The sequence below is a fragment of the Eubalaena glacialis genome, chromosome 14 (genome assembly GCF_028564815.1).
Source record: "Eubalaena glacialis isolate mEubGla1 chromosome 14, mEubGla1.1.hap2.+ XY, whole genome shotgun sequence".
NCBI lineage: Eukaryota > Metazoa > Chordata > Mammalia > Artiodactyla > Balaenidae > Eubalaena > Eubalaena glacialis.
In genome coordinates, this window is record NC_083729.1 from 7,010,024 (window position 1) to 7,154,202 (window position 144,179).

The 144,179-nt window shown below is 41.5% G+C and overlaps 2 protein-coding genes across 4 annotated transcripts; both read left to right on the forward strand.

Annotated features, from left to right (window-relative positions):
- Positions 1 to 27,128: 27,128 nt before the first annotated feature.
- Positions 27,129 to 83,496, forward strand: TAF1B (TATA-box binding protein associated factor, RNA polymerase I subunit B). 3 transcript variants are annotated; one of them, XM_061211047.1, is made up of 15 exons: positions 27,129 to 27,158; positions 28,534 to 28,632; positions 31,990 to 32,077; positions 34,251 to 34,348; positions 36,054 to 36,149; positions 38,952 to 39,105; positions 44,941 to 45,097; positions 55,257 to 55,356; positions 68,261 to 68,408; positions 71,857 to 72,034; positions 72,606 to 72,652; positions 75,188 to 75,278; positions 78,840 to 78,910; positions 79,463 to 79,685; positions 83,250 to 83,496. In XM_061211047.1, exons 1-15 carry the CDS (start codon positions 27,141 to 27,143, stop codon positions 83,452 to 83,454), a joined length of 1,773 nt encoding a protein of 590 aa, XP_061067030.1. In that variant the 5' UTR covers positions 27,129 to 27,140; the 3' UTR covers positions 83,455 to 83,496. The 3 variants fall into 3 exon arrangements, with proteins under 3 accessions (XP_061067030.1, XP_061067031.1, XP_061067032.1); XM_061211048.1 differs by lacking the exon at positions 36,054 to 36,149; XM_061211049.1 differs by lacking the exons at positions 27,129 to 27,158; positions 28,534 to 28,632; positions 31,990 to 32,077 and having other exon boundaries at positions 34,262 to 34,348; positions 39,038 to 39,105.
- A 14,952-nt stretch (positions 83,497 to 98,448) lies between these two features.
- GRHL1 (grainyhead like transcription factor 1) lies at positions 98,449 to 143,749 on the forward strand. The gene is made up of 16 exons (XM_061210580.1): positions 98,449 to 98,521; positions 101,774 to 101,960; positions 104,501 to 104,571; positions 106,512 to 106,902; positions 107,949 to 108,025; positions 109,489 to 109,645; positions 109,831 to 109,942; positions 110,915 to 111,009; positions 129,205 to 129,363; positions 133,423 to 133,474; positions 134,759 to 134,898; positions 135,974 to 136,011; positions 138,146 to 138,237; positions 138,576 to 138,661; positions 141,177 to 141,241; positions 142,413 to 143,749. The coding sequence occupies exons 1-16, from the start codon at positions 98,502 to 98,504 to the stop codon at positions 142,525 to 142,527; spliced, it is 1,857 nt and encodes a 618-aa protein (XP_061066563.1). The 5' UTR covers positions 98,449 to 98,501; the 3' UTR covers positions 142,528 to 143,749.
- The last annotated feature ends 430 nt before the right edge of the window (positions 143,750 to 144,179 follow it).

Genomic DNA, 144,179 nt, shown 5'->3' on the forward strand with positions numbered 1-144,179 from the left:
TGAAGATGCTCCCACTGGCCAAAGATGGGACGCTTCGAGCACCAATAATGATAATAACCACAGTGGAAACCAATTGAATGTGTTTATATTCATGAGTTCATAATGATGCCAAAAACAAGCAAACAAAAAAGGATTGACTGCTTTTAGACAATACTAGGAAACTGCTTCATTATTTTGAAAGCAGATAAATAAAGGGAAAGAATCAAGTAATTATCATGCTTTTCTGAAATGAACTGTACTTCAGAGTTAAACCAAATAGGTGATGAAGGAACATTTCTCTTTATATATATATTCCAACAAATACACAAAGAAAGAATGATAAAAATTAAAATATCACTGTTATGGACTGAATTTTGTCTTCCTGAAATTCATACATTGAAGCCCTAACTTCCAGTGTGACAGTATTTGGAGATGGGGGCCTTTAAGGAGGTAATTAAGGTTAAATGAGGTCATAAGGGTGGGGCCCTAATTCAATAGACTGGTGTCCTTATATGAAGAGGAAGGGATGCCAGAGATCTCTTTTTCGTCAGGCTCACAGAGGAAAGGCCATGTGAGGACACGGCAAAAAGACAGCCATCTGCAACCACGTAGAGAGGTCTCACCAGAAACCAACCCTGCTGGCACCTTGATCTTGGACTTCCAGACTCCAGGACTGTGAGGAAATAACTTTCTGTTGTATAAGGCCCCCAGTCTGTGTTAATCTTTTATGGCAGCCCAGGCAGACTAATACAAGCACCAGTCTGCAACTCCTAATGAATTACGGATCTGGGCAATGATCTCCAATGGCTGACACCACCAAAGAGAGAACCAGACAAACACACCTCCTGATGGTACCACCTAGGAAGTTGTCCAGACAAAACAAACAAAAAAACCCACAAAACAACTGGAGTCTGTTAGATCTAACTAGTAATTTACAGGAAATACCAGGGACAGAGGACATGTTAACCAACACCAGAAGGATGTAATCAGCAAAACCCACAGTGTAGGAAATTTGACAAGATTTTTTCCTTGCAAAAAATTGCAAGGAAAATAAAATAGAGGAAACCCCTCTAGATTAGAAGAGATTGAAGAATCATAGCAAACAATCACAATGTATGGACCTCATTGATCTCAATTCAAACAAACAAATTTTAACCCCCCAAAAATTTTAAGACAAAAACTATGAATACTGATTAGGTTTTTAATAATATTAAGGAGTTATTTTTAATTCTGTTCATGTGTGATAATAGTTTTATTTTTTCTAAAGAGCGTTTATCTTTTAAATATATAGACTAAAATATTTGCAGATGAAATAATATGTGTGGGATTTGATTTGAAATAATCCAAAGAGTTAAGAAATGGGAGGAGGTACAGATAAATAAGGCCGGCCACGCACTGGCAATAGCCAAAGCTGGGTGATGGATATACAAGGTGCTGTATTATTCTCTCGACTGTTAAAAGCTGGAAATTTTCTGGAATAAAAAATTGTTATCTTGAGTACTGAGTATTTTTAAAAGTGATAAACAAAATGAGATTTTCTCTTAGGTAAATTAAATATATAATACACAAAACAAAACACATTTTACAAGAGTACTAACAAAGCAATACACGTCTAACACGTAGAGGAGTTGTTGTCTGGAGGGGAGGGGGGAGTGGGAGTAGGGTCTGGGGATAAAGGGAATTGGTTCATCATTTAAATAAACCTGGAGGGCTCCCCTGGTGGCGCAGTGGTTAGGAGTCTGCCTGCCAGTGCAGGGGACACGGGTTCAAGCCCTGGCCTGGGAAGATCCCACATGCCGTGGAGCAACTAAGTCCGTGCACCACAACTACTGAGCCTGTGCTCTAGAGCCCGCGTGCCACAACTACTGAGCCCACGTGCCACATCTACTGAGGCCGACTGCTGCAACTACTGAAGCCCACGCACCTAGAGCCCGTGCTCCGCAACAAGAGAAGCTACCACAATGAGAAGCCCGCGCAATGAAGAGTAGCCCCCGCTCGCCACAACTAGAGAAAGCCCGCGCGCAGCAACGAAGACCCAACGCAGCCAAAAATAAATAAAATTTTTTAAAAATTATAAATAAATAAATAAAGCTAGAGAGGGACTGAGGAGTACGTTTAGTGCCATCCTCTGCACCTCAGGTCCAAGGACAGAGAAAAATTGGAAGATGGAAAAGCACAAGGATACACAAAGAATGATTGTAGCCCCACTACCAGAAAGAAGCATTGCTCACATTTCCATGTTTCCTTCTAGTGTTTTTTCTATACCTATAGAAAATTACCCTCTCCTTTCCACTCCTTCTCAGGCTTTGGAGACACATAGAAATGGGTTAAAATTCTGGATTAACCATTTTATGAATGGTGTTATCTTGGACAAGTCGTTTTCTCTTGTCCAACTTTCGTTTTCTCATTCTGAAAAGTCGGAACCATCACAAGCAGCCTCTTAAGGTTGGGTGATAATGGGACGAAAAAGCATCTAGAGGTTCCCTGGGGTGGTTCCCACTGGTATTTTGCACAGCTCTGTGCAGAGGCAGTGATAAATATTTGTCAAACTGAACGGGATGAAATTACGAGACAGCCGGATCTCACGTGTGTTTTTTCATCTCAAAGCCTCATGTTGAGGCACATCATGTTTTTTCCTGTGATTCACTCTCAGTTCCACGTGCAGGGAAAAGAAACTCTCTCTTTGGGGTCACCCAGTTCACATGGTGAGAGACCCCAGAAATGTCTTCTCATCATTTGCAGTGTCTCCCAGGGAAGAGTGCAAAGATGTTGAAGTTGACAGAAATATTGCAAGAAGTATTGCAAGAGGCTTCCTGGCTGCTAGCGGTGAGGATGTTCCCTCTCTGGGGCCCAAAGGTTCCCAGGTGGTTTCTGGCCTTCAGAGTCTGGTTTACATGAGCCACCCTGGAAGCCACCACACGTGGTAATGTGTCCTTTATCTGAAACGTCATTGGGTGGCTGGGCACAGAGCTGGGGGTCTCTCAGGGGGCTCCTGTGCAGCAGCACTGTGCTCACTAAACGTCCAAGGGGTCCCGGGAATGTCCTCAGTTCTAGTGTTCAGCATGTGTTGTTAGGAGAAATCGTGCGCTCTACTGGCATTTGCGAATCTGGGACTTTTAGAAGTTTCTAGAATGCAGGCCTCATGGGTCTCAAGGGCCTACTTGACTCCTAGCCAGTCTGGATCCTTGTTCTTCCTTAATCCTTCCAATGATACTTCAGAAGCAGAGCAGGGATTTGGGGTTGTGTTTTTCACACAGGTTTTGGTCTTAGGGGGACACGCCAGCACACAGGAGCACAGGGCCCTCAGCAGGCATCTAGTGCCTCTCCTCTGCCTTCACAGACCAGGAAGCCCCATCCAGAGAGGTCAAGGGACCTGTCCAGGGTCACGCAGAGGAGACTCAGTTCATGTCATGTGGTTCCGGCTTTGGGGTTAGGAGAGAAAAGGTGAGATCATGAGAGCAAACCTAAGAGGGCTCCTCCTCCAGAAGCCCAGACTAAAATCTCAGATGAAGTCACAGAATCAGAAACCTGGCTCCTGGACAGACCTTCCTGCTCTTCCAGGAACTGGGGGATGGGGGCAGGGTAGAGGGGTTAAGAGCTCAGACTCGACTTAGATGGACCCAGGTTCCAGCCCTTAGATGCATTTACTGGCTGCATGAATTTAGGGAAGTTACTCCACTGCTCCGTTTTGGTTTTCTCCTTAGTGAAACCTATCCCCCTGCAGAGCTGTTGTAAAGGTTGAATGACTCAAGGCAAAAAGTGCCTGCCCAATGGTAGGCCCAATGTGAATGCATGATCACTATGGCCCACAGTACCGCGGGGAGAGGCAGGGGTGCAGGCCCTGACTCCCCACAGGTGACTCTGTCGTGGGGGAAATCTCGCAGCCTGTCTCCCAACTTGTAGCCTCAGAGTAAGGAGACCCATTGCACAACGAGGCAATGTGTGTGGAAGCACTTTGTGGAGTGCCAAGCACAGGCCAGGGCCCAATACAACGACTGCTATTAAAAAAACTCTGGTCCAACACCATCAATTCAAGGAGGAGGTCAGAACACGCCACCCCAAAATATGCCACTCTGGCATATCGCCCATTTTGAGTTAAAGGCATTTAAAAAAAACAGCAGATACAAGAACACCCTGACTTTCCTTTTTTTTTCTTAAAAGCAAGAGATGAAATTCCCATGTGAAAGATGTCCTCCCTACACCAGAGAGACAGTAACATGCTTATCATCAAGAATGGTCAGGTGGGGCTTCCCTGGTGGCGCAGTGGTTGAGAATCCGCCTGCCAATGCAGGGGACACGGGTTTGAGTCCTGGTCTGGGAGGATCCCACATGCCGCGAAGCAACTAAGCCTGTGCGCCACAACTACTGAGCCTGCGCGTCTGGAGCCTGTGCTCCGCAACAAGAGAGGCCGCGACGGTGAGAGGCCCGCGCACCGTGATGAAGAGTGGCCCCCGCTCGCCGCAACTGGAGAAAGCCCTCGCACAGAAACGAAGACCCAACATAGCCAAAAGAAAAAAAAAAAAAAAAAAAAAATTCTATGAGAACAAAGTTTTTAAAAAAAAAGAATGGTCAGGTGAGACCACAGAATTCTGTGCCTTGTTAAAATAACTCTTATCTTCCTTTAGCCTACCCACTTATTTTCGTTTCTTTTCCACCATTGCTTCTCTCTGTTTTACCTCGTATAAAAGCACAGAGATTTTGCCACTTCTTTGGGTCTTCATGTCCTTTTGAGGGCTCCTAAGTTTTCACACAAAACTTTTGTTAAATAAATCTGTATGCTTTTCTCCTGTTGATCTGTCTTACGTCAATTTAATTCTCAGGCCAGCTGAAAAACCCTAGGAAGGTAGAAGGAAGACCTTGCTCCCCTACAAAGGCAAAGCCTCAGAAGGTCCTGGGTCTACTTTCCATGGAGCCTCCATCTAGCTGGTATTTATCTGCCTCCCCCGTCTGTCTGATTTTACTCTGAGAAGTCAATTCAAGCCCTAAGTCAGCCCATCCTTCTCACTGAGCTTCCAGCAGAGTTTCAGCCCGCCTGGGTCACGTTTGCCTGGGGACAAGGCAGAGGCCCTGGCTAGGATGTGACAGCACCAGGTCACACAGGCAGGGTCCCCATGGCAGGGCACAAGCTGGAGCACTGGGAAGCTAAGCTGAGAGGGATGCTAACATCTGAGAACTCCGGAGCTGGAAGCGGGCTGGTCCAGATGCTCATGTTGTTGATAGAGAAACTGAGGCCCAGAGCGAAGAAAGAACTTACTCAGGGACACATGGCCCTGGTGGCAACAGTGGGATTGGAATTCTGGTTTGCAGTTCTATACTCTTTCTCCCACACCTTGCCCTTGGAACGAATATTCTAGTAAGTGCAGGCTTCGATCTGGACATGTTCATTCTGAGCTCACAAATACAAATGCTTAACCCTCTGTAACATTCTTGGTTACGGTCTTGGTTTTCTTCTTTTTTTCTTTTTCTTTTTTGCCACATTGCGGCATGCAGGATCTTAGTTCCCTGACCAGGGATGGAACCCATGCCCTGTGCAGTGTGTGGAAGCACGGAGTCTTAACCACTGGACTGCCAGGGAAGTCCCTTGGTTAGGGTCTTGAATGCAGTTCAAGGAGTTAACTCCTGGGGGTAGGTGTCATAAACCCAGAGCCATCTTCAGTGTAAGTATTGCTCTGGCCTGTAATTTCTTGTTTTTAGTAACACTGAATAGCATCCCCAGGCTGTGCTGGAGCCCACTGATTACTGGATGGCTTATTAAGGCCACAGGTCCTGGGAACAGCAAAGGGAAATCAAAACGAAAATCACCGGCTCTCTGGAGCACAGGCCTTTATTAAATCCCAGTCTACTGGTAACATTTCAGGATACAAAGAGATTTTTGCTCTCTTTTGGAACCGTGGGAAGATTTAAATCAACAGCCTTTTGTTGAGTGTCACCTATGGTGGATAGTTTGGGATGACTGAACTTCAGCCTCGTGGGAGAATCAGACAGCATACATTTGAAAAGCACTTTACAGTTTACAGAGCCTATTCATGTTGTCTCAGTTAATCCTTACTACAGCCCTGGGAGGTATCAGACACTCAGAGAGGTAAGGCAATTTGCCAAGTACAGGCCAGCAAGAGGAGAGGCCAGGATTAACCCCAGGTCTTCTGCCTACAGATTCAGGGCTCTTCATACTATATCATGCAACACACAGATACAGTGAAATTGTTAGGAGACACAGGCCGGAGAATCTAAAAAATTTATTATTATTATTACTATTTTGTGAAAAGCTCTTGGAGGGATTAGCATTTGATATAGGTCTTAAAATGGCTATGATTTTTTTCCTTTTTTCCTATTTTAATAGGTCATTGTAGATGATTTGGAAAGTGTAATAAAATGCAACAAACAAAAGACTGATAATCCTGATACAGAGGTGCTGCCTCTATAAATCACTTACATTGCTCCTTCCAGTTTTTTCTTTGTGTTTTTCAAACTAGTTGAAATCATACTCTCTATATAGCTTTGAATTGTCTTTTTTCCCCCTTTAATGTACATTTTATCACATTCACTTTGAATGGGTTAAATGCCAGTGGGTCTGTGATTAGGGAATTCTGGACTAAGAACATAGCTGGAGGGACTTCCCTGGTGGCACGGTGGTTAAGACTCCACGCTCCCAATGCTGGGGGCTTGGGTTCGATCCCTGGTCAGGGAACTGGATCCCACATGCATGCCACAACTAAGGAGCTGGCGAGCCGCAACTAAGGAGCCTGCCGGCCACAACTAAGACCAAGCATAGCCAACTAAAAAGAGAAAAAAAAAAGAAAGAACATAGCTGGAGAAAAGGTGTGGGGACAGGGAAATGAAGGGCGTATTCAGGAAACGATGAGTAATTCTTCGAGACTAAACTTGTAACTCTATGATGAGCTGAGGTTTACCAAGGAATCTAAAAAGACCTTTAATATCAGATGGTGGAGAGCCTTGAATGACACGCTAAGGAATTTGTAGTTTATTCTATTCTCATTAAACAACAATACACTTTACACTTTACATATTTAGAAAAATACAAATGAGAACCTTCAGAAATAAGTCACAATCTGTGCAGATGTAATTGCTATTAATATTTTGAAACATGTATAACCTTCCAATTTTTTTCTGGACACATATTTCTTTTTTCCCCAAACAGGGACATAAAACACAGATTCTTTTCTAATCTGATTATAATTCCATTAACATCTTTCTTGGTCATTAAAAATTCTTTTGCAATAATGGTTTTTAAACATTGTATGCACCGGAACTCTTGTTTTTAAACAAAATCCTACCAGGAACCTCAAAGGCCAAAAGGGATATAAGTAGAACTACTGTGGTCAGAACACGAGTGGGAGCCCTGATGCCTGCCTGACCCTGTAAGACACCCTGACCCCATTCTGAAAACCACTGTTGCATAATGTCATTTTTATGGCTGCAAGGTAAGAGCATAGCATCACTTAATCAGCTTGCTCAGTTGTTTCCAATTTTTCCCTTTGTAAATTGACACTACATTCTTTGAGCACATCCCATAATTATTTCCCAATGAAGGTTTCTGAACATGGGGTGTGACATAATCAGAGCTATTAGTGTGAATGCCAAATACAGTAAAATCTTACTTAACTGGAATTCAGCTAACCACAATCCTTAATTAACCAATTTTCTTTTGCTCAACTTTGAGAACATAAAGGAAACTCTCTACCTCCCTCCCTTTTTTTCTCTCTCTCTCAAACACATACACAAGCACACATGCACAGAACTATGAAATAGGGATACACTTAACAAATATATGCAATCACTGTACTCTGAAAACTATGAAACATTACTGAGAGAAATTAAAGATGAGTGCAAATGGTGAGATATACCATACTCATGGACTGGAAGATTCAGTATTGTTAAAATGCCAATTCTCCCCCAGATTAATCTATAGAGTCAACATAATGACATTCAAAATATTAGCAGGGCTATTTTGAAAAATTTAGTAAGCAAATTTTAAAATTTATGTGGAAATGCAAAGCATGTAGAATAGCCAAAACAACATGGAAAAAGAGCAAAGTTGGAGGCCTTACCCAATCCGGTTTCAAGACCTACTATAAAGCTGACAGAAATCAAGATAGAATGGTATTCAAGTAAAGGTTGACATATAGACCAATGGAACAAAATAGAAAGTCCAGAAATAGATCCACACATATATGTGGTCAATTGGTTTCCTAGCAAAGGTGCCAAGACAATTAAATGGAAGAAAGGATAATCTTTTCAACAAAAGGTGCTAAAATAATTGGTGGCTATGTGTACAAAAATGAGCTAAAACTATAAACCTTTAAAAAAATAGGAGAAAACCTTAGTGATCTTGGGTTAGGCAAAGATTTTAAAAATAGGACACATAAAATTTTAAAAATCAATAACTTGGACTTCATCAACATTGAAAATGTCTGCTCTTTGAAAGCACAATTAGGAAAAAGAAAAGGCGGGACTTCCCTGGTGGTGCAGTGGTTACGAATCCACCTGCCAATGCAGGGGACACGGGTTCGAGCCCTGGTCCAGGAAGATCCCACATGCCGCGGAGAAACTAAGCCCGTGCGCCACAACTACTAAGCCTGTTCGCCACAACTACTGAGCCCGTGTGCCACAACTACTGAAGCCCACGCGCCCTAGAGCCGATGCTCTGCAACAAGAGAAGCCACCACAATGAGAAGCCCACGCACCGCAACGAAGAGTAGCCCCCGCTCGCTGCAACTAGAGAAAGCCCGCACGCAGCAACGAAGACCCAAAACAGCCAAAATAAATAAATAAAATAAATTTTTTAAAAAAAAGAAAGAAAAGAAAAGGCAAGGCACAGACTGGAAGACTATGTCTGCAAACATACACAAAATAAAGGACTTATGTCCACAATATGTAATGAATTCTCAATATTAAGACAAGACAATTAAAATTAGGCAAAAGATCTGAACATTTTATCAGAAACACTGATGCCAAATAAGCGCGTGAAAAGATGTTCAACATCATTAGTTGTTAGGGAAATGCAAATTTAAACCAAATGGAGATACCACTACATATCCACTGTATTGGATAGAATTTAAAAGACTGACAATGCCAAGTTTGGCTAGAACGTGGAGCAATGGGTTAGCATTTATTTACAAAGTTAAACACTCACTTACCATATGACTCAGGAATTCCACTCTTGTGTATTTTTCAAGTGAAGTGAAAATATTTAATATATGTCTACACAAAGATCCGTACGTGAATATTTACAAGAGCCTTGTTCAGAGTAGCCAAAAACTGGAAACAGTCCAGATGTCCATTGATTGGTAAATGGATAAAGAAAAATCTATACCTAAATGGAATACTACTCAGCAATTAATAGGTATAAACTACTTATACATGTAACAACATGATGAATCACAAAAGCATTACTAAGTGAAAAAAGTCAGATACAGAAGACTACATACTATATGCATTTATATGAAGTTCTAGAAAAGGAGAATCTGAAGTGGTGATAGCAGATCAGCCGTTGCTAGGGGTTCGGGGATTGGGGATGGGGATTGACTGCAATGTTCTAAATCATATTTTTGACAGCAGTTGCACTACTAAAGACATATGTCAAAATTCATCATGTAGACTTAAAATTGGTGAATTTTATTATAAATAAATTATACTTCTACTAGCATTTGGATTCATCTTCGTTCATTTTTTTGTCATTCTTCTAGCCACTTAGTGGTTCACATTTAATGGTTCAGATTTGCAATGTCTGCTAAGTGTCAAGAATAGAGTTTGTGTTTCTTGTTATTTTCCTTGGTTTTTTTTGAGTGAAAAAAGAAGTGGGAACACCTTTCCTTCACCATTTTAAACTTGGAAGTCTTACAGATGATATTAAAAACCATGGACTGGAGCTATCCCTATTTCTTAATTATTAATTTACATTTTGAGACACTACTACTGAGTCCCTACAATGATAAATGACTCAGATCTCCCTCACCTTCCCATTCCCACTTCCCTATCCCCCCAACGTAGTTTAATTATGATTGTGCAAATGTCATTTACTAGAGCATCACTCGAACTCTCTGCCCACCCCATATCACCTGACTTATTCAGTCCTTCACTTTTGCTGGAGTTACTCATTTTCCCATGTGCCTGACCCCATATCACCTGACTTATTCAGTCCTTCACTTTTACTGGAGTTACTCATTTTCCCATGTGCCTGATTTTCTACACATTTAATTTTTCCTAATATCCCAATAAAGCCTGCTTCAATTCTATTAATAATGTTTTCCATAATCTCAAATATATCATATTCATCTTATTCCTAGAGACCTTCTTCTCAGAGCCTTCCTTCCAAGTTCTCCAATTTAAACTGTATGCCGTACCAATGTCAACCAGAAATTTCCATTCACCATCATTGTGGGGATTCATGTTGCCTCTTGCGCTTTGGATCCCTTGCTTCCTGGATTCCATGTATTCCTTTCTTGGTTTACTCCCTCGTTTTATTGGATCACTACCTCCAGTAGTTCACTAAAGTTACAAGGGAAGTAAATGATTTTCGTTCTTGCATGTCTGAAAATGTCTTATTCTATCTTCATTTGATGAACAGTTTGGCTGAATATAGAAATGTAGGATATAAATTAGAATATTGAAGGCATTGGCCCATTGTCCACTAGATCCCAAAGTGTTGTTGAGAGGTCCATTAATTCTGATCTTCTTTTTCTCTCTAGAAGTTTATAATATCTTCTCTGTATCCCTGATAGTCAAAAACTTCACAGTGGTGTATCTGACCATGGGTCTTTTTCATTCTCTGTGCTAGGCACATCCCTTGAGCTAGCTCTTTTGAGTTGGAAGCTCATGCTTTAGTTCTGAGAAGTTTTGTTAATTTGTTAATAATTTTGTTCCCTTGGCTCTCTTTCTGGCATTTCTAGTAGTTGGCTTTTAACCTCTTAGACTTATCCTCTTGCTTTATTTATTTATTTTTTTAGATTTTAAAATTTTTATTTATTTTTGGCTGCGTTGGGTCTTCCTTTGCTGCACGCGGGCTTTCTCTAGTTGCGGCGAGCGGGGGCTACTCTTTGTTGCGGTGCACGGGCTTCTCATTGCGGTGGCTTCTCTTGTTGCGGAGCAGGGGCTCTAGGGGCGCAGGCTTCAGTAGTTGTGGCACACAAGCTCAGTAGTTGTGGCTCACGGGCTTAGTTGCTCTGCAGCATGTGGGATCTTCCCAGAACAGGGATTGAACCCATGTCCCCTGCATTGGCAGGCAGATTCTTAACCACTGCGCCACCAGGGAAGCCCTACTTTTTATATTGAATTTTTATTTTGACTCATATATATAACTTTCCAGAGGTTTTCCTTATTTAGTGGATTTTTTTTTTTCCCCAAAGCTTTCTGGTTCTTCTTTCACAGATCATCCCTACTCTTTTCAGGGAGATTGTCAGTTTGAGGTTGTCTCTGATCCTCCCAATTCTTTTTCCCATTTTTTTTGTTTGTTTTGTTTTCTGTCTTCAAGTTAGCAGCTTTCCCCTGTGTCTGGAGGCACTTAGCCATCGGCTCTCACTTGGGAGCCTAGAAATCTCTTTGCACATAAGCCAGACTTGGATCCTAGGGCTTCAGTCTGATAGGACAGAACTTCAAACCAGCTCATTGTAAAGAATCCCAAATGGTAGTCTCTGGGATTTACTCCAGAGAAGATTCTTATCTCCTGCCTTGGGGGGGATATAAAACTTGCTACTGGCATTCTGGGAAGGGGGAGGGGCAGTATCCAGATTTTCACTCAATTCCCCCGTTTCTGGTCTGTGCGTCCTCCTATCCCACATGCCCACTTTCAAATCCTCTTCAATTACCATTGCCTCTCCTCCCATTTCCTTGGTCCTTGTGGACTTAATACTTTTTAAAAAAAATTTTATTGAAATATAGTTGATTTACAATGTTGTGTTAGTTTAAGGTGTACAGCAAAGTGATTCGGTTATACACACATATATATAAATATATATTCTTTTTTTACATTCTCTTCCATTATAGGTTATTACAAAATATTGAGTATAGTTCCCTGTGCTATACAGTAGTGGACTTAACCCTTTTATTTTACTGTTATTTTAGTGGAGATAGGGGAGAAAAAAAAGAAACTGCATTATTCAATCTGGCCTGCGCTGTTTCAGTGATAAGGAGACTAAATGAGATTCAGAGAGGATCTGCCTTCTCTGTGGTACCCCACGACTCCCCAAGTCACTGCTTCTGTCTGCATCTCAATTTCCTGACCTATAAAATGGAAGACTAGTACTAGATGAATTTTATTTATTTTTATTAGTTTTTATTGGAGTATAGTTGATTTACAATGTTGTGTTAGTTTCAGGTGTACAGTAAAGTGAATCAGTTATACATATACATATATCCACTCTTCTTTAGATTCTTTTCCCGTATACATCCTTACAGAGTATTGAGTAGAGTTCCTTGTGCTATACAGTAGGTCCTCACTAGTTATCTATTTTATATATAGTAGTGTGTATATGTCAATCCCAATCTCCCAGTTTATCCTCCTCCTTTCCCCCTTGGTAACCGTAAGTTCGTTTTCTACATCTGTGACTCTATTTCTGTTTTGTAAATAAGTTCATTTGTACTATTTTTTTAGATTCCACAAATAAGTGATAGCATATGATATTTGTCTTTACTAGATGAACTTTAACACTCTTTCTAGTCTGAAATTGTGTCTTTCAAGAAACTAGAACCTGATCTCCATGGTGACTTTATTGATTTGTCCTATTTTTGGTGCTCCCAAGATGTCCCACCAATCTCCTTTTAAGATCTTTTCTTCCCTTCTCCGGAATCAACGGCCACAGGCAGGGCTGGCTTCGTGGGTGTGCAGCCTGTACAGTCACACGGGACCCCATACTCAGAAGGGCCCCAGCCTCGGTTTACTGCTCTGAGGTCACCGCCTTGAAGTTCTTATTAATTTTCAATCCACGGGCATAACATTTCCATTTTGTGCTGGGCCCCACGAGTTATGTAGCCAGTACTAGCCACGGGAGGGTCACAAGCCAGGACTCATCTTTCAAGGACTTTAAGGCCTGTGGCCAGAGCTACAAACGCCTGTGTTCTGTTAACTCTGCTTCCTGGAAGGGAGGGAGGAGCAAGACATGTTTGCCCCAAGATTAGAAATGGAGAAACCAGCCCCCAGCAGGTTCTGCAACTTGCCTGTGATCTTATCACTCGAGAGTTTGGGCAACTCCTGAGTTATTTAGGCCACACTCTGAGTACCTCACATGAATCTTACAAGGTTGTTTTGCTTCTGTTTAATTGGGGCTGTGCCTTCTGGCTGTTGGTGTCCTTTGACAAGGCAATTTTGCATCCAGAGGACTTTATTCATTCATCCACTCACTCATTCACTACGAAAACCTTTATGAAGCACCTACTCTGTTAGCAGAAAGAGTGGGCTTTGAAGCAGGGAGAAATGAGTTACAATGTCCCCCTCTGGCTCTTGTTGGCCACGTGACCCAATGTGACCTCCTGAGCCTCAATTTCCCTCCCAATTTGATGAGGAGAAAATGATTACCTCCCAACTCAATGATGAGATAACCTGAGTAATGGGCCTTTTATAGCGCCAAACACTCTGTACCCAGCCAGTATTCATGTCTTTACCTTTCTCCCTAGCACTACGCGAAACACAGGGGGTTTCAGCTTCAGTTATGGATAGGCCAGGCCGCTAGCAGGCCTTGGAGCACTCGGAGGGTCCATTCTTCGGGGACACACTTGATTCTCTCTTCCTCCAGCAGAAATGTTGATGGGCGCCCAGGGAGAAAGGAGGCTCATACATGTGATAGGTGTCAAGAACGGTGTTTGCACTCTGGACTATCCCAGTGCTTTGTTATTAGCATTTAATAGGTTCCCAGAAAGCTTTGAAGATAATAATACGTCTCCCCTCCCTTTCAACTGGTGGTCTTGACGTGATATATTTATGTCTGTAATGAAATTTGGAGGCTCTCACAAGGAGCCAAGACTTGCTCTTATCTTTAAAAAAAACTTAAAAGTCTAGTTATGAAAATTAAACCCACAGAGAGGAGTGGCCCAGGAATGTGTCCCAAGAAATGTTTCCTCTACAAGCTGTGCCTGTTTTGTGAGATGAATGGGGGAATGATATAGTGAATGAAGCCTCATGACAATTTATGGCATTTGTATCTCACATCCCAGCTTACAGAGCTTTGACGGAGCCTTTGCACATCCACTATCCCGTTTCTACCTCACAATCTCAGAAGGCGTCTTGTTAAAGTTATCGTCTCCACATTGCAGATGAGAAACCTGAGACTCAGAGAAGTGATTTGTCCAGGTCGCACAGCTGGCAGGTAAGTTTCAGGGCCAAGATTCAAATCTACTCTCCTGATTGCAGAGTCTCTGCTCTGTCGCCTCCTAGAAATAGTATTTAGCTACTTCCACACTCAGCAGAACCTCTTAACTAAAACCTAGCTGAGTTGTCCTGGGCTCCAAGCCCTGGGATGTTGGCAACACCAGGGGAGCGGGGTAGGTCCGGAGGAGGCGGTGGAACCAGCTCCGATGCTCAGATGTGGCCACACCCGGCAGACAGGGGCCCCAGCCTGGCTGAGAGGTGGCCACATTCCAGGAATTTCCATGGCCTGGTCAGGTGAGAATAATGCAGCCCCTCAGGGCGGCCTCATCTGGGGTCAGATCTGTCCCTCTCATCCACTCAAGGACTTTGATCCTGTAATTCTACCCCCCACCCCAGTCAATGTTTCATTTCCATTCACATACAAACCTGCTGCAATAGTTCACATTTTTACCCTCTCTGTACCTTCCTGCTCTTCCTTACAGGCCTTTACTGACGGTCTACCCTCTTCCTCCAGCTCTGCCTTGAGCCCACTCCAATTCAACTGTCATCCTTAACACGTTACTAAAACCGTCTTGTCAGTGCCATGCATCTTGCTAAGTCCTGTGCTAAGCTCAACTCTATGCTTAACTTTTTTTTTTTTTTTTTTTTATGCTTAACTCTTAATAGCATTTGATGTTTCTTCTTTCTTGACACTTTCTTCATGTGGTTCTGGTCACCATACTCCGCCCGTTTTCCTCATTCCCCTTAGCTGCTCCTTCTCTACTCTCTTTACTAGATTGTTCTGCCCTTCTGACTTCCAAACGTCACAGAGCCCGAGTCTCAGCCTGGGACTCTCGCCTCTCATTCACTCGCTGCTCTCACTCCCCAGGTGTTCTCATTTAGTCCTAGGGCTTTAAATCTCATTTTGACACTAGGACGCCCAAATCCACGTCTCCAGCCAGAACATCTCTGAATTCCAGATTCATTTATCTGTAATATCTTCTCTTGTATTTCTAAGAGACATATCAAACTTAACGTGTCCCAAATCTTGATTTTCACCCCAAACCTGCTCATAACCATCTCAGCTCCACCATTCACCTCACTACGTTATCCTAGATTCCTAGGATTTTTCTCACAACTACACCCAATCCACTGTTGGCTCCACCTTCAAAGTATATCTATATCCCATTGCCCACGACGGTGCTCTTATGCAAGTACACCCATGTCTGGGTTGGATTCCTGTAACAGCCTCCTGTGGACAGAGAATGTCGCCTGCCATATCAGTAAACAAAGGATGTTGCGGTCATCAAGCCATCAGCAACCACAGGCGCCCCACCCCGCCACAGTGCACCCGGCGGGTGTTCAGGATGGAGAGAGCAGGATGCGGGCCCCAGATGGCTAAGGTGCACATCAAAGAAATGATTTCAATCAGCATCCTGCATCTGCCCATACACAGAAAAGTGCTAAATTCATTAACTTGAGATTCTGGTTTTTCTTTAATTAACAGTAATCTTTTGATGTTCCTACTGCTGTCATCCTTAACTCTTTTTTTGTTTTTTGTTTGTTCGTTGCAATAATTCCTATATATCCTGGCTCCTCCGTTACCTCTTTGGAGAAATCCCTCAGAGCTATGTGAGAGGCTGTCTCCGGGCTTAAGTCCTCAGTATGTCTGCTGAATAAAACATAATTCTCAACTTCTAGGTTGTGCAGTTTTTCAGTCGACACTCCCAATTAGCCATCTTCATTCCACCCTTGTGATCTGTGGCTGTTCCCCATACAGAGACCTGAATAACTAAAAGAATAAATTAGACCATGTCATTCCTCTGTTCAAAATCCTTCAATGACTTCTCAAAATATTTAGAATTAAATTGAAATACCTTTCGTGGCCTCAGAAGAAATATTTGAAATACTCATATTTAACAACTGGTAGGGAAATATATATTATGTGTAAGTTTCTACGTAAATCACAATTTAAAAATACATTCCCTTCTATTTTCTAAATAAACCAAACTATATCTGTTTATGTAATAAAACTGCTTACAGATGATGTAAGTTGAAACACAGAGCATTCATCAAATCAGTGTAATAATTTCTAAGTCATTTCTGGTTTTTGTGTGATCTTTGGTTTGATACATTCTCATTAATTAAATAATGTCCCTATTGGGGCTAGGATTTGACAGAGTGAAACACATCAAACTCCTCCAATAACATCCCCATTAAATCAGTAGCCACTAGGTCACTTGTGGTCTTGAAATACAGAATTTCTCTTAATAAAACGATATTGTTTGCGGTACTGAATTGTCCCTCAGCTTCTGTTGAACTAAGAGTAATTATATTCAAACATTTTCTGAGCCTTACAATATCATCTGAGGTTCTTAACGTAGTCAATATCTTATTACTGGCTAAGCCACAGGGACCTACTGCGGAGTGCCGTATTTTGCCGTATTTCATGAGGTTGACCTTCCGGAGAGGGCCATGTGGCCAAAATTGTGTTCTCCACTAGGCTACTTGGTTTTGACTCCTGGCTCTGCCACTTACAGAAATTTAAAATCTCTTTGTTTTAGTTTTCTTGTCTGTAAAATGGGGCTGCTGCTGATGATAATATTCAAAGGAGTTAACAGGTTTAGACTGGTGTTTGGCCCAGAAAACGTTACATATGCATTGGCTCTCACTCACTAAGGAAACCAGCACTGTTAGTGCCCTTGACCGGAAGACTCGTGGAGGGTTTTAACAAATGCACGCCCTTAGATGGAAGTGAATTTCAGTAAGAATGGTGAGAAGAGGGGGCTGCACCCTTGTGTCCTCAGGCCCTTCCTTCCTCCACTCCTGGGGTGGGAGTATCTGGCCTCCCAGTGGAGCCCCAACGCTTGGCTTATGCCTATGTGGGGCTCCATTTTTCTGCTCCCCCAGGCTCTCCCTGCTCTCTCTGAGTCAGAATCTTGTGAAGCCTGTTATCCCCACACACAGGCCCGGGTTAAGCGGGCAGGACAAGGCAGCCGTGGCTGATTCACCGGGAGTCCCTTCCCACCTCCCTGGTGGGAGCCAGTGATGGTGGCCAGGAGGCAGGACCCACCAGGGACGCCTGGTGTAACACGTAGAAGGGGCTGTAAGGGTGTACTGGCCTCGTATTAGCCCTGTGGGTCCAGGAGACCTTCAGCAATCAGCAATCGGGCCTTGCCCAGCATCTGACCCCGAGGCCAATGACTCTACTGTTCACCTGTTACCCTCCAGAAACACAGGCTTCCTTTTGTTCCTCAAACACACCAAGCCCGGTTCCGTCTCGGGACTTGTCGCTCTCCCTGGGACATAGTCCCCCATAGCCCTGCATGGTTCTCACTGCATTCCCACCTTGGCTCACCTGGCCCTTCTTCAGAGAGGTTTCCCTGATGACCCCATAAAAATTCTGTGCACTTACCCCACCCAGTCATGGTATATACCTACCCAGCTGCGTTTTCTAAAGCATCTATCTACTCCCTAAAGTTATATTTTATAGTTATCAGTTTTCTATTCTGTTGTAATAAATATGGCTGAAATAACAGACAACAAATAATGTTGGAAGATGTAGAAAATGCTGAAAATTTAGAAGAAACAAGTATGAGAACAAATTACACAGGTTTGCAGTTTGAAGGTTTGCTATATAGTTGGATAAAATACAGATGTTTCTAACAAGTCCCTGTTCATGGTAGTCACTAGATTGTTTCAAACATGAAATATAGAAAGAATTACTTTCAAGGAGCTGCTAATGGGAAGATGCACCAGGGAGCATATATTCTCAACAGTAAATAATTTCTTCTATAAAAGCAATATTTCGGGTAAAATTGTGTCCATATAACCAATGAAAGAGTGGCTGCTTTGACTAGAATAATAAAAGGACTCTGAGATAAGGTTGCCTACAACGCCGTGGGTGAAATCCATCCATGGCCTCATGCACTAGCAGGAAGTGGCAGCAAAGGTTGAAGGTAGAAGTGTGCACATTGCTGCAGGATGCCACGGATCTGGCTGATTTTATAAACACAAGACCTTGCAGATGCCACAGGATTGTTACCGTAACCTGTAATGGGCTGAATATCCATGCAAATCCTTTTTCTACCTTGAAGGTTGTTGGTTGTCTCATGGCAAAATACTAAAAAGACCTGTCAGACTTGCAGATGAGTCATCTTTTTTTTCTTTTTACACAAAATGCAAGTATCAGATTTGGACATGTGATAACAAGTGGCTGTCAGTGGCATACTGCCTGGCAGACATTTTTGGAATTGTGAATACACCTAATTTGTCCCTTTGGAGTAAATGGGATGTTTTAACCAAGTGAGCAGCTGAATGGCTGGATGTGTTGAGTGGCCTTATCTCTATATTTACGATCACAGACGTCCAGGGGGCCCCTAACGCTGCCTGACAATTTATTAGATTTCTGGTTTAACTCCCCCATTTCCAAGAGCTATTACACCTCCGATCCCTCCTTAGACCTCGTACAAGCCCCCACCCCGCTCAGCTGATGACTTCCTTCCCATCTCACCGGCAGTCAGAAAAGCCTTTCCAGCCATTCCCACTAGTGCCTGAGCCTGCGCACACACTCTCAGTTCACAGATGAATTGCCTACAAGGCCAACCCTTCTGCTTGGGCCGCATATCCCGCGCCCCTCTCGCAGCTCAGGGAGAGCCCCCTGAAATTGTGCCCTGTCTCTTCCGCATCAGCATTTTCCTCTCTCTGACAGTTCATTTACATCAGCTTATAAACGTCTTAAGCAAGCAAAGAAACAAAAGTAGACCAAAGTCTCTCTGGACTTTACATCGCCTACCAGCTACGGCTCCCCTGCCTCTGTCTGCAACAGAGTTCCTCGCAAGTGAGGTCTACGCTCTTGAACACACTCTATTTGGCGTTCTTGTCAAGGTCGTTGATGGCACCATTGTCCAAATCTGCCGGTCAGGCCCCAGTTCCTGTCCTACCGTAGTTCTCCGGAGCACTGGACATAGGTGAGGGCTTCTTCCTTTTGGACACGCTCTCTTCACTTGGCATCCAGGACACCGCACGCTCCTGGCTACCCTTCTACCCCCCAGGCATTTGGCTCGGGCTCCTTTTCCGGGTCCTCCTTCTGGCCCCTCCTCGTGCATACGCTGGAGCGCCCAGTCTCACTCCTCACAACTTTTTCTCTGTCTACTCTCACACCCTTGATGACCTTAGCCAGGCTCTTGACTCCCCACTTTATACCTCCGGTTCCTACGTTTCCCCTGAGCATCAAACATCTATTCGACAGCATGCTCAGCATCTCCACTTGGATATCAAATAGGCATCACTAACTTAAACATCTTCTAAACTGAACTCTTGATTTTTTTCCCCAAACTCTACCATAAGCCCACACCTAAGTCTTCCCTGTCTCAGTAAAATGGCAACTGCATTCTTATGTAGGTTCAGACCCCAAACTTTGCTGTCATCCTTAACTTTTCTCTTCTCCTCACACCCCTTCCCGTAAGGAAAGACTTTTTGCTGATGCCTTTGAAATCTATGGAGAAGGTGACCACTTCTCATCAGCATCACCACCCTCACTCTACCAGCAGCCCGCACCTGGGTCATTTCTGTAGCCTCCGAAGTGATCTCCCTGCCCCTCCACCAGCCCCTTCCAATCTACTCTCCAGACCCCCAGTGCAACCCTTCTAAACTACGAGTCAGCTGCTGTCACTCTTCTGCTTTCCATCTCACCGAGAATAAACTCAAATGTCCTTACTATTATCCACAAGACCTTACTCATCACCTGGCCTGGCCACCTCTCTGACTTCCTGCCCTCTGCCACCTCCTCCTGGCTTATTAAGGACCACCTTACTGTCTCAAGGTCTTTGCACCGGGAGTGCTAACCCCCAACAAATCTAAATGGCTAGGTCCCCCAGTTCCTTTTTTTTTTTTTTAATATTTATTTATTTTATTTATTTGGCTGGGCCAAGTCTTAGGTGTGGCGCGCGGGATCTTCGTTGCGGCGTGCGGGATCTAGTTTCCTAACCAGGGATCGAACTGGGGCCCCCTGCATTGGGAGCGGAGTTTTAACTACCGGACCACTGGGAAGTCCCAGTCCCCCAGTTCTTTTATGTCTCCTCTCAAATTTCACCTTTGAGAGGGCTTCCTAGGCCATTTTGTCTAAAATAGCAACTCCCACCCACCCGCAATCTTCATAGTCTGCTTTCTTTTTCCTCATGGCAGTGTTTTGCTATCTGACATATTTTATAATTATTTATTTATTTATTATGCGTCTCCCTCAGCTAGAATGTAAGCTTCATGAGGTAGAGATGTTTTTGTTTATTGCTTTATCTCCTCCTTGTATCTAAAAAGTGTCTGGTGACTTCTCTGGTGGCGCAGTGGTTAAGAATCTACCTGCCAATGCAGGGGACACGGGTTCAATCTCTGGTCTGGGAAGAGCTCACATGCCGCGGAGCAACTAAGCCCGTGCACCACAACTAGTGACCTTGTGCTCTAGAGCCAGCGAGCCACAACTACTGAGCCTGCATGCCACAACTACTGAAGCCCACGCGCCTAGAGCCCGTGCTCCGCACCAAAGACAAGCCACCGCAATGGGAAGCCCATGCACCGCAACGAAGAATAGCCCTTGCTCGCCACAACTAGAGAAAGCCCGCGCACAGCAACGAAGACCCAACGCAGCCAAAAATAAAAATAAATAAATAAATAAATAAAAAGTGTCTGGCACAAGCTAGGCACTCAGTTGTTTAATGCATAAAAAAGTAACTGCTTTTTTCGAAGTAACTTATGCTATGGAGAGAGCATTTTGAGACTAGATGTTTGCAAATGTGTCCATTGTTATGAAAACACTTGGGTCTATGCATCTTTGTGAGGTATCTTTTTCTGTTATGACTGCCATTAAAAAGAAGTATTAAATTGAACTTAGGACAAAAACTACAAATCGCTGTATTACGGTATTAAGCCACGATTTAAAGAATAGCGAACTCTTTAATTACATAACTCTTACTAGTATTTTCACTGAAAGGAAAGTTATTTATTATGTTAATAAGCAAATTAAATTTTTATTTATTTTATCAATAAACATATAAACATTTATTTTATATATTTATGAGTGTTCTATAACATAAATCACTAGAACAGTCCTGCATGTATATAATATATACAAAAATACATATCTGTATAATGGGTATGCATGCTCAAAATTTTTCTCTGGTATTTTGCTGTCTAAGGGGTATGTGTTAGGATAGGATTAGATCTAGGCACATGTTTTAGGTTTTTTTGTTTTTTTAAAATATTTATTTATTTATTTATTTATTTATTTATTTTTGGCTCCGTTGGGTCTTCGTTGCTGCGCGCGGGCTTTTCTCTAGTTGTGGCGAGTGAGGGCTATTCTTCATTGCGGTGTATGGGCTTCTCATTGTGGTGGCTTCTCTTGTTGCGCAGCACGGGCTCTAGGTGCACGGGCCTCAGTAGTTGTGGCATGCAGGCTCAGTAGTTGTGGCTCGTGGGCTCTAGAGCGCAGGCTCAGTAGTTGTGGTGCATGGGCTTAGTTGCTCCGTGGCATGTGGGGTCAGGGCTCGAATCCATGTCCCCTGCATTGGCAGGTGGATTCTTAACCACTGAGCCACCAGGGAAGTCCCAGGTTTTTGTTACATCATAGTCTACTTCAAGAACCAATGGGAGAAATGGCAAAAAATTTAAGGCCATTTTAAATTCACCATAGGCTTCTTCTGCACGTCATTGTGTTTCATTCATGTTGTTTTATGTAGCAGTTGTTCATTCTTCTTCATTACTGTACTGTATTCCATTGGATGACTAAATCACATTTGCTTGCCCATTCTCCTATTGATGGACATTTGGTTGTTTGTAATTTTTGGCTATTATAAAGAAAGGTTTATGAAAATAATTGTACATATCTTTTGGTGAACATATGCACTAACTTACCTTGGGTATATATCTAGGAGTGGAATTGCTGGGTCATAATTAGCATAGATTTAGTATAACTTCCAAGACTTTTCCAAAATATTCAATTTATACTCCCATTAGGAATGTAGAAGAGACCCAATTCATCCATATTCTTGGCGAACCTTGATACTTTCAATTTTTAAAAAATATTTAGTCATTCTGGTAGATGTGTGGTGGCATCTCATTGTGGTTTTAACTTTCGTTTTTCTGATGACTCATGATGTTAAGCATCTTTCCATATATTTATTGTTCTTTTAGCTGTCCTCTTTTGTGAAATAGTTGTTCAAGTCTAGCCTATTTTTAATTGTTTTTTAATTGATTTGTAAGAATTCTTTGTTATGGAGATAAGTCTTTTGTTGAATATATGAATTATGAATACCTTCTCTCAGTCTTTTGTTTGCCTTAACAATGTCTTTTGATGAACTAAAATTTTAAACTTTAATGAAGTCCAATATAACAATCTTTCCTTTCATGGATAGTGCTGTTTTGTGATCTTTTAAGGAAATCTATCCTATCCTAAACCATAAAGATATTTACCTACTTTTTTTTTTCTTAGAAGCTTTATGGTTTTACCTATCACATGTAGGTCTGTGATTCATTTCAAATTAATTTTTGTGTGAGATAGGGGGTCAATAATTTTCATATTAATTCAATTCAAATGATCCAGAATCATTTATTGTAGAACAATCCCTTCCCCACTGAATTTTAGCAGCACCTTTGTTGAAAATCAGGTTATCTTATATGTATTTATGGGTCAGTTTCTGGACTTTGTATTCAGTTCCATTGATCTTTTGTCTATCCTTGCACCACACTACCTGGATTACTATTTAAATTGTTGTTGTTATTGTTTTTCAATGTTAAACCAACTTTGCGTTCCTAGAATAAACGCAACGTCATTTTGATTCACTGTTCTATTTATATATTGCTGAATACAGCAAAGGACTTGCATTCAATTTGCTGATATTGCATTTGTTCTGAGGAGAGAATGGACTTTAATTTTTACTTTTCTTGAAATATCCTTGTCATATTTGGGTGTCAAGTTTAAGGTAGCCTCACAAAATTTACTGGTAACTGCTCTCTCTTTTTTCATTATTTGGAATAGTCTGTTTAAGATGGGTGTTATTTCTTTCTCAAAATTTTGGTAGAATTTACCAGCTGTGCCATTTGAGATTGAGGTTTTCTTTGTGAGAAGTTTTTTTTTTACTGATAGAGTCAATTTCTTAAATTGATATAAGATTGTTCAAATCTTGTATTTCTTCTTGCATAGCTCTTGATTATGTGTTTTTCTAGGAATCTGTCCATTCATCAACATTTTCAAATTTACTGTCTTAGAGCTGTATCCTCTTATGATCTTTTTAATGTTTATGGTATCTGTAGTGATGTCACTTTTATTGTTCTAATATTGGTTAATTTTCCTTTTCTTCTTGGTTGGTCTTTCCAGGGTTTACTGAATTTATGATTCTTTTTAAAGAGTTAATATTAGTTTGTGGACCCCTCCCCCATTGAATGTTTGCTTTTTCTTTTATTAATCTCTCTTCTTTTTAATTTCCTTCCTTCTATTATTATTATTATCTGGTTTAACCTTCTTTTTCTAACTTCTTGAGATGTATGTCTGTATCACTGATTTTCGGCCTTTCTTTTTTCTCTCTAATACATGAATTTTAGGCTATAAATTTCCCTCCAGATTTAAGTGCATTTCATAATTTTGCTATGATACATTTCCATTTTTATTCAGTTCAAAATGTTCTGTCAGTCCTTTGTGACTGCTCAGTTGATTGGGTTATTTAGAAGTTTACTGCTTAATTTCCAAACAATTGGGAATTTTCTAGTTACTTAGTATATAGTTGATAACACTGGTAGCTGACTTCTCAACAGAGACAATGAAACTTAGAAGAAATGGAACCATGTCTTCAGAGAGCTGAAAGAACAACTGCTAATCCAGTAATCTATACCCAGAGAAAATATCCTTTATATTCAGTGTCCTCTCTCCCTACAGGCAGAATTGAGTAACAGTTTGTGTTGGATTCTGTGTCTGTCACTTGAGGTATGGTACCCTGGGGACGTTACCTGCGTGGGCATAATAGTGGTGTGGGGGTCCTTGCTATGGTTAGGTCCTCCTTTTGTTAGGATTGAAGGGCTAAATACATCTCTTGCTGATTACACATTCTTTCGTTAGATATATTAATACCTTCAATCAGGCTTTGGTGTTGTATCAAATCTTGGCCCAGGGACTCTTTAATCCCTGTAAGGGTTTATTATCTCCATTCTAATTTTATTTCCCTGTTTCCTCTTCTTGGCATTGCCTCAATATTGCTCCACCATATCACCTGTTATGCAGCTGAACTATTTTCCAGAAATATGCCCCACATTCACTCTCACCTGCAGTACAAGACAGAGTCCATCTCACTGAGCCTTTCTGCCACTGATTATTTCCATTAAGCAAAAATTATCTGTGCCAATCTGACAGGTCAGCAATGGCATGTGAACCAGTTTTAAGAAATGCATATTAAAGCTTCTCTGCTGAAACAGTCATCTAAGTCTTACAGTCTAAGAAGACATTTTCTTCCAAGGAGTCTGACTTTGCTCAAAACACTCAATTTTCTGTTAAGGAATGGCTGGGAAAATCTGTGACTCATTTCTGTGCAACCACATGTCCAAAGTCTCAAATCAAGATACATCATCTATTTAAACTATTTTGCATATATATAAAAATCTTACAAAGTCATCCATCCATTTAACAAATATTTATTGATCACATCCTATAAGCTAAGTACTGTTCTAGGCCCTGGGTATATAGCAATAAACAAAAAGATAAAACTTTCTGATGCCATGGTGCTCATATTTCAGTTCAATATACTAACTCCAATTTAGTTGGGCATTCAGCAGTGCCCCCTTCCCACTGTAAAATTTCAACATTTGAAATCAGGGTTTGTCTATAAAATTAGAGGCTTATAATCAAGCTGTTCATATGACAATACTTAATGCTTTGAAGATGGGTAAGGTTTTTTGGAAAGAGTTTGAAGTTTCAGAGCCAAGCCTGGTAAATGACCTGGGTGACACAGCTGGAGAAGAGCATTTATCTAATGCCATGATTAAAATAATAAGACTGAATGCTCCACTGGACTGGGTGCCTCTTGAAGGCAAGGACTCTGTCCTGTTTATCTCTCATTTCCCAATTGCTAGCACAGTGCCTGACATATAGTGGGTGTTTAATGACTTTGCAAAAGAAATGAATTGACAGGTGAATAAGGAGTGAGTGAATACAGAGCTACTCCTTTGGTGATCTCCTCTACTCTCATGACTTTAAATACCATCTAGACAGAGATAAATACCAAATATATATCTCCAGTCCAGAACTTGCCTCTGAATGCTAGACTGCTATATCCAATTGCCTTCTCATCCTACCTAGAGGTCTTATAAGCATCTCTAACTTCACAGGTCCAAAGTCAAATTCCTGATTCCTCCTCTACCCCCCTCTCAAACTGGTCCACCCATAGTCTGCCCCTACTCTGTCAAATACAGCTTCACCCTTCCAGGTGCTCAGGACAAAAATCTTGAAGTCATCCTTGACTCCCTTCATCCTCGATAGCTGTTTTGATGGGCTTCTTATCCATCAAGATATCCTTATGGTTCTACCTTCAAAACATACATGTCCAGAATCTGTCTACTTCTCACTGTCTCCACTGCTTTTACCTGGTTCAAGCTACCAGGATTATTGTAACAGACTCCTGACTTGCCTCCCAACGTCTATCTTTGCCCCCTAGCAGTCTCTTCCCCCCACAACAGCCAGAGTAATCTGTTAAACATGTAAGATTGTGTAACTCCCCCAACGGCGTCTCCAATTTCTCCAAGTCTAAGTCCTTAGAGCTGTATTTTGCCCCTGCCTCATCTTCTACTCTCCCTTTAGCTCACTGTTCCAGCCACTCGCTGACCTCCTTGCTGATCCTTAAATGGTCTGGCATGAGGTTCAGGACTAGGGCCTTGGTACTCACTGTTCCCTCTGCCGGGAATGAGGTTCCCTACATGGTTCCTGCTCCCTTGCCTCAAAGGTCACCATCTCAGAGAGACCTTTCTTGACCACTCCATTTAAAACTGAAACCACAGTATGGCTCCCATTCTCCTTTCCTGTTTTATTTTTCTCCTTGGCGCTCATGCCCGTTTAACATACCATATATTCTCCTTATGTATTTTTGTCTCTCCCCACCAGATTATAATCTCCATAAAGGCAGGAATTTTTGTTTACTTTGTTCACTGCTGAATCCCCAAGACCTAAAACAGCGCCTGTTTAATGAAATGAAAGTGCCCAATGAAGGGACAACAATAAAGCTAAATTTAACGAGCATTTACCATGTGAGGCTCCATCGCAAGGGACCCACAGGTAATAGCTAATTTTTACAGAGGAGGAAATTGAGGCACAAAGAAGCAGAAAAGCCGTGATTACAAACCCAGGTCTAACTCAACCACGTGTTCTTTTCTCCAGAACCCGGTGCCTCTCCTGTGCCAGAACCAGGTGGAGAGCCCCGAGCGCTCTGAGTCCACGCCACCGCTCCCCCCTCGCAGCCCGAAAGCAGGAGAGCGGCCGGGAAGGAACGGCTGTCCGAACAGAGACTGAATCCTCTCAGCAGTAGGCACCGCCCACTTTTTTACTGATTGGTTTTAGTTACCTCGACTAGCAAAGGGATGCTGTCTGGGGATGCAGGATTAGTGGAGCTTCATCCCGGAGCTAGCGGAAGCTTTCCCGCCGCCGCAAGAGACGGAAATCCAAAGTCAAGGGTCTCGGTTTCCGCCCGGAGGGCTCTTCCCGCCGCTCCCGGAAGCTGCGCTCGCTGCCGGGGTAACGAGCTGTGGCGGCGGCGGCGGCGGCGGCGGCGGCGGCGGCGGCGGCGGCGGCGGCGGCGGCGGCGGCGGCGGCGGCGGCGGCGGCGGCGGCGCCGTTATGGACCTGGAGGAGGCGGTGAGTGGGTCGAGTGTCGCGCAGCCGGGCGGCGGGGCGGGAGGGGAGGGAGGCTGAGGAGAAGGGGTGGAGGACGCCGGTTGGCTGTGGGGGCGGCCACTGGCCGAACGGGGACGGGGCGGAAGGCTGCGGGGTGGGGACAGGGATGGGGCTGGCGGGGCTGGCGGCCCGCGTGTGCCCGCGCTTTGGGGGAAGAGGCTGGAGTTTCTGGCTGGGTGAGCTTGTGGGTGAAGGGACGGTGGGGTATTGGTCGATGTGGGTGTGTTTCGGGAGGAGGCTGAAGTTGTGGGTTTTGTGGGGTGGCCACCCACGTGGCTCATCTCCTCTAAACGGGACCACCTAGAAGTTCCCTTTGATGCTGGAGGTTGGGCGAGGGAGGCCGGGCTTGGAACCAGAATGCCCCCAAGTAACCCCTGCCGGTGTCTCTGCGAATCTTAGCCATGGCCTGTGCAGGAATTCCAAATTCGGGTTTGGGGACACTCCAAGATTACGATAGTTATCCACATGGGGTCACTGAAAACTTGACCAACTTGTCGAAATAGATTTGGCATGCATTTTGACCCACTTCATAAAACGCCACTCTTTGATGGTGTTAGAGGAATAGTCGGTAATTAGATCAACGATAATAAGATTTCTCGCACCAGAGAGTTGCGAATGGATAATTTGGTGCCAGTCTATGTATGTACAGAAGCATTATGGTGATAGAAGGCCTTACTCATTGTAGATGCTCAATAAATGTCTACTGAATGAGGGTTAACGTCTGTAGATGCTGGGTTAATGAAATTAGCAATTAGAACTCACCATTAGCATGTATAGTTATGAGTAGGGATCTTGTCTGTTTTGCTCACCCTCAAATCCCCAGCACCTAGTTAAGTGCGTAGTACATACATAGTTGGTACTCCTTATATTGCTGAGTGAACAAATCGAAACTTGAAACAACCCTAATAAAACTCTGGTTCCTTTGTGGAGGGTATGTGTTCTTAGTGTCCTGGAGGAAGTTCCAAATGGTATGCTATTTCTATTTTTTAAGTCTTCTCTATACTTGAATCTTATCATCTTTTTCCTCACAGCATGTTCAAGGAGTTTTATTTACTCACCTTTTTTTTTCCCACTTTACCCCTACCACCTTGTCTTCTTTGTCTTTTTTTTTTTCACCCTCACACACTGCATATTTTAGAAACATTTCTTTAATAGTTTAATTCAGTTTCAAATGGCTCAGACTGAACTGTTCTTCTTGTTTATAGATAATCCCTCTGGTATATTTTCTATTCTCAGTGATTCTTTATGTATAGAGTAAAATTGTAGGGAACCCTCTAAGTAGAACTGCAGGGTTTAGGTACAATGTATTGAATGTGGTTTTCCTTTTCTCCTACAGAAAGAGTTCAAAGACCGCTGTTCTCAGTGTGCTGCTGTCTCTTGGGGTCTCACTGATGAAGGCAAATATTATTGCACTTCTTGCCACAATGTTACAGAAGTAAGTAACAGACCTCATTTATGAATTTGCTTGTGCTTTAAAAGTTGCAGTTTCAGCCTAATGTGTGGCATAGGTCCCCCCAAAACTGATCTATTTTTATTACTCAGGCAATGTCCAAATATGAAGAATGTAAGCGGTCCTCAAATGCTTACACAAGGGTTGAAGACTTTGTAAGGTAGATTTAGGATGAGCTTTTGAAATTATGTTGGGCCACATATATAAATGTTTTCCTGATTCAGACTGTGTAGTATGTATATAAGGGGAAATAATTAAAATTGCACTTACAAGATGATGCATTTATTTTTATTAGTTACCACTTATTTAAGAGTTTTTAATGTATTGTGGTAGCTTAGAGGTTTGGAAGACGGAATGTTAGACTATTGGGAGTATGAGAAATGTGCTTCATCGTCATTATATCTTTGTACAGTGCCTTACACGTTACAGAGTGTTTTCTCATCCATTAATTCATCCCCTCCTCATAACAGCCTGTGAGATATGTATACTATTACACCTATCTGTAGATGGGGCAAGCAAGACTCATCAGTTGAGTGAGTTTGCCATAGTCACATGGATAGAGTGCTGAGCCAGGACTTGAATCTCAGGCTTCCGACGCCAGTGGTCATTTTATTCCACCACACCTGTCTCTTAAGGTAGAGGTTGGCCTACTGTCCTGTGGAACCTTGGTAAATGAGGCTACCTTCACACTGGGAGTGCTAGGTCCTCTCCTGGTTACCACACCTTCAGGGCAGTATAACCAAAATAATCAAGGGTGTGGATAGCCTGCTATGGGACAGGCTAAACATGCCAGGACTCTGCTCTCTGGAAAAGGATTTGCTCAAAGTCTACAGAGCCAGGAAGGAACAGATATACTACCTTTGCCGTATAGGCCTATATAAGAAAGGTAAATTTGGGACAAATATAAGTAACTGTGTGAACTTCTTCTGGCCAGGATGGAGTAACAGGAGCCCACCTTAAACAACTAAAAGCCTGGACAAAATGTATGAAGTAAAAAATTGTTTTCTTGAGAAAAGTGGTTAATTTAGCTTGCAACTCAGTCACCCAAGAGCTTTTCCTTGAGACAGTCTTTGTTCTTCAGTCTGCTTCCCATTTGGTCACACAGAGTATTAAGAAGATATGTACTCACTCGATGAAATTGTTGAGGTGATGGATATGTTCATTACCTTGTTTGTGGTGATGGTCTCGTGGATGTACATACATACACACACATCAGCTTGTACACTTTAAATGTGTGCAGTTTGCTTTGATGTATATTGAGGCATTAATAGTTTTTGCTTTTGTACCAGCAGTGCAAATGTAAACATGGTGAAGGAAGATGTGTCTAAATGGACTGTTTATCGTTAGCAGATGAAGTCAGCATATACCATTTTCGGAGAAATTAAACTACATTAACTAATTGCTTCCTTTTATTTCTGTCTTTGATAATGTTTCTGTTTGTTTCTGTCTGATAAAATCTGCTGCAGTCGTTTTTTAACTTGAAAGCCCCTAATACCACTGTTTCCACATCTGAAAGATATCGGCCTGTATGGAATAACTTGTCAAGAATGTAGCATTCTTAAGGGTGGGCACCATCTTTCAACAGACGCAGAACCTGTCTCAGTGCCTCCCATGTGATAAGCAGAGCTCTGTGTTGCACAACTTCAGTGGTTTCTCTTGGCTTTATTGTCTTCATATAGAGTGTGACACTATCAGTCCTTCCCGGAGAGCGGGGGTGTGGCGTGGCGGTGTGGAAATCCAGCGGGTGGGGGACGGCCGATGAGACAGTGGTTTGCACCTGCAAAGAGTGGAAGCTGTGGCACAACTTTCCCTGTTTTTCTGCTCCTTTCATTGCCCTTCAACTTACTCTGTATATGATTCTCATGTTTTAGATACTCCACCGTCTGGAAGAAGGCCTTCTGAACTGATAAAGGAATTAGAATGTTATCTTGATTGATTTTCTACAGGAAAAAAATTTTCAGGTCTTAAATCTGGCCAGTTTATATTATAGACATTCTCGGAAGTATTTTGTGGCTATTTAATAAAGGTGTATGCTAGAATTGTGTGAGTTTAATAGATTTTTATGATCATAAGAGCAGATTTATTGTAGACAATTTAGAAATTATGAAGATGAAAGCTAAAATTATCAGTGATCTCAACATACAACATTTCTTTCGATAGCTTCCATTTAGTCTTTTTTTTTTTTTTTCTGTATATGAGAAGGGAAAGGGGATGTGGGTGAGTACCACTGAATCTTCTTTCTTAATAAATATTGTCCTGTGTTATTCTAAACATTTGTGGACGTGTTAACTGACTGTATAAATATTCCACAATATAACTATTCAGTAATTTAATTAGTTACAGCTTCAGTTTGTATATGTAGCTTTTTCTAGCTTTTAGTTATTTCACATTTTGTCTAATCCAGATTTTAAGCCTTTTTTTTTTTTTTTTCTTGCCTACTCTTTATAGGTTTTACCTGTTTTTGCTGGGTAACTGCTTCAGTGTGTATTCTCACGTGTCTTTATTTTCTCAGTGTGGCCAACCCAGTCCACCAGAACTGCTTTGAAAGTGGTTTCTTTAACAAGAGAGGATGTATTCCAAAAATCCTGTTAGAGACATTTCTTTTGTTCTTAGTGAAAGTTGAATATAAATTTCATTCCAAATCTCTAAATTTGGACAAATATATAAATGTTCCCTGTTGGTTAAAAATCTTCACCTTTTCCCCATCATTTAGACCTAATTCTTTTATATTTTGGTTGTGAGAGAACCAGAATCTTAGGTACCAGCCCTTGAGAGAACTTGGAATTGAAGACTTTGGGATGAACTGTACTCAGCATTTAGTCATTCTAAAATCCTATAGGTTTGATTAAGAATAAAAGTAGCACTTTTATAATTTCATAAATAAAGCTGTTTTAGAGTATTATTCAAACACATAGAAAAGTAGGATGAAACTAATCTGTATGTAGCTTAGGCATTGCTGACTACAGTGAATACAGAAGTTATTTTAATTTCAAAGTATGTTTTGGATAGAGAAAAAAGTGAATAAATTTGACTTTATGATTGGTTTCAAACAATTAAAAATTGATTTAAAATAAAAGTTTATTCATTTGACATACATTTATTTAGTGTTTACTGTGTTCCTGGCACAGTTTTAGGTACTGAGAAATTTTGAATCAGAAAGCAATATAAAGGCTAACCAGAATGTTACACTTTATCTAATTTTCCCAAAATATTACCATCATTGGTCCTGGCACTCACAATCTGGTTCATTATACATCCCAGAGCATGCTTGGCAGTATATTTAAGGAGATGTAAAACTATCTTTTTATGGTCTTTTTAATGGTCTGCTTCTATTTCCTGCAGAGATCTAGGGAAGTTATAAACACTGGGGCTATTCCTAATACTAAAATACAAGCCATCAACCGGGGACTTAAAAGAAAACGAAAACTTGGTAAGCTCTTTCGTCATATGTGCTTAGCATTTTTCAATCATGTTTTCACTTTCATGATTTGGGGATGTGGAATGGAATTTTAAATAGATTCTAAAGAAGTTGCCAGAATTTTAAGCAGGTAATACAAAGTAGAATTAGAGTGGATAATTATTGATGGTAAAATTGGAAGCAGATGTCTTAAAACATGTCCATTTTTTATTCTGCTTATTGTTAATGACTTGATTTTCCAGTGGAGCAACTATTATGCAAAAAATAATAATAGCAAAGGTAGCATATTTCTTTTTGTCTGTTAGTATATGTTTTTCTGTTTTATATCTGTTATCTATTATATGATTTTCTGTGCTTTTAAAGAAAAATGCTTATTTTCTGAAATGAATCAGCTGTGGAGTTGTCAGGTTAGGCAAGTTAAACATGCTATTCAGCTTTCAGAAATCCATTTCTCACACTGAATTTTGAACACACCCTTTTAAAATAGGGAAAATTATTTTCCCTTAAAATAACCTCAGCATGGGTGTGCTTTGAAAGGTAATCTATTTCATTAATCCAGTGAGTACATAATAATTAACCATTATTGAGAAGAATCTGAGGTTAAGTTTAGCTGATGCTTTTTATTTCTGTGACTAATTGCCTAGGGCCAGATTCTCAGGTTTGAAACTAGGCTAATGGTAATGGTGGACTCTTCTATCTGAGGTAGCTTTAAGGATACACCCATGAAATATATATATAAATGTTAATGAAATATCTATATGAAATACATTGCTGTTCTTAGATGAATAACAGAGAGACTGCCTAAATGCCAATTCATGTTCCTGTTTAACCTTTAGTAGTGACTATTTTTATTAGGCTAAACCTGATTAATTTTAATTAAATTTTATTAGAGTAAAACCTGATTAATTTGGACTTGACCTATCTAATAGTTAAAATTGTATATTTTAAACTTAAATTGCTGAAGGAACGTCAGGTGCTTCAAATTAAATGTTGAGTCTTATATTCAACCTCTTTGTCCTTAGTTGTTTCTTCATCTGTAAAGTGAGAATGTAATACCATTTATTATATAGAATAGGAACCCAGACTGAGAATTTAAAATACGACTTTATCAGTTTGTCAGAGCGGTGTGCAGGAAGCAGAGAGCACACATGGATAGAGCTTGGAGAGTTTAAACTCCCTCACCTTTGGAAAGCGTCAAAATTACAGGCTTCCTATTTTACTCCTATACAAGCTAAGACCCTTTCCAGAAAGTGCGTTAGTCAGCAGGGGTGGGGAGGCCTTGTGACATTTGAGGTAAGGGAGGGGCATAGGAGTCCTGTGACATTCTGAGGGGAGAGAACCTCTTGGAGTCATGGTAACAGACTTCAGAAGCTGTGCACTCATAACATATTTTTCAAAGAGTTACAGTATTTGTACAGTAGGGAGGGGTAAAACATAAGGGTCTTAACAGATTTTAACATTCTCTTCAACTGGTAGTTTTATTTAAACGTGTAGCTTTGTCCATTGTAGTGGCAGTTCTCGTCACAATCTCTCAAGGTTGTTTTGAGGTTGGAAGAAAATAACCTACTCAAAATACCTGGTAACTAGGCTGAGCTCAATAAATCTTAGTTTCCTTGCTTTCAGTTTCACCCCAGAACCTAGAACCATCTTGAGAAAAGGAGAATGCCGTTGTGCAGTTTATTTTCTTCGTATGTTCTTATGGCCCTTTCCTGCGATCTTGGAGCTTCACATCTTCACTTTTGTTCATTCATTCTCCAAATACTCATTGTTCCCTTTCCATTTGAGTTGGAACAGAGGAGTCATAGAAGCAGTGGCTGAGTGTTGCGTATCCTTTCATTTAGGATTCTGCTGGGCATTGTTCAGGACAGTGTACATTTATAAAACTTACTTCACTTTTTTAATGTGGTGACTATTCATTTTTCTGTCTCTGACATTAACATTTCAGAAAAATTACAGATAATTTAAAATATTTAAAATCTGATAAATTATAAAAATGATGTTTAGCTTTAGCATTTATGTACAGATTTGCCAGATGGGAAGCAAGAGAGTATAAGAATGGAAACTCTACTCAGGGGTACGAAAAAATTCCAGTTGAAGTGTATAAAACACAATTGTAACTATGTAGCAGCATTACATTTAGTAAGTTAGGAATGCAAATATCTGAAACCTGTCATTTGTCATTTAGAGAAAGGCTGGGATTGGTATGTGTGTGAAGGTTTTCAGCACATACTTTATCAACAAGCAAAAGCCTTACAGACCCTTGGAGTAGGCCCAGAGTTAAAGGTAAGTCCATTTGTGCCTAGATGTTAGCTTTACATTTTGTTGTTTGAAGAACAGTAGATTTAGAGTGATCCTAAGGAGGGCTACCAGTAATAACATTAGGCCTACTAGAAAGAATCATTTTTCTCATGATTTTGCTTTAATCCTTTTACTAGACCAGCAATTCCCAAAGTGTGTTCTACAGGATAGAAATAAGCAATATATCCAAAAGAAAATAAGGTTTTAGTCTTCAGGTGTTTAGGAAACACTGGGTTAAAGTAAAACAAATAACTTTGCCCACTTATTGGTGCTTTTTATGTGTTAATGTGCTTTTTAATTTCCTAGGGGTTGTAGTATGCAGTCTTCACAATTTGAGAGCAAAATCCTTTGGCATGTATGTGTGTGGGCAGCATCCATCGGGCCTTGAGTTCCAGAGAATGCACTTTGTGGAGTGATACATTAAACCAGTGGTTTTTAAACTTGAGTGTGTGTGTATCAGAATCACCTAAAAGGCTTGTTAAAACACAGATTGCTTGACCTCATTCCAGGGTTTCTGATTAAGTAGGTCTGGAGTAGGGCCCAAGGATTTGCAGTTCTAACAAGTTTCCAGGTGACACTGGTGCTGCTGGGTTCAGCTTAGCTGGAGAGAGGGTTTCATGCATATGTGGAGTGAGTAAACACGACAGTGTATAGCAATATGCTCATAAATGAAAATAAGAGCAAAAAGAAAAGGGCGAAAGATCAATGTCTCCTGAAGTCACCAAGAAGAGATTCGTAAAGTAGCCTTTGCCGTTCAAACCAGTGTCTGCGGCAGGCTGGCAGGATGACCCGGGGGCCAGTGCGTGGCCTACGTGGACCCTGAGCCTTACCCGTGGCAGTCATCGCGTTAGGTAAGGTCACTGGTAGTCTGGGCCTTGTGAATCTGGTTTCTCCTTCATAGTCATCCTACGTATAAGTGTTTTTCAATAAGTGGTTTCTGTTAGTTACACCAAATAGCTTCAGTAGGGTTTATACCTGTGTAGCCTTCTACCTGCTTCATCGGGATTGATCCTGAAAACAATTTCTCTGAAATTAACCAATGAGTATAACTGTTTAGACCTGACCAGTTAAATGGCACAGCCAGAACACAGGCTCTGGAATCAGGACCGACTCCAAATCCCATTCATGGCTTTTCTACTTATTGGCTGGGTCATTTTGGCAAAGTTACTCAGTTTCTTCAGTGGTAAAATAAGAGATAATAGCTATCTTGCAGGATTGTGTTAAAGCTTATGGATGCCTTGTACCTAGCAGGTGATGAATAAATGGAAAAATTGTTTTGTTTGTTTGTTTTGTTTTACTTTCACTTGGACGAGGGTGGGGGCAGTGAGAGGGAGGGGTGTCAGTAGGTCACTGGACCCAGTAGCAGCTTTGCCCCTAACTGGAAGTGTAGTCACATGTAAGTTGCTTTCTTTCTCTGAATCTTAATTTGCTTAACTTGTCAAAGGAAGGGATTCAACTAGGTGACTTTAAGGAACTAAAATCTAAGATTAAGAAGAATTTATTCCATGCTTCCCATATACCTGACATTGAAATGATCATTCTTCTAAAGGAAATTTAGGTAAGAAAGGTAAGAATACATTTAGATGGAAGCAGTATGTAAAGTACAGGAGAGTAGAGATTCTGTGGTGTAGATGTGCCAGTATATTTTTCATCATAACCTGAAGCACCACTCATTTCCCTTCTACCTTAGAATGAAGTTTTACATAGTTTTTGGAAGCGCTACCTTCAGAAGAGCAAGCAGGCATATTGTAAAAACCCAGTTTATACCAGTAGAAGGAAAACTACGGTAAGTCACAAATCTGAAAAGTGGGACCAGAAAACATGTCTAGCGAAAGGTAGTGATGAAGATGAGGTTCAACCTTACCTGGGTTTATGATGCTTGTCAGAGGATTTTCAGTGAAGAGGTTTCCCTTATAGTCCAGAAGGACAGGGTCACTGATCTAGACATTGACCCCAAATAAGACATTGACATCTGAAATTTGTGGCTAAGTTTCTAAATAGAAGCTTAAGGAGTTTCTACCATTGTACTATTAAAAACTTCTTTGCATATATTATTCTTTCTGCTTGGAACACCTACTTCCTTTACTTGGTGTTTCAAGATTCAGCTCAGTTATCATCTGGGTGTTTCACCACCCCACCCCCATCCATCAAAGCAGTTAGATTTTTAGCAGTTTGCTATTAGTGCTTTGTAAGTGTGCCATGGATCATTTTATTTGGGGTAGGGGAGGATTCCACTGCTGAGAAACATGGGTTTGGTAAGCTTTGATGTGTTTTATGTGTGATACTTACTCTCCAGGGCTGGGAAGAGATTCTGAATCTATTTGACAGACTTTTGTTAAGAGCTTAGAAACTTGGCCCAGTGTTTCCTTGTTTGGTTGGGGTCTCGTAGGTGCCACATGCAGAATTTAGTGACCCAGCAGTGAAAGAAATAGGTCCTAAGAACGAGAAGTTTAGAAATAGCAGGTGGGGGCTTCCCTGGTGGCGCAGTGGTTGAGAATCCGCCTGCCAATGCAGGGGTCATGGGTTCAAGCCCTGGTCCGGGAAGATCCCACATGCCGTGGAGCAACTAAGCCCGTGTGCCACAGCTGCTGAGCCTGTGCTCTAGAGCCCGCGAGCCACAACTACTGAGCTTGCGTGCCGCAACTGCTGAAGCCTGCCCGCCTAGGGTCCGTGCTCCGCAACGAGAGAGGTCACCGCAACGAGAGGCCCGCGCACCGCAACGAGGAGTGGCCCCCGCTCGCCGCAACTAGAGAAAGCCCGTGCGTAGCAACAAAGACCCAACGCAGCCAAAAATAAAATAAATAAAATAAATAAATAAATAAATAAATAAGGAAAGAAATAGCAGGTGGAGCAGGAATAATGATAGTTCAGTTTTGGGCGTAAGTTTGAGACAGCTTTTGGACATCCAAGAGGAAATGTCAAGTCCTCAGATATACAAATCTTCAACTCAGAGGAGAGGTCTGGGCTGGAGATGTAAATTTAGAAGCTGGCAGCTTACACTATAATCAAATCTAAAATGCCATTGTTTGTAAGATGCACCATTATTTTAAGTACTTCCAAGAAAAGACAATGCTGCAAATTAAATCATGACATGCCACTGATTGTAAGATACATCCTGATTTCAGGGATGTTAAAATGTGGAGACATGGGAGTGCATTTTAGAATTGAAAGCAATATATGTAGTAAATGGTATTTAAAACCACAAGACCAGATGACATCCCTGAGGAGTGAAGACAGAGAAGAGGACCAAGAACTGAGCTCTGGGCCACTCCAGGGTTATGGTGTCTGGGATAAAAGAGGGAGGGATCAGCAAAGAAGTCTGAGGAGCCACTGGTGAGGTGGGAGGAAAGCCTAGGGAGTGAAGGGGGCGTTCTGGAAACCAAGGGACAGAGTGATTCACGAGGAGGGGAGTGATCCACTGGGAGAAATGCTGCCTCCAGGTCAGGAAGGGAGCGGGCTGACAGTCGAAGAGCGGGGCAGTGGGACCAAAACCTCGCCTGGAATGGGGGACTGAGAGGAGAGGAACTGCAGACAGCAAGTCTGGACAGCTCTCTCTGGGCATTTCGCTGCGAAGAAGTACAGAGACATCGCATTGTAGCTGGAGTCAAGGGGAATTGTTTTCTTCAAGTGGAATTCATGATGGTGCACTGATAGGAATGATACAGGAGAAAAGAAATTCTTGATGGAGAAGGAATAGAAGGGAGTGATAATCTTTGAGTAGAAAGGGGGTGGGATCGAGTGCACAAAGGGAGACACTGGCTTTAGAGGGGAGCGTGGACAGCACACCAGAAGAATCCGACAGAGGGCAGAGCGCGTGGTAGAGCTGCCGGCAGACGGTTGCCTGCGGGAGCCTGTGGAAGTTTCCTCAGGATTGCTTCGGTTTTCTCAGAGTCTCCGCTTATCAGCCAGCTTTATGGTTGCCTGGCCCCTCGTGGGCTCGCCTGTCAGAGGGGATGTGCTTGACAGAAGACACAAGCATTATCCTGTCCCTGAATTTTTTGTCTCATTCTCTTGTGAGTTTCTTTAATATGAGCTTTATCTCCTCATAATAAGATCAAGTTTCTTGGCCTGCATGGTTGAGAGCATGGCTTTTTGACTGTGATGTGTTCCCCAAGGTAATGTCGGTCAGTGAGGCCTTTAGGTAGCCAGCCAGCTGACCTTTCTTAGGGACACTCTGACCACCATTTCAACAATACATGTGTGAAAAATTAAACAAGGGTAAGAGATAGTATATCCTTGTCAAGCCTTAGTGTGCCTGGAGTCATTATTGACACTTGATGTTTTTATTGGTGTTGATACTAGAGCTGCAAGAGAGGTGTTAGTTACAGAGAGAAGGAGGCCTGACATGTCTGCCTGTTTCCTTTCTCACGCTTGTTTGAAGCCCTTCTCCAAGAAGCATTGCCGGGAGATGCTGGGGAGCACATGTGGGAGTCAGGGTCTTTCAGCCTCGGACTGGGCAGACGGCTGCAGGTCTCTAGAGGGGTTCCTTTTCTGGTGTTTGTGATGCTCAGGAATTGTTTAAGTTTGTGGAAATTAATTATGTTGTAAATTCCTGTAAAGTCATAATTTATATTATTTTACAAAATAGGTATTAGAAGATAATCCAAGTCATTCAGACTGGGATAGTGAGCCTGAGCTGCTGAGTGACTTGAGCTGTCCTTCTTTTGTTGAAAGCGGAGCAGAATCTCAGCCTGATGTCCACGCTCAAAAGGCTTTCCCCATCATCAAAGCGTCACAATCAGGTAAGATGAGAATCAAGCTACCTAGAATTTTAAAGCTGGCAATGCATCTTAAAAATAGTCTAATCTCTTCATATTCCAAGGAGGGAAACTTGGACTAGCAAGGAAGAATGACTTGTTGAATCATATGGCAAGGAGAAAGGTAAACTAAATGAAATCTTAGTGCAATTTTTAAAAAGGTACATCGTCTCTACATGAGTTTTTTGGTGTGATTTTTAAAGGGAGCTAAACAGTAAGTAGATCCAGAAAGGATTCTAGCTCCATAAAGATAGGTGTGGGCTCAGAATTTTCGGAGAAAAGTTGCAGCAGAGAAATGACAGAACTTAGCCATAAGGTAAGATAGACAAGAGTCAAAGATAAGTCTCCCAGTTTCTCAGCATAGCAGGCTGAATAAAACGTACCATATTATGTGTGTGTATACAGGTGTCTTACCTTCTGATTTAATTCCATAATTTAAAGTAGATAAGGAATATATTTAAGGTTATAGATATAGACCTCCTGAAAGCATTCATTCATGATTTTAGTTGTTTCCACACTCCTTTAAAAAAAAAAAAAGTGGTAGAAAACAGAGCTCAAAGAACAGACCAAGAATTTATTATAGATTGCTAGAATCTTGATGTGTGCTGATAGAGTTCTTTGAGAGATAGCTTCCAAAACCTCTGGTGTTAGGGATTGTTGAAATCTGCATTAAGCATGGTTATATAAAATTTTCAACAAAACACATCAGAAGTATGGAGTGCTTCTTTGCAAGCCCCTTGCCCTCCAAAGATTAAAAATTCCTATTATCAGCATATCCCCATTTGTTTTGTTTTGTTTTGTTTTGTTTTCTTCAGCATATCTACATTTCTTGTTGGACTGCACAGTGACACAGATATCAGTTAAGTTACATTTTGTGTCCAAAGAAGTTAGAATCATAGGCTAATTGGGCAGCATGGAATCTCTGGCGTTTCCTTCTCCATGCTTTCAGGCAAGCCTGGCTCAGATAGTCCCAGAGGACTAGGACTCTAAACCATCCAAGCCTTTTATTTATTTAAAAAAAATATTTATTTATTTGGTTTGTTTGTTTGCTTATTTTGGCTGTGCTGGGTCTTAGTTGCAGCACGCAGAATCTTCGTTGCAGCATGCAGACTCTCAGTTGTGGCATGCATGCAGGATCTAGTTCCCTGACCGGGGATCAAACCCAGGCCCCCTGCATTGGGCGTGCAGAGTCTTACCCACTGGACCACCAGGGAAGTACCCCCATCCAAGCCTTTTAAATAAAGCATCGTGATTATTTACCTATGTTAGGGGTTTTTGTTTGCATGTTTGTTTTTTAGTAAATGATGATCCTTAGAGCCTTATTTTCATTTTTACATTAAGTGTAACTATTAAAACAACTCTTATTACAAAACTATATAATGGAGATATTCATGGGAATTCCCTGGCGGTCTAGTGGTTAGGACTTTCACTGCCGTGGCCCGGGTTCAATTCCTGGTCGGGGGGACTAAGAGCCCACAAGCTGCGAGGTGTGGCCAAAAAAATGCAGATATTCATAAAGAAAATAAAATCACCAGTTATTGTATCACCTCAGAATAACCACTGCCACTGTATTCTACTATACTCCAAAAGGTTTTTTTTTTTTTTTTAATTGGAGTATAATTGCTTTACAATGTTGTGTTAGTTTCTGTTGTACAACAAAGTGAATCAGCTATAAGTATACATATATCCCCATATCCCCTCCCTCTGGGCCTCACTCCCATCCTCCCTATCCCACCCCTCTAGGTCGTCACAAAGCATCGAGCTGATCTCCCTGTGCTATGTAGCAGCTTCCCACTAGCCATCCATTTTACATTTGGTAGTGTATATATGTCCATGCCACTCTCTCACTTTGTCCCAGCTCAGGTTTTTTATTCATGTATATATAAAGAGAAAGGGAAAGAGTTTTATTATTTTGTTTTGCAAAAATGTGAGCTATTTCTTCATTCTTTAAATTTTTTTAATCAGAATTCTACATGCATGTTAATTCAAATAAATTTATGACTTGTTATTATAAATTACAAAAATAACAGATAAAAATAAATTGCAGTTCATTGTCTCCCCGAAATGTCCTGTTTCCAAGAGGCATTCATTTTCAACTCTTTTGCAACCTGCGTATCTCTATCGCATGCTTCTAGTACTACATCTTGATATCCGGTTTTGGACATTAGCAATTAAATTCCCACTATGGAAGATGAAGCCTTAGCTCTTTCGCTCATCCTTCACTGCCCCCTCCCCATGTCGTTACCAACACACAATTATGAATTTCTCATTCTCTATCTTTCCAATATAATTTTTTACTGGATCAAGTTTTGGTGCTTAAATTGTAAGTGTATAAATGCTATTCAGAACTGAACCACATAGCTTACTATGATTACTTTTTCTGTATATCTTTTGGTTTTTCCAGAGTTGATAATTGTCTTGTTATTTGTTTAGTTTTCTATTTATTTATTACTAATCTATAATTTATTACTAATGTATCTCCACACTTCCCCTCAGTTCTGAAAATCTCTCAATTCCTTAGATATTCTGTCAATTTCATCTTCTGTAATAGACTTTCTGGAGCTTCTGAGCTGCTCTGATCTAGAATGATGTATTTCTAGACCTGTGTCCCAGCTGTCTTTGGGATCTCTTTACCACCATTCCAAGGATTCTGCCACCTCTCTTTTGTTAAATTTCTTATTTCCTTGATCTCCCTTCATCTTCCCTCTTGGTTCACTCCCTCATTTTTGTGGAGCATCTTTTCTTATTTTGCTGAGGATATTAATATTATTTCCCACTGATTTGAAAATTTGTTTTGGCCTTGCCTTTTTATATGAGAGGATTTCTTCAAGTGTTTAGCGAGCTTAAGAAGGCTAGTCCTGTTTAAGAATGGAGATTGAAAAGTGGATTGAAACTTTGTACCCATGGTTAATCTTGTCAGCTCTGCTCTGGTTTATTTTCTTAGTGAACCTTCAGCATTGTCATCTTTAATTTTTTTCCCCCTTAGCTGATCAGATTTTCCATTCGGAGGTTGTAACCCTGACTGTTCTGGGAACTGGGTGGGAAAAAGGCCTCAGGGGAGGAGGGGGTTGTCTCAATACTCAATATGTAAACGTTCACTTAATCCTCCTGTTTTCAGTAAGATACCCCTACTTCAACTGTGTATGTGACTGATGCCCTATCCCAGAGAGCCCTTTGTTTTACTGTCTCTAGAGGAGAAACTTCCAATTTTCTGGCAAGATTGGGGAGCAGTCATTTGGCCGCATGGAGTTTGGGGAGAAGTCTGGGTGCCTAACTTCTTCTTAATCGGACTTTCAAGCTATCCTCCCAGTATTAGTCCTACTTCACTCAGTTTCCAGGGGTACCTGGTTTAACCGATTCCTGAGCTTTCTTTAGAGGTCCCCAGGGGAAAATTAGATTGATTTCTGGCTTTCCCTACTGCTGGCTGTGAATCCAGCTTTCTCAGCACTGCTAAGGCAATAATCATCCATCCATTTGCTTTCCAGCTTTTAAAATTTTATTGCTGTTGTCTCCTTTTCCATGTTATTTGTTCTTGTATTTATATCTTTTGAAAATTTCTTTATAATTGAAGTGGGACAGAACAGAGCCTAATGTATGTTTTCAATTTGCCATCTTAACTGGAAGTCCCTACATGTTGTTATATATATAATATATGTGGAAGGTTTTAACATAATATTTTATGGAAATCTGTGTCCTTGTATATTCCTTTAAAACAGTAGTCTTCAAACTTTAGCATCCACCAGAATCACCTGGAGGGCCTGTTAAACCACAGACTGGTAGGTTCGATAATTTGCAGCGCTAGTAAGTTCTCAGGTGATGCTAATATACCTGCTCCAGGGACTGTACCTTGAGAACCACTGATCTAAAGCATTGTGTAAATTGTTATGCACTGCTCCCTTGCATGGAGTTATTTAATTACATTTCTATTCCAGTCACTTGGTTGTTTGAAATTTTTGTCTTATTATAAACAGTGTTGCCACAACATGCCTTGACCCAGAATCTTTGCATGTTTTTAAAATCATTTCACTAGGATGAAATCTGAGGAGTAGAACTGCTAGACCGTTTGTCACCAAATATTTATTGGGTTCCTCTTCCGTGCTAGAGACTGTTCTGAGCTCTGGGGACGCAGTGGTGCGCAAGACTGTCCTCAGGCTGCTTAGAGTGTGCTGGGAGGAGCTGACAATAAATGCAACCATGAAAAAGGAAAGTTCAGTTCCTGATAAATGCAATGAAGAAAGGATTTACAGGATTTGGAAAAGGGGATTTTGAGGGATAATTTGGAGAGTTTTTGCCCAAGAAAGCTTGGAGTTTCTCAGGGTCATTCCTCATCCTGCTTTTTTAATCTACCCTCACTCCTTACTTTAAACACCAGTTATATCCTGACAACCCTAAAATTCTTATCTCTTGCCCATCCTCTCAACTATAGGATTTTTTATATTCAGCTACCTACTCGACATTTCTGTTTGTATGCTTAATAAAATCTTATACTTGTGCAATTCTGATATCTTGATTTCTCTTGTCAAACCTGATCTTCTGCCATCTTCCTTGTCTCAGTAACTGGCATCTCCATTCTCCTTGTTGCTCAGTCCAAAACCCTTAGAATCCTACTTGTCTTCTCTTTTTTTCTCATACTTCACATCCAGTCCATCAGTAAATCCTTTTGACTCTGCTTTCAAAATATGTCCAGAATCCAGCCACTTCTCACCATCTGTAGGGTTGCCACTCCAGTACAAGTGCCCGTCGTTGTCGACCTGGAATCGTGGTCTCCCGTGTGCCCTCCCCAGCTCCACTCTTCATAGCAGCCAGAGGAACCTTTTAAAACCATAAATGAGATCATGTAGCTCTTCTGTTTAAAACTCTCCAGAAACTTCTTACATACTTAGAAGAAAATCTAAAGTACAAATCATGACCGACAAAGCCCTTTAGCAATATGGTTTCTTACTCTCTCCTGTCATGTCTTAACACTTTCCCCTCACCCGTGGTGCTCTCGCCACACTGGCTTCCTTGATGTTCCTTCAGGTTGACTCTGCTAATGTACTTGGTGTTCCTCTCCAGATCCTTAAGACTTATTCTCTGATTTCATTCAGGTCTCTGCTCAGATGTCACTTTCCCAAAGAGGCTTCTCTGACCACCCGTGTAAAATAGCACATGTCTCTTCCCTTCCCATCATTTTGTATGCCCCTCCAGTGCTATTCTTCTGTGTTGTGCTTAACCACTGTCTGCAAATTTTTGTGTGTGGGGGGGCGTTTGTTTACTGTCTCTCACTACTAGTATGTAGGTTTTAAGAGAGATGAGAGACTGTACACTGTCATTTCCCCAGACCTAGAAGAGTGGCACAAAGAATGAGGTGGATAAATATTTGTGGAATGGATGAGGTGAAGATGGAATAATGCCCCGTGGGGGAGGATGCCTGGAGGATGGGAGTGGGAGGGGGTGCTGCCTTAGCTAGTGTTTGGAGAGCCTCTCAGAGAAGGGGACAGGTGAGTTGAGGCATGACTCAAAGGAATTACACATTTTTTGCTTTGTAATTGTCCTTTTATTTATTCGAAAAATTGTTCCTGTTAACTATACAAAAATTCAAACAAGACAAATCCTTCCTTGGAATCTCAGCTCATCCAACTCCCACAAAGAACCAGCAGTTACCTTTTTGGCCAATTTTCTTCTGAATCGTTATTGCTCTTTATTGCCAAGTTGTTCTTTGTAAAGATTATATCAGTAATCTAAAGATATTTAAAATACCTCTTTGGATTTTGCTGTTTTTCTTCTTTGTTGTCCAAAATAGTTGCTTGTACTTTTAAAGATCTCCCTTTGTCCTTTTAGAAACTGCATCTGTCTGTTCTGGATCTCTTGACGGAGTTGAGTATTCACTGCGAAAGGAGAAGGGAATTGTGAAGATGACTGTGCCACGGACGCTAGCTTTCTGCTACCTGTCATTGCTTTGGCAGAGGGAGACAATCACTCTTGCGGATCTTCTGAGGTGAGCTGGGCCTCGTATAATGATGCTTCTGCTGACTATCTGTGTGCACTAGGAGACAACCTTGGATATTTTGGATTTTACAAGGAGGTTTAAATTAAGGAAGGGAAAGATTGGGCAGTCTGAATTCTAACTCTGAAATTTAATTCTCCTTGGGCTAATAATTCATCTCCTTGGTTTCCTTATTTAGGTAGTGGAAATAATACTATTTATCTTACAATGGGGTATTAGAAAATTAATTTTCTAATGTGAGTAAAGTGCTTTGAAGATGAAAAGTGACATTTAATTACCTGAGTAGTAGTATTAAGTATTTTTCATTTTTTTTTTTTAATAAGAGTATTAGTCATTTTATTTTTATTTATTTATTTATTTATTTATTTATGGCTGTGTTGGGTCTTCGTTTCTGTGCGAGGGCTTTCTCTAGTTGTGGCAAGCAGGGGCCACTCTTCATCGCGGTGCACGGGTCTCTCACTATCGCGGCCTCTATTGTTGCGAAGCACAGGCTCCAGACGCGCAGGCTCAGTAATTGTGGCTCACGGGCCTAGTTGCTCCGCGGCATGTGGGATCTTCCCAGACCAGGGCTCGAACCCGTGTCCCCTGCATTGGCAGGCAGATTCTCAACCACTGTGCCACCAGGGAAGCCCAGTATTTTTCATTTTTAAGAGAGAGGATGAACAGATGACCTTTACTTTGGCGAATGTTATTAGTAGTTACACAAAAGCATACATTGGTATTGTTAAGAGCTAAAATACAGGTTGCCTGTGTTTATAAGCCAAAATTAAAAACAAAGCTATTAAAAGAACCTGTTATGTAGATAGTCAGCATTTACATTTTTCAAGGTAATCTGCCGGGTTTTATAGTTAATGAATATATTATGGCGTTCTGTGTAAGAATTTCTCATTAAGTAGAAGATGTGCCAAAATCATTAACGTGTTAATTTTCCCTTGCTTAATATGTATTCTAAATAATAACACTTGAGTTTTTTTCAGTGTGTAGAGTGATTTTAAGAGCACAGATTTAGAACCAGACTCCTGGGTTCAAATCCTGGCTCTGCCACTTACGTGTTATAGGACCTTGAGTAAGTTATTTAATTTCTCTCTGCCTCTGTTTCCTCATTGGTAAAATGAGGCTAATAATAATATCTACCTCAGAGGGTTTGAAACTACTTTCAATAACTAGTACTACATGAAAAGCACATAGCGCCTGGCACATAATAAGAACTCAATGCTGGTTATTGTTGTTTATGTTTTCTTCATCATCATCATTATTATAGGCACTAGGCCCTTTGATTAAATAAAATGCCTCTGGTAAATGAGGATAGTGCCTTTGAATTTGGCCGCATCAACCAAATAACAAGGCTTTTCTCAGATGTGATTAACAGTACATGCAAGTTGAAAACTTCCCTAATATGGAAAAGGAAATAGTCAATCAAGTCCAGGAAGTGCAGAGAGTCCCATACAGGATAAATCCAAGGAGAAACACGCCAAGACACATTAATCCAACTGTCAAAAATTAAATACAGGACTTCTCTGGTGGCGCAGTGGTTGGGAATCTGCCTGCCAATGCAAGGGACACGGGTTCGAGCCCTGGTCCAGGAAGATCCCACATGCCACGGAGCAACTGAGCCCGTGCGCCACAACTACTGAGCCTGTGCGCCACAACTACTGAGCCTGCGTGCTACAACTGCTGAAGCCTGAGCACCTGGAGCCCGTGCTCTGCAACGGGAGAAGCCACCACAATGAGAAGCCTGCACACCATAACGAAGAGTAGCCCCCACTCACCGCAACTAGAGAAAGCCTGCGCACAGCAATGAAGACCCAATGCAGCCAAAAATAAATAAATAAAAAATAAAAATAAATAAAATTAAAAAAGAAAAAATTAAATACAGAGAAAAAATACTAAAAGCAGTGAGGGAAAAGCAACAAATAACATACAAGGGAATCCCCGTAAGGTTAACAGCTGATCTTTCAGCAGAAACCCTGTAAGCCAGAAGGGAGTGGCAGGACATATTTAAAGTGATGAAAGGGAAAAACCTGTAACCAAGATTACTCTACCCAGCAAGGATCTCATTCAGATTCGACAGAGAAATTAAAACCTTTACAGACAAGCAAAAGCTAAGAGAATTCAGCACCACCAAACAAGATTTACAACAAATGCTAAAGGAACTTCTCTAGGCAGGAAACACAAGGGAAAGACTTACAATAACAAACCCAAAACAATTAAGAAAATGGTAATAGGAACATACATACTGATAATTACCTTAAATGTAAATGGATTAAATGCTCCAACCAAAAGACATAGACTGGCTGAATGGATACAAAAACAAGACCCGTATATATGCTGTCTGCAAGAGACCCACTTCAGACCTAGGGACACATACAGACTGAAAGTGAGGGGATGGAAAAAGATATTCCATGCAAATGGAAATCAAAAGAAAGCTGGAGTAGCAATTCTCATATCAGACAAAATAGACTTTAAAATAAAGACTAATACAAGACACAAAGAAGGACACTACATACTGATCAAGGGATCAATCCAAGAAGAAGATATAACAATTATAAATACTTGTGCACCCAACATAGGAGCACCTCAATACATAAGGCAAATGCTAACAGCCATAAAAGGGGAAATCGACAGTAACACAGTCATAGTAGGGGACTTTAACCAATGGACAGATCATCCACAATGAAAATGAATAAGGAAACACAAGCTTTAAATGATACATTAAACAAGATGGACTTAATTGATATTTATAGGACATTCCATCCAAAAACAACAGAATACACTTTCTTCTCAAATGCTTATGGAACATTCTCCAGGATAGATCATGTCTTGGGTTGCAAATCAAGCCTTGGTAAATTTAAAAAAATTGAAGTCATATCAAGTATCTTTTCTGACCATAGTGCTCTGAGACTAGATATCAATTACAGGAAAAAAACTGTAAAAAATACAAACACATGGAGGCCAAACAATATGCTACTAAATAACCAAGAGATCAGTGAAGAAATCAAAGAGGAAATCAAAAAATACCTAGAAACAAATGACAATGAAAACACAATGACCCAAAACCTATGAGATGCAGCAAAAGCAGTTCTAAGAGGGAAGTTTATAGCAGTACAATCCTACCTCAAGAAACAAGAAAAATCTCAAACAACCTAACCTTACACCTAAAGCAATTAGAGAAAGAAGAACAAACAAAACCCAAAGTTAGCAGAAGGAAAGAAATCATAAAGATCAGATCAGAAATAACTGAAAAAGAAATGAAGGAAACGATAGCAAAGATCAATAAAACTAAAAGCTGGTTCTTTGAGAAGATAAACAAAATTGATAAACCATTAGCCAGACTCAAGAAAAAGGGAGAAGACTCAAATCAACAGAAGTAGAAATGAAAAAGGACAAGTAACAACTGACACTGCAGAAATACAAAGGATCGTGAGAGATTACTACAGGCAACTATATGCCAATAAAATGGACAACCTGGAGGAAATGGACACATTCTTAGAAAAGCACAACCTTCTGAGACTGAACCAGGAAGAAATAGAAAATATAAACAGATGAATCACAAGCACTGAAATTGAAACTGTGATTAAAAGTCTTCCAACAAACAAAAGCCCAGGACCAAATGGCTTCACAGGTGAATTCTATCAAACACTTAGAGAAGAGCTAACACCTATCTTTCTCAAACTCTTCCAAAATATAGCAGAGGGAGGAACACTCTGAAACTCATTCTACGAGGCCACCATCACCCTGATAGCAAACCCAGACAAAGATGTTACAAAAAAGGAAAACTACAGGCCAATATTGCTGATGACCATAGATGGCAAAAATCCTCAATAAAATACTAGCAAACAGAATCCAGCAGCTCATTAAAAGGATCATACACCATGATCAAGTGGGGTTTATCCCAGGAATGCAAGGATTCTTCATTATACGCAAATCAATCAATGTGATACACCATATTAACAAATTGAAGGATAAAAACCATATGATAATCTCAGTAGATGCAGAAGAAGCTTCTGACAGAATTCAACACCCATTTGTGACAAAAACGCTCCAGAAAGTAGGCATAGAGGGAACTTACCTCAACATAATAAAGGCCATATATGACCAACCCACAGCCAACATCGTTCTCAATGGTGAAAAGCTGAAACCATTTCCACTAAGATCAGGAACAAGACAAGGTTGACCACTCTCACCACTATTATTCAACATAGTTTTGGAAGTTTTAGCCACAGCAGTCAGAGAAGAACAAGAAATAAAAGGAATCCAAATCGGAAAAGAAGAAGTAAAACTGTCACTGTTTGCAGATGACATGATACTATACATAGAGAATCCTAAAGATGCTACCAGAAAACTACTGGAGCTCATCAATGAATTTGGTAAAGTAGCAGGATACAAAATTAATGGACAGAAATCTCTTGCATTCCTACACACTAATGATGAAAAGTCTGAAAGAGAAATTAAGGAAACACTCCCGTTTACCATTGCAACAAAAAGAATAAAATACCTAGGAATAAACCTACCTAAGGAGACAAAACACCTGTATGCAGAAAACTATAAGACACTGATGAAAGAAATTAAAGATGATACAAACAGATGGAGAGATATACCATGTTCTTGGATTGGAAGAATCAACATTGTGAAAATGATTATACTACCCAAAGCAATCTACAGATGCAATGCAATCCCTATCAAACTACCAGTGGCATTTTTCACAGAAGTAGAACAAAAAATTTCACAATTTGTATGGAAACACAAAAGATCCCGAATAGCCAAAGCAATCTTCAGAAAGAAAAACGAAGCTGAACTAATCAGGCTCCCAGACTTCAGACTATACTACAAAGCTACAGTAATCAAGACAGTATGGTACTGGCACAAAAACAGACATATAGATCAATGGAACAGGATAGAAAGCCCAGAGATAAACCCACACACATATGGTCACCTTATCCTTGATAAAGGAGGGAAGAATATACAATGGAGAAAAGACAGCCTCTTCAATAAGTGGTGCTGGGAAAACTGGACAGCTACATGTAAAAGAAAGAAATGAGAACACTCCCTAACACCATACACAAAAATAAACTCAAAATGGATTAAAGACCTAAATGTAAGGCCAGACACTATAAAACTTTTAGAGGAAAACATAGGCAGAACACTCTATGACATACATCACAGCAAGATCCTTTTTGACCCACCCCCTAGAGAAATGGAAATAAAAACAAAAATAAACAAATGGGACCTAATGAAACTTAAAAGCTTTTGCACAGCAAAGGAAACCATAAACAAGACAAAAAGAACCCTCAGAATGGGAGAAAATATTTGCAAATGAAGCAACTGACAAAGGATTAATCTCCAAAATATACAAGCAGCTCATGCAGCTCAATATCAAAAAAACAAACAACCCAATCCAAAAATGGGCAGAAGACCTAAATAGACATTTCTTCAAAGAAGATATACAGATAGCCAACAAACACATGAAAGGATGCTCAACGTCACTAATCATTAGAGAAATGCAAATCAAAACTACAATGAGATATCACCTCACACCAGTCAGAATGGCCATCATCAAAAAATATACAAACAATAAATGCTGGATAGGGTATGGAGAAAAGGGAACCCTCTTGCACTGTTGGTGGGAAAGTAAATTGATACAGCCACTATGGAGAACAGTATGGAGGTTCCTTAAAAAACTAAAAACAGAACTACCATATGACTCAGCAGTCCCACTACTGGTCTTACACCCTGAGAAAACCATAATTCAAAAAGAGGCATGTACCAAAATGTTCATTGCAGCTCTATTTACAATAGCCAGGACATGGAAGCAACCTAAGTGTCCATCGACAGATGAATGGATAAGGAAGATGTGGCACATATATTCAATGGAATATTACTCAGTCATAAAAAGGAACGAAATTGAGTTATTTGTAGTGAGGTGGATGGACCTAGAGTCTGTCATACAGAGTGAAGTAAGTCAGAAGGAGAAAAACAAATACCGTATGCTAACACATATATATGGAATTAAAAAAAAATGGTTCTGAAGAACCTAGGGGCAGGAGAGGAATAAAGATGCAGACGTAGAGAGTGGACTTGAGGACATGGGGAGGGGGAAGGGTAAGCTGGGACAAAGTGAGAGAGTGGCATGGACATATATACACTACCAGATGTAAAATAGATAGCTAGTGGGAAGCAGCTGCATAGCACAGGGAGATCAGCTCGTGCTTTGTGACCACCTAGAGGGGTGAGATAGGGAGGGTGGGAGGGAGACGCAAGAGGGAGGGGGTATGGGGATATATGTGTAAGTATAGCTGATTCACTTTGTTATACAGCAGCAACTAACACAACAATGTAAAGCAATTATACTCCAATAAAGATGTTTAAAAGAAAACACAAAAAACAGTACATGCAGATAGTCCATGATTCAGTGAATTTTACTGTTAAGCTAAAAACCTCGAGACTTCCCTGGTGGCGCAGTTGTTAAGAATCTGCCTGCCAGTGCAAGCGACATGGGTTTGAGCCCTGGCCCAGGAAGATCCTACATGCCGTGGAGCAACTAAGCCCATGTGCCACAACTACTGAGCCTGAGCTCTAGAGCCTGCAAGCCACAACTACTGAGCCCACGTGCCACAACTCCTGAAGCTTGCGTGCCTAGAGCCCGTGCTCTGCAACAAGAGAAGCCACGACAATGAGAAGCCCGCACACTGCAACGAAGAGTAGCCGCCGCTCACCGCAACTAGAGAAAGCCCGCGCGCAGCAGTGAAGACCCAACGCAGCCAAAAATAAATAAATAAATAAATAAATAAATAAAAACCTCATCTTGTTCTGTATGCCCTCATTGGGTGATCTCATCCTTTCCCAAGGCTTTAATTACCATCTATGTGATGATGACTCCCAAATCTGAATTTCCAGCCCAGACTTGTCTACTGAGGACCAGAGCCATATATTCATATATTCACCTGCCTTCTGGACACTCCTTCATCATCTTTCTCCTCAGTCCAGCTCCTCCTCCAGTATTTCCTTTCTTCGTAAATACCTGGGCCATGTTGCATCCCATACAGGCACCTGAGACTCATCCTTGACTCTTTCCTCTCTCTACGTATAGTTAATCATTATGTCCTGTCAATTATACTTCCAAAATAACTCTCTAACGATTTTTCCCCGATTCCCTCTATCTTCACCTGGGTTACTTAGCAACCTTCCAAGTGAGTCTTGTGCCACTCCTGTCCATTTCCTCCTGATAACCAGAGGGATCTTAATAGAAACAGTCTAATCATGTCACTGGAGCTGGATAACAGGGTTAGACATCCCACCCAGGGCAATCTGTAAGGGGGTAACGCAACTCTCCTAGAAATCTAACAAGATGGAGAAAGTAATATTTGCCCGAAAATTCTTCTCAGGGAGAATATTCTATGTGGTTGGAAGGATGGGGTAAGATCCTGCACCTTTGTCTATCTGTCTCTCTCTCTCTCCCTCCTCTCCTTCTGCCTCTCTCCCCACCCCTCTGTCTCCCTCTTTCCTTTCCTCCCTCTTTCCTCCCTTCCCCCTCCAAGGGGAATTCCCCTCGAGGCGATTAGATCTAGTTAGCTGGAGGGCTTTTATTTTGCTCTGTGGGACATACAAATTTGGGACCCAGTTTAACTGCTTGGAGCAATAGGAGAAGAGACTTCACCACTGATCCTCTTTCTCTGCTTTTCTTGGAAAAGAGCTCTAAGTCACAGGTTCTTCTCAAAGTGTGGTCCCCCGAACAACAGTGTCAGCATCACCTGGTGATTTGTTAGAAATGTAAATTCTTGGACCCATTCTAACCTTCTGAATCAGAAACTCTGGGGACAGGGCCTGGTAGTCTCTGTTTTAATAAGCCCTCCAGGGGATTCTAATGGATGCTAAAGTTTGAGACCTACTATTGAAAAACTACTTAAAGAACATTGATTTGAAGGGAATACATTATTAGCCTGGCCCCAATACCCATACATTTTGTACTGATCCTGCATGTCACTTCCCTGTTTAAATCCTTTAGCAGCATCCGTAGTCCTTAGGATAAATTCATAACCCTTAGGTAGCCTTTAAAGAACCCTACCTACCTAACAATAACAATAATAATAAATAAAAATAGCCAACATGTGTTGGTTCCACAAATATTCATTGAATACCTACTATACACAGGTGTTGTTCTAGAGTCTAGACGCCTGAAATACAGTTGTGAACCATATATAGATCAAGTCCCTGCTCTCGTGAAGTTTAAGACTAGAGGAGGAAACAGATGAGCAAATACACAAATAAATTTAAAAACGATCAGACAGTGAAGTGCTGTTCAGAAGATTGGAATAGGATTATGTGATAGAGAATGACCAGCTGGCTACTTTAGGTGGGTTATTAGGGAAGGCCTCACTGAGAAGGTGGAGTTTACGCTGCACTCTGACTGAAAATAGAACCAGCAGCTGAACATCTGAAGTACTCGCGTTCCAGGTAGAGGGAGGCTGCTAGTGCCAGGCTCTAAAGCAGCTTCAAGCTCTGTGTGATCAAGGAGCAGAGGAGGCTGAAGTGATGGGAGTCAGAACTTGAAGGAGGAGTAGGAAGATGAGGACAGGGAGGTAATAAACAGGGGCCAGATGTAGGTCTTTGTAAGCCAAGTTAGGAGTTCGGATTTTTTTTTTTTTTTTTGGAGATATAGTTCATATACAATACAACTCACCCTTTTAAAGTGTACAGGTCAGTGGTTTTCAGTATATTCACAAGGTTGTGCAACCGTCACCTCTATTTCCAGGATATATTCATCACTCCAAAAGGAAACCCCATTCCCACTGGGAGTTTGGCTTTAAGTGTGATAGTAAGCCACTGGAAGATTTTAGCAGGAGACATATAATCTGATTAATGTTTTCAAGATCACTCAGGCAACTGTGAGGAAAGTGGATTCTAGGTAGGCACAGGTGGAAGCAGGGAGACCAGGTGGTCTTTTCTATACTTAAAGCAAGAGGTAGTGGCTTGGATTAGGGTGGTGGTAATAGAAATGGAATGAGGTGAAGGGGTTCAGGATATGTTTTACAGGTAGACACAACTTTCCTCTAATGCAGTGCTTCTAAAATTACCTGTAATGAAGAACCAATTTGTTAAATTTCCAGTCTGTCACAGATTGAAACTTTTGAAAAGTATAATAATATTATAAGTAGAGACAGTGTTTCCAGGGGACGTGCCTGGCGTAGTGGTTTGTTGGTTAGGAGGGGTATATGGGATGCTGTTAGTTGGGATGCTGTTAGTCTGTGCCCATCCCTCTTTCTCTATTCTTCTCTATTTTTCTTCTTACCGTTTTTTCCTATCTGACATACTATAAATTTCATTTATTTGTTATGTCATCTTTTTCTTTTCACTAGAATGTAAACTCCATGGGAACAAGAATATTTTACTGTTTTGTTCACTGCTATATCCCCCAGCCTAGAATAGTGTTGGGTATATAGTACTCAATAAATGTCTGTTGAATGAATGAATGAATTGTAAATAAGTATGTATGAGTGTTTATTTATATATATGTGCTAATTTCTTCAAACTCAATAATTTACTCAAAATATTTGATCAGCTACTGTGTACCAGACATTGAGATGGAGTGGTGAACAAATGTTCCTTTGTTTAATTGTTCTTCCAGTGACAGGCACCTACTGTGCACTGTCATAGGTACTGGAGACCGAATGGTGGGCAAGGAGGTATTCTAACAAGGAAAACAGGGATCAAGGAAGGTGTCCCTGAAGAAGTGATTTAAGAGATAAGTAGGAGCTAATCATGTGAGAGGAACTAGGGATAGGAGGAAGGAATGCCGTGTCTGCAAGCCTGGTGGTAAATTGACAAATAAGATAAACACACCTTTTAGAAATATTTTATCTATTTGGGCAGAAACTTAAGAGATTATTAATCAACTAAATGTTTTCTCCACACAAGGGTACAGAGAATAATAGATATTTTCAGATTAATTATCCTTACATATATGTAGGATATACAGTATACTCAACTGATTCTTACCTTGTCTTTGAAATACATTTTTACCTCTTTTGTTTACTTTGCCAAATCAGTACATACCTTTTATTTTTTTATTTTTTATTTTTTATTTTTTTTAATGTTTGCCTTGCTGTCTTTTTTTTTTTCATACCTTTTATTGAAACTCTTTTTAAAAATATAGATTCGTTGAAGAGGAACATATTCCTTATATAAATGCTTTTCAGCATTTTCCAGAAGAGATGAAATTATATGGGCGTGACAAAGGAATCTTTGCTATAGAGGTAAGTTATTTTCTTTTTTACTTTGTAGTCACTTATAAGACACAAGAGTAATTTGGTGATTTATATTCCTCTCCTGACTTATTTGGTGTTGGAGTTTTAAAAAATGTCATCTAGTTTTTGTTCTATTCAAATATGGACATTAGTCATAATTTAATGAAGAGTAGAATTATTATTTTTTATTTTCCTTATGTGGCTACATCTAATCCTTTAGGTTACGCTATCCTCAAAATACAGCTATAATGTGAGGTGTGTGCATTGCAAATAGGTGTATTGTTGAGACTAAAAGTTTTATATAGAGACCTTTAGGTAATTTCAAATTTAAAAAACAGTATTTTTTGTTGTTGTTTGAACACTATGTTGCTTTGGAGAAAAGAGATGAAAGTTATTATGTTGTTTCAAGAGGCACTATTTTTTTAATATATTTAATTAATTAATTAATTAATTTTAAAATTTTTGGCTGCGTCAGGTCTTAGTTGTGGCATGTAGGATCCTCATTGAGGCATGCGGGATCTTCTGTTGTGGCGCGCAGGCTTCTCCCTAATTGTGGCGCAGGCTCCAGGGTGTGTGGGCTCTGTAGTTTGCGGCACGCGGGCTCTCTAGTTGAGGTGCGTGAGCTCAGTAGTTGCAGCGCGTGGGCTTAGTTGGCCCGCAGCATGTGGGATCTTAGTTCACTGAACAGGGATCGGACCTGCATCCCCTGCATTGGAAGGTGGATTCTTTACCACTGGTCCAGCAGGGAAGTCCCTCAAGAGGCACTATTTTAAGTCCTTTGCTTGTGTTAGGCTTCTTCTAGATCTCTTTTCAGATGTCTCCAATGGCAGCGCTTCTGTCCTTTTAATTATGAGTCTTTATCACTATTTATAGTACTCAAAGGTTATTTTCCCTGTGCTCTTCATCAGAAGGTTTTCAGTGTACTAAATATTAATATTAAATATTATCCTCCATTTACCCACTTAAGGAATTATTTTCAAAGGCTTTCCTAACCTTCACAACCTTCACATTGTTTTCAGTTTAATTCAAGAGACATTTATGATCCTTACTAAACCCCTGCATGAGTATGGTTCACCATCTTTCCAATTTTACATGTGAGTAAACACCTCAGACAGGTAGAATGATTTGCCGAGGTCATGCAGATGGTAGTCTCAGACTTGGAACTACAGTGCTTTAGGCCTTTTACTCATTATATGGTCTTTTGTTCTGTTTTTGTACCATCTTACTATTATTTGTCCCATCTAGTCTTTATTTCTTTTTTCTTCTTTTTCTGCCTTTTTTGAATTAAGATTTTTTTTATGATTCCATTTTATCTCCACTATTGATTTATTAACCATACCTCTATTTTTTTAAGACGTTGTTCTAGAGTTTATAAAATTCATCTTTAACTTACCACAATCTGCCTCAAATAATAATATACCAGTACATGTATAGTGTAAGACCCTTACAAGAATATATATACTTCCACTTCCCTCCTCCCATCCCTTAGTGTTAAACATTTTATCTTTACTTGTTAGATATTCCACAATGCGTTGGAATTATTTTTGCTTTAAAAAGTTGTTTATCGTTTTAAGAAATTACAATGAGAAGAACTACTTCATATTTACCCACATTTTGCCATTTCTGGCACTCTTCCTGTCTAAAAAAGTCCTTTAACATTTCTTATAGTGCAGATCTGTTGGCAGTGAATTCTTTTGGCACTTTTTGGTCTAAAAATGTCTTTGTTTTGCCTTCATTTTTGAAAAAACATTTTCACTAGTATAGAATTCTGGGTTTGTACTTTTCCTTCAGCACTTTAAAAATGTTTCTTTCTACAGGACTGTCTGATTTCTCTTCTCTTCTCTTCCCTTCCCTTCCCTTCCCTTCACTTCCCTTCCCTTCCCTTCCTTTCTCTTCCCTTCCCTTCCTTTCTCTTCCCTTCTCTTCCTTCCTTCTCTCCTTCCTTCCTTCCAACTACATGTTAGACCACAGCTCACTAAGGCTTCTGTTCTTTTTCTTTTCCTCAGTGTGTTTTGTTTTGGATAGTTTCTAAGATGATATCTTCAAATTCACTGATCTTTACTTCTTGAATGTCTAATCTGCTGTTAAACCCATCTAGTATTTTTTTCATTTCAGATTCTGTATTTTTCATTTCTAGAAGCTCCATTTTAGTCTTATCTTTTTCGTTTCCCTCATTATGTTTATGTTTTCTTTTACATCTTCCAGTTTATTGACAATATTTACAGTGGTTGCTTTAAGGTTATCATCTACTAATTCTGTTATCTCTGTTATTTCTGGGTCTGTTTCTATTGATTGATTTATCTCCTGATTATGTGCCATATTTTCCTGCTTTGCATTCCTGGTAATTTTGATTGGATGAAGACAGTGTGAATTTTGTGTTGCTGAATACTGGAATTTTTTTTGTTCTGGTGTATGATTAGGTAACTTAGATATCAGTTTGATCATTTAGAAGCTTGTTTTTTTAATGGCTGTTCCACAGCCTATATTGTGAGACTAAGTAAGCCCCGCTACTAAGCCATGTCCCTTTGGAAGACTCTACCCAGAGCCCCCACTATTATGAAGTCTCTCCACTCCAGCTGGTGCCTTATGCAAACTCTGAGAATTGTTTGGATTCATTGGAAAAAATCCAATGATTTTTTTTTCTCCCTTGGCCTCAGGTTTTTTCTCACACATGCACAGATTGGTACTCAGTCAAAGACTTGAGAGGACCCCTTTGCAGACCTCCAGAGTTCTTTCTCTGCAGTTTTATCCTCATTGGTACTCTGCCTGCAAATTATAGCCACCTCAGCTTCCAGGAAGTCTAATCTCTCTTTCTGTAACTTAGCAAGACCACTGGGCTCTGTTTCACTCCCTGCTCCCTGCACTACAGCTTGGAGACTGCCTCCAGGCAGTAATCTGGGGCCATTTGTTTCTCTTCTCTCAGCGATTATATAGTCCTGTGCTTCCTGTTATCCAGTGCCTAAAACTGTTGTTTCATATATTTTTTCCAGTTCTCTGTTTATCATGGGAAGTCAATTCCCGTAGTAGTTTCCCATAGTAGTTAATCCTTTAAGGGCAGAAACAGAATTGTTCTAAATACTCATTTTTAGACATTTAGAAAAAGAGTCAATATTCAGATGCTTTTTAGCTGAGTGTTATGTAAACAGCTCTTTCTTAAATGCCTAAAAATATCTCATTGCTCGTATATTCTTGGATTTTTTTTGAAAATTATAATCTCTATTCACGAATATTGTCTCATCTTTGCTTCAGAATTTTCCACCAGCTGGACCATGTTATTGGAGGATCATGGTTGTAGGCTTTTGTTTATACATGCCTAGTAATAATCTCTTTTGTTGACTATTTTTAAATTAATCTTGAGTTGAGGGGACGGGGTATGTAAAATAGGGGAGTGACTTCTTGTAGAGATTTTGATAGGAAGTATAAGCATAAAAATAGATTATGTCTTGGTAACAGTAACTATTGCACTTTGCCTTTTTCACTTGTATCTTAGAGAACTTTTTTTTTAAATAAACTTTTTATTTTGGAATAATTTTAGATTTATAGAAAAGCTGCAAAAATAAAAATATATCCTTTACCCAGATTCACCTATTGTTAATATTTTATTTTATCCTTTGTGCTGTTCTTCCCTATCTATGTATCTATCTATGCAATTCTATTTCTGAATCATTGAGGGTAAGTTACATTTATCATGGCCCATCATCCCTAAATATTTTAGTGTATATTTTCTAAGAGTAGGGATATTCTCTTATATAACTGCAATTTTCTTATTAACTTTTTATTTTTCTAGGAGCTGCACAGTATAGATATGCCACAATGTACCTGACTAGTTCTCTATTGATGGAGTTTTGTGTTTGGGGATTAAAGGCTAAAGAAGGCAGCTAGGTAATGAAAAAACAAAACAAAACAAAACTGAAAACAATCTGAATGTCTATCAACAGGAAAATGGATAAAATGTGACATAATCAGACATGGTATATTAAACTACTATGAAAATGAATCAACTACAGCCACAAGCAATAGGAATGACTCTAAGAAACATTCTATTGAGTGTAAAAGGCAAGACTTAGGAAGCTACATACAGTATGATATCATTTTTGTTAAGCTCACAAAAGAAGTTAAGCTAAATATATTTATATAAATATATTTATGTGCACGATAAAACTATTTTTAAAAAAATAAGTTTATGGTAAGCAAAATTCAGGATACTAGTTACCTCTGGATGGGGAGGCACAGAGGGAGGACTAGAGAAAGGAGTCCACTGGTAGATGTAGCAGTCGGGTTGGTTTGTGTATTTCTTGCATCCTTAACTACTCTTTGAGAGTAGGAATCATGTGTAATGCTTCTATTTTATCATACCTAATCAAGACCTAATATATAATAATTATGTATACATGGTAAGAACTCTGTCTGTGTTTATTGGTTAAATGATTTGAAATAGCTGAAAAACAGAATGAGTTTAAATACTTTATTTAGAGAAGATTTCAAATAGATTTGTTGGGGATTTTTTTCCACCTAAGTAGTAAACATCCAGACTGCTTCTTTTGTATTTGTTATATAATATACCCAGAGGCTATTAAATAGTGGCATTTGATTGAAAAAATAAAAAAGCATTCCACTGATATTTTAGTGGTAAATGTGTAAGGGATATAACTTCTGCTTATAAGCAAGGACATTTAAAAAACTGAGTTATGGGTGTGTCAGTATCACTCATGAAAACCAGTGTGTGAGATAAATAATCTTATCAGTTATTTGTACTGTTCACCCATATACTGAAACCAATAGTAAATTACTCCAGTCAGAAAATGTATGTTTGAGGCTACATTGATGATACTTGTTTTAGGAGAATCATACCTCATGTTTGCTAAGTGAAACCAGTGATTTCATATGAATTATCTGTGATTTGGTTTGATCCCGTGCCAGTACCCACCCCTAGTACCCAGCATGCTCAGCCCAGTTCTCCCCCTACCTCTGCTTCCCAAGAGAAGGAATGAGAACCAAGTTTTATACTCATCTAAGGAAAACTGAATAATGACAAAGGTTAGCCTGCTACAAAAATAATCACATAACCCTGCCAAAGTCAAATCAAAATTATTTGTGGATTGTCTACTCTTTTGGATACGAGCTTTTAATCTGCTTTAGTACAGTTATGTGAAATTTGAACATAGGTATTCCACAGTCAGCAGAATATTTGGAGGACAGGCACATCTTAAGAAGGAGGACTCAGGTTTTTCCCAGCTCTGATCCTGGGGCCAAAACAAATAACTGTCTCCTGTTCAGTTGGTCATCAGTTCATAAATTCAAATTTATTCATAAGGTTTATCTTGGTCTGTGCAAGTCGACAGCATGTTTCTGAAATGATCTCATCCCCAGGACCAAGACTGTATTTCACATAAAATAATGTATTCACCACAAACTTCCAGAGGATTAGACTTTGAACATAAAAAAGTATTTTTTGCTACTACTGATAGATTTACAACCATTAAGATAATTCTAGCAGAGTAAAAATGCAAATTGAACTGTTTTGTGAATCATAATGCATGTGGAATTCATTTTATCCTTCCTCCATGAATAATATATTACAGTGCTTTGTCATTTCTTCTGACATTTTTATTCCTTGTTAATTTTCCTTTGCAATAGGAAGTCTTGTTTTAAGTTTGGGTTAACAGGTGCATGTAGCATTAGCTTTTTCTCAGCTGAATCTTTGCTTCAAAACAACTCTAAGAATAAGTAAGGGTGAGGCACTGTACTTTTTTTTTTTTAATAGCAAAGCAGGAAGTTCACCTCTGACAGGGTATTGTAATCAGGTTTATCACAAGAGCCTGCTGTTGTGTAACAGAAACTCTAGCTTGTCCTTACCTGTCTTAAGGCATTGCTTCATGAAGGAAAATAAACTCACTGGAATATTTGTGAAATTCAATAAAATGCTTTCCCAAGCACGCCGTTTTTAATGCATGCTAGAACAGTTTATTATAGCCTTGTGGTCTTTTAAAAAACATATTAGCCTTGTGATTTCTTAGTATTATAATTAAATGAATCTATAGCACTCTGGAAGCCCTATGTGCCATATTTACTATGCCTTTTAGACACATCCTCAGCCATGTCTCGTAATAGTCCATATTCCCTTCCTCCCCTCCCCCACTTTCTCAAGAAAAACGGGGAAGGTTTGGGATGTCTTCAAATGACTGTTTACTTAATTGACAGGCAGCTTTTCTTCATTGTATGCTTTGCCTTTGCTTACAAAAGTGCATTCACTATTCCATAGTATGTTGAAACTTTTAAGTGGAAACAGCTTTTCATTAACAAAGGAAGCATTTTCTTTCCTCCTTCCATGTCTTAGCTTTCTCTACTAAGTCTTGGCTTCTTCAGCAGCTGTACCTCCACCAGAAACAACAAAAGGTGCAATTGTTCTAGGAGATGGTGATGAAGATAATGCCAGTGGAGTTTTGTGTGTGTGGGCTGCTGGGGACTGTTTTTCTTCTGTGTTTGGTTTTGTTCTGTTTTTGTTATTCCAGAAAGTTGAGCACACCTTAAAAACAAATCAAAGGGAAAGGGGAAAAAAGCTTTAAAGACCCTTAAACCTTTATCCTGTGTGAACTGTTTCTTTCCATTAAATTGTTCTGTTAATATTTAAGTGGGCCCCTCTGTCCCACTAACAACAAATCTGACAAAACTCACTTTAAAACATAGGGTAATGGAATACAGAGTACGGAGTATTGATGTGGTTTGTTTCTTCTAACAAGCGGGCCATAAGAGTTTGAGTCTTCCTGCCATTACCCTGACATAAGAGCAAAGTTCAGGAGAGGAGACAGGTGTGCAAATTAAGTTTTAGTATTTCCAACCATCTCCTTTTTCTGAGTTGTGATTCCCAACCTCCTGGTAGTAGCTGTTTCATTTTCCTTATTTATTTAATTTATTTTTTATTTTTTAAAATAAATTCATTTATTTATTTAATTCATTTATTTGGCTGTGTTGGGTCTTGGTTGCTGCACGCGGGCTTTCTCTAGTTGCAGAGAGCGGGGGCTACTCTTCGTTGCAGTGTGCGGGCTCAGTAGTTGTGGCTCCTGGGCTCTAGAGCACAGGCTCAGTAGTTGTGGCACATGGGTTTAGTTGCTCCGTGGCATGTGGGACCTTCCCGGACCAGGGCTCGAACCCATGTCCCCTGCATTGGCAGGAGGTTTCTTAACCACTGCACCACGAAGGAAGTCCCTGTTTAATTTAAAGATAACCTCCTCCTCGTTTTTCTGCCTCTGCCTCTTCTGCTGCTTTATTTTTGAGTCAAGTTTCTGAAGTGTGGTGCTGATTTGAACCATCAGTTACTTCTAGCAAAAATCTTTCAGTTCATCTGGTAGAATAAACTAAAAATCTATTCTTTTTCAGGGATACCATCTCCATATGGAGGACCAAATAGTCAAATTGCCGCTTGAACCAAGGTTGGGCCTAGACACACTTATCTCTGTTACAGATAGAATTTATTCTGCCAATGACTTAACACACAGTAGGGATACTTCTATCTTTTCAGCCTTGATTTTCTTTATTTTTATGTATTTTAAAACCCACAGACCAATTTCTTAACAGTTAATATGTAACATACGTGTTATTCTACCATGGTCCTTGACAGTAATTCTAAATCCTCTCAAGAATTAGTCATTTCATCATCCCTCACTAGACTCAGCAAGAAGTAATAAAGAGGAAACTGGAAATTCATTCCAAAGTACATCTCCAGTATTTTGAATGTTGATCAACAGCATCCTCTCTGAGTAAAAAGAAAAGATGAAATGCTGGTTCAGCCAGACCCACTGAGTGGCACTTTGCCATGATGATTCATTTTGCCTTGGAGCAACCTTACACCCTTTGTGAAACTAGGTCCCGTTGGTTGAAGGAAGAAAAAGACTCCTCCAGAGCTGTCAGTCACTCTTTCAGCCTCTCCAAATGACTGTCTTGTTGGATCAAGGTTTGATACACTCTGAGTCTTCAAACTCTAGATTTTTTCACCATCTTACGCTGTAGGCCGTCTGTAGCTCTTGGGATTGTTTGTGCAATCTTTGTTAGAATAATAATCTAACAGGTTTGAAATCTACCTGAGGGAAATTAAGGCGAGTGTTATGATAACAGGTGTTCTCAGTTTCCCTCACTCCCACTCCCTTCCAGAATTACTACTGCCAGGAAGCATGAATAGAAACCAGCTGATGTGTTCTTTTGTTCCTGGCTTCCCACAACATCTTAACCATCACTGGAGTTTGTGGGTGTGCTTCTCTTGTCAAGCTTGTGAAGTAAAACCATCTGAGGGTCTCTTCCAGGCTACAAGAAAAATGAGGTTGAGAGCCACTTCATTTTATTTTATTATTATTTTTTTTGCACAAGAATATTGTGGAGAGCTTGTTTAAACTACAGATTCTTAGTCCTAGTGTTAGGGATGGATTTATTAAGTCTGGTGTGGGATCTAGGAATATTTTATGCAAGCATCTTGCAAGTGGTACTGATAGAAATGGTGCTTTGAGCAGTACAGACTAGTTTTCTTATCTCTGCCTCTGTCGTTCTTTTGTTATTACATCTTATTCCACAAAAAATTTGAGGTAAAAAGTAGACTAATTAGCAGATAACCAAAGACCAGTATAAAACAAAGTACTATTATACCTTAACTAAATATGCAAAGTTTTAAACAGGATTCTGGTAGTCCTCTTATTCTACTTAATACATCAGAGATTCCCCACGCCAAATGAAAATACAAAGACCCAGCAGCTTCTATGAGACCCTTTCCTTGGGTGTGCTCTGTACATGCATGCGTTTTCTAAAAGTCAAAGTAAGACTATTCTAACGCAGTCATTAAATGTTCACTGTAATTATTATATATCCATGTTTTGGAATCTTGTCAAAATTAGAGCCTGATTCCCCTCTCCAGGCTAAGGACAATGGGACAGAAAGAAAAATGTGACACTGTGATCATATTCTCTAAAACAATGCTGTGTAACAGTACTCCCAGCCTTCTGCCCAAGGTTGGATACTTTGCTGAGCTAGTGGTTCAAGAGTGGCCTGCCTTGGTTGGAATAGGAGCAGATGTCTAGGGGGGTTAGTCCATAGCCAGCCCTGTAGGGACAATTGGGCCACCACTTCAAGTGATGTCGGAGGCGGAAGGGAGCAGATGTTAGTGTGGATGTTTTACACATATATTAAGTCTTTTTAGCTTACCAGATTCCTTTTCATTAATGACCTTGCAATTACTTGTCATGAATTTATCATCCATTAAATTGGTTTTTTGAGATGGTTATTTTTCAAAGGGGAACATTCACTGCTCTAGTGTTTGTTTTGTTTGCAGATAAAAGTACTTAATTTCATCTCCTACCTTCATTATTTGAAAGGATTAGGGTTGTCATAAATCTTGTCAGTAATGTTAATTGTTTTAACTTGAAAAGATGCTTCAGATTTTGTGCGAAATGCAGGAGATGTCTAAATAAGTTAATTTTATAAAGAAAAAAGAGAGCTTTTGCCAAAAGTCACTGAGAATATATGTTTTCCTTTTTTCTCTTTTAAATTCACGGATTAGAATACAATTAATAGTATTTTAGTGTACAAGTAGAATTACTGTATCTCAACATTTAAAAAAAGACTTGAAAGGCCACATTGCTATTTTGGATTGACAGAAATTTACTTTGTATTCTTCAGCTACAGATTAATCATATGTTAATAATAGAGCTAATTGAAAGCCTTTTTTTTCCTAATAAAACTCAAGAGTTTAGACATTGAAATAGTGGTATCAAAATAAATACAATACAAAGAAGGTTGTAACCTCAGGCAAAGTAAAATCAGGCATAGTTAACACTTTGATTGTTTTCTATAAGCATACTCTTTTTTTTTTAATATTTGTTTATTTACTTATTGGCTGCATCGGGTCTTAGTTGCGGCACGCGGGATCTTGTTGCAGTGCACAGGCTCATTAGTTGCGGCGCGCGGGCTCTCTAGTTGTGGCACGTGGACTTAGTTGCCCCGCGGCGTGCTGGATCTTAGTTCCCAGACCAGGGATCGAACCAGCTTCCCCTGCATTGCAAGACGGATTCTTAACCACCGGACCACCAGGGAAGTCCCTATAAGCATACTCTTGTACCATTATAAAGCATTTCCTTGTGCTTTATAATTGCATATGAGCTGAATGTACCAAAGTAACATTTAACAGAGAAATATTCATTCCTTCAGTTGGCTTCCAAACACCTTCACACATTTAGAAAATGGGCAAGACATGACATAATGGTATTATTGGCACAAATTGTTGGGAAACAGATTTTTGCTTAGAATAAGGAAGAACTTTTTAATGATTAAACCCATTAAAAATGGAATAGACTACCTTCAGGGAAGGTATTGAGTTCCCATCACTGAGGATTTACAAGAAGGGCTAGACATATACCTGCTGGGGATTTTGTAAAGTTAGACCACATACTTTTAAAGGTCTTTCCAACTCTGAATTTGCCAATTAGATTATTTCTCCTACAAGGTGATGTATGAAGTGATTCTGTTACACAAAATAGTTTACTGAACTGATATTATCTTTCTCTCTTACCACTTTTTTTTTTTTTAACTAAGCATACATACAGAAAAGTGAACATATCACAAATGTACCCAACCTGATGAATTTTCATAACCTGAACCAGCCCCGAGATCAGGAAACAACCTTCTTAGCACCCTAGGAGCTCCACCCTTATGCTCACTTGCAGTCATTACCTCCGTGACTCCAAGAGTAATCAATCACTCTCCTGACTTCTAGCCGTATAGACTAGAAGCTCGGTGCTGAGTTGCTCAGTTTTGTACTTTACATACGTGGAGTCATTCTCTTTTGCATCTGGCTTCTTTTAACATTATGTTTTGAAGATTCATTCATACTGTTGCATGTAGAGCATTCATTTCTTTGCTGTATAATGTTCCATTGTGAGACTGTATCAAAATTTACTAGACATTTCTTCTTGTACTTACTCTATTGTTGATGGCATTTGGGTAGTTTCTAGCTTGGGACTTTCACAAATAGTGTTATGAACATTCTAGTGCATGTCTTTTCATGGACATGCATGCACATTTCTGTTGGGTATATGTAGCTAGAGCTGCTTTGCTGTAGAGTATGTCCACACTCAACTTTAACAGATACTGCCAAACAGGTTTCCAAAATGTTTGTATTCAGGCCTAGTTTTAATGGGGTCCTACCGTATCGGAAATGTTAGTTTTTCTGAAATCCCATAAGCCTTAAAAAAAAATCTTGCTTGTAGTACTCGATAACTTTCTATCTTATCCTATAGTTATTTTTGTACACTGATCCCTTTTCTAGAGTATAAACTCCTTGAAGAGATCACTTTATTCATCTTTATATTTCCCAAAGTATCTTGCATAGAATAGACTCTAAATTTAATATTTTTATGTGAGTGGATGAGTAAATGAGGAAAAATTATATGTAGTATTAATAAGAAGAATGTTTGGAAATTGCAGAAATATATGTAGCATACCCAATAAACTACAAGGGTGATCTTAAAGTGAACAGAATTAATTTATTAATATTAGCTCATAGATTTTCCTGAATTCTATAAGACACTCTTATAGGCTATTAATGTGGGAAAATAGAAGTTTGAATTGCACATTTTTATCTATTAGACTTAAACCCTGGTGTCATCTCTCACATAGAAGCATGTGAATATTATGTAACACTGAGCTAAATCTGTTAGCTGTGAATTTGAAGATTGGCGAGAGGGTGCTGGTGAAGGAGGGTGAGAGGCAAGTCGTGCTTTGGAGTGATTATGACAACATTGTAACTCCAGTTGGGTTGCAGCTGTATACCAGATTCTTCCATGATTGGCAAGAAGTAATGATTTCACTATACCATGGGTAAGGCCAGTAAGAGTTCTATGAGCCAGATAGAATTTTAATTTACCACTATTACTGTTTAAAACTGCTTAGTGAGGGCTTCCCTGGTGGCGCAGCGGTTGAGAATCTGCCTGCCAATGCAGGGGACGCGGGTTCGAGCCCTGGTCTGGGAAGATCCCACATGCTGCGGAGCAACTCGGCCCGTGAGCCACAACTACTGAGCCTGCGCGTCTGGAGCCTGTGCTCCGCAACAAGAGAGGCCGCGATAGTGAGAGGCCCGCGCACCGCGATGAAGAGTGGCCCCCGCTTGCCGCAACTGGAGAAAGCCCTCGCACAGAAACGAAGACCCAACACAGCCATACATACATACATACATACATACATACATAAAAAGAATGTAAGCAGACAAGAATAGCATTAAAAAAATAAAAAATAAAAAAAAAATAAAAATAAAAAAAAATTTTTTAAAAAAAGGGCTTAAAAAAAAAAAAACTGCTTAGTGAGGATATTTGGGATTTATGGGCGCTTCCCCTTAATGCTTTTCTCTACATTCCAAATTTTATTCAATGAATACATATTACTTTTATTTTTTTTGTTTTTTATTTAAAAAACTTTTTTTAAAATTTATTTTATTTTTTGGCTGCGTTGGTCTTTGTTGCTGCGCATGGGCTTTCTCTAGTTGCGGTGAGTGGGGGCTACTCTTCGTTGCGGTGCATGGGCTTCTCATTGTGGTGGCTTCTCTTGTTGCGGAGCATGGGCTTCAGGCACACGGGCTCAGTAGCTGTGGCACTCAGGCTCAGTAGTTGTGGCTCGCGGGCTCTAGAGCTCAGGCTCAGTCGTTGTGGCTCGCAGGCTCTAGAGCGCAGGCTCAGTCGTTGTGGCTCACGGGCTTAGTTGCTCCGCGGCATGTGGGATCTTCCCAGACCAGGGCTCAAACCCATGTCCCCTGCATTGGCAGGCAGATTCTTAACTACTGCGCCACCAGGGAAGTCCCCATATTACTTTTAAAATCAGAAAGTAGTTTTTAAAATAATTTGTGTTGCAAAAATTGCTACCTTGACTATCTCTTTCATTCCAGTCTTGGCCTAACTATGAAGATATCTATAAAAAAATAATTGAAGTTGCTACATTTTTAGATTTGCCACGTTTTCCAGACATAACTGAAGACTGCTATCTTCATCCAAACATCTTGTGTATGAAATACTTGATGGAAGTCAATCTCCCTGGTAAGTGTGTGGTGTATATAATGAGCAAGCTTTGACTTACTAAATTATTATGAACAATATATTGCATCTTCTCAAATCAGAGACTATTAGGGTCATCTGACAGGGTCCATAGTAACATGAAGCTTAATTTTAAAATCCTTTCTTAAAATATTTTGGACCATTTAAAATGGGTAAAAGGACACTTTTCAGAAATAATGAATTCTATTTTGGTGTGAGGGATAAGCTTGAGAGAATATGTTCAGTTTTTACAGTAAGTTTGCTGAGTACAAGTAAAGTAACATATGTTTCAGTATGTGTTATTAATTACCTAGGCACCCACTCCCCCCAGAAAAGCAGCACTTCTTCATTTGCATGAAGCATGATTATTACATAAAGAATTCTAATTTTAAAAATCCCAGAAGTTATCTATGGTAACATTTTTGTTGTTCGCTAATATATTGCTATTTCCAGTCCCTAAAAGAAATGGAGATCCAAGTCTGGTAGGATGAAACACAGAATGTGAAGACAGCCTTACTAGCTGTTGTTCACAATATACCAAGACACAGGTAACCCAAATGGAATCTGCCGATGGAATCCATTCCTGAATTTCTTGCTAAACTAGAAATGTGAGAAATGCAGGATTTCTATTCTTAACAGAAAATACAAACATGGTGTGACTATATTATTGCTTAAGCAATATAAAAAATGTGATTGAATGTATTTTTAATAGGGGAGGAAAATACATATGTTATATGAAAAAAGCAATATGTAAAACTGTATGTATGACATAATTTTAACTATAAACATAAATTGGAGTAACATATATACACAAATGTAAATATTAAGTCTATACTTTTAAAATATTTTTTTAAAAAGGAAAAATATAAACTTTTCAAATACATGATTTGTTAAGCTAAGGAATGTACATCTCCGGTTAAGATTTCAGAAGTCACTAGCTATTTGATTAAGATTCCAGAATTTGGGGACTTCCCTGGTGGCGCAGTGGTTAAGAATCCGCCTGCCAATGCAGGGGATCCGGGTTCGAGCCCTGGTCCGGGAAGATCCCACATGCCGCGGAGCAACTGGGCCCTTGCTCCACAACTACTGAACCTGTGCTCTAGAGCCCGTGCGCCACAACTACTGAGCCCGTGTGCCTAGAGCCCGTGCTCCACAACAGAGAAGCCACCGCCATGAGGAGCCCGCGCACCACAACAAAGAGCAGCCTCCACTCACCACAACTAGAGAAATGCCATGCGCAGCAACGAAGACCCAACGCAGCAGCCAAAAATAAATTAATTAATTAATTTAAATTAAAAAAAAAAAAGATTCCAGAATTTGTAAAGTCTGATTTCTGCGCTTTTGCATGTTACATAGATCAGATTATTGTTTTGGATTTTGGTTTTTTCATTTACTTTTTTGATGGTTCTTTCAAAATATGGAAAGTTCCTGTGTTCTCTCATATACTCCAAAATCCTGAGCTTATAATGGGAATGCTAAGATATGGAAGGAATACAAGGAATTACCAACACATAACTGACACGGGCTGGGTTATGGAAAGTGTCTAGTTCACGTAGTTGCTGTTGGACAGAGATGAGGGTGGCAGTATTTTCTGACCAGTGTGTGTGATTTAATACTATTTCTTACCTAACTCTTCCTGAGAGTAACAAGTAGAATTAAAACCATTATAATAGGCAGAGAGACACTACTAGCATCTGATATGTTTAAGTGCCTTTTTGGAGACTGTATTAAAAAGAACCAGGATAGAGAAATTTTACTTCTCACAAACTGTTCAATAGAAATAATTTGAAATGTAGAAAAAAAAAGTATACACGAATATTATTGACCTCCTTATTTATACTAAAAAATTAGAAATACATATCCAACAGAAAGGTAATGTTTAAGTAAACAATGTTTTGTATATTCAGTGGAACATTTTGCAGCTTTTAAAATCATGTTTGTGAAGAGTATATAAAACATGGCAAATGTTTATGTTATAATAAAAACTGAAATAGGCCAAATTATAAAATTATATATAATATAACCATAGCTACATAAAATTAAAATATTCATTAAAATATTAGAAATAAATATACCAAAATATTGAAGTGCTATTTCTAAGCTATGGCAATGCCTTTTTTTCCTTTCTTCTACCTTTATGTATCTTGTAAATGTACTGAGTTTGTATTACTTAATTGTGGGGAGGAAACAACACACAAAATAGATCGACAGACTAACATGTAATAGTCCCTGCACCTTAGGATTTTGTTTTTTTCATTAATTAATAAATTTATTTTGGCTGTGTTGGGTCTTTGTTGCTGCTCGCGGGCTTTCTCTAGTTGCGGCGAGCAGGGGCTATTCTTCATTGCCGTGCGTGGGCTTCTCATTGCAAATGCCCCTTCCTCATCATTTCTTCCACTTGCTTTTTTATTACTCTGTACTTTTGGCATAAGAGAAGCAGTTTCAAGATAATTAATTTTAAATAAATAGGGGAGACATTTTTCAAGAAATGCCATTCTTTATAGTAATAATTCTATATATAATAATATATACTATATATGGTAATATATATGCTGTGTGTAATATTATATATACTATTATAAAATTAAAGTATTGTATACTACATTAAGAGAATAGAATCAATAGGACATAATGACTGAATGCGTGTAGGCGATTCAATATAATACAATTTATTATGCTCATAAAAGCCATTCTACTTGAATTTAATTAAAATAGAATATGGTACATCCTAGGTACTTAAATTGGTGAGTAAAGAAATTTGCTTAGTAATTTAGAGTTTTCAAAGTATATTCACTTGTGCTATCTTATTTAATGTTTATCCTCACCATAACCCATTTTATAAATTAAGAAACTGAGGTTAGGTGACTCTAATTTGGAGTCACAAAGCTAATGATTAGAAAGCCTAAATACATAGGCCGTAGATTTTCTGGCTCCAAGTCCCACATTATTCAGCCTTGAATAATAGATGCAGTCTGTGCTGAGCATATAGTTTCTTTGGGAAAGGAGTGCAGCTAGTGAGATGCACATCAGGCTTCCAGTGTGCTAGCCAGGCTTCCTGCTGGTGAGTGAGTGTGCATTTTTAGAGAAGCTCTTGGTCTTACAGGCGAGTTAGTTTCAGGTAAATGCAAATTGCTGTAGAAACACAGACAAGAAACGTGGATGAAACAATAGAAAAACGATGTGTGGCTGTGCATTAGGTGCCAAGATGTGTCCTATAAATAGCAGATGTTTTGGGAAGTCAAAATAGGAGAATATACTCCTTGCTGGCATTCAACCATTAATTTTTCTATACAAATATCATTTCTTGGTTTATTTTATTTACAAATGTATGTCTCAGAGTTCTAGCATAGTATCATATTTTAAGATAAACTTATCTCATAGATATACACATTAGTATAGTCTAGTTAGCCAAAGAATTTAATTCACATTTTACTGTTTTATTCTTCAACAGATGAAATGCATGATTTAACCTGCCACGTGGTAAAAGTGACTGGAATAGGAGAAGTGGATTTTCTAACATTTGATCCTATAGCTAAAAAGGCAAAAACTGTTAAATATGATGTACAAGCTGTAGCTGTCATTGTAGTGGTATTGAAACTGCTCTTTTTATTGGATGACAATTTAGAATGGTAAGTGTATGTCAATTTTTTGAGGAAAAAATTGTATTGTTTTTACCTAATTATTCAGAGTAAAGGAATCCATATGCTATATCTCAGTAGAAAATCGAGACTCTCAGGTGTTAATAGAACATTGACTAGTAGCAACAGTTACTTCTTACATAATATTTTGACTCAGCTAGTTGTGAGAGATTTCATTTTCCCTTAGTAGGTTGTTTGGATCATGTTTTCTTCCTATTTTTAGGTAGATACACGTGTTTCTCATTGCTCTACTGATTTCTGAGTTTTAAATCATCATACACAAATCCTAAAGAGTCATTTAGCACTTCATCTGTATACCTTTAGGCTTCTGGCACTATGTGTCTTCAAAGATTATTTTGGAAAGTAAAAGAATCTTAAAATGCCAACAAAGAGTGGCAGTATTTATAGTGTCTTCTTCCCTGTTTCAGTGATTGCTTCTCCATTAAAAGTTGGCATCAGTTTCAAGTACTGTTCTATACGTTTCCTTCAGAAGAATTCAAAATTTAACTGTCTTCCAATAAATGATTTCTAAATAAATTGATTTGTTTATTTGTATCTCCAGGTCTTTGTCTAATATTGCTGAGAAATATAATGAAAAGAATGAAGAAGGTACTTACTTTTTTTATCAATCATATTCAAAGTGATTGTAAATGGTGGATTAAAAGATACAATAAATATAGGGAAGAAACTTTGAGAAATATACAGATACACATATACGTATACATATATACAAATTGTACCTTGTACCAGAATGTTTTATATGTATAATTAGTTAATTATATCTCAAGGCTACTAAAAAACCTCAGTGACTTCCTACTGTGTGTAAAGGCCAGCCTGCTTTTTTGTTCCCAGCTCCTACTCACTAGCCATACTAGACCATGAACTTACTGGCAGCTTTGCGACTGTACCGTCTATTCTAATGCCTTCAGCCTTTGCTCACATTGGTCCTTCTACCTGAAGTGTTCCTTCCTTCTCACCCCCTAACTCCTTCTATCCCTGGCAAGTCCATCTTCATGCTTCAAGGCGCAACATAAATGCCCTCTTCGGCCTCTCTTCACACCCACTCCCCAGCTCACCTCTTCCCAAACCAGAACCGATGACCCTGCCACAGCCACTCCTGCCCAGACTTCCCTTAGTTGTTTAACACACTGAATTGTAACTAGCGGACTAAGCATGTCTATCCCTGTTAGGCTGCCAGTATTTGTAAAGGCCTGGAGTATCTGCCGCATAGTGACTGCTGTGTAAATGACAGAAAGACAGGCAGACAAGTAGGTAGATTGCAGGCTTCTAGAGAGAGGGGCCATATCTTTTTTACTTTTTTTTTTTTTAATGTATCTTTAGTATCTAGCAGAGTGACTGGCCTAATATCCACTTAATAAAGTGTGGTAAATACATGAATTCTTACATTCAATTCCAGTTTCTTAATGTTCTCACTAGGATTTATGTTCATTGTTTTATTTTTAATTTCAGCTTTTTTGAGGTATAATTGACATATAAAATTGTAAGATATTTAAAGTGTACATTGTAGCAATTTGATGTGTTTGCATTGTGAAAGGATTCCCATGAAGTCAATTAAGACGTCCATCACCTCGCATATTTACCTTTTTGTATGTGTGAGAATATTTATGTTCTCTCTTAGCACATTTCAGGTATACAATACAGTATTACCAACTATAGTCACCATGTTTTACATTAGAGCTTATTCATCTTATAGCTGAAAGTTTGTCTCCTTGTACCAATCTCACCCTCTTTCCCACACCCCTCAGCCCCTGGCAGCCACTTTTTTACTCTCTATTTCTATGAGTTTGACTTTTTTTTCAAGATTCCACATATATGTTCATTGGTTTTAGGAGCTTAGATTTAATGGTGGCAATTAGTTTGTGTGTTCTTTCCAGAATATGTGCAGCACGCTTCTTTCTGCACATTGCTTCATGTTGGCTCCTACATAGAGTAAAAGGTTGGACAAGATGTTTTCTGATGTTAAAGGGCCTTCATAGACTGTGTAGACATTTAGAGTAAAGGGTGCTTTGACATATTATCTTCCCGTGACCCTCAAAATAAACGTACAGTGTCAGCAGGGCAGGGATTGTGGTCCCCATTCTCTCTGCTCTCTAGCTGTCCACTGTCCCCTGCCTTCCCCCATTACTGATGAGGAGTTTAAGAAGTTATGACTCACTTAAGGTCAAAGAACCTTGTGTTCTATTAATTGTTATAGTTTTCCTTCTTCCTTATAGCTCTTTTGGTAGTTGCCTGTCCTCTGTGGCTCTGTGGCTCTGTGGCCTACGAGGCCATAAGTATTGATTATATTGGCCAATTGAAAGATTTTTAACTAGACATTGAAGGGAGACTATCTTCATTAGAGAATATATAAAAAATTCAGCCTTTCGCTCAGCCATCTTCCTCCTGTCAGCCTTCCTTTCTTCAAACTTCCTCACTCTCTAAGCCTCTTTCCTACTTTACCTTTAATTTCATTTTTTTCCTCCCTACTCTTCCCATCTCCCCACATGGATTGAATAAAAGAGTGAGGAGTGTAGTTTTATGCTTGACTGTATATTCAATTCTGTTGTCTATCTCACCTTGACATCTTGAACACACACTCACTCCACCTGTCCAGTGCAGTCTACTTTCTTACTTATCTCTAGAGTCTTTGGATTTGGATTAGGATTAGGAAGAACAGAAATAGGAGCTGATGAAACTAGAAGTCTGGTGCCATTGCACACATATAGCCATCGTTTGTTCCTTAATTCATGTATTCCTAGACATACTGGAGCTCCACCCCTGTGCCAGGCACTGTGCTGGGATTTGGGTCAGGAGGAAGAGGCCTGATTGTGTAGTCTTCTACACAAACAAAATATGTCTTCTATTCTCAGGGGGGTAATAGTCAAACCTAGCAGAAACAGACATTTTTGGTTTCGGTATAATTTAGTTAGGGCCACAGTACAGGTAGGAACTCAGAGAAGGGAGTGACGGCAGATGGCTCAGCAGTTGTGTTAGAGCACGGAGACAGCAGCACCTCCCTCCGTAATCTCCAAGGGCTGGTATATAAATGCTGAGTCACATCAGTGAGTGAAGACTCAGAGGAACAGTGTGTGTTATAATAATGTGATGTATTTGGTTAATAATCATGGATTTCATTTCTTTCAGATAAGCCATGGTTTGATTTCAGAAAATGGTACCAAGTTATGAAGAAAGCTATTGACGAAAAAAAACAAAAATGGGAGGAAGCCAGGGCAAAGTATGTTATCTCTTCTAGTTTTAGATTTACCTACTTTATCTTCAAGTCTGTTACTTTACATTTGAAAGCTGAAGTTTCATCAGTTTAGACTCACCAGCATTGTGACATTTTTTCTAGAACTATTAACCCATCTATCCAAATTAACTTTTTTCTTCTTTCTATTACTATTAACTAAACTAATAATGTCCTTTTTTATTAATGTCCTCCTTCTGATCCAGGATCCAATCCAGGGTACCATACAGTCAGTCTCACTGTTTGACTTTGAGCTCTCATTCTGATGTAGGTCCATTGTGGTAGAGTGGAAAGAGCGTAGCGTTAGAGACAGTGCAGGGCTTGAATCCTGATTGTATTACAGCCAGCTGTTTGACTGTGGGCAAATGACTTAAGTTCTTAGCCTCAGTGCACTAAAACGTAGTTAGCTCATAAATTTTCAGAGACACTATCTTATGTAATATAGGGTACATTGCTATAGATCTCTGATTTGAACGGTTTTATATCTATTCTTAGAATTTGGAGTCTCTGAGACTTTGAAGAAAAAGTTAACATCTCTCTAGTTTATGTCAATTTACAGTAGTACTCATTTGATCAAGTAATTTTATATCCCTTGAGAAAAGTCAAGGTTCCTCAAATTAGTTAAAATGATAATTCATTCAGCTCCAGTTTCCTCATCAATAAAATAGGGCTAGTAATGCCTGCTTTATACTCTTAACTAAGAACTAAATTTCAGTTTTTGCAGGTAGAATTAGATTATTTTTCCTCTAAATTTAAGAGAGCTTTTAGACAGAGAAACAGACTTACAGAGATGAATAAAGTGCTGTGGGAGAGAGGATCCTTGCCGAAAAGGGGAGAAGATGAGCAGTTTCTTCCTGTTCGGGTTGGATAATGATGAGGGAGAAGAGGTGGGAGGTGAACTTCTTCTGAAAGCCGCGGGCACCCGGGGAACTGGGCGGGCCCTTCCTCTTCCTTGTTGGAGAAGTCATTGGATCTCAGCAGGTATAAGAGTAGCAGCAAGAACAGAAGGTTATCCTGTGTTTTTAGGTTGTCTTGGAGAATCAGCCATTGGACCTTCATTTTTTGGGGCCAGCTGGGGTTGTCCTGACCGATACTGCGAGGCTAGATATTCAGGGGCCATGCCACTTGGGCGTCTCAGTAGTGAATAGGCATTCATGAACTCAAACTGGGCAACAGCTTACACTTCAGACATAGCTATTAGAGCCCAAACTCATGTTGTAGTGCTACAATCAATTGCACATCTAAGACTTCCTGACTTTTTAGCTACTTTAAGGGAGAATTTAGTGACCAAAGAAAGTACGTCTAGTTTCAAAATGGCATTTTCCAGACAGACACCAGGCCCCAGGGAGGAGCTTGTCCAGGGGATCCATTACCAAGATCCTTCATAGAGTATGTGCTTTGGGCTGAGTGAGGTAACTTATGTAAGTCACTACTGACTGATGTGTGGGCACAGAGCCCCAGTGCGTGCTGATTACCTGTTTTACCCTCCCCCACCTCCATTGCTGACGTAAATTTCTAATTTTCCTCTCTATTCTTCTGGACATCATCTTCCATATTGTCAGATAAAAGTTATTAAAGTATTTTCTATAGCTAAGCATGGGTCCCTATGCATGCGATTATGAAAAACACTAATAAACAGTAGTTGAAAGCCTAAAAACCCCTTTAGAGACTGCTTTGATGACTTCCAGTTTCCATGGAGATGTTGAGAAGAACATGGAGGAAAATTTCAAAGCACTTGCCGAAAATCTTTGCAGCCTTTTAGGTTAGGCAAAAATTTTCTTAGATATGATACCAAAAGCGTGATTCATAAAAGAAAAAAAAAAGATAAATTAGACTTCATCAGAAGAAAGAATTTCTGTTCTTCAAAAGACCCTGTTAAGAGAAGCTACAGGCTGGGAGAAAATATGTGCAAATCACATATCTGATAAAAGATTTGCATCTAGAATATATGAAGAATTCTCATATAGTAAGAAGACAAACAATTCAGGTTTTTAAATGGGCAAAGTATTAAGTTCACACAAAAATCTATATATGAATATATGTAGATATATATACTTCATTCACAGTGGCCAAAAACTGGCAACAACCCAGATGCCCTTCAGCTGGTAAACGGATAAACAAACAGTAGCATGTCTGTAAAATGGAATACTATTCAGCAATAAAAAGGAACAAACTTCTGATACATCCAGAAATGTGAATGAATCATAAATACGGTATGCTAATGAAAGACTCAAAAGGGTACATATGGTCTAATTTCATTTATATGACATTCTGGAAAAGGCTAAACTATAGGGATAGAAAAACAGATCAGTGGTTGTCTGAGATCAAGTTCAGCTGTGGGTATGGAGAGGGGTTGATTGTCAAGAGGCATGAGAGATTTTTGGGGTGTGGAACTGTTCTGTAGATTAATCGTGGTGGTTACACAGCTGTATGTGTTTATCAAAACTAGTGGAACTGTACACTGAACAGGGTCAGTTTTACTACATGTAAATTATACCTTAATTTCTAACAGTGGGGAAACAAATCACGTGGGGAGACTGGACAAACAAAGCATACGGGGCTTTGTGGCATCCTGGAGAAAATGTTAGGACTTTGTAGTGGGCCTCTGTTTTTTTTGTAGCTTTTGTAGTTTTGGGAAGAGGTAAACAAAGTAAAGTAAATTTTTAAAGAAGGACTATCTAAACAGTATTATCATTTTAGATCGCCCACCTTTCCCATCTTCTGAGCATATGACCCCAAGGAAGTAGGAGTGCCTCCTTGACTATAGCATAATTGCCACCTATATGGGCATTTATTATAAATACATAAGAAAATCTATCTAGATTAGGTATTCACAAGGAATTTTTAACAGTGGGTTTATCTAGGGAGTGGGATTAGACTGTTTAGGGAACTTCTTTATTATTAAGAGATTTTTTACCTTGAGTATGTTGTCACTTATTATTTGATAAAATAAATAACAAAAAGATATTTGAAAGAATCACAAATGACAAGCTCTCTGAATATTTTAAATGTGGTATGGTTCATTAAAATTTAGTTCACCCATAATTTTCAGGAAGACCATCACCTATTAACCATGATTACACCTCTACATCAGAAGGTGGGCACTTACGGTTAACTTTGTACAAGTTATCAGGATCAGAAGTACCGCTAACTTCATCCTCAGCAGAAGGGCATTTGGCCAAAGACAGGGAGGAACAGTTATTTCTTAGGTGGCTCCACTTTATGAGAACAGACAGCAAGGGAATTTTATGGTAAGGGAAGCTGTTTCTACATTTTGATGTAATTAATCATTTCTTTGGGATCTTATGGCATCTGGGAGACTTTGGGGAGGAGCATATCATTCTGTGGCCTTGCTGCCTCCTTCAGTGCTACTTGCCTACTCCTAGGTCATAAGCTCTATACAGACGCTTGTCAGTAGGTCATTCTAAGTCAGAGCTATTACACGGGGTTATCACGAATTTCAGACACTGCTTTAGAGAAACTTCTCTGAAATGTGTTGCGGTCCATTTATTCTCCATCCTGCTCCAAATGTTTTTCTACCTTGTACAGGTATCTATGGAAAAGTGAAAAGCCACTCTACCACTCAGCCATTGACAGATCAGTGGTATATAAAAGAAGGGGTGAGTTGCATTTCCTCTTGCTAACGCCAAGTAACAACACGGTTGTAGAAAAGCTAAGTATCTTAACTTGAAAAGTAAATGCATATGTACTTTCTTCACTTCTTTAGGAAGTGTTCCAATGCACATCCAAAGAGACATCATCCTCTGCAAGAAATGTCCGTAGGAATCTTATCTATTTATTTCAGGAACATTGCATTATTCAAAACAGAACTTACGTTTCCACCAAAATCTAAAATGCCATATATCTATGACTTTCAGAACTCTTTATCTGGAGAACTGCCTTTAGGTTGTTTTGTTCATTCTTTTTTTTTTTTAATTGTGGTAAAATATACGTAACATAAAGTTCACCTTTTTAAAGCCTTTTTAAGTAGTTCCTTGACATCCCTCATCCACTGTCAGTTTCCCCTAGTGTTATGCTCTTATATCGCCATGGTGCATTTGTCAAAACTAAAAACGAACATTGGTGCATTACTATCAAGTAAACTACAGACTTTATTTGTGATTTAACATTAGTTTTTATTTTATTCCTTTTCTTTTTTCCTTCATTTCCAGAAATGGTCGTGAGTCTACAAAAACAATTTAGCACGCTGGTTGATTCAATACCAACTGTTGAAAAAAAAAGCCCTTCAAGTTTTCAGTTCAGCTGGACCGAAGAGGGCAGTGATAAAACTTGTTTCCATGGGCATAGCCTCCAGGGAGTCCTGAAGCAGAAAGGCCAGTCACTGATGACCAAGAATTCCCTCTATTGGCTGAGTACTCAGAAATTCTGTAAAAGGTACGTGATGCTCTTAGAAATGACAGGATAAAAAACATGATGAAACTTCTAGTTTGGCCTGAAGTAGTATTCTTTTCTAAATAAAAAAAGGCCATGTATAATTTAAAGGAGTTGGTTGTAGTAAGAGCCAGATAGGTTATTTGTTGGAATTAGAAGGTGGTGAACTTAGAATCAAGACACTCAGAATTACACAGTGAGTGTTGTTTAAGGGATGGGGGTGTTGACTAACCTTACGGTGATAATCGCTTCACAATATACACATGTGTCAAACCATCATGTCAGACTCCTTAAACTCACATACGTTGTATGTCAGTAATACCTCAATAAGGCTGGAAGAAGTTTTAGATTATAAAGACTTTTCTGATGGTAACCTTATATTTTTATACTAATCTCATTCCCATATTGACATAGGAATTGTCTGTAAGGCACATTCCCACAGTTGAGAGGACGAGCTCGTGAATCCAGCTGTTCATAGCCCAGCCCTGCCGCTCGCTCGTGTGCGCAGGTTATTTACCATCTCTACAGCTCTGTTGCCCTGATTGTAAAAGCAGGCTGTGGTACTGACCTTCCTCCCCTTTTCAAAGCCTTTAGCAGCTCCCATCTCATTCAGAGTAAAGTCAAAAGCCCCTGTGGGGCCTACCAGCCCCTGCTCTTCTCTGACCTCCCGCTCCTCTGCTTGCCGTGCTCGCCGCCCAGGTTCGCACCGGCCTCCTGGCCGTTCCTGGAGCTTGGCAGCCACACTCCCCGTGCAGGCCTTGGCACGTGTTGTACCTTCAGCCTGGAATGCTCTTCCACCGTGTGTCTACAGGGGCTCACTTCTTTCAGGTTTTTGTTCAGATTTCACTTCCTCGGAGAGGCCTTTCTTAGCCATCCTGTCTAAAATATCACAGCTCCACCCTCACACCCACACACACCTCATCTCTCTCTAACCCCCCTGCCTATCTTTTTTTCTTATAGCTTTTGTCACTATTGAATGTATTATATTATGATATATATAATGTATTATTATATATTTATTACATATTATTATATATTTATTTATATTATTATACGTATACTAGAATGCCAGGTCCTTGAGTGCAGGGACTATGCCTTATTTCATGAAAAATCTCAGAGACTAGAACAGTGCGTAGCACATAGTAGGTGCTCACCAAGTATGTGTTGAATGAATGAATGGAAAATAGAAGCTGCCTCATAGGGTTTTCATGAGAATTAAATGAGATGTATGGTGTCTGTCACATAGTAAATACTCAATAAATGATAACTATGATCATTTTTTTAAACAAAACTAATTTTCTGTTGAAGAGTTTAACTTCCTGAGTTGAGTATCAATCAAGGATAAATAAAATGTAGAAAATACAGTAGAAGATAATAAAAGGAAGTTATCTGTATTGAAATTTACTGCTCAAAAAAACTTTAGCCGAGTCTAGAATGGTTAAGGAGTATAACTGTCTTAACAGCAACCGCGAAAGGCCAGAATCCCAACCCCCGGTCAGCTCCGCATCTGGGGTGCTACAGGCCTTTGAGCGGTCAGTGCAATGGCTTTTTAAGATTTATGGTTTCGTCGAGAGGAGGAGAAAAGGCTGTAGCCCTGTCCCGCGAGGGGCCCACACACAGGACCGGGAAGTTAGGACGTGGCGTGCTGGTGCTGTTCTGTCTGCAGCGTCAGCCTGGGGAAGTTAGAGGGGAGCCTGTACCCTACGCTTTTCACATGGCACGATCAGTGGACTTTTGGATGTTCCTCATGGGTTTAATAGTGTAATAAACGATAGTTAGTTACAAATAGACCTTGGTATAGTCGGAGATGAAACAACCAAGATATCTTTCTCTGTAGGAATTACAAGGCTAAACACCAAACCATGTAGACGAATAATTTTATGATCCCATGATTTTATGCACCAAAATCATCCGTCGAATCACCTTGCCTATTTAGACCATAGCCTAGAACCACAGAGTAAGCAAAAAAGCGTTCAGCTAACCTATAAAAAGGTCACTAAGTCCATGACTAAAGCTTACACACTGTTCTCAGAAAGCTCACTCTGCTGGGAGGTGTGTTTCCGTCAGGCTGAGCTGTGTGATTTCCACAGTCCTCGCCATCAAAAGAAACAGAGTAGGCAGGAGACTGAGAGGTGTCTGCTGATAAGCGTCTTGACAGCAAATATAAATGATATTCATTTGACAAACAATAGAGGAACCAGCAGCAGAAGCAGAAGCAGACAAAAGAACTCAAATTGCTGTGGTCTGAAGTTCATTCGTGACACACAGCAGCTCCACAGAACTAAATAAGCCTGACCGTGTCTCAGCTTTAACACAGAGCGTGTCCCCAAATTGTGTGCATCCTCTCTAGATTTGTTTTTCTTACCTGTATTTTCTAATATTTCCGCAATAAAAGTGGACAGGTTGTCACAATATAATTGTAAAGGCTTTAAAAAATATGCTGAATATGCTCTGCTTAATAACAACCAAGTAATGTATAACTCAGTTTTAAAAGATTTCCATCCAAAACGGTCAAAATGAAATGTTTTGATGCTTAAGAGAGCAGATCTTCAGCTACATGGAGAATTTTGTTACACAGAAGGACTCATTTTTGCGGGTTCAGAAGAGACAAACATGGTACTACAAAATAACTTTGAGAACACTCAGGCCTTGAGAACTAAGCAGAGAGAGGCCCCAAGAGCACTTCAGATACTCGAAGGTGTTTATCCTTCTTCTCTGAGGCGGAGCCAACAATCTTGATGAATTTAAATGATTATATAGTATATTTGGTTTTATCACTTAAAACTTTAGGAAAATTTAAACTTTCTGAGTTTATGATAAGGAATGTAATCCTTAAAAGCTATTGTTATTGATTCAACTTAGAAATAAAAAGTCTTACTGTAGCAGATACTTCGTATACCTTTTCTTAGCTTTCTGTTGTAAAAATAGAGTTTTCCTTATGGTCCCTAGGCAAGAGAACAATATTTTTACCCTTTTTGTTGGTAATATTTTGTCTGAAAGAATCTCTCTTAATATAAAGAAAAATTAGAAAAGAAGAAATTAGAGTTAGAAATTAGAAGTTTTAGAGATTTGATGGTAGTGAGAGATTTGATCAGATTCCACTACTTTAAAATAAGCAAAATTGCTTTGTAAACTCTTCTTTCTATAATACATACAGAATTGCAACATACATTATTAAGCCTGGTGTCTTATTTTGGATGGAAGTTGGGGATTATTTTTTTTTCTTTCGTTTGTTTTAAAATATGTCCAGAATCTCTCCCTGTCTGCTTTTGTTTGCCTTGACCATGGTAAGAACAGGGGGGCCCACCTGGAGTGGAAGAAGTCATGAGACCTGGCTCTGTACCACCTGTGTCCCATTGCATGGTGGCCGGGAACAGTGCTGAAATCTTTTTCCTTTATGAAATTTAGGATTCCTTCCAAATTGTTCTGTTTTCTTCCAGCTCAGAGTACTATTTTAAGCCTAACCATACATATTTTTTAAGTTATTTGGGGGATGTTCAAGGGATGGATGCATACGTTTCTAAAAGACCTTTAAATGTAGTGTCTTCCTTTTTCTTCCCCTTCTAGCTATTGTAAGCATGTGACAACCTACGAAGAATCAAATTTTTCTCTGAGTTATCAGTTTATACTAAATCTCTTCTCCTTCTTGCTAAGAATAAAGACCTCCCTTCTCCATGAAGAAGTGAGCTTAATAGAAAAGAGACTTTTTAAAGCAAAATACAGTACAACAAAAAAGAAATCTTCAAGATCCAGGAAAGTAAGAAAATGTTGAGAAAAATGAAATGGAAACTTTCTGGGGAAAATATTTTAATAGTGACAGTAATGTCAAATTGTAATATAACATTACAGAGAATGGTGAAAAATAGAATTTTGTTGCAAGCATGTACATACATACAAATATATGTATATGTTTATAATATACATTATAAAAATGTATATTAGAAAACAGGTGAAATTTGTTTGAATTTATTTTTTTAATTATGAATGTTCTCATTGTTAAAATAACAATGTTGTATAAATGGTATCCAGGAATTTGTAGTCATTGTATTTTAAAGCTAAATTTTCTTTTTAAACTAGATCACTTCCTTAACTCTTTATATCCCAGAATAAATCCCAGATGGATCAAAGATCTAAACATTATAATCTTTTATACATACATATATAAAGTATTAGAAGAAAACAAGTGTGAATGCTATGATGATCTTGGATTGGGGAAGGACTTTCTAAGATGTCTCAAAACCAGAAACCAAAAGGAAGAGATTGATAATGTGACTACAAAGTCAAAGGCAAATGACAAACTGGGAAAATATATTTGTAGTATATGATGGACAAAGGAATAATTCCTTTAATGTATCAATGCCACTTGCAAAGCAATAGGAAAAAGATAAGCCGAACAAGGGATATGAAAAGATAGCTTTCTGAAAAAAACAAAAAACAAAAAACAAAGGCCAAGCTAAAAAATATGATAGGATACTCAACCTCACTCATATTAAATACAAATTATGGAGATATTATTTCCCACATATTAGATTGGCAAAGATTATAAAGGTTTATAATACCTGGTGAGGATATTGGAAAATGAGGCATTCTGATTCATAGTTCATTTATTCATGCAATAAACACTTACTGAGCAACTTCTATATGTTCCAGGCACATGCTCGACCCTGGAGGTATAGGACTGAACAAGGCCTTTAAAGATCATCTATTCTAATTGGGCAGGGACAAATAGTATACAAATAAATAATATTTGGGGTAATGAAGTGCAATGAAGAAAAAGTAAAGGGTAAGTGATGAGGTGGGCCATTTTGTAAAAAGTAATGGAAGGAGGACCCTCGGGGAGGTGACATTTGAGCCGAGACCAACTTGTATGAAGTACAATCGAGGGAGCAAGCCATGTAGCCATCCAGAGGAAGATCATTCCAGGCAGAGGAAGCACGCAAAGGCTCTGAGGCAGGAGTACGCTTAATGGATTCAGGGAATAGCAAATCGTTTGGGTCAGCTGGAGTTTTGGGGTTGAAAGGGAGAGAGGTAACAGATGGCTTGGAAGAGATTGCCTTCAAGGCCATGATAAGGGCTTTGGCTTTTGTCCCAAATGTGTCAGAGGAAGCCACTGGACATTTTTGAGCAAAAGAAAGATGTGATCCAACCTATGTCAAAAGGATCAGCTTCAGTTCTTAAATGTAGGAATCATCAGCATATAAGTAATATTTTAAAATGGTGAGACTACATGGGATCTCCTAGGGAGTTAGTATAGAGAGAAAAGGTTTTCATAGATGCTCTTTATGAAGTTGAGCAAGTTCCCATCTACCTTAGTTTGCTGAGAGGTTTTGGTCAGGAATTGATGTTGATTTTTTTTTCAAATGCTTTTCCTGCATCTATGAGATGCAGGTTTTTCTTTTTTAGCCAGTTAATATGGTAGTTTACACTGAGTTACAAATGTTAAACCAACCTTAGATTCCTAGGATAAACCCCACTTAGTCATGATCTATTCTCCTTTTAAAGTACTGTTGAATTTAATTTGCTGAAATTTTGTTAAGAAATTTTGCATCCATGTTCATAAGGAATGCTGTTCTGTAGCTGTCTTTTCTTGTGATTTCTTTATCCAGTTTTGGTATCAGAGTAATGCTATAATCACAGAATGAGTTATGAAGCATCCCCTTCTCTTCTTGTTTGTTTTCCAGAAGCATTTGTGTTGGGTTCTTCCTTTTATATAGGAGGTGCTCAATGCATGCTATTACCGTTGCAGTAATCCCCCTCTTCCCTTTCAGGCAGTAGGTGGATAAGCTTTTCCTGTGGCTGAATAGTTTTTAGATGTGAGCGCACTCAGAGAAGTAACACTTCTTTATTAGGCTTAAATGTAACTCATAAGGTTGAAATGCGTGCAAAACCTTATTTTTTTTCAGTTTGTGGGTGCTGAAAACTTTTTATAGCTTTGAGCAATCTGTCTCAGTATTTTTAAGTGTATGGAACTTGTTAGCAGATAGTGAAGTGAAGCTCACCTGGGTCTGGATTGGGAAAGTTTTCTTTGTAGGAAGGTTTTCAACTATAAATTCAGTTTGTTTAATATCTATAGGGTTATTCAGGTTATCTATCTCTTTTTGAGAAAGCTTTGCTCTTCAAAGGACACTGTTATGAAAATGAAAATTTAAACCACTGGCTGGGGGAAAATATTTGCAAAAAAAAGTTTGCAAAAACAAGCCCTGACAAAGGGCTTGTATCTGTATAAATAATTCTTACAATTCAATAATAAGAAAGCAAACAACCCAATTAAAAATGGGCAGAAGATTTGAGCCGACACTTCACCAAAGAAAATACACAGAGAACAAATAAGCCCTTGAAAGATGCTCAACATCATTAGTTATTAGGAAAAAGTAAGTTAAAACCAGAAGGAGATACCACTACACACACAGTGGAATGGCTTAAATTTTAGAAGACTGCCCATAGTAAGTGTTGGCAAGGATTTGGAGCAACTGGTGCTCCCAACTGCTGATGGGAATGTAAAATGGTACAACCATTTTAGAAAACAGGTTGGTAGTTTCTGAAAAGTGAAAAATATATCTACTATATGATCCAGGCTTTCCACTACTAGGTGTCTACCCAGGAAAAATAAAAGCATTTTCCACACAAAGACTTGTACACAGATATTCTTAGCAACTTTATTTGAGATCACCAAAAAAGGTAAACAACCCAAATGGCCATCAACAGGTGAATGGATGTGGTGTGTATCCATACAAGGGAATACTACTTAGCTATAAAAAGAGACGAACTATTGAAACAAGCGACAACACTGCTCAGGGGTGGGACTGGGGGGAGTATATAAGAAGCACGTCTTTCTATAACTTAAAACATTGCTTTCCGAAGATCTGAACTGGAAAATTATTTGAATATGAATTTTATGGAATCAACACCATGATTTGAAGTGCTATGGTACTTCAGTTGAGTAAAGAGTTGAATTTGCTAACAAGCCCTCCAGGTGATTCTGATACACATTAGAGTGTGAGAACCACTGGCCTCAGGGCCATCCACACAGCAGGGGCACTCAGCTCCAACAGCCGCCTTCCTTATCCTCGCTGGGAGCTACTTCTGGGTCCCTTCCACCCTCAGGGCACCTTAGTAGGCTGGGCAGCCGTTCCTTCTGTGCTGCCATCACCCCACCCGTGTTGGCACAGGGCACCCTGTAGGTGGTCTCCTCAAGCCTTCTCTGCCTAAATACGTGCCTCAGCTATTTCTAAACTGCAAAGGAACATGATTATGAAAGAAGGCAGAAGCAGGCAAAGTGCCATAATGGATGTACAAATAGAGCCCCAAAGGAGCATTGACGGGGAAGAGACCTACACCCCTGGAAGGCTCGGGCGTGGAGGAGCTGGATTCCTGGGCAGGCTGCCCCTGCCAGAAGCAGGAATCAAATCTTTTCAAATTGATTCCCCTTTCAGGGGAACTAATAAATTATTTTGCCACTAGAGTGACTTGTGATACTTGTTGATTTGGATGGAATCTCTTTTATGAATAAATCTCATTTAGTTTTGTTTTTTTTTAAATTAAATTGCTTACCACTGCAGTGAAACATAATTTTACAATTTAGGGGACCACCCTAAACGGAAGTAGAACCAAGTAGGATTTCACATGGTCTCAGATCCAGTAACCATTGTAATAGTGTGAAATCAGATGCTTCTAGGGGGTGAAAATAGAATACAGCAGATACTTCTGGGAAAAAAAGTCTGCAAATTGTTTTATGTCTCTCAATGATCAGTCTAAGCTCATGGCCATGCAAAGGTAGCATGCATGTGCTGAAATTGAGTTAAATTTCTTATTTTTAGTTGTCTTAGATCATCAAAACATCTCGGAAAGCACGGCTGTGAAACGCACTCATTAAGCACCTATCTACCTATCTACTTATTGAACATTTTACACGTTTTCTCATTTGATGTATTTAGATATATCTATCCATCTACAACTACAGCAATTAAAGGTTTCATCACAGTAGATTAAAGCAAAAACTTTAAACGTGTTAACATTTTTCTTTAAAAATTTAAATCCGGTGAAAGTGCAATGAGCGTCTTTTCCCACGAGAATACAGAACATTGTCCCAAACAGTTCATTAGTCTACAGGAATAGCTCATACATGTTGAATGTAGTTCTGTTGGTTTGGGGTTTTTTGTTTTTTAATCCTTCAAAAAATGCAGGTTTCTTTAGGCAGTGTGAGATTCTGTGTTAGACTTAAAAGGAATGGGAGTGTCTCCTACCTGCCAGCTTTGGCTCCTCTTGCATGGGATCAATCAACACTGTTATGGGAACGTAATGATGGTTCGCAGGGCGAGGAGCCTTATCTCACCTGAAAGGTAGCATTTCCCTCTGGCCGGGAAGCAGCAGACCTGTCACTGCCACTCAGAAGTGGCACTTCTATAGCCCAAAGGAAGGAGGCCGAACACTGACCTGCAGAGTGTCTATAGTCCTTTGTTATCTCTTTGGGGTTTTTCCCCCCTCCATTGGCACAAAGCCACCTAGGGGGAAAAAAAAGAAGTACTAATTCCACCCTATGTTGACACAGAAAGCTATACTGCTTAGAAGGAAAGAAGAAGCATTACTTCCGAGTCTCAAGGAAAACCTTGAATAGAATTTCCAAAGTATGGTGGCTATAGAACTCTGTTGAGTTATTAAATATCGCAGATAGCTAAAAGTGTTTAAAAGTGTGTATTTTTATCTTGAGTATTTAGCCGGTGACTTTTTAAAATTTAAAATGCCTTTGCATTCTTGAAAGCCGAGTAAATTCACACAGTATTGTCTCACAAAATGTTTTCAAGAAGCCCTTAGTGTATGTTCCCTTGTGAAGTATTTAAGCATAAAGTGATTTTAGTGCCAGACTTACCTGATAATACACTATGACTTGAGAAGAACTTACAAAAGAGTCCTTTATTGACTATAAATTAAGAACCTGCTATTTCAGCTGACTTGGCCTTTTGCCCTCTGCAACAATGATTTCCTTCTGGAACAATTATCGAATATCAAATATCCATAAAACATGTAAGGTACATGTTTTATGGATATTTGAGTTGAACAGGGTGACTCACAGATATTCCCAAAGGAATTTTTAAGTTAGAATACCACTTAAATGTAATTATCTTTTGTCACCATTGTCGTCCACATTAATTCAGATTAAGTGATTAAGTTAAACATTACCTAAAATGAAAAAAATGGTCTCTGGATTTTAAAACTCCCAAAGTTAAAGTAGGAAAAATGTGTTCTTTACCATGTTAGAGGATAAGAAAATGTTATAAAACATGTTTACTGACTTTCGCCTTTCTCTTCTTAGAAATTCACACCAGAAATAAAAGTCTCCCTGGGAAGGTCTCTGCTTGGGGTCCCTGGCACCCTAAGCAGTCAGCCTGCTGGGGCCCTCAGGCCGGGGCCTCCTCTCCCACTCCCCGCCCAGCCATCCTGCCGAAACACAGTCTGCACACGCCAGCCCCTCGCCACGCCCATCTAGCCACAATGTCTTTCTCAAAGTGCAGCCCAGGGATCTGTGTCTGATCAAGACAGGGCTCCCCTGCCTGCCCCCTCCTCACCACTGCCTGAGGATCAGAGTGGGTGGGTTGGCTTCAGAGTCTGCATTTTATCCCCTGGCACCCCACCGCCCATCCCCAGGCGCAGAGGGTAGGGATTACCCCCCGCCACCTGCCTCCACCTCCCCGACCCCAGCCTACTTCAGTCGCCCCTCTGTCTGAAATGGCATCAAGGAGAGCTCTGTTCTTTCAGTTCCTCTGCGCCCACAGCGCCTCCTGTTTTTGGCATTCAGTATAGCCTGATTCAGCGTGTGTCCTGTTGTCCTAACTAGGCAGGAAGTTGGAGACTGGGGGCCATTTCTCATGGCTCCATATAGAACCCTACATCCAGTATTTGTTTAATAAATGTCTTTGATGAAAGTGATGGTGATAAAAAAAGGAAAATTACAAAAAGCTTCCTACTTTCTTATCAGTTACCACAGTGCAATGATCACTACTTCATGAATGAACTTAGTTGTCTGCCTTCCAAATGCTGGTTTGGAATCAAACTGAAATACTTTTAAGACAGAAGGGGGAAAGAAATGGGCATAACTTTTGCCCACAGTCTACCTGCGGCCTCATCCACTATCTATACAGTACTCAGAATGTGCCAGGCACTGCCCTAAGCACTTGACCCAAATCGCCTCTTTTAACCCTTCCGTCATCTCGGATGATGTGGTACTGTATTATTTTACAAATAAGGACATCGAGACATTCTGATCCCAGGTAGCCTAGCTCCAGAGTCCGTGGGCTTTGCCACCTTACAGAGCTGTCTCTGGAAGACCTCAACCCCTGGTGATGTCAGTTTGGAATCTAAGGAACCCCAATGCTACTCCAAAGAAGAGAACACTAGCGTATGTGAGGAGAGTGTATCCTCACCAAACCCCTCCTCCAAGCCTCCTCCCCACGCCTGTTTGTCCTCTGTGCTCCGGTCTCAACCACAGCTCCATTGGCTAACCACCCAAGCTATATGTCGCCAGCCCTCGCTACCTGTCACCGCCAACGTCTCATCCGTCACTCAGCCCTGGCAGTTCCACCACCGAGTTTCTCTCTGGCTAGTTTTGACACAGTTACCGCCCACCTCAGGCCCTCATCTCCTCCCTCCTGGTAGGTTGCAAAACCTCTCACCTTTCCAAACATTTCTCATTCCTCTGCCAGTTATTTTCCAAAAATAGATCTAATAGCACTTTGAGGCTCAAAACCCTTTGATGGCTCCCTGCTGCCTGCAACCCCATAGGGTGGCCTGGGGTCCATTACAATGTGGCTCCCACACAACTTTCCCTGTCTCACGCCCTGCCCCTGCTCCCCCCATCTTGGGCAAGGGGCTCCTGAACACTCACGCTCGGCACCTTTCTCGTGCTGTATTCTCTGTCAGGAGTGTCCTCCCTTGTCTCAGGAGAACATTTATTCCTCCTTGATGACCCTGCTCAGATGCCATCTCCTGCACTTTCCCCACCCCAGCTCCCAGGCAGAATCCATCCTTCCCAATGCACAGAGCACACGTCTCATTAGGGCATTTACAACATTCGTGCTAACATGCCCTGGTCTCCAGATGGAGCAGTTTGACTGCCAGACAGTGAGTTGAGTATGCACCTATACACCTGGGGCTGGGTGGGAGATTTTGAGGTTAAGACACTTGAGACCTTATATGAAAAATAGAGTTCACAAAGATAAAATGATATATGTAACATGCCATAGAAGAAGCGTATTTAGGAGATTTTACACATCTAATTGGTGATAATGAGGTTTATACAATTAATTTCCACTTACCGCCATAGCTCATCAGAAACTTTGCAGGATTTCTCTTCTACACATCTTCAATGAGATGCCTGTACATCGGTTTTGCTTTACTAAGGATCATATGTATACTAAAAAGCATTTTCTGTGCTTTGCCTGGTCCTGCATCTACTTGTTAGAAGCCCCCTGATTTCTTTTCTCAGAGCTCATCAGCTGATCCCCACAATGACCCCAGAGTAGAGTCCCATGGAGTTTTGTGATGCTTTGAGGAACTTTTCTTAAAAGGATTGAAGGATACCTAAGTAAGTAATGCTCAACTGTCTCCCAATTCCCAAGTAATACAGCCACAGTGATGCCCACGATAATTTCAGACCAAACACAACCAGTCCCTTTCCCCTCATGGAAAGCAATCCTGATTTCTACTTCTTCTTTCTCGATGCCTGTCACAAAGTTCTCCTGATTTTTCCCTTCTCCTTTTTTCAATCTCTAAATCTTCCTTTCTCTAATTATCACCAACAGACGTAATTCAAAATTCCAGATACTGGAATTGATAGTCTCATGGTTTAGAAAAGATACACAAAAGTGAGTGTATCTACACATAAAAACCGAGTTCATGAAATGTCAACTTTGGGCAAGTGACAATCCCTTTCCCAGTTTCCTACCTATGAGATTAATATCTCTTGTATTAAAATTTGATGAGATGCTACAGCTTTAAGTGGATATTATTTTATAGTTGAAGATGTTTTACCACTAGACACCTTTTCTTCGAAGAGTAAAATATGCAAATGTGAGCCAGTAAGCAGAGCCAGGGCCTCCCAGCCCCCCTGTCTGGGGCGTTTTCTTGAACTGGCAGGAAGCATCATGGCTCCACCTCACTCAGCGTTAGTCACAGGCAAGAGAGGTTTCCTGTTGCAACTGTTGAGCCTTCACTGGAATGACTGCTCTACAGTGAAGCCATAAGAAAAGAATGTGAGATATCTGGGTTCTAGTTGCCAGAAGGAGGGTGACACCCAACTTGACATGGCTCCTTCTGCCTCCATTCAGAAACAGGGAGAGAGTCTGGATGGAGGGCCAGGTATTGGACGAGACTCACCTGAGACCACAGTCATCCTGGCCCAACAGGTGGCCAAGGTGGGGTAGGGGCAAAGTCTCCAAGAGCAAGCATGTTTGCAGCAATGCCACTGAAGACATTTGAAAAGAGAGTGTGTGGAGACCACAACGTGGAGAGTCAGTGCTTGGGAATCAACTTAGAGAACAATCAAACACCATCTCCCAAGCCAGATGTTGTCACAAAGAGCCCCAGCCATGGCTCTGCCACATTGAAAGTGTCCAGGCTGCTTTATGACAGGGCCACAGACAAAACCCCAGAATATCAGGCAGAAATACTCACATATCAGCAACACCACCACCTAAAGGGAAAGTGTGGGATTTGGAAATGAGATGCTTGGGTTCATGTCCCGAATTTACTGGTTATGAGACTTTGAAAATGTTGTTTGATCTCTCTGGACCTTGTTTCTCCATCTACAAGATGGGCGTAACCCTCTCTACCTCACAGGGTTGCTTTAAGAACCAGATGACTCAGGTACGTGATTGCTCTGAACACTGGCTACCTCCAGAAGGTCACTGTCATTACCATCCTGAATAACAACACTCGTTGATCCTCTGTAATGCGCTCATCCCCATGCTAGATGATGAGGGATTTTTAAAAATATGATATATAGTTTCTGTTCCTTAAGCAGCTTATAATACAGTGAGGAAAATGGGGAGATGGAACATTTAATGTTTATTGAGTTCTAATAGGTCTGGCATTGTTTGAAACACTTTTCATGAAACAAAACAAACCTATCCGCCCTCGGTGATAGGGATCTCTCATATTCCCCAGTTGAGGAAACTGAGGCTCAGAGGTTCCAGAATCTCCTAAATCACAGAGCTGGGAGGCAAGGGTGGAGATTCCACACTCTCCCTTCCACACCCCATTTGTCCGGAGTGGATGACTTTCATCTCACAAGAGGCACTGGCAAACGGGGGGAGACACAATGGCTCTGGTGAACTCACTGGTACAGATTCTTGGATGTCAGGCATGGAGGCTGTGCCCTCGTCTTGCTACTACTTCAGCTGTCCCTTCAATATGGGCTGTTTCAGGGTGAGGTCCCTGCCTGTGACAAGCCCTGCAAATGGCTGGTCAGGCTACAGTTAGGTCGCAGGGCCAACAAACAAGTGCTTGGATGGATGGGACAGGGTTCCTGCCCTGCTGGTCTCTAAAGAAGATGGAAGCCAACCATTCAGGGCCTTTGCACCAGGCATTGCGTGAAATTCTTTATAACTGCATTATCCTTTGTAACTCTGCAAAACTTGATACTGTTTTCCTCATTTTACAGTTGAGAAAACTGGGGACTGGCAGTGAAGTAGACTGCTTAAAGTAAAAACAGGAGGCAGATCTGAGATTTGAATCCAGATCTTATGCACTTAAAGTCATCCCCTCAAACTCATGCAAAACTGAATTAACTAAAAGGCACAGATGCTCGTGATGAGTGGTTATTCAGGGGTAGCTGAGGAGCTGGGGGAGGAATTTGTACGGGATGGGAAGGGTTCCTGGAGGAGATGGCATTGGAGGTTGGCCTTGAAAGAAGATGCAGGACGGGGGTGGTGAGATGGAGAGAAGGAACAGCACAGGAAACCAGGGGCCTGAAATTGCAGGATGTATTCAGGGAACTCTGTGATGGGGTCCAGGGCACTGGGGCCTTTTAACTGGGACATAAATTTGGAACTGTAGGTTGGGGCCAAATTGGGAAGGAACTTGAATGCCAGGCTTAGGAGCTTGGACTGCAGTCTGTAAACCGTGGGTAGCTAAGATCAGAACTATTCTTAGCAACCATTCTTAGAGTTGGGGGACACTGGAGCTGGAAGGGACCAGATGACCTGTCCAACCTCATCCTTTTCCGGAGGCCCAAAGAGAAGTGACTCTACTGAGGTCACCCAGCCGGTCAGTAGAACTTGGACTAGAACACAGGTCTGTGACCCTCCCAATCTACCTCCCGGTCCGCCTCTTTACTTCCACAAGTCTGTTAAAACCAGGTGGTCTCCTACGGGAGAGGGGCCCAAAATTCGTTTCCTATTCTGAAGCCCACGACTTGGGAAGTTACCTCAAAGATCCTCCTTCTCTTAGGAAAAAAAGGACCCAGGGGCTTCCCTGGTGGCGCAGTGGTTAAGAATTCACCTGCTAATGCAGGGACACGGGTTCAATCCCTAGTCCGGGAAGATCCCACAGGCCGCGGAGCAACTAAGCCCATGCGCCACAACTACTGAACCTGTGCACTAAAGCCCACGAGCCACAACTACTGAGCCCGTGTGCCACAACTACTGAAGCCCGCGCACCTAGAGCCCATGCTCTGCAACAAGAGAAGCCACCACAATGAGAAGCCCACGCACCACAACGAAGAGTAGCCCCCACTCGCCGCAGCTAGAGAAAGCCTGCATGCAGCAATGAAGACCCAACACAGCCAAAAATAAATAAAATTTTAAAAAGAATTGTTAATTAAAAAAAACACTGATTGCTTACTCATAGGGTCTAGTTATCATACGTCAATATGAAGAAATAATATGCAGCCATTTTTAAGGTGCAGTAGATGTATAGGTGCTGACATGGCAAATGTGCAAGACCCTATAGTAAGTGAAAGCAAGCAAGCTGAGGCGGGCTGTGCACAGTATGAATCCCACTGTATAAGAAAATAAAACATATGTATGTTTGTGGATGCATATGAAATACCTGGAAAGTTATACGAAAACTGGTAACAGTGGTTATCTCTGGGGAGAGGGACAGGAGGGAAGAGGGAGCAACTCTGTGCTCTAAACCCTCTGTATTGCTTACATTTCCTTCTTTTTTTACTATAAGCATGTATTATTTTTATAATTTTAAGAATAGTAAAAAAATTTAAAATAAAGAAGGTATTGCCAACAGCTCATAGATATGGATTTTAACTTCTATTTTAGAGAGCTCTTGGAGACAAACTAAATAAGCCAATACTCAGATTTACAAAATAGACCCAATGTTTTTTATTAGTACATCTAAGTTCTAATAACCTCGGGCCTTTACTGTTCTTGTTTTTGGATTTATGGTTTGATATTTATTCATTCATCATCCCATATTTATTTTGTGCCTATCGCATATCAGGCAGTGGGACTGAAGCACGAGGTCGTGCGTCTTCTGCAATAGGAAAGTCATTTAAGCCAATCCCAGATGTGGTCCAGATGGGAGGAGGCTGAGGGCCAGAAGAGATGCCTGCAGAGGAACGTACCCATCCAGTGAACACTTCCCGGACAGCTTCTATGTGAATACCAGGAGGCTGGGGACAGTAAAATGAAAGCGGTACAATCCCTGCCCTCTCTTGAAAAGCTCCCACTTATGGTGGAGACAGAAACAAACAGAAAATCGAGTATTACAAACAGAATGTGGTAAGTGTGGTGATGGGGTGATGCACAAGTACCGTGGGTGCACGTGGGCCACTTAACCCAGCCTAAAAGGCCGGGGAGGACAGCTGGAGGAAGGGGAGGGGGTCCTAGCCCAGCCTGGACGCTTGAGTGGAGTTTGCCAAGCAGGAAGAGGACGAGCAGGGGCTGGGGTGCAGGGAGTGTTCTTAGCAGAGCAGAGCAGGGGCAGGAGCAGAATTGCAAAAGGGTAGGCGGAGCTGTTCAGTCACACTCGTGCTAAGGCGTCTGTACTTTATCCTGAGTGTAAAAGGTGACACGATCTAAAATTTGTGCTTGATAAAGGTCACTCTGGCCACATCTGGAGACAGATTAGAGGAAGAAGGAAGGATGAGGTAAAGAGACATTGTTTCCCAACTTGAGTCACGTCTGCGGCACAACTCTGCTGATTTGCACCATATCTGGGGACCACCTGTACTATTATTTACTTAATTTTTTTTAAGTTAGCCCACTTTAAAAATATAATTTATTTAAACAAGATAGTGAAGAATAAAAAAGAACAGACTCCTTGGCTCCAGCGTGGTACCCAGGGCTAGAGGACAGAAACTGGAAATGACAGAAGGGCATGATGGTGAGAAGCGTCTGTGGTTGCCGGTTTAGGTCCCAAGAGGCCTAGAGAACAGGCAGCAGGAAGTTGGTGGGAGTGGATGAGGGATCAGCTGGTACTGAATGAAGGCCCTAATGGCCTCCATGTTGCTAAATGCTCATCTTCCTTAACCTCCTGGCAGCATGTGACCTGGCTGACCACCCTTCCCCCTTGCTTCCTTTTCCTCCAGTGTTGGTCCCATTCTTTCCTCTCTCTCTGCCACATAGATTCATCCCATCTCCAGGCTCTCAATACCATCTCTGTGCTGATGATTCCCGGATGTCATTTCAAACCTGACTTCTCCCAGGACTCCAGGCTCATATCAAACCATCTGCTGATACATCTACTTGGATCTCTAATAAAAACCTTGAAATTAACATGACCAAAATGAAACCCCGACCTCCTCCAGACCTTCTCCGCCTGCAATCTTCCCCATCTCAATGATGGCCAAGCATTCATTTCAGTTTTCACCTGAAAACCCCGTAGTCCTTGACTCTGTTTTTTCTCACACCCTATATCCGATTTTCAGGAAATCCTGTTGGTTTTACCTCCAGAATAGATCCAGAATTTGACCACTTCTCACCACTCCACCCTACCACCCTAAACCAAGCAACTAGTATCTTTGGCCTGGTCTCCCTGCTCCCACATTTGTCCCCTACCACCCAACAGCCAGGTTATTTACTTTCAGACAGGAGTGAGGTCATGTCACTGCCCTACTCCAAACCTTCCAATGCTTCCCCATCTCACTCAGTAGACGCCAAAGACTGTACAAGGGCACCCAAGCCCCACAAAGAGTGTTCCCTGCCCCCATTACCTCCCTGAATGCATCTCCCTTATCCTTCTGTCCTCCAGCCCTTCTGGGCTCCTGCTGTTCACCGGACGCACCGGGCGTCCCCACCTTCCCCAGTGCTGAGCCTCTGCCTGGACCACCCCTCCCCCACCTCCCGAAGGCCTCACCTCCTTCAAGTCTTCAAAACCGAGGCCACCGCCTGCTCCCCAGCTGCCTGCTCTGCTTTATTTCTCTCCTGCAGAACTTGCCACTTTCTAACATATCATACAATTTATTTTGTCTACGGTCTGTTACCGCAAGAAGGATGCTGGAAGAAGGCAGGGAATTTCGTCCCCTCTTTTCACTGCAGTATCCCCAGCATCTAGAACAGTGCCTGGCATAGAATATTTGTTGAATGAAGGGCAGACCCTGGAGAAGGGAGCTTCGGCTCAGGAAGGACAACTGCGGCCAGGAGTAAGTAGGGGTGGAAATGAATGGAAGTCGGCTGGTGAGAGGAGTGAGATGGCTCTAGGGGTGCCGGGAGGGGCGGCAGTGGGAAGGAGAGTGCAGGGTGGCGGGTGAAGTCGGGATGTGGTTCCCAGAGGGCTAAGACGTAGGCAGAAATGGAAGTTCGAGACTGGTGGGGTCGTCCAGAGAGGTGGGGCCCAGGAGAGGGGAGGGGCAGGCACTTGGGACGGAAGCGGCTCCCGCGAGGGTGGGGCGACCACGCCACGGGCACCCACGCTGGCCGCACCGGGGGCGGGGGAGACAACGGGTTAGGAGACTGTGACAGTCTTCCAGTGACTGTCACATAGTGGACAATCTGAAGTGGATGAACAGGGGGTTCTAAAGCCAGACGGTGTCGGTGGGCAAGACGAGCAGGTAGACATCTGAGCTTCCTCGGGTAAAAGCCAGAGCCTCGTAAGTAAGAGCACGCGGACTGAGAGGTGAGCGGGGGCACGAGGAGGGCGGGACGCTCCACAGACCCCAGGCGGGAAGATGCCCGAGGCAGCCGAGCGGCGGACCGCGGGCACTGGTGAGGGGCGCAGCCGCCGGGTGGGGAAGCTCCATCACTGGATGAGTGGGTGGCCTGGGTGGGCAGGCGGGCGGGGAAGGAAGAGCGCCCAGCGCCCGGGAAGGCGGCGCCAGGGCACGGCCCGTCCCGCGGGTGGGCGGCCGAGGCCTGTGACCGTGGGGCAGAGCGGGGACGCAGCGCCTGGCCGCCCTGCCGTGGGCGCGCGGAGGACCACCGAGGGGCTGCAGGTGCGCGCTGGGAGCCTCGCGGCTTTGCCAGTCCGGACAGTAGGGAGGCCGCGAGCGCCGGGCGCGCCACACGGACGCGGCCACGCGGAGCGGCGGACCGCCGCCCGCGCCGCTAGGCCCCGTCGGCTCCCTTCGGCCCCGCCCCGGCGCCCCGGCGCCCTGGCGCGCCGGCCAATCAGGCAGCGCCGCCGGCCTCCCGGCCCCGAGGCCCCGCCCCATGCCGGCGCACCGCCAGCCAATGGGAGGCCGAGCCTGGGCGCCCTGTGCTCGCTGCCCGCGCGAGCCGGCTCAGAGCGAGAAAAGCGAACCCAATCCGTCGGGGCCGCCGCTCTGGACCTGCCGCCGCCGCCGCCGCCGCCGCCGCCGCCTCACCCCGGATCGGGTGTACTGTCCCAACCCGAAAGTCCAGTTCTGCGGCCCGGCAGCGGCGAGCGAGCGCGATGACACAGGAGTACGACAAGTGAGTGAGGGCGCCGGCGGGCGAGTCCGGCCGTGCGGCCGGGCCCCTGTTGCCCGGCTGGCCGGCCGCACCTGCCGCGAGGCCGGGCGGGCGGGCGAGGCGAGGGCCGGGGCGGTGCGAGGTCTGGCGGGCGGGCGGGCGGGGGGCGCCGGTGCGAGGCCGGGCTAGGAGGCGAGGGTGCCAGGCTGGGAGGGCGGGCGGCGCGCGTCTCGCCGTCCGCCTTGTTCTCCGCCGCGGCCTCTGCTTGTCCGCCCCCCCGGCCGCCTTTGTTCCCCCGAAGAGCCCTGAGGAGACCCCTGCCTTGGGGGCCTTGACTCCGGAGAGGAACCGCCACTCCCGGCCTCCGCGTCCTGGTCTGGGGGACCACCCCACGGGCGCGCCCCGCTGCTGCTCTCCGGTGGCCCGGGTGCGCGGCGGGAGCTTCTGGGCGCCCCGCTCGCGGGCTGGGGCTCTGCCCGCCTGCGGCCCCGTGTCCCCGCCGGGGCGTTTTCGCTCAGGGGGGACAGTGGAGCTCTTTGGGACGCGCTCCGCGGCTGGAAAGGGAGAGCTTCTCAAGTAATCTCTGTCGCTCAGCCGTGTCATTCGGCCAGGCTGCTAGAACTTCCGAAGGGAGAAATTGAGGGGAAAGTGGAAGTGCTTCGGTGTCCTGGCATTTTCTTTTCCCTGGCTGAGAAAATTGTTGCAGGAGTTTTTTTTCCCACTTGCCTCGCTGATGGTAATTACAGATTATTGCAACTAGCAATGCTCAGAAATATCAAGAGGATGGAACTTTGAAATCAGGATGGTAAACTAGAAAGCACTGTACTTACTAACGTGCTTTTTGGCGATCGTGATTAAAGAAATATTTTCACAAATGTAAGGCGATAATGTAAGATGCTAACATTAAGAGACACTGGGTGAGGGACAGTTCTGTATTTTCTTTGCAACCTTTCTGTAAATATAAAATTGCTCCAAAAAAGAGAAGAAACAAAAAAACCCCGAAAAACCCCAAGTAAATCGCACCAGACCAGTCAGTGTATTTGAGATCAGTAAATCCGGGGCAGAAGGGTAACTCTCCCAGCTTTGTAATGATTTGCTGAGGATCACTTTGTTTAAGGGTGCTCTTCTTGTGGATGAGAGGTTTAGATATTATTATGTATGAATAACTTAAATGGAATCACTTAAACTTCAATTAATCTTGTGGTGTAGAATATGCAGATAAATTATTGCTTGAACTGTATTTCAGAAGTCTTCCAGAGATCATTGATGAAGGGTTTAAGACTCAGGGAGAGGGCAGTGATGAGGCTTTAGGGACTAACAACAGCCTGACTGTCATGAGGAAGTAGACTAAAAAAGGCAGCTGGTTTCGTGTTTATTTCTTGACTTATAGTTTAGATAAGGCATATTTCCAGAGCTCCAATTTTGGCCTTAGGCACAGTTTGGAAATGTAAGACACCTTCAGGGTGATCACAAACAAAACCATTGGCAAAAAAATATTTATTTTCTGTTGCTTGTGCAGATTTGGGATGGGGGTGGGAGAAGAAGGGAAGCTGAAAAACTAGCATTATGGGAATTGAATGAGCCAAGTGCTATCATAATCTTCTGGAAGTAGCTATTACACTATTAATAATAGCTTAGGACACCAAATCACCCCCAAGGTACCACTGGTTCAGTAGCTGTTGTTCTGTCCTCCTGATGGCACAGGGAATGCCCCTTTATATATTACATAATTTTTTTTTTAAATTTGAGATTTGTGGAAAGTCTTCATTTTTAAACCAACCATGTGGTTTGAACAACCCATCGTGTTTATTTTGTGTTAAAATATTATACCACCTCAAAACTTTTCCCACCAAATGTGAGCTCCTAGGACTTTAGGAGTAAAAACATTGGCTTTGAAATAAGACAGTTTTGACTGAGGATAAATTAAGTTGTAGGATTTTTTTCCCCCCTTTTTTTCAAAGATGTTCTCCTTTTACTGAATCTGTATCTGTTTTTAAAGGGCCTGGGTGACTGCCAAACCCTAACCTTGTTGATTACTTGAGAAGATAATCAATCTTTCTACATTCACTTTTAGAGTAGGTAGGTCACCTTTAGGCAGTTTACATATTTCATTTGTGTGTTGCAATGAGAACTGATCCTTTAATTTGCTTTGTTAGGATGGTGATAATTCAGAGTAGTTCTGAATATTTAAAAAGCTTTTCTTAAAAAAAAAAACTGCTTGATTTTGCTGGAGGTAGTGTTCCACTTTTTCTCCTTATTGACTTACTAAACAGAACCAACTGAACAGTTACTGAGGCTGTTTACATTTCAGGTTTTTGGAATCAGTAATGTTGGCTTTAATCTTTTAAGTTAAATCTTCTGTAAGACTCTACTAAGTTCTCCGTTGATTTTTCTGGATTTTCCCCACCGAACTACAGTGTTAAAGTAGAACAGTTCTTGCCCAGTATGAAAAACCAGTAAAGATTTTAAAAAACTGATTTCCCCACCTATTTCCTTAAAAATCTCTTTTTGTTCAGTGGCTGCATTTATTGTTGTAGATTCTTAAGTGTTTATCTCTGCGATAAACAGTTAACTCCCATGCCAGAGAATTGTGCCTTCTTACTGATTTACAGTCCCCTTTGGCCACATTCCATGCGCAATCTGCTGGTAATCAGTAGAATATTCTAACTTTCTCATATACCCCCGAGGATTAAACCAAGTAGCCCTTTTTCTTTCCGTCTTCTCCTCCTCTCCCCTTTGTTTGTAGTTTTTAAGGCATGGCATCACCGGGAGACAGAGGGAGATATCATGTACCAGCATGGTGATTGAACCATATATACTCTGTTTAAGAGGGTACAGTCCTGAATGTATATGTCTGAAGAGAGTGAATGTTCTGTTTTGCCTTACTTTGTCCTTGTTGTTTGTTTTTGTAAAGTGTTTGCATAGCCTGACATTTTCTTGGAGTGGGTTTTTGACTTTTGGTTTTGGGTTTTTTTGGTGCCAGGTAGTGTGTCCTGGGTTCCATGTGCAGGTTAACTGCAGGTTCCCTGGCTGCCTAAATACCTTATATCCTACTGGGTGACCCATTGGGCTGCATTTAAGTGGGTTGTCTTCTGATCTTGTCTTAATTTAACTTTACTAGGGTCATTGACGAAACAATGGACTATTTTATTGGAACATCAAGGAATTGGTTGTTTGCCTTTTTAAAAATTAGCTTATGATGACTTGCAGTAGAAAAAGATGTGAGACAGAGATAAATATATATTTTTTCTTTTTAAAAAAATTTCTCCTAAGCAAACGGCCAGTGTTGGTTCTTCAGAATGAAGCACTTTATCCACAGCGTCGTTCCTACACTAGTGAGGATGAAGCCTGGAAATCTTTCCTGGAAAACCCTCTCACTGCAGCAACCAAAGCGATGATGAGCATCAATGGAGATGAAGACAGTGCAGCTGCGCTGGGCTTGCTCTATGACTACTACAAGGTGGGTTTGCCTGCTCTCTGAAAACCCTAACAACAGTCCAAGGCGCACTTGATTCAACAGCATATAAAGCAGTAATTTGCTGGTAGAATGTAATGCAGGTTGCTTCTGTAGTGACTGTAAATAGTTTAATGAGTACTTTGACTTACCGTGGTTCAAAGCTGAAAATCTACAATCATGGAATCAACGGGTCATTTTTAAAACATGTGAAGTAGCCAGCTGTTCTGGCTCTATCTGAAAGGTGAAGCTCCCATAAAAGAAGATGTTACCTGTGCCTTAATGAGATTGATCATTTTTCCAAAGGTAGTTCTTAGTGCCATCAAGAGTGGACATTGGTTCATTTACCTGTGCGCTAACCTTTATTCCTATGTAGTCAGAGTGGTTTCCTTTTCCCTAAATGATATTACAGAGCATTTGATTTGATTTAATTTGATTTGATTGTGGGATTCATGAAAAAAACAAAACCCGTATTTTCTAGCCTTGGACTTTCTAGTTCTAAGGTCAGGATATATTTTGTTGCCTGTTCCTAGAGATTTGGATTAGTCTCAATTAAACACAGCCTGTTCTCTGCCTGGAGTTTTACATGGTGTTCATATCTGGAGATGACACCCCCTGATCTGTACCATCATCATTATCCTAATAATACTAGCTACCACTTACTGGTTACCTGTATTGTGCTAGCCATGTTACCAAAATGCATGTGATTTCTGATCTCTCCAACAACCGTGGAAAATATGTGCTATTATCCCTGTTTTGCAGATGATAAAAATAAGATTCTCAGGTCACATAACTAGTATGTGTTGCAGCCAGGGTCTCCGGTTGTGCCCAAGCCCCCCCCCCCAGTGTGCCTTGCTGCCCCGTGGGGGACAGGCTCAGCTTGCTGGGTTCACTTTGGCGTTCTTCTCTCTGACCCATAGTCCGTATATATATAAACTGTAAGATACAGCCCAGGAACGGGTATATATTACAGCTTATTTTTACCATCTCTTTGTTTTTGAAACGTTCAAACCTATAGAAAACTTAGAATAACAAGATAATTAACTCCCAGATACTCTCACCCAGATTCACCAGTTGCCTGCCCTCTGTTACATTCTGACACTGTATTCTTCTCTGAATACAAGAAATGCAGAGGGTAAAAAGCAGAGAAGATAGTTTGATTATCAAAATGGGGGGGGGGCGACCTAAACAAAAGATTTAATTGTTTTCTGGTATGAGGCCATGTGTCCAGCTTGTGTTTGAGGTCCGAGGTAAGTTTTTTCCCCTTAAATATGAATGGAAACTTGTACAGTAACCAAGGATGCTAGAAGAAACCCTTGCCTGGGACGTGTGCCACAAAGGGTTCCTTTGAAGTAGAACTTATATTATCTGTTCTTCTTATGGCTTGTTTTATTGACTCAGTGTAAAACCATAAGTTTCTAAGTATTAATTATGAAGTTTGAAGTTACATATTTTTAATTGAAACTTTTGAGAATGGGAGAAAACCAACAAGTTCAGTGCCAGAAAGACCTATGTAATAACACTAATTGCAGTGGTTGTATGTGTGTGTATTTTAAATAAAGGGTCATCCTAAAAGTATTTTACATCTGAGGAGGAGATAAATCCTCATGTCTGTCCATTAAGGGTGGCAATCTTAGTAGTACTGTATGTCAGCCTTCTTGCAATAGCTGTGGGGTTATTTATTTTCCTTTTTAAATAAACTGACTTATTTGTTTCAATTCTTTGGGTGTAACCATCAGTCATTTTTATATAATAACTTTGGTAAAGCTTTAAAAGCATGTTGTTAATACGTGAAACAATAATTTATTTTGTCTTTAAGGGTAGAATAAGAATGTAGGAATAGAATTTCTACGTTCACGTTGAAAACCAGTTTCAAACGTCTTAGCGGTTTTGGAGTACATGTTGGGAATAAGTCTCAGCTGGGTTGATGTCTGCAGTACACCCAATAATGTTTGCCTGCTGTCACCTCCTATGCAAAGAGGAGCAGAATCAAAAAAGGAATAGACCCAACAGAGTTTGATTTGTCCTTTGGGTAACAGACAGTGTGAATCCCAACGCATCTAAAGAAATTTATCATTTGGAGCCAACATTTGGATCTTGGAGTGAACTGTTAATATGGCTGATCCTTTTGATTTTGCGTTTGATCTGAAAGGAAGGGTAGCAGAGAAGAGCAGGGAGAATGTTGAAAGAGCCCAGTTGTGTTTTCAGTAGCTTCTTCTCTATTACATTATGTAGATAAATGGGTAGAACCAGACCAGAGGTATTTCTTTTAACAGATAAAACCCAAACTCAATGACAAAGTAAATTTTGGATATTCTGAGTTTATTTGGCAACTAAATAAAAGTTGGTTTTTACATATCAACCCGGTGACCAGATTGTAAACTCCTTGAGGGCAGACACTGTCTTATTCATCGTGTGTCCTCAGAGCCCGGGGTTCGGTAGGCAGTCAGTAGACATGTGAATGGTTGAGCTTACTGAAAAGTAAGGGCTGTATCTCTACTTCATGAGTAAGAACTAAATTGTTGTCATGTGTGTTAATATCTAAGGTTCCGCGAGAGAGAAGGTCATCAACAGCAAAGCCAGATGTTGAGCACCCAGAGCCAGATCATAGCAAAAGGTAATGTTTAATATAGAGCATAAAACAGTACACTTGAAAATGCCAGGTTTCTGTGAAAATAAAGCAAAAGTTTGTTTAAATGAACAGGCGCTAGTGGAAGAGATGGGTAAGTTGGACTCTTAATATCTGAATTCAGATTTCATTACTGATTTGTCTCTTACTAATTACGATTCTATTGCTGAGAAGTCACCCATTTCTTTAGGTGTGGTTGCCTTTTCTAGAAAACAAAAACAATGACTTTCTCCTCACCCAAAGGGATGTTTTTAGTAATCACGTGAGTGCACTGTTTGCTTATTTGTCTTTTAGGTTCTCTTAAGAAGGATGTGGCTTAAGGCAATGGTGGGGGTCCATTAAAAAAAATAAGTGTCAATGATCTTGAATAACTGCCTAATTTAGTAAAATTTAATAAGGTATGTTCAGCTGTATTCCAAACTCCTGTTGAGGTTATTTTTGAAATCTTTTAGGTTAAAACTTTCAGAAATTCAAATTAAGGCTTGACTTTATAGCCATGAAAAAAAAAAAGTTAAATGTGCCTTTTAAATTGCCCTGTGTTCTATTAGTAATAAAAGAATAAAACATTTTTGAAGAAAGAATGATCACTCAGAATCCCACTGTGCTCACAGTTTAGTTGTTTGCCGTTTGGGCATGCAGACGCGTTTTATGGGGCTGTGATTATATTCACAGATAGGATTTTCTTCTACTCAGTATGTTTCATAAATATTTTCCATATTGCTGTTTTAATCTTCATAATTTGGAAAAGGGCCTATGGCTTTTATTTTTTAATTTTTGTTATAGACACTTTCAAACATAACAGAAGTAGAGAAATAGTATAAGCCAGTAGGTACTCAGCTTCAACTGTTATCAACTTACTTCCTCCTTTTTGATCTACTCTTCCCTCTTCTCCAACTTTCTAATTAATTAATTTTTAAATTTTATTTATTTTTGCTAGAGTATTTTAAGGCAGACCCTAGCTATCCTTAACATTAAGGCTGTATCTGATTTTTGCTATTACAAAGCCTTAATGAACAGCTTTCTAAATAGCTTTTTCCTTTTTCTCTAAAGAAATTTCTTTAAGACAGACTTGGGAGTGAACTTATCGTTTAAGGTTTGAATATTTTATTGATCTTGAAATGTGCAAAATTGCCGAATAGCTTTTTTCCCTTAAAGGTATCAGCCTATATGGTTTGAGGGGGCTTTGAAAATGTGTCAGTTTTACTCTAAACTAAAAATCGTCTTCTATTGCCCAGGATATTTATTAAGCCAAAAGTAATTTGTGCAGATATATCTGCTGGTACAATGTAATCATAGGGTGTTTTTTTTTTTTTTTTTTTTGGTGAACAGGAAAGCAAGTGAGTCTAAGTACTGGGAGAAGTGGTGGTAGAGGACCAGTACCTCACACTTCCTGAGCCCTCGTGTGCCAGGCATCATTATACGCATTTCAGTGTATTCTCGTTTCATCCTCATCACCACCTTGTGAGGATAGGTACCATTATTATCCCCATTTTAAAGATGAGCATGTAGTTACTGAGAGATTTTGAATCTACATTGTCTGACTGTAGAGTCTGTACTTTAACCACCAGCCTATACTGCTCCGGTTAATCACGTTTGTAGCTTCAGGCTTCTAGTAAAATATGATAATTTTATTAGGATTATTGGAAATAAAATATAGTAGAGGAAAGCTCTGAGTTCTCAGCATTTCAAATGAAATTTTATTCAATACTTTTGGATTTTACTTGACCTATAACTATAAAGCATTTTTTTTCCTTTCTCTGGTAATGGGTTGTTGTGCCATTTCCTATTTATTTGGTTTCTACCAAGTATATTATTATTATTGCACAGGACCCAATAGCCCAGTGCCATTAGGAAAATAAAAATTGTCAAGGAACTGTATCAGCATTGAGTTTGAAAACACAATTTTCTTTTCTTTTCTTTTCTTAAAGAAATAGCATATCAAACGTGACTGAGCAGCCCCTCATTTCTGCTGGAGACAACAGAGTGCAAGTGCTGAAAAATGTGCCATTTAACATTGTCCTTCCCCATGGCAACCAGCTGGGCATCGACAAGAGGGGCCATCTGACAGCTCCTGACACCACGGTCACTGTCTCCATAGCAGCGATGCCTACCCACTCCATCAAGACGGAGACCCAGCACCACGGCTTTGCTGTGGGGATCCCCCCAGCAGTGTATCATCCTGAGCCCACAGAGCGTGTGGTGGTTTTCGACCGGAACCTGAATGCTGACCAGTTCAGCTCTGGTGCTCAACCCCCAAATGCTCAAAGGCGTACTCCAGACTCTACCTTCTCAGAGACCTTCAAGGAAGGCGTTCAGGAGGTACAGGAAATGAAAGCATCTTCCTAAGACGCTGTGTGTTTGTATAAGTATTGGGTTCCACCTCTTCCTTGTTATGTAAGCTTGAAACTCAGCCTGAAGTCAGTGGATTGGGAACAGAAGAGTTGTTTTTCTTTTTTTCTTAAAGAGAAAAGGTCCATGGGTATAATTTGTAAACTAAACCTATAAAACCAGAAATTATTATCAAGGGCACATGTCTAATCTTACAAGCAGCTGAGTTAACAATTATGATTTCAGCAAAGTGATTTGCTGGAGAATGAGAAGGAGAGCCGCATACGTAATCTTCCGTGGACAGCAGACATAGACACAGTCTGTTTTCGGCTTTTGTCCTAGACCAAAACAAGCTCCCCGCAACTGGTCTTAATATAAAATGATTTATCATATATTTGCTTAGTGTTTCTTGCTTGGTACATTGTCGGGGAGGCGGGTAGAGCTTGATGACAAGTGCATTGTGTGACATTTACCAATTAATTCCAAGTACTTCTGAGGGCTCCGTGGTGATGAACACGTCACTCGGGTAAAAGTTAGGGGCTGAGGACGTTTGGAACTGTATTTAATGACTTATGGGGGAAAGGAGCATCCGTCTCCACTTACGGAGTGAGTAGAATAGTAACCTTTCCTGGGAAAGTGCACCGATCCATCCAGCCACGGTGCCGACTTGATACTGTATCTTAACTTGGTGCAGCGATAGAGCTGACTTCTAAAAGTCATGAGATTTTGGTTGCAGATTCCAGAGTTTGGACAGAATTGGGATGCGTGGGAAAGATGGGAAAAGAGAAGAAGGAAGGGCTTTGTGGGAGCACTTATGTAAATTGTCTTAATTTAATCAAGGGGTGTATAAATGGATATTTTTTTCTTTTTAATTTTCTTTTAAAATTTTTTGTAGAGTTAAAATTTTTCTTTCAGACAAATTTTGAAAGAGTGGTGGGTTGCTGTAAGCCACATACTCTGATGCTGTACCAGACGTCGGTCTTTAGTGAGCCTGATAACCAGTTACATCGTTGTGGCTTATCACGTTGATATTTCAGGTTTTCTTCCCCTCGGATCTCAGTCTGCGGATGCCTGGCATGAATTCAGAGGACTATGTTTTTGACAGTGTTTCTGGGTAATAGTTGTCTTTTAATTTGATTTTTAACTTTCAGCTTGTACGACTTACTTCCTTTTTGTTAATTTGATCTTGGAAAATCAGAGGTGGCTTTCGCAGCTTTCAACTTTACTTTCTTGCAGTTAGTGTGGTGACATCTTTGCTGGAGGACATTTGCTTTAGTGCATTCAATTTTGCACTCTGAACTGTGTTTCATGTTTCCCTAATTCTTGGTGTTGGTGCTTTTTCTTTCCTTCGGTTTCTTTATATGATGGCAGTAGCAGTGGTACTAGAATGGAATCTCAGAGAAGAGATGAAGGGATTAAATTAGATCTGAGGTCCCTTCTGTTTCCAAAAGTGTATAATTCTGTGAGAATTTAGGAATAACATCAGGTGGATAAAGGCTTTTATATTTTTATTAGTCTCACTAATGATAAAATAAATGAAGTCAACTGTTTACCGGGCTGACAACCTCTTTTATATGTCACAAAATTGCATCTCACTCTGGAAATACCAATATTTTCCAAGTTATATATAAACATCTTTAGTTTTTTTAGGAGTCTAGGATTTCATTTTGTAATTTCGTTTTATGCATTTTTATGTGTGCTGTATTTTGAAATAAAAGTTTTATTTAAAAGTCTAGGATTTTATGGGAATTGAGACTGCCTTATAGACCTGCCTCAAGGTACAGGAGTCACAAACTCAAATGCCTTCAGGATCTAGGATAGGGGTCAGCAAACTTTTTCTGTAAAGGATCAGATAGTAAATGTTTTAGGCTGTGTGGGCCATACAGCCTCTGTTGCAACTGACCAGCTTTGCCCAGCTCTGTCGCTGAAGCACAAAAGCAGCCGTAATGTGTAAACAAAGGGTGTGGCTACATTCCAATAAAACTTTATTTATAAAAATAGGAGTAATTTGCCAACCCCTGGCCCAGCAAGGTTATTAAACAACTTCAGGGGAATATATACGTGGTGCTATAAGATGAAAGAAAATGTAGACAACCGTGGAGTGCCATCTGAGTACATTTAAATTATAAGCAAAAACAACAAAAAAGTGCTGTGCAGGCCAAATCACATTTAGTCAGAGGCCTCCCAGCCTCCTGTTTGCAACCTTTGCTGGGTAAATACCAGGTTGGTAGCATGTCTTGTGAGAGTTCCTTCCCGAGCGCTTTTCACTCATTCATATCATTAATATCCTTTGCCTCCAAACTTCTAATTTGTTAACATCACTTCACAGATTTTCTAGTAGGCATTTAGTAGTCCCACATCTGAGAGATTTGAGAATTTCTGGGTTGCTTAAGATTATATTTACTTTGGAAAAAGCAGCAAATGCTATCTATTTATAGCATGACATGGTCAGTTGGATGTTTCTAGTCATCTGCTCTCTGCATACCTCCACACTAAAGCATGTCAAGTTTGAGCTCAAGCATTTAAGAAGCTTCCAAGAGAGTGAATTAGAGATCTGGGAGTTTTTTTGTTTTCTAGGAACAACTTTGAATATACCCTAGAAGCCTCAAAATCGCTCCGACAGAAGCCGGGAGATAGCACCATGACGTACCTGAACAAAGGCCAGTTCTATCCCGTCACCTTGAAGGAAGTGGGCAGCAGCGAGGGCATCCACCACCCCATCAGCAAAGTCCGAGTAAGCCCTGCTCTCAGTCCTCGTCTCTGGGAGAGCTGGTCAGAGCTTACTGTTTCCGGGTCTGAGGCAGATCTAAATTAAGATCTAAAATTGCAGTTTTAATTCACCGCAAAATCGAGAGCTAAGTTTTCCAAAAGATACTCACGCCTTCGTGTCTTTACGTTGTGATGCATTCTCTTTCACAGAGCGTGATCATGGTGGTTTTTGCCGAGGACAAAAGCAGGGAAGATCAGTTAAGGCACTGGAAATACTGGCATTCGCGGCAGCACACGGCTAAACAAAGATGCATTGACATAGGTAAGTAGCTCCGGAGCCTGCTTTCATTCCCAGAGGTGCTAGCATCCAGTTTTCTAAATCCAGTTATTTTTGGCAGTGATCAGCTTCCTGCCGAACGCATTTGAATTTTTATGCCAGCTACTGATCTCTTCCAAACATTGTCCTTGGCCTCCTGGAATCGGTGCTCTTAACATTACTTCCTTCATGAGGACATGTGCCCCATGTGGTGGCTTTCCATGTGACACTGGGGCCAGGAGCTGTAGAGCCAGCTCATGTAAGAGTGTCCTGCTTTTCAGTCTACAAATTTTTTGAGGGGTAATATCTTCTTTAAGAGATTCTGATTATTTGGAGATGATAGTAAGGTGGAGGAAAAAAAATCACCAAGTTAAAGAAAATACTGCTGATGTGCAGCAACACACATGGTCTTCCCTAGTTACATGCTGAACTGCATCGAAAGTCTCTTCTGTCTGTAAATAGACCCAGAGATTCATCACTTGGAGTATAGCAGCAGACCTGTGCAAATCCATATTTAGTCAGGTAGCTTTGTGAAAACCCCTGTTCTTGCCATGTATATAATTTTCGTGTAAAACCATTGTCTGTATCGCAAGATGGCTCTTCATCTTTGTGTTACTTCTTTTCTTTGCCTGTGGTAATATTCATGTTCTCTTTCAGAAGAATGAAAAGAACTGAGTTCCAGTCTTGATTCTCTGGACTGGTTTTGTGGCCTTGGGACAGTTATTTAAACTTTTTAGACCTAAGTGTCCTAATTTTGACAAAATGGGATAAATTTAAATATGTCTAAGCTTGCCTCCATTACAAAAATTCTGTGATTCTTTTTCTTCCTTTTTTGAACTTCTTTCAACCCAATAAAATGTTAATTTAAAGTATCCAGCAATGATAATATTAAAAGCTGAATCTTAGGTTGAACTGCTGTAATCTCATGTTGGAAACTAGAAACCACGACTTTCTTTTTCTTTCTCATCCCTCATACAGCTGACTACAAAGAAAGCTTCAACACCATCAGTAACATTGAGGAGATTGCTTATAATGCCATTTCTTTCACTTGGGACATTAATGATGAAGCAAAGGTAGGTAACGAAGTCCAGGGACTCCTGTGTTAACCAGCTCTTTGAGGAGGAGTGGGAGGAACTTAGTGATTTGACAACCGATTTTTTTTTTTTTTTTTTTTTTACAGCTTTACTTGTTTTCACTCCTTTGCTAAGGAGGAGGGAGAACAAGCGAGGCTAGGAAGGCAGGTCACAGCCATGGTCATGAGGGGCTTGAAGCAGGACAGGACTCCGGGAGAAGGAACAGGCCCCCTCCTCAGCCTGTCCCTGTGTCCTGTTCCTCAGCCAGCTGGTTCTCACTTTCTGTCTTTTCATTGGTTCACATTTTCTGGACATATGGCACTTTCCCAGATGTTACAGAACCGTCCCTCTCCCCTGTCTGTTCTTTTCTCCCGGAGCAGGGCCGGCAGCCACTGTCTGGCCTCGAGTCTGACTCCTCACTCTGGGCTCCGTTTCCTCCTTTGCAGAGTGGAATCACTTCCTGTCTCTTCCCTCCTCCAGGTGTGTAGTAAGGGTGATTGGAACAGGGCCCGTGAAGCTGGTGGCGTTTCTTCAGAAAGGCCCTCGAGTGCAGGTTGTCATTAGTGCTCCGTCTTGTGTCGCTACCCTGGGAATACAACTTGCTTACGGTTCTTCTTTCTTGGGCTTTGACGAGTGAAGAGTTGCCTCCAATTCAGATGGTCATTTGGATAATTGTATTTGGAAGTTTTAGTGCCTTTTAAGAAAAATTAAGCAGATTTTTCAGTCATTGCTGCCCTTCCTGCAGCCTTCTTCCCTTTTAGTAGAACCCGTCTCTTCACTAAATTATTAGCATCCTGGTATTTTTTTTCTCTTTGCCTTAGTTTAAAATTTGGAGCTCAGGCAACACAATAGAAACACATTAATTTCGGGCAGTTGCTCAAGTCAGACTGATCTTTACTGTTGGTTGCAGTCGTAGGAATACTTTTGTATATCAAGGACCAGGTACAAAGTTACCATCACCTTCCTGTCCTTTCTCAACCTTTCTTCTATTTTCTCTTTTATTTATTCAACAAGAATTTTAGCAATTATGGAATAAGACACTGCGTTAGGTGCTAAGTATTGTAGAATTTAATTTTTTCCCACCTAGGCTTGCTTTTAAAAATCATATGACTGGATTCTTGAGACCCATGTTAACTTTGTATTATAATTACTTTCCTTTCTTACTATGGTTGTGGTGTCTAAGGCAAAAGTGTGTCTTAAGAGTGCAGGATATAGTAAGTGGGGTCTGCCAGTCTGTTAGGAAGCTTAAGTTGCTGTAATTGCCTTAAAGTTTTCCTACTGACCACCTCCATCCTATGCAAACGTCTTCAGGCTGCTTAGTCCAGAGTTTGGTGCTTGATTAAAGAGTGAATTCACTACAGAGAAGCTAGTAGAAGGAAAAGTAAACATTCCGTTTTATACTATTGTTGTTACAGTTGTTCTGAAATTAAATATCATAATAGGACTCAGTGTGCAAGCAGCCTATAAGAAGAGTTGGCCGTGTGCCCCCCGGGTGCTTCTGTTCTTAAATCAAGCTAGGGAAATTTGTCCTATTTGCCATTAGGGGCTGATGGAGAAATTGTGGAGGAGCTGATCAAGCACATCTAAGTCCTGAGTTCATTTTTCTGACTTACCTGTGACCTTGGATTGGTCCCTTGATTCACTGGCTCAGTTTTCCCCCTCTTTCCGCCTAGGAGAATAAAAAGGCCCCAGTGGTCAACTCTCTTCTTTGCTGGGGTGTCGTCAGGACTAATGAGCACTTGTCAGGGTACACGGAGATCTTGGCAGAAAGGCCCTGCGTTTGGGCAGGGTGCTTTGTTTGTTTGATGTGTCACTCTTCAGGGTGGGAGTAATGAAAGTCCAGATGACGGGTAGGGATAATGGCTGGTTTTACTCTGAAGGCCTTCAGCTTGTTTGTATTAAAGAGAAATATTGTTGGAGGCATGTCCTAAGTAGCCTTAATAGCGTTGTTAATTGATGTAGGTAAATTCAGTTTCTTTCTCCTTTCCAGACCCCCAGCACTGACTTGATTTTTTAAGCCTTTGCCAGCCCCCAGATGGGGCTCGTGTCATTTCTTAATGAGGCTGCTGCCTTTTGAAGCTGATATCAGGCATCAGCTTCAAGCGTGTGTTGAAATTCAGTCGGTAGATATTTTGCTTTCCCTGGCCAAGTTGATGTTTTCTGTTTTCACACTGAAAGTAATTGATGCCCCAGGGCAACTAGAGTGAATAGATAAACATGCAGAATCCTGTATAGATTTTTTAATTTCTTTTTTTGAAAGCAACCCACTTTCTTGTTCTAATTTAGGACACATTTGTTGATTCTTAATTCCAGTTCATTGTCCGCCACGAACATAGGGTTTCTTGGAGACATGTGGCATTCCCTTCTCCCCCCACTTTTTAAAGATATCTAATATACCCTTTTGGCCAAGCCAGGAGGAGTGAAACCAGAATTCCAGCCCAGGGTCAACATGAGAATCTTCTCTGTAGCTTCTGCTGCTCTTTGGAGGTGATTGTTTTTAGGACGTGTCAGGTTGAATCTTGAACACCTTGGCTTAGGTTCTAGTTTGGGAAAAGCACTGTCCAAGCTAGACTCATCTTATCCTGTCCTTGTACACACTCCATTACCAACATAATCATATACTTGCTGTTACCATGGAAACTTGAAGAAGTTATGAAACTTGTTTAAAAAAAAAGTTATTAGAATTCAAAGCAGCAGGGGAGAAGGAAGTTGCTTTGAAAAGCAGAAATATCTTAGAAGCAATCCCCCCTGGCGGCCCTGATCTCTCTACTGTATAGACCTATTTCATTCATTTTTCTGTACTCCACACAAAATTAGATTTGTTTGGGTGGTCGGGCATCTTTTTAAGAGTCAGGAATATCTACACAAATTAAAGTTTATCTGACATTCACATTTCATTGAGAAATAACTTAATCAGATTTCTTCCCTCCTGATTTATGGCTGAGATCAGCTGCTTGAGGTAATTTTGGCAGGGAGAAGAAGCGGTTCCCTTTGAAACATTAAAATATGGCACTCTGGTGAGATGCTGAAGTTTACAGTTTGTAAGATAGGAGGGCACTGGTCACTTGGGGAAGAGAGCATTAGGAAATTGTTGGGCATGGGGAGACATCAGGGAAGGTGGGAGGAAGATAAACACAGACTTAGACTATATAAAGATTTCATCCAAAGCCAGCTGTGCACCTTGCCCCCAGTTGCAGGAATTCATAACTTTACCCAACAAATATCCAGGTGCCTGCTATGTCCATGATGCTGTGCTCCATCCCGGCAGAAACACTGGTATTGTAGTTCAGATGTATTGTGTGTTAAATAGGCGTTTGTGGCCTGAGATCCTAAATATAACATCATGTTTCTAAGGAAAAGAAACTTTACAAATGAACTTTGGAGACACAAATAATTTACAAGTTGACGTTATCTGTTCTGCACCAGTTTCAGTATTTCCACAACCAAGTGAGTAACTCTAGATAGGCTGCACATCGTGGACCAGGGTATAATTTTTTGCTTGGATTGTAAATCTAAGAGTTTACAAGAGCTTTGAGATTTGGATAGTGATATGAAGCCTGAAGATCTAAAATAAACAGAGGAAAAAGAAGTTAGGGAGAGAGAATTAACTTCTTTGAATGCCGGTTTTATGCCAGGCACTGTGCTGAGGTGCCGTCTCTGTGTTCACACTTAACGGGTCAGTGCTGCCTGCTCAGTACCCATGAGAAAGTAACTTAGTCCTCCAGGTGGGAAGATGTTTGCTGCTTGGTCATCCAAATGAGATCACCTGAGGAGGTAAGAATCTACACCTTGTAATGGACAGAAGGTGTTCCTGACAGGGGGAAATATTTTAAAATATCAGCATTCTTATTAATAGAGCAGCATTACGGATTCACTAATATAAATTCCCGTGGTAAGTAGAGCACTTTTGCTACAAGCAAACAGTTTATGTTGATTGTTCGATGAGTGATGTTTACCTGCAAAGGAGAGGAAATTATAAACCAAAGAACCTCTGTATGGAATCAAGTGAACATTGAGCCAGCCAGCTCTGAGGGAGCCCTGGCGTCCAGGGGAGCACTCACAGGAAGGGATATCCCTTGATGGTATAGGACATGGTTATACTTAACTAGACTATATGGGAAATGGGAAAACAGGTGCAGGTGAAAGCAGAGCTCAAGATTGCTTTGATCATCTGTGTGTGGCTATGATCTCCATGAGTACGAAGCAGACCTTTTAAAGGTGTAATGAAACCCCAGGGATACAAAATATCTAACACGTTTTTCCCAGAGGTGACTTCTAATCCTTACTAGAAGGTGGATTGGGGTGCAGCTACCATTCATACATTTCGTTTTTTAAATAGTAGCAGAAAAGAGCTTGCCGTCAGACACGCACTAAAGCTCCACCTGGAGTGAGCAGTGTCAGACAAGGGATAGGTGTGGAGTCTGAGTTTCTTTATACTGGCTTTTGCACCCGTGGCTTAAAACAACCTGAAGACTCGGGAGTTGTCCCACCATGCCGTGCTGGAAGCCGGTGCTTCCCGATGTCTTCATCAGACCCACAGAAGGAGGCACTCCGGGTCAGGTGTGATGAGCGTTCTCGCGGGCAGAGGGAACTGCACCTTGTCCTTGTGGCAGGATCGTATCTCTGGCAGGACAGAGCCCATTTCAACAAGCTGTTCATCTCTTCATGGTTCACTTCCCTCACATGTTTCACCTTCAGGGTGGTGCCTTGGCCTGCAGAGAAGGGATAGGACAAAAACAGAGCATCCCCTTCCCCAGAGAGGGAAAACCCTCAGTGAGAGAGCACTTTGTGCTTTTACTTTTAATTATGAATCTGTCAACTCTAAGGAGGAACTCCAAGGCATTCTGCAGGATTGTCCTTTGGAACCAAATGTTTTCTGTCATGGAGAGGCTCGTGTTACAAAAGAAAGAGGATTAAAGTAGAATGCAGAGCCTGCCTGGAGCACCGAGAAGCTTGAGCACGGGGGCCTGGGTCCGGCTGGAGCCCTGGTATCTTTCCCTTTTGTCTCCTGTCTTAGCAAAAGTGTATGGGGTTCCAGCCGAGGGATTATTGAGGCTCCCGGAGTTCATTCTGTCAGAGGGGTGGAACCATGCTGGTAACTTGAACTTAAGAGTTTTTGTGTGTGCTGTGGGATGCAGGTTTATGAGTTTAATAACAGTTTGTTGTTTTGTCTAAGCATAATACTTGGAATTCATCGTGAGAGTAATTTTTAATTTGTTTGGACTGAGCGTATTGCTCGCATTTATAGGGATTCCATTCTGGTGGAAGCATCCATCAAGTGCTCCAGTAAAATAAGGTGTTGCCAGTTTGGTTGCATTAAGCAGGGACAGGTTTGGTTTGTTTCTCAACTTTACATTTCCAGTGTGAATGGGAGGGAGGAGGGAGAGGTGAGTCAAACGTCTTACTTGCAATTGCAATTAAATATAGGCAGGAGATTTAAAACAAAAGTGTATCCTCCCTGGCCTAACTAGAAAAGGAAGCCAGGAAGCATTGTTACTTTTAAAACAAAGGTAAGGGACTTCCCTGGTGGCCCAGTAGGTAAGACTCTGAGCTCCCAATGCAGGGGGCCCGGGTTTGATCCCTCGGCAGGGAACTAGATCCCGCATGCGTGCCACAACTAAGAGTCCGCATGCTGCAACTAAGAAGTTCGCATGCCGCAACTAAAAAGTCTGCATGCCGCAACTAAAAGGTCCGCATGCCGCAAGGCCCAGAGCAGCCAAAATAAATAAATAAACAAACAAACAAAGGTAAGACACTTTCAGAGTCCAGACAGATGCAGGCTAGACTCTCCGTGTGTCCTGTCCTTAGACCCTAGAGAAACTCAAGGCAGCCGAGGAGGCTTCTTAGCTGACGTTCTTTCTATTCCAGGGATGTCCTCCCATGCAGTTGGAAAATACATATTTATTAAAGTAAAAAATAAAATTTTTGGTGCCAGAAAGATAGTCACATTCCTTTATGGGGAATGAATAGTCTTTAGAGTTGTGGTTTGATCAGTATTGGAAGTGACAAGAGATTTTTCTTGATTGGAAATGTGTGGAGAATGCTTTTCATTAGCTGATACAGAATAAACTCTTTACTTGGCAATTGGAAAGCTGACTTTGAAGAACCTGTTCTGGGTCTGATTATGAGGGAGGTTTCTCTTTTAAAGCGAGGGTTGTTGGGCTTTGGCTGCAAAGCGTTTCACGTGTTACCCTAGTGTCTGGGCAAGAGGTCCGTCCTGAATCCGGTGGACCTTCAGAACCTGCAGGTAACAAAAGCACGCATTTATCGCTGCACACACCTGCGGGTGAGGGCCGAGTCATGATGTTTCTGGTTGGACAAGGGGGACACGTGGCAGCTGAAGAAAGCCTCGGTTTAGTAGTGGAACTTGCGTCTTGTGAAACGGATTTGAGGCACCGTGTCTGGTCAGCCACTAGAAAAGTGCTGTCACTTGAGCTTGTTTTTCAGTCTTTTTTTTGGGGGGGGAGGGGTCAGGTTTTCCCCATCCTCCACCCTGCCATGTCACGAAACAATGAGCTCCTCTCTAGAGCTTTTTCTTTTTGACACTTTGTCACATTAACCCTCCTGCTCCTGGGTCCTTCCTGGAAATTCCATCTCGAGTGGTTTTCTAAATCTGTCATTTCAACCAGTTTTGCTACTTGTAAGCTAAACCAGAGAGCTTTGACTCTGCCCAGACATTTTTAGTCATAGCTGAATTTACCTGGAATAGAGATTTCAGGGCAATGCAGGGTCTGGGAGTTCAGGGTTTTTTTATATGGCAGATCTTCTTCATCCGAGACTCCAAATCTGGTAGTAAATATAAGTGAACTCTACATTCATTACTCAGGGACTTTTTCTTAAGCTTTTTAAAGTTCACAGTATCTAATTAGAGATTTTGATTGGAAGTCAGCTTGCCTGCCAAGTCTTCCCTTATGACCTATCTGCTCCCCTGCCCTGCTCTGTGCCTTAGAGATGCTGGAATGTGGCCTGTGTTTGCCTTGTGTCACACCTGCATCCAGATCTTCGTATTTCAAACAAACGTTCTACTTATTTGGGACAACAGGTGCCCGATCACTGTATCTGGCAAGTATCCTTAAGTTCACCAGGCCCTGCTTGTGGGATATGACAGAGGGAAGATGGGCCGCAGGTGCCTCCAGAATGTTTCTCCCTCTCTCTTTTTCTCTCTTTGGGACTTTTTCCCGGCTCTCTGCAATCTGTGCAGGAACTAAAGCTGCCGGTGTGGGCGGCGTGGGAAGGCAACACTGTGGCAACAGTAAGGGTGATGACTGGATCCTTGTTTTGTCTTTGGGGAGACGCCCCATGCCGTGTCCGTGTGAGAAGATTGCAGGTTAGTGCTTTGCTCTTCCCACACCCCTTTCCTCGCTGCCCCAGCCTTCCAGTTCTTGTCTCTTGATGGTTGTTTGATGGTCTGAGAAAGAACACACATACTAGTTGCACGTTTGAAGGCTTTTCGTTCGTGCTGATGTTATTCTGTAGTGGCATTTTTTACTCACCTCATGTCATGAGAATAGTGGGGAAGTGTGACTTTCCTAGGATTAGCCGGTGAATCAGTAGTGGAACTGGATCCTGCTTCTGAGTTTATGACTCAGTCTCTGATACCTTCTGGGGCTTAATTAATTAATTAGACCTGCACATCGGGAGAAAGTAGGGGAGCGACAAGGCTTGTACAGAACTAAGATAATCAGGCTTTGTTTGGTTTGGGGTTTTTTTGGTTGGCGGGGAGGGAATGTTGATTAAGATTGTGCCTGCTGTATAATGTTCAATAAGTGTTCCTGTCTGATTAGGCTTTAGAATTGGACCTTGATTTCTTCCTTTAAACTGTTTCCCACTCCATTGGTTTCAGGCGGCATAACTTCATATACGCATATTGGGAAAATGGTGACTGTATTCTAATTAGTACTGTTGGATTTGGTGAGAGTAAACTAAGTTATTGACCTCATATTGTAATTTCATTTATCAGGAGATTTCTAAGAAAAGCTACTGAGAAATATTTTAGAGTGATCTTTTTGACTGATACGGAAGAGAGTTAAATTAAAACTTGTTCTAGGGCTTCTGCTTTCAACTTAGTAGATCAGTTACATTCCAGGAATGAGGTTAGGAATGTGATCTCTTTATTTGACTAAGTTGAATTTTAATACTAGAATGGGTTAGAGTGATAAAGACTCCCAGAGGCAGCGGGGACGGTGCCCGTGACAGCTGTCACTGTCTGACGGGGCCGAGCCATCTCTAAGTCCCTTGTGCTTTAGGAAGTCACAGAGGGACTTGGCGTACACTCCCCACGTGATCTGGGGTATAGGACCTTGACCTCATGCCTCCTGAGCAAAAAGGGACCTTCTGCTCACAGCCATCTGGGGGTCATTTGTTCCCCTACTTCACTGCACAGTTTTTCCGTTAGGTTCTTCTTCAAGCTTCCTGTGCTTCATTGTGTCATTGTGGTTTCAAGAGCACGGATTTGGAGCAGGAGGCGTGGGTCCTGGCTTTGTCTTTGTCATCTGTGTACCGTGTGTCTTTTACCGTCTGTATCTTCAGAGCCTGAACCTCAGCCATAGTTGGACACTGTCTCTCTTGAATTAAAAGGTGTTGAGTAGCCAGATTCTGAACCATGTGATGCTCGTGTTAAAGGTAAATGTTTCCAGGGAACACAACAAGGATAAGTGCATTCTTGGGACATAAAACATTTTTCAGTTATCAGCTTTGTGAAGTGTCTTCCATAGTTAAATCAGCCCATTTTTCTTTTTTCTTTTCTTTCTTCTATTAGATCTTTTCTCTTTTCTTGCGTATATTTACCAAGCAGTTAGAACTCACTTGAACTCTCAGAATGTGCACCATAATACACGGTGCCCGCATGTAATTTTGACACAGGGTAATCAGGCATGCTCTCAGCTCTGTAGGCTGACACTTTTCCAAAAGTCTGTTGTATATAATCTGACTTAAAAGAGCAAAACACCGTTCTCCCTTGAAAATTTTGCTCAGTCATTATTGATCAACTTAACTCATTTCTAACATCCTTCCAGGAAATTCTATGCAGGGTAGTTAATCAATTGCTACTGTGCGGAAGGACTGGCTAGAAGTCATGCTGCAGAGAGTTGACTTTCTCAGCTGTACGTTCATTCATTCAGCAAATTATTCATTGTGCTTCTCTCTGCAGGCACTGTGAGGGAGTAAAAGGCGATGCAAGCAGAAAGCCTGTCCTCAAAAGAGGTGACACTCTCTGTGTGATGATACAGGTCATAAGTGAGGTTTTAAAATGCTCTTTAGATTTCCAGGGCAAAGGGGTACTTGGCAGCTAAGGGAGTCAAAGGCTTTATGGAAGAGATGGCACTGGGCACCATGCTTTGAGAGATTGTAGCCGCAGAATATTTTTGCAAAGGCTGTTTGATGGGACCTTTTTTCTTCCTTATTTTTCCCCCACAGAGTAGCTGTTGTGAATTTAAGTGGAAACGAGGCACCTGGAACAGCTTACTTAGTCTCCAGAGGTGCTGTGACATATTGAGGCCCAGACATTGCAGTGCAGGAAACAACATTGGGATTTGTCTGCTGCAACACTCAAATCTTGCAAGAAAGTTGTAGACGTTACCACACCTGTCAATATGACACAAAGCTACAATGAAGGGATAACATGCTTAGTTATCAAATACAGACTGTTAGGTACCTGTAGTTTCTGTAATGGAAAGATGGTCAGTGTAGATAATGTTTTAAAGTATAAAAGTGAATAGATGCAGTAGAAAATTACCTCATGGCTCCCCATGTGAATTTATCTCTGCCCTAGAACTTACCTGTCTGTCTCTATATATATATCAGTGAGCCTCTAAATTCCATTATCTTTTCCAAATTGAGGGGGTATATAGAGTCAATTTAATTATTCATTCAACAAATATTTATTTAATGTCCAGTATGTATAAAGAGCTGCTTGGTATCCTAGGTTCTACCAAGATGACCTAGGTGTTCAAATCTGCTTGGAGGAAGGATGTGATCATAAATAACCTGTGAACTTGGGCAGCAAGTTACCGAACCTCTAAACTTCATCTGTGAAATGGGGTCAGAGTAGAACCAATTTCATAGGTTGTTTTGAGGGCCAAAGAGTCAGTACACTGCAAGAGTACAGTAAATGTAACTCAAAGATCATAGCAGCATGTAGTTTTATTTGGCTGGAGTTTAGGAATTTGGGGTCATTCGTTCAGCGAACATGTATTTCTTATTGGCCAGGCACTGCAAGGATGCCTTGGGAATGTAAAGGTGAGTGGGACGTGGCCCAGTTCTCAGGAAATTCAAAATTTAGTGAAGAAGATTGCCACTCTAGTACGTACAGTAATAAAAGTAAACACAAAGGAATAGAACTTACCTTGGAATAGGAAGAGCAGAGAAAGTTCCTCAAGGGTGACAGTTGAGTGAGTCCTAAAGGATAGTAAGAACTAGCTGAGCATTCAGAGCCCAGAATGAGCCTATAAACTTGATGTGTGTGAGTGCAGAGCTCAAATCGGGGCTGGACATCCAAGGCAGGTGGGCAGAGGGGAGGTAGGGACCAGATCCTGAAGGCCCTGTGGTGCCCTAGTGAGGACCTTGGACGTCTCCCTGTAAATGAGTTGTCTCAAACCCTTGGGGTCTGTGGGCCAAGTATATAGGGGTTGGAATTTCTTTGCGTTTTCAATTCAGTGATTAGACTTTTAAAATCACAAGTATATTCTGGTGCCAATTGCTGCCAGGAGGCTTCAGTGCTAGTGTTTGTGCTTAGGTGTTAGGTTTGAGCTAGATAAAGGCCAGGTGAATTCTTAGGGTGCTGTGTGATCAAACATTATGTAGCTGTTTGAGTAGAGTCGTATCTCTGAGACTAGGATTGGATATGTTTTTAGGGGTTGAGGAACTTTTTTTTTCTCTTTTAAAAAGGATACGTGTATTATTCACATTTGAGAAGTACTGCTATAGGTGGTGGAAGATATGGCTGGAAAGGCGGATTGCATCACATACGGCATTTGACTGCTAAGGAATTTAGTCTCTTACATAGGCAGTGGTGAGCGATTGAAAATTGTTGAGTAAGAATAAATGATTAAGATTCTGTGGTGATACTGGTGTTTGGTGATTGCCTAATGTCAGGGAAACAGTCTCTCTTTTTTCATTTCGTTTCCTGATTTGTAGCCATTTTATTGTTTAAACGGCCCTCTCCTAGAGGCCGGAAGAAAGAAGGGTTAATTTATGTAAATTTATATTAGCTCTTTTTTTTTTTTTCGAGTCTTTTCATTTGTTTTTTTTGGGGGGGGGAGCACTGTTGTGTGTATTTAAAGTTTTGTGAGGATTTGAAGCTTGTTAAATTAAGATTTGGAGTTAATAGCTGGATTTTTATATACCTATGGTCTTTCTATCTCTCATTACCAGCTTTTAATTCAGTACCATTTAGTAGTTAATAGGCATTAGGAGAATACAAAAAATATACTAAACATGGGAAGAAATTTTTAAAATGGGTCACACATAATTCCTGCCATCAAGGGGCTTAGAGCACTTATAATCACAGTGTGACAGAGTGACCGAGTGTTCAGTAGAGGTGACGGGGGTGTGGCTACCAGGCCCTTGGCCTGAAATAGAAGCTCACAGTAGGGCCACAGGGTGCTGGGGGCAGGGCTACTTATTACAATGTGATAGATAGTAAAACGGGGTTGTAATTCTTTTGGGATAGTTAGGGAACGCATCTCAGAGAAGTTCTATCAGTTGTTACTAGGTCTTTATTTATAAGAGAGATGTCAGTAGAGAATGGAATAAAAGTTATTTTAAATTGAGGGGCAGAGAAAACAAAGATCCCCAAAGTGTGTGTAAAAATTCCTGTAAAGGAGGTGTGAAACTAGAATGGGAGTTTGGAGCTGGGTTTTGGAGGGCCTTAAGAATTTGGGTCCCTTCCTTCAGACTCTGGAGAAGCACTGCAGGTTGTTAATGACTTAGTTGTCCCGGTCACTGAGGTGACATTATGTGGCTGAACTCCTGTGACCTCTCACTCTTATGAGCATTACGCTTTGTTACTCTATTGTAGTGTAAAAATCAGAGCCCTTAAAATGAAAACTTTATCCCCTAAAAGAACTTAATTAAAAAGAAAACTTTATCCAAACTGTCGTAAGAGTGGTTCATATAATGTTCTTAGTGAATCTAAAGGTTCACATTTTGAAATTTTTTATTCCACTCATTGAGAAAACCATATTATGGAAGTCAAAGGAAATGATTTTCACCATTTTAGAAGCAATGTTATAATAACGTCTAAAATTCCACCTAAATCTCTCAGTGGGAAAAAAAATTAAAACTATATTATTTGGCTGTCAGGTTCTTGTACAGGAATAATAATATAGAATGAGTATTACTGTTGTGGTAACTTTTTGAAAAGGAACAGCCTTTTTGTTTATGAAAATTACCCTAATGTATTTAAATTAGTCAGTTTCATCATGTAGCTTCTGACTCACCTGCTTATAATTTTTGTAACTTCTTCCTGATGAATTCCAAGTGCTTTGTTAATGCTTTCTTTCTGTGAATTAGGTGGGTGAAAAATTATTTCTAGACTGTCTCCCCACAAATGAAACTCACTTGTCAAAGCTCATACATCTGACTACTCCCTTTGGACTAGAGAGTCCATAAGTTTTCTGGAATTGTGCCTTGGTTTGTGGTATTGATGATAAAGCCCCCAAAGAACAGGCGAGTTGGGGGTTTATAAAATTTGTTCTCAGTTGCTTTCATTCTACTGACTGGGAAATGAACTGCTGATTGTGACCTGTGTTTTGAGCAGATTAGTTCCCTGTGTCTTTCTTCTCCTTTTCTTTCCATTTGAGGAGTAACAGTGGACACAGCAGCTGGCTGGTGAACAGTATTGTGCGGCTGCCATAATGCTTCCTGGAAAAATCATCATAAATTAGTTCAAGATCTGATTTCTTGTTGGTTCTGTGCTTATAAACATTTGGAATGAAAAAATCTATACAAGTTACTCCTTTGATAATGTAAATCTTTATACTGTTGGTTTTTTCTCATTTTCAAGCTGAGGTTTGAAAACAAGATTAAATCTTTTGAAAAATTCTAAGTGCATGAAAACAAAATTAAATTTTTTGAGCAGTTCTAAGTGCATGAATTCTTGGCCAAGAATGAGGAACTGTCTTAGAAAAATGGGCTGGACATTTAAAGAGGAATCTTGCTGAGCATCTTTCCACCTGTTTAGCAGGGTTTTTTGTGGTTAGTTTTTTTTTTCTCTCTAGTGAGTTTAGATGGGAACATTAGTTGCTCATCTTTTGAGATTTATGTTCCAATTATTTGAATAAAATCAAACCTTTCCTCCAAATCAGTGGCAAGGAGGTATGAAAACAGAGAAAAAGGTCATTACTTGAGTTCTTAAAGATCTTTATTTACGTCATTCTAGAGAAGGAAGGTTGTGTATCATTCAGCCTACTCTCAGACTTCAGAAATAAGGCGTTTTAAGTGTGTGTGCATGCACACACACGTGTATTTTATAGAGGAGGAGTTGGATGTGTAATAATCCATCTTCCTTTTCACCTCTTTCCCACCTTCTGTAGGTGATATTGGAGTTTTTCTGTAATCTCATTATAGAAAATATTTCTCTGCACAATGAGTATGGTCTGAACATTTGTTTTATCCAGACTTGGGTGACTTGGCCTATTGTCCAAGGCCAAGTCAAGACCAAGTCACCCAAGGTAGAACCCACCCCAGGTGTTAATGTGGTGAGGAACAGAACACATCCACCATGTTGCTGCCCCAGGACCCAGAGCACAGCTCTGCCTCGTGTTCCTACACTTGCTCTCTCCCTGTTTTGGGTGCTGCTGATTAAAGATTGTCAGCTTCCTAAATAAAGATTCACAGACACTGACCGAGCTTCTCCCGCAGAACTTAGTGTAGTCCCGTCCACGAGCGTGGGCTGCATTGATCAAGAGTGTGGGTGTGTGGGTGAAGGTCACACTAATGGGAAGTCAATAGCGGGTGTCTTCTCAGGAGGTCATCTGCGGGGAAAGTGGAAATACTGAATTACAAAAAGGGAGGTAGTGCTTCCTCGCTGTTTTTACCACATTGTGATGTCGTAAGGATCAATTACTGTCCCAGCAGCTTAGAGAATGGTGTAGCTCGGGGGGTCAGCAAACTGCAGCTCTCAGGCCCTGGCCAGCCAGGGGCCTGTTTATGTGAACAAAGATTTTTCAAGATACCGCCACCAGCATCTGTTCACGTATCGTCTGTGGCGGCTTTCGCACCGTTACTGCAGAGTTGGGTGGTCGCATGTGGCCCACAAAGGCGAAAACTCTATCAGGCCCTTTTGCAGAAAAAGGTAACCCACTGCTGGTTTAGATAAATACGTGAAAGCGGCTTTAGGTGTCTGCATTGTACTTCTTCTTGGTCGTGTTTGTTCACTACTCCCTCGGCATCTTCCTCCTCTTGCTAAAAGCCTGTGTGCTGAGCGTGTGCTGTGTACCAGGCCCCAGGAACAGGAAGGGCTGCTCAAACGTTGTATCTGTCCTCCGTCGGCACGACGCCACCGGCCAGTCTCACACCCGAACACACAGTTCATCCGTACACGTCAACCCCTATGAAAATCAAACGTCACGTGACGGATAAACATAAGAAGTAAAGTCTGACAGGTTTTTAATAGGTTTTTTTCTGGTCTCTGTCTTCTAAAGTAGGAGTTCTGGAGGATTTACACGACCTTATTGAATAGCAAAGTTGAGCATATGCTTTCATCTTTATCTTTCCTTTGATTAAATGAATATTATTCTTATTTGATAGGGCTGTACCTCTGTAAAAAAATTTTTTTTAATTAAAAACAACCTGATGGGATACATATAAATACATGTAAGCACATCGGAACTCTTTCAAGAAAGGAAACCATATATTGGGACTCGTTTTAATAACCTCAGAGTTTTGGAGCCAAAGGAGATCTTTTATCGCTCAAAGTGTGTAAGTATATAGAAGATTAATTACTTGACAGCAGTGGTTTTTATCCTGGCTGATCACGAGAATTACCCAGGTAGGACCTAAGACAGTTCTCGAGCCTGAAACCCACCCCAGGCGTGGGAGCAGGAACTGTAGACGTGGCCTCACCGTCACTGTCTCTGGTACAGGCTGACAGCCCGGGGATTCCAGGTGAGTCAGGGTGTGAAGCACTCGAGCTCCCAGGCAGGCTTATGCTCCGGCCGCATTTCGAGAACCACTGCTTTGTAAGATTCTTAATTTCATACAAGTAGCTAGTATGATAACTTTAAGTGGCAACTTCACGTGGTACTCTTAAAAGAACATGATTTGTAAAAACTTGATTGATCAACGTATTACACAAAATTATTGTCACTAGAAATACAGAGTAGGGATATAGGATTCATCATCTTTCAGTGTAAATATGCTGGGACTGCAGTTAAAAGTCATCTAGAGATCGTCGTCTAATCCAACCCTGTGTTTGACAGTGGGGGACCCTTGCCCACGTCACAGCACAGTTAGTGACAGAGCTGGGACCAAAACTTAGGCGTTTTGATTTTCAGACCAAAGCCTTTCCTGTTGACCACATTACCTCTTGCTAGAACATATATAAGGCATCTTGCACCCTTGCCAGCCTTTGGTTGAGGCTTAAACACAGCATGCGTGTCCCCCTCAGGGCCAGCTGTCCCTGTGACTGTCCGGCTTGTTCTTGTGCCGCCCCCATTTTTCTCCTGCAGGGCTTCAGCCCACTGTTCCTGTACCTCGTGTCCCGGGCCTAGATACCGCACAACCTGTTCACTGTTTACTGGTATGTTTGTGTGTTTATCTAGAGAAGGTGGCACTTTTTTAATGCTGAGTTAGGGACGCCGTACACTTTCTCTGACACATTTAGAACACTGCCAGGTTTTAGAAAGAGTTGATATAAAAATAGGAGAAGCATGTCCATAAGAAAGCATTTGTTAAGTGATCATGAATAACAGTGAGAGTAATGTCTCTCTGAAGGCTCCACGTTTATACTGATCCTGGGATCTGGCTCCTGCTTATTTCTGCTTTGAATAGAAACTTGACACTGGGAAGCAAGGGCAGGTTAGGTTTTAGGTTGGATTACCGTGAAATCATCTTGTAAAGGGAACATCACTTTGGGTCAAAGACTTCCTGGAATTGTTGAGGGTAAAGTGTAACTTTCCCAGGCAGCTGTTTTTGAGTTAGGAATCGAGCCGGGTGACCTGGAATGATGGAGAAAATTTCAGATTTTCCATTTAGTTGTAAAATGAAAAATGTGGTAGTTTGGTTACTTTATGTGCTCAGTTGTTTGCATGAACTGTTGTCTTTCTGTCTGCCTTTCTGTTTGTCCTTCTTTCATCTATTCCATAGACTATCTTTTTAACTTTGATTTCTGGATTATATATGAAACGGTTTTTAAAAAAACGTGTAGGAAAAGATATAAAGTCAAAGCACTAAGTTTCTATAGTGGATTTGAAATTCATGTGTGCCACTTTTTCCTACATATCTAGATTTATGTATTTAAAAAATTAGAGCAATTTGCTTATTTGCTGAAAATTACTTAAATGAAAAGAAAAAATCATAGGTAAGATAAGGCAGTCCTAGATCAGGAACCGTGTCAAGTGGAGAAATGGACCCAGCCTGCTGAGTATTTACGATCTAGTCAGGGACATAAAACATACACATATAAAAATGGCAAACCATTCCAGGTAGTAAAGAAAAGCCAAGTGATTTGTCTATAGGATAAAAGTTGGTTTGGGAAACAGGGGCAGCCAGGAGTGAAGAGGGAAAGTCTTGGATATGAATCCCAGCCCTTTGCTTTCTACCCTGGGGACAGTTTAAAAAGTCTCTCCAGGCCTCACCTGTAAACAGAGGGTAACAGGCCCTCCAGGCTGTGCTGACGACACAAGGTCGCGTGTGTAAGGTGCATGCCCAGCACGACAGCTCGCTGCTGTCGGCTCCGTGTCACGGTGTGGGCTGAATGCAGACAGTCTGGGAGCAGGGCCTTGAGTTGGACCTTTAGATGGAGAGCAGCAGAGAGGAGCTGTGGAGGGGACTGGACTGCGGCAGGAGGCGACAGGAGCAGGAAGAGGGGCAGGACAGAGGGGAGGCGGGGCCACGCTGCCAGCGTGTCCTCCGCACGAGAGAGCGGACGAGGCTGAGTGGGGGGACGAGTGAGAGACGACTTCTCTGTCTGTTTATTTGGACAAGTTCTCAATCTTTTTAGGACGTTTTGGTCTCTTCCTACTTAAAAACAGTATATAGACTAGAGCAAGAATAGAAACCCTGGTTCAGCATTTTGTGTACCTTCTGGAGAGCGTTCTTTGTCCTGTGGCTATAATTTTTTTCTCCTTACCCTCTGTTCCCACTCCGTTCTCTCTTATCTTACCTTCTTACAGGTTTTCCCCCCTCTGCTGACTGAAACTTCTCCCTCCCTCTCTGGGTCTTGCTTCAGCCAGCGGCACCCCGCACGACCACGACCGTGGCGGATCTGTTTTTGGTTGTTAGGGCTGCAGGGTTGTCACCGCACGCACAGTCTGGCAGGAATCCAGAGTAAGGGTCTAGGGTCTTTGAAATGTGCCAAGCGGTTTTAAAAACTGTAATTCCAATAACACCCACTATGTGGTGCTCATGCATCAGAAATAAATTCTAAAACTAAAGCATTGACGGGGAGCTCAAAAACCTGTGACCAAGTGTGGAGAGGTTAAAATCCAGAATCACAAATACGGGGCGGGGCGGGGCGGGGTGGGGGAAATGGAGCGTGTTGGTGTTCTGTACAAGGTTCACCTGGGTCTCTCTAAGGAACAGTTTCCTAAATTCCAGAATATTGGGACATAGATGTTACAGGTCATCCTAGGAGGTGGTGTAGACATAAAGACAGGCGGATCCCCAAAGAGTTAGTTGCAAGCTCTAAAACAGCTGCAAAGAGAATGTATACCATTTGGAACATTCAAAAATGACATCAAGAAAGACAACCAGCCTCAGCCCCACCGTAGGATACTAAATAAGTGTTCTGGGGGGAGAATTGACAGGGGCTCAAAGCTGCTGTCTGTTTTTTCCCTTTAAGGTCTGCATTCTTATGACCAAAGGTGGTTTTAACATAAACCCTTTGTTACCTCTTTAAAAAATCTTTTAAACAAGAAGCTGAGCTCTCATTTAGAACATATTTGGATAGGTTCAGTGACATTACTATTTTTACAAGCTGTGCGAAGGTTGACCGTCAGTGCCTGGTGCTTACAGAACCTTTTCTTCGCTTTGCAGGTTTTCATCTCCGTGAACTGCTTAAGCACAGATTTCTCTTCTCAGAAAGGTGTGAAGGGGTTGCCTCTGAACATTCAGATCGACACCTATAGCTATAACAACCGCAGCAACAAGCCTGTGCATCGGGCGTACTGCCAGATAAAAGTCTTCTGTGACAAGGTAAGGCTGCCGACTCAGCAGGGACACTTAGAATACAGCGTGCAAGGGGCACCCTTCCTCACAGGAAAAGACCAGGAGCTGTTTAAGTTCAATAAGAATGTATTGCTGATAATATAAAATAGCTTATTTTAAATAAGCAATTCATGTTTTAGCCATGCAAAATCACATTATATAGGGGAGAAAAATAATCTCCTTTTGACTGAAAAACTGGAAGCGTCGATGAGCACATTTTGTCGGGTGTGTCTGATAGGGTGGCACACAGGGACTCATGCCAGCTGCACCCAATCCTTGGTGGCGCCTCAGCTTACGGGGACCTGCAGGCCGCGGCTGCGGTGTTGGAGCTCTTCCTGAGCTCTGGGTCTGAGGACTCTGCGCATGTGTTATCACTGGCTCACCTCCCTCCAGGCTGTTTGGCAAGTTGTCAGCCAGCTCACTAAGGCAGGAGAAAATGAGATTCAGATTCTTCTTGACAGCAGCAGGTAGGCAGGAAGAGAGAGCACAAGCCCAAATGATGTCAGTGTCGTTTCTTTTCTCTGGTATGACTCCTTTTTTTCTGGAGAAGAGATGTGCACTTTTGCCAGGTGCAGAGTGAGGGGCTCAGCTGGATTAAGTCCAGAGAGAAGCTGTAGGCCCACGCTGGTTTGGGGTCTGGAGACAGTGGTATCCTCAAGAATGGGGCGGAGCCGTCCGCTGAACTAAGATTGAAGAAGACTCTGACTTTTCCCACTCAGAAATATCGGACTGTATTTTTTTTGCCAGTCTCCTCTTTTCATCCTGTTAAAGCCTCTCTGTTATTAAGATTTTTAGAAGGTACTAGGAAACTGGCAGTGTATTTGCCATCAGGGGTCTGGTGTCCTGGCCTGTGTTCTGGGTGCACAGAGCAAGCATGCGGCCCTACGTGGATGAGCCTGAGGCCCTCCAGGCCCAGAGGACTCCCTCAAACACCCAGGCTCAGCGATGTTTACCGAGTACCGGCCACGTGCCTGATAATGTGCTAGGTGTATTAGTTCTCTGCTGCTGCGAACAAATTACCGCAAACTTAGTGGCTCAAAACTACACACATCCATCATCTTACAGTTCTGTAGGTCAGGAGTCTGACCCAAGCCTTACTGGGCTAAAATCAAGGTGTTGGAAGACTGATTCCCTTCTGGAATCTCTAGGGGAGAACCTGTTTCCTTGCTTTTCTGCTTTCCAGAGGCCGCCCGCATTCCTTGGCTCATGGCCCCTTCCGTCTTCAGAGCCATCCTCACACGTGCTCCTCTGGCCCTCCTGCTGCTGTGGACCCTTCTGATTAGATTGGGCTCACGCAGGTGCCCCAGGATACTCTTCCTGTCTTAAAGTCAGCTGGGGAGCAGCCTCCTTCTCCTCTGCTGTGTAAGCTGACAGAGTCACAGGTTCTAGGGTTCAGACGTGGACAGCTTTGAGGGGCGTTAGTCTACCCACCGCAGTGCTTTAACATGTGCTGCATTTTACAAATGACAGGTTACATCTGCTGTAGAGCAGGGATTTCTGACCCTAAGTCACATCTCTTTCCTTCATGCCACATTCTTCTTTTTAGCCAAAAGACAAACTATTGCGATGCCCATGTTCTTTTTTAAAAAATCTAGGGAGAAATTAAAGTTTTATCCATTTAAAATTTTTTCTGACATCTGCTGTTTCTTTTATTTATTTATTTATTTATTTATTTATTTATTTTTGGCTGCGTTGGGTCTTTGTTGTTGTGCACGGGCTTTCTCTAGTTGCGGCGAGCGGGGGCTACTCTTTGTTGGCAGTGCGCAGGCTTCTCATTGCGGTGGCTTCTCTTGTTGTGGAGCACGGACTCTAGGCGCACGGGCTTCAGTAGTTGCAGCACGCGGGCTCAGTAGTTGTGGCTCGCGGGCTCTGGAGCACAGGCTCAGTAGTTGTGGCGCACGGGCTTAGTTGCTCTGCGGCATGTGGGATCTTCCCGGGCCAGGGCTCGCACCTGTGTCCCCTGCACCGGCAGGCGGATTCTTAACCACTGCGCCACCAGGAAGCCGTCCACTGGCTTTTGAACACGTGGACTGAGGCTCCGGTAACCGTGTTCATGTCTAGTTTCCGTGTCAGTTCTGGATTGTTTCAGTGGTTTGATCATCCTCCTCACTCTTGGTCTCCTGCCTCCCTGCATGCCTGGCATCTCACTGGACACCAGACGTGTGAGTTTTACCTTGTTGGGGGCTGGATGTTTCTGTCATCCTGTGAATCTTCTTGCGCCGTGTCCTGAGATCTAGTGAAGTTCCTTGGAAACAGGCTGGTCTCCCCAGGTCTCCCGTTCCCTGTCTGCTGGGCGGGTCTGGAGCAGTGCTCAGTGTCAGGCCGTTCTTCCCCACGGCTGAGGCGAGCTCTTCCTGACTGTTTTACCCAGTTCCCCGTGAATTATCCGTTTCTCCAGTCTGGTCGCTGGGAGCAGGCGCTGCTTCTGGCCCTGGCCTCTAGTCTTTTCTCCAGATGTTTTCTGCTCCCCGACTGCGGGTAGCTTCCTCACACCGTGCGCTCTCAGCGCTCTGCTGAGTGTGTGGGCCCCTCTGAAGACATCCAGGGTTCTTTCTCTCCCAACTTTCCTCTTTGCCACTTTGCCTGCCGCCTTGATCTCTCTGCTTCGCCTCTGCCTTCTCATTCCGAGGAATCTGGCTCGTGGAGACCTCCGGACATCCCTCCCTGGGCCGCAGCCTGGAAACTCTGGAGGGTGCTCAGCACCTGGGGGTCTCGCCTTGCTTGTTTCCTGTTTCTAGGGAATTGCTCTTCTTCATTGCCTGGTGGCTGGGGCCTTCAGAATCCTTGTTTCATGCACTTGGTCATTCTGTCAGTTGTTTCTGAGCAGAGGGTAAATCTTGAGTGGAAGCAGAAGCCCCTTCTCATTCTTTGTAGATGTAGCTGACAAATAAGGAGGAAAGTGTCCTATTTTGTAAAACTTCCTTTTAGGGAATATAACTTACCATCTACATGAAGTTATTGTTAGACTGTTAGAAGGACCTGAGAGATACCGACCAACTCCAGTCGGTAACTCGAGGAGACTGGCGATCTCTGCCTGTTCTCCTCTGTCAGGGAGGGGATGTTTGCGTCAGTATCACGTAGCAGTGTTGATAAGCAGGTTGTATGTTTACTGGTGCATTAGTGGAGCAACACCCTCTAAAAGGCAGAAGGGGGTTTTGTATTCCGTATTTTAAAATGTGGTTTTGTTGTACAATCGTGCCAAAATCAGTGGGATGATTTTTACTGCCTCTCTTTGCTATTAGGGAATTTATTTACAGAAAGGTAAGTCACCTTAAGTCAAGTAAGTTCATACCTGAATAACTTTGTAAAGAAATCTACGTCATCCAGAAAAAATGCCAGTAGGTCAAGCAAAATGACTAACGAATAGTTTTGTTTTTATTGCACTTGCTTCCTTACTTTCAGGTCGTGCTTGTTACTAACAGGCTTGTGGGTTCAGCTGTGTGGCAGTGCCGTTCTCTGTGTGGTTGGAGCACACTGTGTACATATGTCCTCTTTGTAGGCCTGGGAGCATACTTTTTCTCTTTTAGGTGACTGCAGATTTCTAGTTAAACGTTTGCTTTTGTGAGTCACAGTTGGTCCTATCTGTCACTTAGTAGATGCCAAGTCCTTGGACAAAATCACAGTTTTCAGTGACCACATTGCCCATACAGGAAAGTACACTCAAAGCAGGGTTAACTTGTGTTTTTTCTTTCATTTTCTTATTAATAGACAACAAGAAAAGTCACTTGTGTCTTTGAAGCCAGTGTGTGGTACATTAATGGATTTTCTTAACTTTCCATTTAACCTGGCCACGTCAATTGTTGAGGGGAATTTTGCTCTATTTATTTGTTTTTTAAATAAGTGTTTTCCTGTGATTTCATATAGTTAAAAATAGTTTTAAGAATGGGCTTTTTAGAGGAAACTACTGTGATAAGCTTCATGAGTATAATAAGCGATGCAGCTCATTTCCAAAGAGGAGATATTTTCCCCCCATAGGTCAGGATAAGAGTTAAATATTTTCAGGAGGATCAGATAAACAGAACCATGTCTTGTCTTCTCTTGACCTAGGGAGCTGAACGGAAAATCAGGGATGAAGAACGAAAACAAAGCAAAAGAAAAGGCAAGTGTACTGACCCCAGCTCCCAGTTGAATGCCTGTAAGTAGAAGTGTTTTCACCAAGCATTTTAGACCTTTTCCATTCAGAACAGTGACTTGAAGGTTTCAAGCAGAAGATAGAGTAGTGGATATTTTTTACTGCTGTGAGGTGGTAGCTTTGCTTCCTTTAACCAAGTACAAGGACAGATGAGGGCTGAACTAAGTCATTTTCTGGGGAACTGCAGGAAGGATTCCTGAGTTTCTCCAGAGTTCAGACGATTTTGGCTGTCAGTTCAGGTTCAGGTTGCTGGCTCCAGTCCTGAAAAATAGCACACAGTCCGCCCGAATAGCTCATGATGAAATTGGAACTTGTCTAGCTTTTTAAGAATAACACCCTTTGGAATTCAGGTTGTCTTCATTCCAAGTGAGTGTGGTGTTCTTATGTTGAGTATTCTGACATTTGCAGAATCTGTAGGGCTTCTGTTTGGACATGGCACTGGGAAAGCTTTTTCGCTTTTTCTTTTTTAATGTGACCAGCATTCACGTTCACAAAATCCTGTAGCTCTCAACTAAAAGGGGAAAAAAAAAGCAAGCTGCTCTTTGCGGGCAGCGCTTCATCCACAGTATGCGGGCGGCCGCACCTGTTCTCTTCATGGCTGGCGCCCAGCAGACGTGGCCTGAGTGCAACAGTCAGGGCTGTCTCGCTGGCATCACGCTGCAGCCTCACGACGTCACTTCAGAGAGCAGCTAACTGGCTAGGAAAGCTCGTCACTAAGCACCGCAGGGTGGGGGATGATGGAGTCTGTAATTCAGCTAATAAGAGTTAGATAGTCATGCTGACTCTCAGCCTCCCTGAGGTTCGGTTCTGAAGATGAAGGTCTGAAGTTCAGGTTCGTGTTCTGAATTCAGGAGTACGTTGCTGTCAGAACAAATTATCCAATGAGGAGAGCTAGCGTGAAATTACTTCCAAATTGTGTTTATACAGTCATAAGTTTTAGCCTTTCAGGCAGAAACTAAACATGCTTTGCCTCTGTTCTGGATCTTCTGGTTGTGTGTGTGTCTGTGTCTGCTTAAAGATGGTTTTTTCTCTCCTGATTTTGATAAGATGTGCAATTGATTTTAGTGCAAATACAAACAACCTATTCCTTCACATAAGCTGTGATTTTTCTCAGTTCAGGCAGCATGACCTGTATTTGATATTCCTCTACAATTTAAGTTTCTTAAACAGTGAGGAAGATGCTCTGTGGCCTGCATCCAGTCTGCGTATGTAAGCTGTTGACTGTGGTGTCCTCATTTTTTTTTTTTTAAGTTTCTGATGTCAAAGTACCGCTGCTTCCCTCTCACAAACGAATGGATATCACGGTTTTCAAGCCCTTCATTGATCTCGACACCCAGCCTGTCCTCTTCATTCCTGACGTGCACTTCGCCAACCTACAGCGGGGCGCTCATGTAGGTAACCAGGATCCCAGGGTGGCTGCAAGGAAGTGAAACTCCACAGAAAGAAAGTCTTTGGCATTATTCATGGCAAACAGAAGCCAAAACTTCATGAGGTCTGGCCAGTGTTAGGTGTCAGCTCTTTGGAGTGTTCAGTTTGGGCAACATGATGTCCATGCAGTCAAGTGTGAGTAAGCATTGTTGGTGGAACCACAGTACAAGACCCAGCAAGTTAATTCTGTGTGAATTTATCTATTTGTATCTTAGCTCATTTAAAGGATACTGGAGTAGTAACAGAATTTGGAGTTTGAGTCTGTGGTCCTGTGAATTTAACTTACATGGGTCTGAACAGGAGGGAAAAGCCAGAGGAATGCCTGCGGTGGGATCCGTAATGGGATAAAGCACATCTGAGGGCTCTCTCTATGGTTTAAGTTAGGGGATCATCACTGGCACATGTCTGGCTGTGTTTTGGCGACTAATGTGAAATTTAACAAACACGCAGTCAGCTTTGCTTGGAGCAGAAACTCAGTGGAGGTAGGACCTGGGTGGAGTGGAGCGTGCCCGCCAAGCTGAGCTCAGAGAAATACCCCAAAGACGTCTGTCATGGGCTTTGTACACAGATTCCTACAGACATGAGTTTTCAGAATTCTTCAGGAAAGTCACTGCCAATGTCTTCAGTTTCTAATGAGAAGCTTTGGGGTGAGCAGGGGTCAGCAGTCTTGTGCTGTAAAGGGTCAAATAATAAACATTGTAGGCTTTTGGGGGTCAGACGGTCTCTGTTGTGACCACTCACCTGTGCCATTGTGGGGTCAGAAGCGCCATAAACGCTGCACCATGAATGGGTGTGGCCGTGTGCCAATAATAAGCAGGCACAGGGCCAGGCTTGTCTCGTGGGCTGTAGTTTGCCAACCCCTGAGTTAGAGGAGTTTAAGACATCCCCAAGAATCTGGGCATTGAAAAATAAGGCTAGAGGATTTTGTATGAGATTGGTCACATTCAAAATTATTTTCATTTTGGGAATAATTCATTTAAGGTCTAAAGTATTTTAGCATATTCTTGAAAAGCAATCTTTTTTTTTTTTTGGTCTTAGGTCCTTCCCATTGCCTCAGAAGAATTGGAGGGTGAAGGGTAAGATTTATGTTTTGTTTTAGCAAATTCTTTTTATTTTGAAACAATCTCAAACGTATAGAATAATTATAATACAAAGAACTCATTTTTTTCCTGAGCCATTTGAGAGTAAGTTGCGGACCCAGGGACCCGTCCATCATTCCTAAATACTTTGGTGGATGTTTCCACAAATGAGGATGTTCTCCTGTGTGAAGAAGTCAGGATACTGACATTGAGACCTTAGTACCTGCCAGTCCGTGTTCCCATCCAGGCTTCGCCAGTTGTTCCAGTGATATCCTTTATGGCAAGAAAAGGTCCAGTTCAGACTCCCACAGTGTATTTAGTTGTCCTGTCTCCTTAATCTCCTTCAATCTGGAACGGCCTCAATCTCTCCTTGACTTTCCTGAGCTAATACTTCTGAAGGTTACAGACCCGTGTTTTGTAGGACATCCCTCTGTCTGGGTCTGTCCTTTGTTTCCTCTTGGTTGGGGTAGATGATGCACCTTGGCGGGAACGTCACAGACAAGGCCCTGCTCTCAGTGTGTCCTGTCGGGGGCACACACTTTCAGTGCACCCCGTGGCGGGTGACGTTCGCTCTGATCGCTCGATTCAGGCGGTGTCTACCAGGCTTCTCACTGTGGGGTTGCTCTTCTCCTTTTGTAGTAAGTGTTTTGAGGGGAGGTGCTTTGTAGCTTTGTAAATATCTCATTCCTTGCCCCACTTTGCATTTCTTCATTTACATGTTTATATCAGCATGGACTCGCGATTTCTCGTTTTATTCAGTAAGTTCGGATCCATCAGCGTCATTTACTCTGCTCACGTTGTCCCGGGGCTATGGGGCCCCTCAAGCTTTTGCTCCTGGATCCCTTTGACATGACCCTCCTGTCCTCACTGCTCGAGCACTTCCTCACGTTCAGGCAGAGTGTGTTCCAGGCACTTGCGTTTTCCCTTCTCCGGCCCTCAAATCAGCCTCTTCTCCAAGAAACCGTGATTCCTTGTGGAGACTGGGCTTTAGAAACCCAGAGGAGGCCCCTGGGTGTGCTTGTTGCTCTTGAGGTGTCGCTGCTCCCCGCACCCGGGGGCACCCTCCTCGGCCCACGCCAGCAGCCCTCCCGCTTAGCACTCTACCATGTTGAGGGTCCAGCCCCCCTCTTTGGGCCATCCTGGCTGCCCGTGCCCACCCGAATTGGCCACAGGCCTTCTCTCTGCCTCTTTAACTCATTGTGTTCTCAGACATAAATCCTGCAGGTGCTTTCGCTGGAGGCCTGCTACGTGCTGGAAGCTGAGACGGAGAACTTTAAGGCCCAGCCTCTGTTCTTGAACGGATGATTCTGCAAGCACTTATTTCATTTTCAGTTTTTTTTTTACTATTTTCTTGCTCACCTACTCTGAACCTCACAACATTGACCACCGCATAACTTGTGACTTTGACAGCCAGTCACTCTGATCTTTTCACTTCTTTCTCCAAACGTACTGTAAACATTTCCCCTTTTTATTTCCGCTGACACTGCTGTATTTTAACCCTTTGGAATTTTATGCTACGATTGTCTCCAAAGTCCTCCAACCGGTTCTTCTGCTTGTAGGTCCTGGAGTCCCCTCCGATCTCTACCACACACTGATTACAGCATTCTTGTCTCACAGAACTTTCAGATTCCCTGATAACTGCAACATAAAGTCTAGAATTCCTCGGAGCTGAATGATCAAGATTTTCCAGATTAGATTTTTCTTCTTCTGGAACATTCTGTTTCAGCCAGCCTGGCTTTGCATTTTCCCGCTCACACTTCCTCCCTTTTTGACATGCCCTCTCCTCTGTTACCACCTTCATGTACGTCTCAGATCCCACCTCCTTCATAAGTGTTTTCCTGGAAAGAAACTGCGTTCCCGCACCGGCAGCTTGAGCTGTGTAAGAGCAGCCAGGGTGTCTGGCAGGTGCCTGAGTGTAGTCCCAGCTCTGCCATTCAGTAGCGTGAGCCTGGTTCACTTGCCAGTCTTTCCTTGGGCCTCAGATTTTCATCCACAAAATAAGGAAGCTGGACCAGATAGAGAACGAAGGTCATTTTAAATCTAAGATTCAGCAATACACCCCCAAACTCCTTTTGTTTCTGCTAGTGATTTAAGGTGAAGTCACTAATTGCATACTTCGGATCACCTGCAGGTCTAACTTGAAAAGGGGGCCTTATGGCTCGGAAGACGATTTTGTGATCCCTCCTCCTGCTAAGCTGAGCCGGGTAGAAGAACCAAAGAGAGGTGCGTTGGTTTACGTTTCCTAGTGGGAGTTTTCAGTGGGAAGTGAGCACTGAATTTGTCAAAAGCATACATTGCTCAAACAAATCTCATTGGTGTTGACTTCTTTGAGCGTTCCTCCATCAGACCAGCTCCTGGCTTGAGCTGGGACTTCCAGCAGACTTAAAAGAAGCTGAAAGCTGTGTTCCTTAAGACAGATTTTATATCGGTTCATGTTTGCTGTCCTTAATGTGGACGTCTCATTTTATTTTAACCAATACCCACGGTCTTTTTTCTTATTTTGCTCCTGTCAATGAAGTTTACTTTTCTTTTTCCCTCCTTATTCCCCGATTGGGGGTCAGTGCTGCTCTATGTGCGAAAGGAGTCGGAAGAAGTCTTCGATGCCCTGATGCTCAAGACTCCGTCTTTGAAAGGCCTGATGGAAGCTGTAAGTAAGAGGAACTTTGTGGTTCTCTTTAAAAAGTAAAAACAAACGTACATAGAATTGGATTGGAACAAGTCTTACCAGACCATCCGGATTTGTGTGTGGTACTGAAGCCTTTCCTGAGTCCCAGCGCCGTGTCTGTGGCCGCAGCACGTGCCACGTTTTACCCCACGTCCCAAGGTCCTCAGCGGCTGCAGGGCTGTCCCCACCTCAGACCGCTGCACCCAGCGCACTGGTTGGTAGATAGTAATCACTCAGCAAAGTCTAATCCTCTGAATTTGTGATGACCTATGGAATAGTTTAATTTTCATAGACTTGGTTAAAGGGAGATTGCCACTTAAACTACTGAGAAGCCAACAAAAGTTAATTCTAGCGAATAAAATCTTAAAAACGTCACGCATAAAACAGTGGCTCCTCGGTCTGCCTTTGAAACTCCTGATCTGGGGCGTGACCGAACTTGTGTCAAGATCTTACTCAGAGCCTATTCATGAAAATGTAGACGTGTGACCAGAGACGACCACAGCCCCTCCTGCAGGATCTCAACAAAGGGCCCACAAGCAAACTGACCCCATCCTGCCCCTAAGACATCAGAGAGAGATGTGAGAAGGGTGCCATGCTGATTCCCCGTTTTGGCTTTGCCCCAGGGTGAAACTCAAGGAATCAGCACTGTGTCTTGATATTTATCAACCTCGGCCCCCTGTAAATCATCGGGATCTTTGAGCTCAAAGCACGCCCATAACTGGGCTGGAGATAGGTTTCTCCCGGCCCCCCCCCCAACCCCTGACTACTGCAGTGTTTTGGATTCATTTAAGAAACATTTGTTAAGGTCCTCCTTCGTGCCAGGCACCGTTCTGGGCCCTGGAGTTAGAAGGGTACGTGACACAGTGCCAAATGGAGCTTAGGTTCTAGTTAGGAAGATAGAGACAGTAACGTAAACAGAGACATTACTGTGTGATTTGCCAGGTACTGATAAATGCGATGGAGAAAACTAAAGCAGGGCAGCGGGACAGAGGCCGGGGGCGCTATCGCTCAGCCCGTCAGGGAGCTCGGCGTTCACAGCGGCTCTTAGGCCGTTCCTGCCCCGGCACCACAGCCAGCGCCACCCGTAGCCCTCTGCTTCCTGCGATTTCTCCTGGGTCCCTCTGGCTTCCCTTGTCTTCTGACAGCCCTTCTTAAGAATCACGCAAACTCTTGATTATGGGGAGAGGAGAATGTGAAAAAAAAGACTCACTATGCCGAATATAACTTGTTCGCAACTCATGAGGAATTCATTACAGTCTTCCATCTCCTGGGCGGGGATTACATAAATATACAAAGAATTACTATCCAGTGATACAGAAAAGAAATGAACTCGTTTGTATGATGGGAGCTTGGATTTGGTTTGAAATGTATATTTGTGTTAGATTGAAAGTGATCTGAAGGTTGGTCTCCTGAGGCCCCGTTTTCAGGGCCCCCTGGAGCTGTGCTCTTCAGATTGAGGCTGGGTGGGCAGTGACCCCAGTGTGGGAGTGGTCTGGACAGCAGTGCAGATAAAGCGTTTGATCTAGACTGAATCAACTGTTTGTCCTGTAGTAATCCATCCCCTCCCTGTACAGATAGCGCCTGTGCCCTGAGAGGAAAACCTCCAAAGTTAGTACCGTACTGATTTCATCACACTGTGTGGACCACCCATTGGTCATGAAGGGAGGAGGGGCCACACCTTGGCCGGAGCCTCGCTGCCCTCTGGAGAGGCTCTGGGCAGCCCTGGCAGAGGTGCAGGCCTTGCTGTGAACAGGGCCTTGGTGTTCCTTCTGGGCTGTGGGATGTGAAATAGTTTCTTTCCGTCTCATAATTCTGTACCTGAAATTAACTCCTGCTTTGTGCTGGACACGTTTTAATCCCACAGCAGTCCTGGGGTGGGTGAGGTGACATAAGAGGAGGCTGAGGGTTAGAAAGGTCACCTGCCAATGGAAAGTGAGTCAGAACTGATCCCGTTTAGGTGTGTCTGACTCCAAAGCGAGGCCTTTATGTGCTGATTAAAGTACCTGTGACAAGATGGATGTGTGTCATTGTACGCTTGTCAAAACCCATGGACGTACAGCTCAGAGAGGGAACCCGAGTGGATGGTGGACTTCAGTTCCTAATGGCGATTGAGTCGCCACAGTGTCGGCTCAATCACACATAACAAGTGCAGCACACTGGTGTGGGGGGCAGTGAGCAGCTCTGTACTTTCCGCTCAGTTTCTCTAGAAACGTAAAACTGCTCTGTGAGGTATTAATTTAAAAAAACTATGGCCATATAATAGACTTATGACATCTGTAATCTCGCAAGAAATAACAAACACCCGATTCCAGCTTTCTCCAAAGGTAGGTAACACCCCTCCCCAGGATACAGACGGGCTCTCATCTGTGTCTTTGCATGTGCATTTGTGAGAGATGGAAAGTCGAGTGTCTGTACCACTATATTAATATATCTATTGTTTGTTTTTTCAAGCCATGAAAACAGCATTTTTGTGATTATTTTTCTTTTACTCTTACAGATCTCAGACAAATATGATGTTCCCCAAGACAAGATTGGGAAAATATTCAAGAAGTGTAAAAAAGGGTGAGCAGTGACTGGCATTCTTAACACCTCTAAATAGTGTTAATATTATATAACATTCATGTTATTCACGTGCATTTGTGCCCAGTCAAGAACCAGTTATAGAAGCATCAATGCAAGAATGTATTTTTTCTTAACTAAATTATCCCATAAAGTTGATTTACTTTTCTAGGACATTTTTGTGGGTTTTTTTTCAAGTAGAGTCTTTGTTCTTCCCATGCTTGGCTGCAGTGCAGTGGCTCCAAATTCCAGAACACGTGATGAAATTTACTAAGGATGACAACAGTCGCTACCCCGTTTATTGAGCCCTGTCGTGAGTCAGGCACTGGACTGGGCACTTCGTGTGTTATTTAATTCTCATGTTACCCTAAGACAGATGCTACTACTCGTAGTTTTTAGACGAGGCAGCCGAGGCCCAGAGAGCCTGAGAGGCTTGTCCAAGAGCAGGTGGTGAGTTAGTGCCGAGGCCATGACTCAAGCTCTGTTTTGACCGACTGCAAAACCTTTGCCCTTCCCACTCCATCCTCCTGCCCTGGATCGTGTTTTCAATCGCAGAATATTGCTTCTTTGTCCAGAAGTTAATATTTTTAGTACTGTTTTACTTAAGCGTCTGTGCTGTTTGGCATGGGTAAGCAGGGTATAGAATAAGAATTTTTTGGCTTAATTCTAAAGCAAATGGAATTTTCTAGATGGGCCTAGTGGGAACGGTTGGACTTGATAGTAGTTCAGCTAAACTTTAAGGGTAATTAAATTAAAGGGAAGATAATTTGTCAGGGAGCTCTGGCTTCAGATCATGTAGGTTAATCTTACTGATGTGCTTTCGAAAGCTGGACCAATGAAGTGCTCCTCTGTAGACTTATTTTGTTCATTATAATAAATGCTGTTTATTGAATGATTACTACATGCTGAAATAATAAGCTAGTGTGTTTTCTTTACCACATGCCCTGCATGTTAAGTGTTTTACTTGAGTCCCTCGTTTAATCCCTACAATAATCTTATAAGGTGGGCACTACTGTTATACCCGTTTCGTAGATGAGGAAATAGAGGCGTAGGGAGGTTTAAGCAGTTTGCCTCCCGCATCCTAGCTAGTAAGTGGCAGAGCTAACGGTGAAGGCTGGGTCTGACTGCAGAGCGGGCAGGATTGAGTGGGTCTGTCTTGGCTCCCCTCTTGCAGGATCCTGGTGAACATGGACGACAACATCGTGAAGCATTACTCCAACGAAGACACCTTCCAGCTGCAGATCGAAGAGGCCGGGGGGTTGTACAAACTCACCCTCACCGAGATCTGAGGGCGCCCCGGCCCACGACTCCCAGTGAGCTCAGGGAAGCTGTCACGTGGGCCTTTGGGTTGGCAAGCCTCAGGTTCCCCGGTCGGCCACCTTCCAAACATGGGTGGATGTCAGTGGAAGGGGTTCCTTTCCAGTTGGAGATGGCGCCGCATTTGGCTTGGAGATAGCATTGACTATATTGCATTGGCGTTTTTCAGATGACAGAGAAAGCATATACCACGATGTTTGAATTTTCTGATATAAATACTTAGCATTAAAGGTGAAAACTTTGTTCCAAGATTTACTAGATTACCTGGGAACCTTAAGGTATCTGCTACGTTATTTATAAAAATATTGTCTCTTCAGTGCTAGTGGGCCTGCTCACTAGTGCACGTCAGACTCGGTGTAACTATGGCTGCCTCAGGCTATGGGCACGGCACCCCAAGAGGACCAGGTGCGCCCTTTCTCCCTCGGCCTCTCATTCCCCAGTAAATGTTTACTCCAATAGGGCAAGTTTCCGAAGTCTTCCTTTGCAACTCTCTTGAACATATCAACTGCCTCTCTCATGAAGAACTTAAACAGTTACAGTGTGCGTCCGTCAAAGCTAAAGCTGCGTGTATGTAAGTGCAATACGTCTTGAAGGCCCGTGTCTGTAAATGTGTACATACCTGTCTTATATAAATAGATAATATATACATGTGGTGTCCGTGTACATATAGTGAAGAGATGTGATGAGGGCTACCTTAAAGACTTCCTTGAGACGAGAGGATAAGTTATTTTCGATCACCTACACCCAGCAGATAGCATACTGCGCTTAGTGGAACCCACTCAGACGCTTTCTTTGCGTTTTCCCAAACACAGCAGTCATTCAGTAGCATAGCAAAACCTTCTCAGACGACAGAGATTCTGTTTGCTCTTGCAAATGTTATTATGTGGATGTCAGCACTGATTAACAAATGAAGTAAAGGAAAAAACACTGCTGCAGCTCATGACTGCTGTGTCTGCTAGTATCAGTCAGGTGGACCTGACAGAGGGAATAAACACAGTAATCATAACACGTGCTGTGGTTACTGTGAACTGGGTGACACAACTCAAGATGGAGTTCTTCCTGATCTTCCTGTTACGAGAAATGACTTCTGTTTTATCATGTTCCAGAACCTTCAAGCTTTGGTTGTCTAGTATGCTAACAATTCTAGAAGGCATTCATGAATTTATGAGACTGTGTTACTATGGCAGGGGAACATTTTGTACACAAGTTGAAATACATAAAAACCCTAAAAAGTGTAATTTTGTAACGGAACTAAAATCGCAGGTACCTTTAGGCTCAGGGAGGTAGGTTATGTGTATAAGTAGGGTTGATAGTTACATTCTTACATTAAAATATTCCAATGAAGTATGTGAACTAAATTGCTGGTTTTCTAAGATAAGATGTTATGGGACACGGGTCATATAAACAATATTTTATATTTTGTTTTATGGGATCGATTTTGTCTTGTTTTTAATTGTACAATTGAAGATGTATGTTAAACCAAAGGGATTAAATTTTATATGTCTATTTCGTAATATGTCATTTCCTGTTATTCAGTTTGACTTTTTCCTTTCATTAGCCAGTAAAGCAAAATCTGAGATCTTAAAATAGTAGAGCTGAAAAGAATCACCTTAGCATTTTCTCC

Coding starts and splice junctions, on each gene's coding strand:
- TAF1B (XM_061211047.1), top strand. Junction 34,349..36,053: donor GAGTAGGCCCAGAGTTAAAG/GTAAGTCCATTT, acceptor CTTCTACCTTAG/AATGAAGTTTTACATAGTTT. Junction 39,106..44,940: donor CATCAAAGCGTCACAATCAG/GTAAGATGAGAA, acceptor TTGTCCTTTTAG/AAACTGCATCTGTCTGTTCT.
- GRHL1 (XM_061210580.1), top strand. CDS start 98,502: ATGACACAGGAGTACGACAA. Junction 98,522..101,773: donor ATGACACAGGAGTACGACAA/GTGAGTGAGGGC, acceptor ATTTCTCCTAAG/CAAACGGCCAGTGTTGGTTC. Junction 104,572..106,511: donor GAGCCAGATCATAGCAAAAG/GTAATGTTTAAT, acceptor CTTTTCTTAAAG/AAATAGCATATCAAACGTGA.